At 39.5% G+C, this 144,179-nt stretch overlaps 1 protein-coding gene across 5 annotated transcripts; it reads left to right on the top strand.

Annotated features, from left to right (window-relative positions):
* The first annotated feature begins 55,140 nt into the window (after window positions 1-55,140).
* RMDN2 (regulator of microtubule dynamics 2) lies at window positions 55,141-132,939 on the top strand. 5 transcript variants are annotated; one of them, XM_059942908.1, is made up of 13 exons: window positions 55,552-55,578; window positions 55,998-56,202; window positions 62,232-62,699; window positions 91,432-91,606; window positions 92,623-92,725; window positions 96,511-96,571; window positions 102,328-102,403; window positions 103,291-103,368; window positions 113,215-113,313; window positions 119,392-119,445; window positions 119,534-119,614; window positions 130,115-130,164; window positions 132,284-132,939. In XM_059942908.1, exons 3-13 carry the CDS (start codon window positions 62,248-62,250, stop codon window positions 132,309-132,311), a joined length of 1,257 nt encoding a protein of 418 aa, XP_059798891.1. In that variant the 5' UTR covers window positions 55,552-55,578; window positions 55,998-56,202; window positions 62,232-62,247; the 3' UTR covers window positions 132,312-132,939. The 5 variants fall into 5 exon arrangements, with proteins under 5 accessions (XP_059798887.1, XP_059798891.1, XP_059798888.1 ...); XM_059942905.1 differs by having other exon boundaries at window positions 55,998-56,573; XM_059942906.1 differs by lacking the exon at window positions 55,552-55,578 and adding an exon at window positions 55,690-55,830 and having other exon boundaries at window positions 55,998-56,573.
* Window positions 132,940-144,179: the final 11,240 nt, after the last annotated feature.

Here is a 144,179-nt window from a genome sequence, read left to right as displayed (position 1 = left end):
AGGATCAGAGAGCAGCCCTCTCAGACACAGCAAAGGCTGTTCTGCCATCCCCGGCACCAAGAGTCTGCGAAACTTCAAACTCATTTCCTGAGATAAGAACAACATTTAGGAAGGCAGCCTGGAAATGGAAAACAAGTGACAAGAGCCTCACCCACTAGCCCACAGGGCCATCTGCCAAAGCCCGGTGAGCACAGCCCTAGGGGAGACCGCTCTGCTCCTCTCTCCACCCAGCCCTGTTCTCTCACCTCCCCTCCTCTGCTCCAGGACTCCAGAGGAGGTCACAGAACACTTCACCATGATTTGACCACTGCCCTCAGTGGGAGTGATGGCCTAGCTGTAGAGCGCCCAGGAGGCCAGCTGGACGCAAGCAAGAGGGAGTCAAGGTGAGTGGCACGAGCAGCTGCCTGGAGCCCAGTTTCTCCCACCCGTGCTCTCCTCCAGATGCTGCACACCCCTCCTAGCCAGTATGCCGGCCTCCACTCCCGCCCTCCCCCAACCCAGCCTCCATTCTGCAGCCAGAAGGGGCATTTCCAGGCACAAGTCCAATCACATTGCTCCTGGCTTGAAACCTATGATGATTCCCCAAGGCCCTCGGACTCAGCCTGACTTTGAAGTCCTCCTGATCAATCCCTTAGGTCTCTCTTCCCATCTGCCACATTGTGCCCCAGGCTCTAGGCTTACCCAGCTCTCGGAATCCATTCTACTTCCTCCTACCGGCTGGGGGTTGCCGCAAGCTTGCTGATGGCTCAGAACACCCCCACCAGCATCTTCTTGCCCCAAACCTACAGGTTGCCTGACCGACCCCTACTCATCCTTCCATGTCTGTCCTCACCCATCCTGTCCCCAGGCCACGTGAGGCTGGGTGCCTCTCTGAAAGCACTCTGAGCCCCACCTCAGCGCAACGTAGGCCAATCGCCTGATGCTCGCTTCTGTTCCCAGCTAGACAGTAAACTCCACCAGGTGCTATGCCGTTTTGAGGGTTTTTGTTTGTTTGTTTACCATTGGGCCTGGTACTTAAATGACAAGCAAATATTTATTAGACGAAAGAAGTTTTGAATCGATTAATTAACAAAAGGCCCAGAAAACAATTTGGACAAATGCCCCAGATCAGCCCTGCCAGCTTTTTACTCGCCCCAAGTCTCCCTCCAGCCATTACTGGGGGGCAGGGGTGATGCTCGGTCTTGCCAACACCCACTGCGCACCTTCAGGCAGGTCGCTGCCCCTCTGCCCCTCAGTTTCTCTATCTGTTCTACTCTTCCTGAAACCAAAGCAACCAAAGGCAGCTTGATTGACTGACTCCTTTCTTTAAAATGTTTATTTCATTGTGGTAAGAACACACATGAGATCTACCCTCTTACAAGGGTTTCAATGTACACTACAGTATTGTTAACTCAGTACAGTATTGTATGGTTGACTCCCTTTTGGCGTGGGCTGGGCTGCTGACTGCCCCTGCACTCCTTTTGTCTTCCTGTGTCCTGGTCTGAGCAGCTGCATTACATGGGACAGGGGTCCGGTGGCTGGGTGTGCAGCAGGTCAATCAAGGGAGGAAGTGTGTGCTGGAAAACAGCCTGGCGGGGTGGGGCCAGGGGCCAGGGAAGTTTCCCCAGATTCTTCGGAGATGTTGTACTTCTTACCTCTGGGGAGCAATCAATCATTTCTCAGGGACCCAAAGATACAGAGAACAGACACTGTGCCCCGCACAAAGGCCCTCACAGAGCTTGGGGGCCAAGGCAGGGGCTCACCCAGGATACAAAGCAAGACAGGGAGATGGCAGAAGAGATGAGACATTTTGCCTGGGGGCCTGTGATCCAGCAAACTGCACCTTTTCCCATCTGGCTTCGGGACAGATAGCGTCAAGCCCTGCTTTCCTGCTCCTCACCCCTCCTAACTCACTGGTCACCATAAAACTTCAACCAAGAGACCAGCACCTGTTTGTCTTTGAGCCTCCATGTGAAAATATATAGGTGCACGTTTTAAGACCAAACAGCCAAAAATGGATTAATGAATCAAAATTCCATTTTAAATTCTACCATAAATGATAATCATTGGCCAGTATTGCCTGAGCCTGGGTCCCTCGCACCAAAGGAAAATCAAACCATTGTTATTGGCTTATTGGCATTGATGACCTAAAAGTGAATCACCTTCTGTCACAGGCTATGAATGGAGTGAGAATTCAGGAAGCTACAAATGTTCTTTACCGATGCTTTCAATAAAGATAAGTGCACTCATTGTCAGAAGTTAAACCAAATGAGTTTTAGGAAATAAAAGTCCCCTCTGAGCTGGAGGAGGGAGTGATCGGAGCTGTGGGCAGAGAGAGGACCTGAGTCGCTTCCTTTCCAGGCTGTGGGGCAAGATTAGCTCAGCCCCCTCTTTGGAACATGCCTTTTTCTCCTCCTGCATTCCTGGCTTTCCAGGCTAGTTGAGATTCCTAATTTGGAAGTCGCCACAGAACAAACCCTGACAGTACGTGGGTGTCCTGCTGTGAACTCCCTGAGAAGCAGTGGTCCTGGTTACATAACAGGCACCTCAGTTAACCCCTCCAAAGGCCTCCCAAGGCTCCTAAGCTGAGTGGGAGGTGAGGTTCTGGGCCCTGCCCGGCCCTGTTCACTGAAGCGGTGGCATCCAAGCCTAGGCTCTATACCCACCCATATTCTGCCAGTGATGCCCGCTGCCCACCCCTTCTGCCTCTGCTACCCTCTCACAGCGGTGGCTACGCCCGGAATCTCACTTTGGGGCAACCCTGAAAGGCAGGGACTTGATTTCCTCTGCATCTGCCCTGATGCTCACACACTGTTGGGCTTACCAAGGGCAGACAAGCAGCGAATGTGCAAAGACAGAGAGTGAGCTAAAGACAGAGGGAGGTGGAGGAGACCAGAGGAAAGAACCTTTGTCGCTCGCCATGTTTGAGCCCCTTCTGGGGGCTCTTACAGTTGAGTGCAGGCAGGGGTGTCCACAGAGGGGTGACAGATGTTGTCCCCAGCACTTGCTTGGAGGTCTGACCTCATCAGTCAGACATCTCCATCAGATGTGGCAGGTGGGTAATGGGGTTGCTGGTCAGAGTGGATAGTATCCAAAATTTATTTTTGAATTTATGTATAAATATTGTTTTACCATTAAAGGAAGTTTTAAATAAGAATATAAACCATCCATGATCCCCAAAACACAACAACTGATTCTACTCCTGCCAAATCCTTCTGATAAGTTTTAAGTATTTTATTTTGGGATTGGACTGAGAGCAGCAAATTCCTATCCAAATCAACAGGGATTCTTGGAGCTAGTGTGTGCTTGTGTGTTATAATTTTCTGTCTCTTCCAGCCTGAGGGCTCGCTGAGGATGGGGACATGACTTTCACTTTGCTATCTCAGCATTTAGCCCAGTGCCTGATACTTAGTAGTTGCTCACTACACATTTGTTTAAAAAAAGAAATTGCCCCAATACCAGGACCTAGCCAGAAGTGTACATTTAAATCAAGAGGAGGGTGATGTATTATTATTTTAACTTTGAATAAATTTAAAATTCTCATAAAAATAGAAAGCATGTCCAGAGTGGGGCATCAGAATGTCAACCAGTGGAACCCAGGTCAACATTGGAAGGGGACATCATGCATTGAGTCCTGTGGGAGGGAGGACAGAAATGGCAGAAGGAAACTGACGACCTGAACACTCAAAAGCAGGACAGGAGGAGGGAAAATCATGGGTCGAGGCAGGTGGCTGAGAACTAGGTCTGTGAATGGAAGGGGTCTGCCAGGGGGGTTTTCATTGTTGTGGGGATAAATGTGAAGGCTTGTAGGAAACTCACCAGGCTGAATAGTAAGTGCTGCTCATAGATCTTTAGCTGCTTTATATTCTTAAAATAGAAATTCTGCTTTGGAGGGTATAGTCATAATTCCTAGTGGGGAAATTATTCTCTGGGGAAAAATAGCAGTGACCATGTGATCATAGCATTATTACTTACATATGACACACAAGAAAATCTTTCATCAAGGCTTTGCACAGATTAGTTCAAACTATGGTTCTCTTTCATTATCATTTATATTGTCTCTTTCCCAATGCATCCTTACATTTATAAGCACAATATGATCTATTTAATTGACACTTGAAATCTAAATGCCTTGATTGAACCTCAGAGGAAAATTCTAGGAAGGGCTCTATTTACCACCAAATTATGTACAGAATAACCATGCCTTTACTGACAGGATGGCCTTCTTTTCTGGCAGATACGATCCTCCTTTGTAATTCAGGGACAACTTGGATTGCGCTGGAGTGATTCCTGGATAAGGCACCTGGGCTTGGAGCCGTCACATGGCCTGCAGAGCAGTGTAGTCTGTCCTCCAGTTGGGCAAACTAAGTTAATGTTTAGTTCCCAGTTCTGAGCCTCTCTAGTAATTCTTTTTTTTTTTAATTAATTTATTTTATTTATTTATTTTTGGTTGCATTGGGTCTTTGTTGCTGTGCGCGGGCTTTCTCTAGTTGCAGCAAGCGGGGGCTACTCTTCGTTACAGTGCGCGGGCTTCTCTTGTTGCGGAGCACAGGCTCTAGGCATGCGGGTTTCAGTAGTTGTGGCTCGCGGGCTCTAGAGCACAGGTTCAGTAGTTGCGGTGCACGGGCTTAGCTGCTCCACAGCATGTGGGATCTTCCCGGACCAGGGCTCAAACCCGTGTCCCCTGCTTTGGCAGGTGGATTCTTAACCACTGCACCACCAGGGAAGCCCTCTAGTAATTCTTGACCAAGCCTCTATTTGGGAGTTTGGGGATTCTGTAGTCTTGGTTTAAAAAATTAATTACATGTTATCATGATATAGACTTTCTTGATGGGTCAGGCTGATCTATCTGTGAAGACATACAGAATAAGAGTGAATCTGCATGATGGATAAAGTGGGTGTGAGTCTCCAGATTGTAAATGAGTTAGGTAATAACACTGGAGAAGTCATAAATATCTGTGAATAAGTAATAAAGTGATATTTTGGAAGTACTTCCAGCAAGTCAACCTTGTTTTGAATCTCATCCATCTCCTAGAACCCTCCTAATCTAATAGAATCCTATCCGATTTAAGCCTAATCCTATGGAAGAGTCCTTCCTAATGTCTCTCACATCCTCTGTTTCCTTGGGCCCCTGCCACTCTTCCAGTTCAGGTCCTCATCGCATCACGCCTGGATTACTGCGGCAGCCTCCTCATCCATCTTGCTGTCTCAGATTTCTCCCTGCCTGTTATCCATTCCCCACACCGCCACCAGGCTCAGGGCTGGGCTTTTTCTAACATACCACTTTCCACATGCTCTGGCTCTGCTCAGAAATCTCTGACTGTTTCCCATTGGCTTCTGAGTGAATTCTCCATCCACAGGACAGAAGTTGAGGTCCTCCAGGCTCCAGCCCAGCTGTCCAAGCTTCTGCCCTGCCATTGCTCAAAGCACCAGCCGGGTGGAGGTGGCCACTGTCTCACCCCAGCAGACCTGTGCCTCTCTGTTCTCTGGTCCCTATGGCCACCTCCTTTTGGCTCATCCCTAGAAGGCCTTTTCCCTTCCTCTCTGCCTCACCAAACCCAAACTTTCTATGAGGGCTCCATCCCCTGAAACTTCCCCCAACCTTTCCAGCCCATCCTGGTCTAATTGAGTGGCTCTCTTGTATTACTCATTCTATTTCAATAAAAACTTCCTGGAGATGCAGAGTAACTTGACTCAAAGTTAAAAGACACAATTAGAGAAATTTCAGATACAAAGACCTATGCTTGAGGAGCTACTGTAGGGTCAGAGAGGCCTGTAGATGACCACAGACTCACCCCTGGCTCTGTGTCCACACTGCCTCTATCTCAGAAAGGTGGCAGGGAAGCTTGTGCTGGCTCCCCCATAAACCCAAGGCCATGATGCCCCTCCTTTTCCCCATTCAGTAGAGATTTGTGTCCATGCTTGCACTCTCCTTTATTATGCTCCATTGGATAATTTTAAAACTATCTATAGTTCCTCACTTGTTTTGAGGCAAAGGAATAAGAAGGAGATGGGAACAGGTATTTGTTCTCATATAATTCTATTCCAGTGTATCAGTGAAAGTCCACTGAGGAAGACAGAAACCACTCTAGATAGTATGTCAACCAGAGAAGCGGTTCACAGGTTATAGAGATAGGACTGGAGGAACAGGAGAAGGAAGAGCTTAACCAGCCCAGAAACCAGGGCCGTCAGGCAGGGGCTGCTTAGTGGGAGCTGGAACCATGGAGGGTGGGGCTTCCCTGTGGGACCTGGAACCAAAGAGGAAGCACAGCCACTGCCAGCGATGCCACAGGAAGGGGGGGAAGAGAGTGAGAAATTACCTTCAGTCTCCCTTTCTTCCACCCCGCAGTAGTCCACCAGTGCCTCTGCTGATGTGAACCGCCCGAAAGCTGGAGGGCGAGGGAGCCTGGGAAGAGTGGGAAGGGATCTGAGAGCACCTGGGGAGCTCATCTACCCACAGCCTCCTCGACCCCCATCCCTCCTTCCTCCTCAGCCTTCACATCGCCCTCCCCACACCTGTCAGGTCCCCAGCCCTCCCCTGCTGCCAGGCCTCGCTACCTTCAGATGATCATCAGACGTCTCTGTGAGGTCCTCATGACCTTGGCCTCTGCTGCACCAGCCCTGACCTCTCTGCCCTCCTTCCTAAGCTATTAGCACTGACAGAAGACAGTTGCAGAGCTGAGCTCCGTGGAGCCACCAGACGTGGACTGTTGACCCTCCTTGTGGGCCTCACGGATGTGGGATGATCCTTTGAACACCTTTTACTGATTTTCAGTGTCTCTCATCTTAACTCTCCCAAATCTTTCCTCAAACCCCCAACCAAACCTCACACCACCATACACATATGCATACATGATGTTATATTGTGGGTCTCAGCCTGTGAGCTTGAGGCACCTAGGAGACTACAGTGAAATCACAGGAGCACCACAGGATAGCTTAAATTTTCTAGGGACACCACACAATCTACTACTTTGGAGTTAGTTGGAGCTAACTACTTAATAAACAAAACTGTTAGGTATTTGGTTTTGTCTCAGGACACTGACAAATCCACTGAGACACTAAAAGCACTTTGAACTGAGTTTGTGAAACTCAGGTATGTATGGTTTCAAAGAAAAATATAAGGACCACCCGTGTGCCTACAATACAGCACAAGAAACAGAGCATTTCAATACTCTATTGAATGAAGCAAGGGAGGGGTCCACAATGGTGACACAGGAGGCGCCTAAGCTTTCCTCCTCCCGCAGATGCACCAAATGTACAGCTAATAAGGAGCAATTTCCTCTGAGAGAAATCCAAAAGACAGCTGAATGGCACCTACACGCCAGGTGACTGAGAAAATGCCCGCATCGAAATAAGTGTGAAAGGCTGGACACACACTCACCATAAACCCCAACCCCGGTACAGTGCCATACAATCAGGGGTGCGACTGGGGGTGGGAGTTGAGGATTCCCTGCTTCTCCCTGAGGAGCGGAGGCTTTGGACTCCACCTCTAGTGCCACAACTTTTAAGGCTCCCACCTGAGATGGGATCCCAGAACACCTAGCTCTGCAAGCCAATTGGACTTGCATCCATGAGCCCCATTGGACTATAGGAAGCAAAGGAGAGATTCTCTATGGGTTCATGAGCACTGGCTGAGGCTATCCACCCAGGGCTCAGCACAGAGGGAACAGGCAAAAATGTCCATCTCCCAGACTTTTCCTGGAAGGGGATTGACTGCCTACTTTACAACCCGCTACCCGAGGGTCCAGCTTCTAATTTGCAGGCATCGAGGGGCTAGCTACAATCCTCCATGGACCCCAGGGGAGCCAATGGGCACTTCCACCACCTTCTCCTTCTAGCTCATCCCAACTAGAAACCAGGCACCAACATCTCTCTGCAAGGAGCTCATATGCACGCTTGGTGCCCCAGCTTTTGTGGCTGCCGTTGTATAATTAAAATTTGCTGAGTAGAACTTGTGTTTTCACCAAAAAAAAAAAAAAACAGGAAATATATGAGGTGATGGATGTGTTAATTAACGTATTGATGGTGGGAATCCTTTCACCATGTATATGTATATCAAATCATCCGACTGTAGGTTTTTTAATATATTACAATTTTATTTGTCAATCATGCCTCAGTAAAGTTGAAAAATAAAATAAATAAAATAAAAATAAATACTATTTAGGCCTACTGAGATTTCATCCATAATTACATCCTTCCCCACTTTCTGTCCATCCTTTCCAGAAGTAACTATCGGCCTGAATTGTTGCACTGGTGATTCTCTGGCTTTTCTTTATAGTTTTTATTACAGATGATTGTTTTAAAAAAAAAAACGTATATGCATATCATTTAGATTTGCATGTCAACCTTCATCACATTTTCCACCAAATGCTAACCAGTCTCCTGGCTGGTTTTCCTACCTCTTGATTTATCCTACTGCCATTCCATTTACTTCTTTAGTCTCTGATCAGGTCATTTCACTGCTCAACAACCTTCAAGAACTCTCCATTCACCACTGAAAGAATTCCCTTCACAACCTTAATATTCTGAGCTTCACAAGTCTTTTTATTTCTCTGAGCCTCAGTTTCATAATCTGTAGAATAGGAATAAAAATACTCACCTTGCAGGATTGTTTTGAGGGTCAAAAGAGACAATTATGCAAAGTGCATACCATGGGGCCTGACACATAGTAGGAATACAAGACACTGGAGCTGATCTTATTTTTATTACCCCTCCATTATTTTTATCACCCCTCCCTGGGCTGTTCTTTTTTTTTTTTTTTTAATTTATTTTTGGCTGCGTTGGGTCTTCGTTGCTGCACACGGGCTTTCTCTAGATGCGGAGAGCAGGGGCTACTCTTCGTTGTGGTGCACGGGCTTCTCATTGCGATGGCTTCTCTTGTTGCGGAGCACGGGCTCTAGGCACGCAGCCTTCAGTAGTTGTGGCATGGGGGCTCAGTAGTTGTGGCTCACGGGTTCCAGAGCACAGGCTCAGTAGTCGTGGTGTACAGGCTTAGTTGCTCCGTGGCATGTGGGATCTTCCTGGACCAGGGCTCAAACCCATGTCCCCTGCATTGGCAGGCAGATTCTTAACCACTGCACCACCAGGGAAGTTCTTGGGCTGTTCTTTTTTTAATGACCATTGTTCCTCCTCTATGAACTTCCCCCCCAGGCATAACACTGGCCCCCCCCCCCCCCGCACACAGTGAGTGCTCATGTTTGTTGAGTGTGAAATAAACCAGTCTCAGTGGTCAACTCACACACAAGTTAATAATACCTGGAGTGGGGATTTCTATTAATTGGTCTTTGAAGAACCCCAAAGGGAAGTCGAGATTGCCTGTTCTGAAGGGGAGGAGGGCACTGACATTTTCTCTTGCTAAGGAGCGTAAATAAGATGTTATAAAATCTTTAAGACATTTTCAGTAGCAACGTGTGCATATAGGCTTGGGCTGGGCTGCTCCTCCAGCTGGCTTTTGTCAAGCATTAGTTGGCTGCCCTCAAAGCAGAGCTGCCTGCTCGAAGACCGCAGGATTAGCTGGGGTCCCAGCTGGTGGGAGGGAACCCATTCCTCTGATGTGCACGGTTGCCTCAGGGCCTGGAACCCATTCCTTGCTGAGTTGTCAAATGACTATTTTAGATCCTGTAGAGTTGGCCGGAGTCCCTAGTACACCCATGTCTTTGTGTGTGAACTGCTTGCCACTTGCCTCTTCCCTTGGGCTTTTTCAAAGAGGACTGAAGACATTAATGGCTGTAAATGACTGAGATTCTCTAGTTATGGTTGTATTTATGCATAATTTTGACAGGTTGTCTCCTTATTGAGAAATGGCGTGTTTCTTATCTTTTGAGAAAGATTCTTCTTATTAATGTGAGAAGTGGTACTATGCATTATGCTGGGGTAGGGCAACGTGTAATCAGTCTTAGCAAAAATAGAGCCCAAGAGGCCTGTGGTCCCTACAGAACCACTTCATCTTTAATTTGGTTTCTTTCCCCAGTAGGTCCTCTTCATCCCACCCTCTCCATTCCCACTGCCTGACCTTCAGACTTCTTAAGGGAAATCATCATTTGTTCTCCAAGGAGTGCCATGTTTTAAAAACTATGTACATACTGAAAACCAGAAAGACTTGCATACACATGCAATTATTTGAACTTAACTGCACATGTATATGAATATATTTCTATACATCATATCAACAAAATAGAATAGTGTTCTATGATAAGAAATGTATATAAACTACTCAAAAAATGATAAAAGTTTATCTTTTTTCTTGGGTAGCACAGAGTGACTTATCAAATGCCAATGGTTATGCTAACATTTACTTTAGCGAAGAGATAATTACAAGGGTTGAAAAGCCTATTGAACCCATCAGATTGTCTACACATCAGCTGGTTTTCATCCAAACCAGTTTATAATCTAAAACAGCAAAGTCTTTACTTTAGATGCAACCAAGGTCATAACCTTTTGGTTCTTTTGTTCTTAAAAATGTTCCCTGGTCTGAGTGACCCCAACCAAGTTTCAAGTTGTCTCTGCACTTCTGAATGTGGTTCTGATGCTAATGACAGCAGGGTGAGGGTGAGGGTGAGAGCTGACCAATGTTTCTATTTGCAATTTCCACCTATGGAAATGTGTCTATGGAGGCAGACATGGCCTCTCATGGCTTCCAGGCTCACTGACTTGTAAATTACATTTGTATAGCCAATTCATAGGGTCCCGAAGGAGTAATAGGTTATCCCCGCTTTTGTATATTTTGTTTGGAAGTCCAGGTAACTCACAAAATAACCCTTTTCTCAAAGATCTTAGTTACCACTTGTGATTTGACATTGAAAATACAGATGCATTAGATGATTTAAAACTTCTTGCTGACTTTTGTGAAAAAACAATCAAATGTCACGCAGATGCACTTCACTCTACACAAAAATGTCAAGAGTTGCACGCAGAGCCAATGTTCTCTCTCCCACTGACACTCATCTCTGAGGGGCTTTGCCTTAATTTCAGACAGAACTCCACTTGGCAGTGACCTCTATCTCTGAGGCTGTGCCCTGCCCACACTTGGAATTATTAAGCAAATAGTTGCTGATAGCAACTGGACAACTTCCTATTTAAATAAAACCTTGTTTTTTTTTTTTTAGGTAAGACAGTTCTTTGGTGTGCCTAAAAATCCTTTGTAAAATATTGATAATTACTCTTACTTACCCATTATGTAACCTTGAACTTTCTTAAAATAGTTTCCTTAAACCCTACCTAGAACACCTATGTAGGTTTGTTACGTAATCATGTAAAGTTTCAGGTTTGGACTTTCATGCTTTCAGCCAAACTTTATTTCCCAGAAGGGGTAGGTGTTCATTCCATCCTTCTCCTTTTCACCATTACTTCATTCATCCTTTCAGCTGACATTTACTGAGGTGCTTCTTTATGCTGGACACCACAATGGACTTTGTTAATCTCAAAGTGAGAAAGACCGTCAATGGAGGAGGTGACTTTGTAAGCAAATTATTGTAATAACGTCAGATAATTACCACCAGAGAGGCACCAGTACTGACCACCTTGCTTGAAGGAGTGAGAGAAGTTTCCACAAGGAGGTGACATTTGAGCTTGATCTTGCAGTAGTTTGTCAGGCAAAAGAGAAGGAGGGAAGGACTTTAAGGTAAAAAAAAATATTAGCATGAGAAGGCAGGGATGGTATGAGGAGCGTTTGGTGGTACAAGGTGGGGAGTTGGCAATTCACGAAACATACATGCACACACATACATAATCAGATACCTACTATATTGCAAGCACTGGGCCAAGTATATGTTTTTTCATTATCTCATTTAATTTTCCTAACAATGCTATCAGGTTGGAATTTTTTAATCACCATTTTATAAATGAGGCAGGTGTTATCATTGCTACTTTACAGATGAAACTCTATATGGTGAAGGGACTTACCCAAGGTCCTAGGGCTCATCTGGTGTCCCTAACGCCAAAGCTTTTACTCTTAATGACTGTGTAAGCAGGTTCAGGCAAGGTGATGAGGGTCTTTCCATGCCATGTAAAGGCTTTGGCATATATTCTGCTGGCAATGGGACACCATCAATGTGTTTTCAATAGGGCAATGACGTTTCAAAAAGATAAAAATATAGCAGTGTGGAGGAAGGGTGGAAGTGGGACGAGACCAGAGACAGGGAAACGAATTAAGAGGGCATGAAAATAGTCTCGGTAAGGAATAGTGAGGACCTGAACTAAGGCAGGAGTGATAGAGCAGCAAAGATGGAGTTGAAAGATAATTCAGAAATAAAATAGAAAGGATATATGTAGAGTGATGGGTGGCCAGGGTTACCAGGTTCTTTGCTGAAAGCCACAGAACCTATGTATTCCATCTGGTTTAAGAAGAAAATGAATTTGCTAAATGGTATAAGAGAGGCTACAGAGTCTTTTGGTAGGCGGTGGGGCAGGGCAGGGAAGGGAGGTGGGGCGTGCTGAGAATCAGATTTACAAGCACTGTAGCTAAGAGAAGTGCCTGAATTGCATCAAACTGTTCTAGTGGAGACCTTGCGACTGCCGTCACTGGGCTTAAGAACTTAGGTACCAAGTATTAGTTTCTTATTGCTGCTGTAATAATCTACCTCACATTTATAGTCTAAGACAACACAATTTTCTTACACTTCTGAAAATCAGAAGTCCAAAATGGGTCTTACTGGGCTAAACTCAAGGTGTCATCAGGGCTGCATTCCCTTCTGGAAGCTCTGGGTGGGTGGGGGGGGTCGGTTTTGGGGGGGCCTTTTCCACCTTCTGGAGGCCACCTCACTCCTTGGTTCATGGCCCCTTCCTCCATCTCAAAGCCAGTGGAGTGACACTGTCGAATCTCTCTGCTTTTGTCATGGCAGATTCTCTCCCTCAGCTTCCATCATCGCATCACCTTCTCCGACACGGGCCCTCCTGCCTCCCTCTTATAAGGACTCTCTGGATTACATCAGAGCCACCCAGGCAATCCAAGATAACCTCCCGCTCAGGATCCTGAGTGTGATCACACCTGCCACGTGAGGTCACATACTCATACCCAGGTTCTGAAGATTCGAACAAGGACGTCTTTGGAAGACCATTATTCTGCCTTCCACAGAAGCTTTCCCTCCAATTCTGGGCTCAGGTCTTTTCCCCAGAGGACCTCACCACCCTGTCTGTGAAATGCTGGATGTCACCACATCCACCCTTATCAGAATGGCCTCAGCACAGGCCTTCTTCATGCCCTAAGCTTTCAAATCACGGTTGTACATGATCAGGGGAGTCTGGGTCACATGCCCAAACCTTAGCTGCAAGAGAGGCTTGGAGAGCAGGTTCTGACTCCTTCCTCGGGCACAAGCAGACTCCTAAGAGGGGGTGTTCAAAAAAAGTTGCTAGGTGGTCGAAAATATGACAGATACCTACTAAACCCAGCCAAACCCCAGACCGTGGCTTGGGTTCTGTTTCGAGTACCACCCTGCAGAGGAGCATTTGCAAACTGGAACCAGGACAGCAGGGATGGAGATGGAGCCTGACGCCGTGACTCAGGAGTATTCCGTAGACTTGGGACATAAGGCCAGTTGCAAAAGGCACATGATTGAGGTTTCCTGATGGTAAAGGAAGAGCTTGCACATGGAAGAGGGATTGGACTTGTGCGTCTTCAAAGGCAACGCTAGGACAGCAGGGTGATGTAGTAGCAGGGTGTTCGGCCTCTCATCAGCATGCTCCAAGACAGATGCGCTGCCCCGACAGGCGATGGGCTTGCTACCACTTAGAGTTTTAAGGCAGAAGCAGGATGACAAGATATTGGGGCACAAAGAGAGAATTCAAATAGCAGCTGAGAATTGCACTAAATGGCTTCTAAGTATTCATCGTTTTGTTTTTACCCAATAACCCAGTCATTGAGGGGATTAAGGGCCAAATCACAATTTTACGTGGAAGTAGCGTTTTTAAAGAGAAATGCTTGATTTTTAAAATCTTGCCTTTAAATTTAATTTTCTGATTCCCGATTCCTAACTTTTTTTTTTTTTTTTACCAGTAAGTAAGTAACATTCTAAAACTGTGTAGCGTGTTCCCTCTCTGACTCCAAAGTCTGGTTTTTATCTCGGGCCTGCTGCCGTGCTGGAGGACTTGACGTGCCTTTTGTGTTCGGTAATGTCTTCATCTGAACAACAGGCCTGGAAAGGTTGATCCCCCGGTGACGAAGCCAAACATTGACTGGATAGACGTTGATGAATTTGTATAGGAAATAAGCGATTTCGATCTGTTTTCCTTTTTCTATGTATGCAATTCCCCATCTGCATTCCAGCCTTGGTGGAGAGGCCCTGGTCAGCCGCCCCAGGTTATCGCCACCGTGCAGAGATGATGGAGGCTGAGAGTGGGGGCCATGTTGACCTGCTTCTTCCCAAACCGCTCCAAGGGTTACACGTTTTCACACACCCACAAACTGCGTTTTGGAAGGTTATTTTGCAAAACAGAATCTCATGCAGGGAACTATGTGCATTTCTAAGCTAAACGTCAAGATGTTTCTGCTTGGATTTAACCTGACCTTCTTTCATTCTGATCCAAGCTCCATGTGGCTTGATATGATGCAGATTTCCAGAGTGACCCAGGCATCATGAGTAACAGGCACTTAGGGTTTTGTATTCTTTCTTGTAAAACGGGAGAAAAAACTTCTGTTCATCTGCAAAGCACCACAATGGATGGTGTTTCTGAAACTATCATAGATCCCATGTTCAGAGTGGGGTGTGTGTGTGTGTGTGTGTGTGTGTGTGAGAGAGAGAGAGAGAGAGAGAGAGAGGTGCTGGTGAGGATAAGGAATGGGAGTATCGGAAACTGCAAAAAAAAATTCTGAGTGCTTTGTCAACCTTCTTCTACCAATTAAACTTCACCCCAAATAACAAAAGGCAATAATGTGATATATTTATAAGCATTTTCCCCCTTTGTTCTTAGAAAGCATTCCTTCTGGGTTGTTTTGTTTTAGTCCTGAGTAGGCAGCTCTGCTGCATGAGAACAGAGGGAATCTTCACAAGCAGGTGTCGCAATAGCACAAAATTTACAATGAAAGATACACTGACAGTTACTCAAGATAGGGATCTTACAGCGTGTGAAGTGATTCGCTAGAATGCTAAGCAACCATTCCCCCAAATGACTGTGATTAGTCATCTTTTAACACAGCTAAACCAACTCTCAGCCTCTCTTCTTAGATGTTCTCTAGAATCTATAAAGAGAATACGATAAGCATTCCCCCACATTATATTCAGTCAAATTCTTGGCGACAAGGGTCCTCTCCCTTGTTTCTCTTTCTCCACTCCCTTCCTCTCTCCTTCCTCCACCCAGCCCTCTCCTGCAGGCAATCCAGCCCAGACACTGCTTTTCACTCTCAATTTTTCGCTCTTTTTCTTTAGAAGAGAAACATTTTGCATCTGACCTTCCCCCCACCACCAAGTGGTCAGAGTTCCATGCGTCCTCCTTCTTAAAGACTCCCTAAAAGCCGCCCAGCCGTCCTGCCCCCCAGCCCTGCAGGAGTCCAGAAGTCCAGGTGGCCAAGCGCTAGTTGGGGTGGGAGGTACCACGATGCCCATACTCTAGCGGGGGGAGGGAGAGGCAGGAAGGAAGGAGGCTGAGCAAGGGGGTGGGAAACAGAGGGAACCTGATGCCCTGGAGGCCTACGTCCCATTGTCCCATGGGACATTAACCCCATGATCCCGACTCCTGCTCCAGGACAGTAAGACTGCAGCCGAGGCAAGCGACCCTGTGCTCTTACAACACACCTGCTCCACCCATAGCTCCCCCAGAGCTGCCGCAGGACAAACAAGCCAGCCGTTCCCACCCCCAATTACATGCAGGTTCAAAATGTTCAGAGGTTTAGAGGGACGATGCAGTCACTGAGCATTGAAGTACAGCCCACAGAAGGGTAAGCAGACCGCCTTGCTGCCCCTGGGCGGTGCAGGAGTCTCATCTCCTCCCCTCCACCCCACCTGACATGCCTCGTACCTTCCCCTCACTCTCCTCCACCAGGCGCACACACACACACACACACACACACACACACACACACACACACACGTGCACACACAGACTCAGAACCCTTCAGATCCCCGAGGTCACATGCCAGCGGCGGTCCTGGACTTGGAAAACAATGGGCCATTTCTGAAACCCACGGAGGTGGAATGGGGACTTTTCCAGCAGGCTTTCTGCTCCTGGCCCTGCACTCACTGTGCCCCCCTCAGGCACACCCCACCCTCCCTCAGGCTCCCCGAGCCTGAAAGCACAGGGTAGCTAAAGGAGCCTTAATTTCTGGGACTCTGCCCTCTTCTCTTCAAGGAAGTTGCTGACAGGATAGGGCTTTCTCATCATCCTAGAAATCTCACTTGCTTATGCTCTGGCCCTTACCCCTGATTCACCCTGTCCTCCCTCCTTGAAATTCCCTGGGATCCGCTCTTGTCGCTGCTGACTTCCCGTCCCCAGTACAGAGCACCTGGCCCTGAACCATCTGTCCACTTTCTGGCCTCATCAGGCTAGACTGGTTTGCTTTTGCTTTAGCAGCTGGGGGAGAGGGAAAGGCCTGAAGAGGGGCCAGGAGCATCAGCCACCAAAAGGAAGAATGATAACACCAACTAGACTATTTAATCTTTACGTTTGGCAACACTGTCAATACGGTATCTGATATTCACTCAACACATAGTTATGGGGTGGGGGCATCTCTGTGCAGTCACTATTCTGGGCTATGGGGAAACAGACGGAAAAAGACAAAGTCCCTGACCTCGTGGAGCTTCCATTCTAGAGGAGGAGATAAGCAATAGACAAATAAACATAGAGTAGGAGCCAACTAGCGCAATGGACATTTCTCATTCTTTTTAGCTGCCTAGAACCTGAACCTCCCTCCTGTGTCTGGACACTCTCTACCTGATGGAGTCTTGTGGGGATGCAGAGGCCATGACCTACTACATAGAAATGAAAAGTGCCAGAGAGCAGTTTGACCAGCCTCCATTGTAGAACAAGCCAAGACCTGTGGTCAAAGCTTGACCAGTCAGACACACTGGCTCGTACTTGGGGTCAGGAGTTGGTGATTCAAGGACACGGGGCTTGCAGAAAATTCTCTCTGATGGTGGCAGCATCTGCAGTGAGATGGAGATTCCAGAACACCAGAGGTGGTGGGTGAGGCAGAACTAGTGCCCAGCTTAGCAGCCTTGGTGATGTAACCTGTGGCAGCAGAGACAGCAGAGTTCTCACCTGTGGGTGGGGTTCATGCATTGTTCGTGGCTATGAGTCACTGAACCTTCCCAACTATTCCTTGAGCTCTCAAAGTATATTAAGAGATCCCTTTTGTACTTAAACTAGCCAGGGTTTCTCATGCTTTCATCTAAAGGTAGGTAATACTTGACATAGGTATTTACAAGTACAATGATAAAAACAAATCCATGTGAGGAGTTTTCGATGACGGAGGCTATTTTATCTAAGTGATCAAACACAGCTTCTCTCAAGAGAAGACTTCTAAGTCTCTCCAGAAAGCAAAGCCACATAAAGGCCTGGGGGAAAAGTATCCCAGAGAGAGGACAGCAGGGCAAATGTGAGGCAGTAACAAGCTTGTGAGTCCAAAGAATTCCAAGAAGGACTGTGTGGATAGAGCTGAAATAGAAGTTGAAGTCAGAAGGATAAACAGGGGACTTCCCTAGTGGCGCAGTGGTTGAGAATCCGCCTGCCAATGCAGGGGACACGGGTTCGAGCCCTTGTCCGGGAAGATCCCACATGCTGCGGAGCAACTAAGCCCGTGCACCACAACTACTGAGCCTGCACTCTAGAACCCGCGAGCCACGACTACTGGGTCCGCATGCCACAACTACTGAAGGCTGTGCGCCTAGAACCCATGCTCCACAACAAGAGAAGCCAACACAATGAGAAGCCCACACACTGCAACAAAGAGTAGCCCCTGCTCGCCACAACCAAAGAAAGTCCGCACGCAGCAATGAAGACCCAATGCAGCCAAAAATAAATTAATTAATTAATTAAAAAATTAAAAAAAAAAGAAAAGAAGGATAAACAGGGTCCAGAGCCAGTGAAGGGCTAGAGCTTTGTGTGGAGTTTGCATTTCACTCCATGTGTAAGGGAAGCCCCTGGGTGGTTTCAAGCAGGGGGAAGCCTGATCTTAAATAGTTAAAAGATCTATTTAAGTTAAAAAGATCGCTCTGACTGCTATATGGAGAAGTGCATGTAGCAGGACAAGAGTGGAAGCAGAGGATCAGAGGCTATTGTGGTGGCCCAGGAGCGAGGGGGTGTGGCTTGGTCTCCACCAAGACTTAGGATGTTTGAGGAGGGGGTGATGAGAAGCGGTCAGATGAGGAACACATTTTGAAGGTGGAACTAACAGGCCTCACGGTGGATTAGATATGGGATGTGAGGGAAAGAGAGAAGTCAAGGGTGACTGCACGGTTTGGGAACTGAGCCACTTACCGAGGTGAGGAACATTAAGAGACAGGCCAACAGGTGCGTAGGGAGGACGGAATTAAGAGTTCAATTTTAGAGAATTCCCTGGCAGCCCAGTGGTTAAGACTCTGTGCTTTCACGGCCGAGGACCCGGGTTTGATCCCTGGTTGGGAAACTAGGGTCCTGCAAGCCACTCGGCCAAAAAAAAAAAAAGAAGAATTCAACTTTATCTTCTGTAACATCATGCGTAATGCTGTACGATCTCCTTATTTTTTGATGAACCATAGTTTATTTAATCAGTCCCCTATTGCTCATCATTTGGGTTGTTTTCAGAATTTCCCCTTATCAAAATTTTGCTATAGCAAAACTTTTTATATATCCATGATTATAATTATATTCTTAGAATATATTTCTAGAAGTGAAATTTCTGGGTCGAAGGATGGTTTAAGGATTTTGATACATACTGTCAAATTGTCCTTGGGGAAAATCACAACTAGTTACATTCTACCAACAAAGTATGAGTGTGTCGGTTTCCTCACATCTCCTCAATGCTGACAATATTTTAGAAAAAGGTTACAATTTGACTAGCCATACATTTCACCGTTTTAATTTACACTTCCTTGATTAGGAATGATGCCAAACATTTTTAACAGACTTGTAGGCTATTTTTCTTTTGTGAACTATTTGCCCTTTGTCAGTTTTTAATTGGAATTCCACCTTTTCCTTATTTACTTGTAAGAACTATTTATACATTAGAGATATGAAAATTTGATTTGTTGTATACTTGCAAAGTCTTTTCCTAATTTGTCATTTGCTTTTAAATATAGTTTATGTTTAATTTCTTTCATAAACATGTTATACTTTTAGAGAAGTTGGTTCTGTGGTGTCTTACATATTTTTAAAATTTCTACTGGATATGGGACATTTTTATTATATTTTGAATTTGTTACTTCTTGAACAAGGTATTAATATATATTTATTTTCTGAGTATTATTTGATATCTCTTTTATATTATTTTCTTCTTCTGTAGGTTCTCTTTGGTTTGTGGTGAAGACAATCATACCACTTGCAAATAATAATTTTCATTCTCCTTCCTTCTACACCCCCTCATTTTGTTTCATTGGCTAGAACCTCCACCTCATTGTTAAAATAACATCAAGGTGGCCAACTCCTTACAGTCTTCCTGACCTTTAACATGAAGAACCCTATTTTCCCACTATTGCACGCGGTATAGACTACATAGGTCTACGTTAAAGTTCTGTCATTCATTAAAGAAGTAGTCTTCCAAAAAAAAGAGTTCAGCTTTAGCTCCAGTGATGGTGAAACACCAATTAGACATCCCAGTGGGGAATGTAGAGTTGGCAGTTGGTTATAAGAATCTGGAGTTCAAGGCAAAGCCAGAGCTGGAACTAAGCATATGGGATTCCTCAGCACACAGAGGGAATTTATCGCCATGAAACTCAGTGTGCTCACCCTGGAGCGAGTGTGGCTGGAAAAGAGGGCCCTCAGGACGGAGCTCTGGGGAACCCGGGATGAAAGGATGATGAGATTACAAAGAGGAAGAGGATCCAGGAAGGGGACCGCAAAATGGGAAGAAAACCCAGACTGGTGTGTCCAGGAAGCCAAGAAAAGAAAAAGATTCACAGTGATCCCGGGGGCTTCCAGAGGATGCTTATAGGCAGCGGGTAAGGGGACTGAGACTCAGAGAGACCGGGCCATGCTGTTTCAGGGCTCAGGCTGCTACCTCTTCCAGAAAAGGAGGCCCCTGAGTCTAGAACATGCTTCGCTCAGCACAGGGCAGACAGCACTGTGGCCACACACAGGCCCGGCCCCCTGCTCTGTGAAAAGAGCCCTTTGTGACTTCTTAAGAAGGAAACACCTCCATCAGGGGAGGAACACTATTCGCTTCCTGTTAGAACAGACTGACTCAGGATCAAGCTCGGTGCCAGCCCATGTCCACAGGGAGCAATGAAGGAAAGAGGGGGAAGGGGCAGGCAGGCTCGTGTTCGGGGGGACTGGCTTAGCAAGAAAGGCTCCGGAGAGCTTAGCTCGTGGGGGGCTGCCGGCCACAAACCCAGCCTCTCTCCATCAGAAACTCTCCTCTCCCCTCCATAGGTCTGTCCTCTTGAAGCGCTGAGAAGTGGCATAAAGGCAGCCAGTCTGTGCACTTAGTGGGTGGGTTAGTTTAACTCTTAGATGCCTACCAGCCCTTTTGGGGGAAGGTTAAAGCCAATTATTCTTTCACTCATTCAGCAGCTACTTGCTGAGTACCTACTTTGTGCTAGGCTTGTGGAACACAGTGGTCAAAAACACAGACCTGTTTCACATCTCTCCCTGAACTTAGAGTCTGGTGGGAGAAATTAAACAAACACAAACACCTCTATAATCACAAGTTCAATAGGCCTGTAAGGGAATGTTCCCAGGGACATATGATGGCAGCCCTGATGGACGCCAGGCAGAGATTCCTGCCTCAGGATGTGCTAGAATCTGTAAAAGCAGGAGGGAGGGGGCAGGAGACAGGAATCTGACCCCTGTGCTTTTAGAAGCTGGCCAGTCAGTTATGCCAGGGCCAGGATGCTTTAGGTCCCCCAAACCCTGATCAAATAGTGGAGCATGGAAACGGGACAGTTGCTCCTGTCAGGTATGGAGAAGCTGCCTCTGGCTGCCTAGAGCTGCTGCTGTGGAGGGTGTTGGCCCCTTGGGGCAGCAGCCTGGGGCCCAGCAACCACTGCCATGAGGTGCCCAGTGTTCCTGAGGCAGAAACCGCAATACTCACCATCATCAGCAAAAATGTGTGACTCTTTTGTTAAAAGACAAGCAGAGGATCATATAGTAGTTCTATTTTTAAGTTTTTAAGGAACCTCCATACTGTTCTCCATAGCGGCTGCACCAATTTACATTCCCACCAACAGTGCACAATGGTTCCCTTTTCTCCACATCCTCACTAACAAACACTTGTTATCTTTTGTCTTTTTGATAATAGCCACCTCGACAGGTGTAGGGTAATATCTCCTTGTGGTTTTTATTTGCATTTCCCTGATGATTAGAGATGCTGAACACCTGTTAGCCATTTGAATTTCTTCTTTTGAGAAGTGTTTATTTTCATATGTACTGAAGATATTTCAATAAGCTGTTAAAAAAAGGAGGGGAGAAAAGGGAATGTCTCTGCCTCTTGTGAAAGTCAAGGGAGACGTTCCACATAGGCTTCTTCAGGGTTGTAACCATCTCTGCAGCTTAAGTATACTCAGCTGGTCAGCTTGATCTGTACCCCACAAACATGTACCCCACAGACACGCACCCCTGACGCCTCCATACATGGCACACACACTCCTACAGAGAGGACAGTGAAAACAGGCTACCGCAATTCATGTATACGCTCTGGATTCAAGTGTTCTTTTATTTATTTTCTGGTTACTGCATATTAAGCTAAACTTTCCTCTGATGGTTGAAAATACCTTAGTCTCTTTTCTTACATAAATCTAAACACCGAAAGTTATTATATTGTTTGTGGACAAAAGAGGAAATCTAATCCTCAAGTCTTTTACTCTGAATTTCAGTTTTCACTGTGTTATGATTGTACCTACAGGAGGTTGGAGTGAATGTATGGCAAAGATAAATAAAGACTTATTTGGATATAGGACATTATCGTTCCCTAGGTGTTTACACTACGTTACTTCATTTGATCCATGCAACTGTCCTGTGAATTAGGCAAAAAATATTTCACTTTTACAGATGAGGAAATTTACGTCCTGAGATGTTAAGTAACTTACTCAAAGGTCAGATCATTAATTTGTTTGTTTTTTCATCTTGACCACTATATTCCTCTGTACTAGTTTTAGGATTCTGGAATGGAAGTTATACACATTTTAAGCTAAATTCATAGTTGTCTTAATATTCATCTCTTCCTAAAATTATGGGCAGGAAATCTGTCTAACAAAGAACTCTAAATTTATTGTTTGTCTGGCTAATTAAATTTTACTGTATTTTGTTTTAATCCTGTTAATGAAACTTTGCAAATAGCCGAGGAGATTTCCCCTAGAGTCCCAAATAAAACACAGATGGATCATATACACATCCAACTCAATTACATGGCAGTTCCAAACTCTTAATTTCAACCTTTCATTGGAATGAAAATTTTACTTTCTTTTCACCAGGTTTTTTTTTTTTTTTTTTTTTAGGGCTAAGGAAAGGAGTAGGGGGTGGGGTGTATGGGAGCATCTTTGTCTCTTTGGACGATCAGCAGCGCCATCTACTGTCAATCAATAAAATAATGAAGCATTACAACTCGTCAATGAAAATTAAGGCTTAATGAGGGAAAGACAATTTTATAACCCCGGTATTTAACCAGTAAAGATTTGTAAATACACATTTTTTATTTTAGATTATGACATCCTTAAGCAACTTACAGAAAGAACCAGGTAAAATGAAAATATAATGATTTATGTAATGCTTAAGAGGACTAACTTCGGAAGAGGATAAAATATGGTGAGTTTCAGCTAAACCACTTAGTAGATATGTGACTTCTCTTACCCTCAGTCTTTTCATCTGTAAAATATGAATAATTATAAGGTTATTTTGCTGATTAACTGATATATATAAAATTTACTCCGAAGCTAGTAGAACAAGGTAGCTAGTGTTATATATTTATTGAGCATACGCTTAGTATCAGACTATGCTAGAAACTTTCTTCACAGCAGTACTGTGAGATGGGAGATTCCAAGATAGTAGGTACCATGACCAAGATTACACAGCCAGCTCTACCCACCACCAGAGCCTCCCATCAAGCCTCTTAGATAGCCTCAACCACCAGAGGCCAAACAGCAGAAGCAAGGAAAACTACAATCCTGCAGCCTGTGGACCAAAAACCACAGTTACAGAAAGATAGAGAAGATGAAAAGGCAGAGGGCTATGTACCAGATGAAGGAACAAGAAAAAAACCCCAGAAAAACAACTAAATGAAGTGGAGATAGGCAACCTTCCAGAAAAAGAATTCAGAATAATGATAGTGAAGATGATCCAGGACCTCGGAATAAGAATGGAGGCAAAGATTGAGAAGATGCAAGAAATGATTAACAAAGACCTAGAAGAATTAAAGAACAAACAAACAGAGATGACCAATACAATAACTGAAATGAAAACTACACTAGAAGGAATCAATAGCAGAATAACTGAGGCAGAAGAACGGATAAGTGACCTGGAAGACAGAATGGTGGAATTCACTGCTGCGGAACAGACTAAAGAAAAAAGAATGAAAAGAAATGAAGACAGCCTAAGAGACCTCTGGGACAACATTAAACGCAACAACATTCGCATTATAGGGGTCCCAGAAGGAGAAGAGATAGAGAAAGGACCAGAGAAAATATTTGAAGAGATTATAGTCGAAAACTTCCCTAACATGGGAAAGGAAATAGCCACCCAAGTCCAGGAAGCGCAGAGAGTCCCATACAGAATAAACCCAAGGAGAAACACGCCGAGACACATAGTAATCAAAGTGGCAAAAATTAAAGACAAAGAAAAATTATTGAAAGCAGCAAGGGAAAAACGACAAATAACATACAAGGGAACTCCCATAAGGTTAACAGCTGATTTCTCAACAGAAACTCTGAGAGCCAGAAGGGAGTGGCATGATATACTTAAAGTGATGAAAGGGAAGAACCTACAACCAAGATTACTCTACCCGGCAAGGATCTCATTTAGATTTGATGGAGAAATCAAAAGCTTTACAGACAAGCAAAAGCTAAGAGAATTCAGCACCACCAAACCAGCTCTACAACAAATGCTAAAGGAACTTCTCTAAGTGGGAAACACAAGAGAAGAAAAGGACCTACAAAAACAAACCCAAAACAATTAAGAAAATGGTCATAGGAACATACATATCGATAATTACCTTAAACGTGAATGGATTAAATGCCCCAACCAAAAGACATAGACTGGCTGAATGGATACAAAAACAAGACCCATATATATGCTGTCTACAAGAGACCCACTTTAGACCTAGGGACACATACAGACTGAAAGTGAGGGGATGGAAAAAGATATTCCATGCAAATGGAAATCAAAAGAAAGCTGGAGTAGCTATACTCATATCAGATAAAATAGACTTTAAAATAAAGAATGTTAAAAGAGACAAGGAAGGACACTACATAATGATCCAGGGATCAATCCATGAAGAAGATATAACAATTATAAATATATATGCACCCAACATAGGAGCACCTCAATACATAAGGCAACTGCTAACAGCTATAAAAGAGGAAATCGACAGTAACACAATAATAGTGGGGGACTTTAACACTCCACTTACACCAATGGACAGATCATCCAAAATGAAAATAAATAAGGAAACAGAAGCTTTAAGTGACACAATAGACCAGATAGATTTAATTGATATATATAGGACATTCCATCCAAAAACAGCAGATTACACGTTCTTCTCAAGTGCGCACGGAACATTCTCCAGGATAGATCACATCTTGGGTCACAAATCAAGCCTCAGTAAATTTAAGAAAATTGAAATCATATCAAGCATCTTTTCTGACCACAACGCTATGAGACTAGAAATGAATTACAGGGAAAAAAACGTAAAAAAGACAAACACATGGAGGCTAAACAATACGTTACTAAATAACCAAGAGATCACTGAAGAAATCAAAGAGGAAATCAAAAAATACCTAGAGACAAATGACAATGAAAACACAACAACCCAAAACCTATGGGATGCAGCAAAAGCGGTTCTAAGAGGGAAGTTTATAGCTATACAAGCCTACCTAAAGAAACAAGAAAAATCTCAAGTAAACAATCTAACCTTACACCTAAAGAAACTAGAGAAAGAAGAACAAACAAAACCCAAAGTTAGCAGAAGGAAAGAAATCATAAAGATCAGAATAGAAATAAATGAAATAGAAACAAAGTAAACAATAGCAAAGATCAATAAAACTAAAAGTTGGTTCTTTGAGAAGATAAACAAAATTGATAAACCATTAGCCAGACTCATCAAGAAAAAGAGGGAGAGGACTCAAATCAATAAAATCAGAAATGAAAAAGGAGAAGTTACAACAGACACTGCAGAAATACAAAGCATCCTAAGAGACTACTACAAGCAACTTTATGCCAATAAAATGGACAACCTGGAAGAAATGGACAAATTCTTAGAAAGGTATAACCTTCCAAGACTGAATCAGGAAGAAACAGAAAATATGAACAGACCCATCACAAGTAATGAAATTGAAACTGTGATTAAAAATCTTCCAACAAACAAAAGTCCAGGACCAGATGGCTTCACAGGTGAATTCTATCAAACATTTAGAGAAGAGCTAACACCCATCCTTCTCAAACTCTTCCAAAAAACTGCAGAGGAAGGAACACTCCCAAACTCATTCTATGAGGCCACCATCACCCTGATACCAAAACCAGACAAAGACACTACAAAAAAAGAAAATTACAGACCAATATCACTGATAAATATAGATGCAAAAATCCTCAACAAAATACTAGCAAACAGAATCCAACAACACATTAAAAGGATCATACACCACGATCAAGTGGGATTTATCCCAGGGATGCAAGGATTCTTCAATATACGCAAATCAATCAATGTGATACACCATATTAACAAATTGAAGAATAAAAACCATATGATCATCTCAATAGATGCAGAAAAAGCTTTTGACAAAATTCAACACCCATTTCTGATAAAAACTCTCCAGAAAGTGGGCATAGAGGGAACCTACCTCAACATAATAAAGGCCATATATGACAAACCCACAGCAAACATCATTCTCAATGGTGAAAAACTGAAAGCATTTCCTCTAAGATCAGGAGCAAGACAAGGATGTCCACTCTCACCACTATTATTCAACATAGTTCTGGAAGTCCTAGCCACGGCAATCAGAGAAGAAAAAGAAATAAAAGGAATACAAATTGGAAAGGAAGAAGTAAAACTGTCACTGTTTGCAGATGACATGATACTATACATAGAGAATCCTAAAACTGCCACCAGAAAACTGCTAGAGCTAATTAATGAATATGGTAACGTTGCAGGATACAAAATTAATGCACAGAAATCTCTTGCATTCCTATACACTAATGATGAAAAATCTGAAAGAGAAATTATGGAAACACTCCCATTTACCATTGCAACAAAAAGAATAAAATACCTAGGAATAAACCTACCTAGGGAGACAAAAGACCTGTATGCAGAAAACTATAAGACACTGATGAAAGAAATTAAAGATGACACCAACAGATGGAGAGATATACCATGTTCTTGGATTGGAAGAATCAACATTGTGAAAATGAGTATACTACCCAAAGCAATCTACAGATTCAATGCAATCCCTATCAAATTACCAATGGCATTTTTTACGGAGCTAGAACAAATCATCTTAAAATTTGTATGGAGACACAAAAGACCCCAAATAGCCAAAGCAGTCTTGAGGCAAAAAAATGGAGCCGGAGGAATCAGACTCCCAGACTTCAGACTATACTACAAAGCTACAGTAATCAAGACAATATGGTACTGGCACAAAAACAGAAACATAGATCAATGGAACAAGATAGAAAGCCCAGAGATTAACCCACGCACCTATGGTCAACTAATCTATGACAAAGGAGGCAAAGATATACAATGGAGAAAAGACAGTCTCTTCAATAAGTGGTGCTGGGAAAACTGGACAGCTACATGTAAAAGAATGAAATTAGAATACTCCCTAACACCATACACAAAAATAAACTCAAAATGGATTAGAGACCTAAATATAAGACTGGACACTATAAAACTCTTAGAGGAAAACATAGGAAGAACACTCTTTGACATAAATCATAGCAAGATCTTTTTTGATCCACCTCCTAGAGTAATGGAAATAAAAACAAAAATAAACAAGTGGGACCTAATGAAACTTCAAAGCTTTTGCACAGCAAAGGAAACCATAAACAAGACAAAAAGACAACCCTCAGAATGGGAGAAAATATTTGCAAATGAATCAACGGACAAAGGATTAATCTCCAAAATATATAAACAGCTCATTCAGCTCAATATCAAAGAAACAAACACCCCAATCCAAAAATGGGCAGAAGACCTAAATAGACATTTCTCCAAAGAAGACATACAGACGGCCACGAAGCACATGAAAAGATGCTCAACATCACTAATTATTAGAGAAATGCAAATCAAAACTACAATGAGGTATCACCTCACTCCTGTTAGAATGGGCATCATCAGAAAATCTACAAACAACAAATGCTGGAGAGGGTGTGGAGAAAAGGGAACCCTCTTGCACGGTTGGTGGGAATGTAAATTGATACAGCCACTATGGAGAACAATATGGAGGTTCCTTAAAAAACTAAAAATAGAATTACCATATGACCCAGCAATCCCACTACTGGGCATATACCCAGAGAAAACCGTAATTCAAAAAGACACATGCACCCGAATGTTCATTGCAGCACTATTTACAATAGCCAGGTCATGGAAGCAACCTAAATGCCCATCAACAGACGAATGGAAAAAGAAGTTGTGGTACATATATACAATGGAATATTACTCAGCCATAAAAAGGAACGAAATTGAGTCATTTGTTGAGACGTGGATGGATCTAGAGACTGTCATACAGAGTGAAGTAAGTCAGAAAGAGAAAAACAAATATCGTATATCAATGCATGTATGTGGAACCTAGAAAAATGGTACAGATGAGCCAGTTTGCAGGGCAGAAGTTGAGACACAGATGTAGAGAATGGACATATGGACACCAAGGGGGGAAAACTGCGGTGAGGTGGGGATGGTGGTGTGCTGAATTGGGCAGTTGGGATTGACATGTATACACTGATGTGTATAAAATTGATGCCTGATAAGAACCTGCAGTATAAAAAAACAAACAAAACAACTAATACTAAACTTTCATTGGGTTATTTGTATGGAAATATGTTGATATAAATGTTTCAGACATTACATGAAATTTCTAAAAATCTTATATTTGTATTTGTATGGAAATATGTTAATATAAATGTTTCAGACATTAAAAAAAAAAAAAAAAAGATTACACAGCTAAGTAAGAGCCAAGTTTAAATCCAATGTTGCTTCTGGTTCCAAAGTTATTCTCATTCCTACTAACTCACAAAACATGGCTCTGAATCCCCTACCAATATATCTGTGGTGATTTGCGTTGGGGCCCTCAGTGAGAATCTGCTTTTGATGTATTGATACAGGTCCCATCGTTGTGGTCTGATGCAGTGTATAAATGTGCCGAGTCTGCCTAACCATGCTGTGTGTGTGTGTGTGTGTGTGTGTGTGTGTATAAATTACTTCCTGAAAGTAATTTCAGGAAGACTCTTCGAGAGTTTGATATGCAACGGATGAAAAGGATGATGAACCTACAGTTCCACGAGTCCTCAGAGCATCTTGTACAAACCTCTGTTACTATCATCTCACTGTGTTATTAATGGATTTTTAGAGGTGTCTTTCTCTCTGCAATAGAATTCCTCAAGGGCAGAACTCATGCTTGTTAATGAATGAATGGATGAATGAAAAATGATTACATATCATTTCTACCAGGATGAAGAGGTGGATGGGGACCTTAAATTCTCTCCCACTCCAGCACGTAGTAATTACTCATTTGAGATTTATTGACTTGAACTGAATCCGGTTGGCTAAAAATTGTCCTCAAGGTATTTCCTTACAGACAAATCACTTTAGAGCTGCTATCCTTTCCTCTTTTTAATAACTAAATCCAAAGAGAATATCTTTTAATTTGAATTTCTTCTGTAGGGAATGTGAGAAAATTTTACTGAGATTCAAAAATATCAGTAATAATAAACTGATAAAATGCAAATACAAATCACAAAATTGCATCGTCAAAGTGGCATTTAAAACTCAAGGTGTTTTGCCACTCATCTGAGAATAAGGAGGAAGGGAGAAGGGGAGGAGGGGGGGAGAAGAAGCAGCCTACCGCACGGAAGTGTTTTAAGTGAAATAACATATATAGAGCAGCTAGCGCTTACTACTCACTTCGTTCTCACTCACTTCATGCTTTCACTTAAAAATATATTTCCTGAGCTCCTACTGTGAGTTGGATAGACAGTGTTCTAGGCCATGTTGGTACAAGAATAAACAAAAAAGACAAAATCCTACACTCATGAAGCTTACATGGAAGTTGGGAGTGGAATGGCAGGCAAGGAATTTGACAAATAATCAAATGAAGTGCTATGGAGAAAAGCAAAGCAGGAGCACGAGACCAGAGTGCCAGGAAGTGCTGGTCTAGATAGAACAGGCATTGAGCGCATCGCTGAGCAGTGATACTGGAGCAAGGAGCTGATGAAGTCTTTTGAGGATTTCTGGGGGAAAGCGTTCCAGACAAGAGGACAGGAACGAGGAGGAGCCCTAAGATAGACGCATGGTTGGCTCCGTAAACACCACAAGGTGTTCCTTCCCACCCCTGCTCCCACACCTGAGCCCTTTGGTTTTCCCAGTGATGGCTTCCATGATCATATTGATTTAAGGTACGTAAGGATTGGCCACATCTGTGTACGTAGATGTAACAACATCACTGACAAACACTAGTCCTTGCAGTATGCCCCAAACGTTATAAAGAAAAATAGCCAAGGTGAAGTTCTCTGTGGCAAAGCTATTGCTGCTTTATAACTATTCGATTTTACCATGCTATAAAGGGTTTCTAGGCTAGACCACAGGACCCTACCTAACATCTAATGTAGATGGAATGTGGGGTATTTGTAATAGAATACAGTGGAAAGCAACCCTGTTACCAGAGTATAGCACGATGTTCTAAATTCCATTTCAGCTCTGATATTCGGTCCAGCTATGATGTACAAAAGGAGAGAAGGGAAAATTCATTACCTGTACTAGGGGTTGAATGGGGCTTTGTGGGTTGACCTGGAGACCCAACAAACACTTCTAACATTCTCTCTGCAGAAAAATGAGTTCTGGGTTTCAAATGCTACACTTACAGACGTTCCAAACACAGACCATTCACGAATTAAGGACTTCCTGTGTTGGGTCAGAGCGTCCCTGGTGGCAGCGAATAGGAAGAGATTAAAGAACAGAGCCCAGAACTACTGTAGATGGAGCATGATGGGGGAAACACTAATCATGACAGAGAAGCCAGACAGATCCTCAGAGAGCCGAAAGCTGCAGCGCTGCATAGCTAGTGCTGGTCAAACATCAGGCAGGCAAACCACGGTCTGTAGACTACACTGCGAAGCCTTCTGTAGAAGCCAACTGATCAAGCTCTGTAAAGAAAGAGACTGAAAAATGTGAGCATGTTTTCTTTTCACATGTTGCGGGTACATGCCCTTCTCCCTAGGCAGCCTGAGGCAACATCTGTCTCTAAGATTAAGATTGTTACAGCAGTAATGCAAAGTGGAAAAAAATGATATTTGAATAATAGCTTTAGTTATTTAAAATAGGATTTTGCAGCAAAACACTAAGCTTGAAAACTAGGCCTAATTCATAGTAAGAGAAACTGTTCCAAATTCTTTTTTTTCCCTTCTTTCACGTATGAAAGTCCACGCAGGACCGTTAAAGTCCATATAGGAAACTAAAAAAGAGGAGAGGAAAGTCTTCCTCTTTAGACCCAGGGAAGGCTAGGAAAGAGAACAGAGAAAGAAGCTGGTTGAGTAGGTTAGACAACAAGCATCTTCACACTCCCTTGGGCAAAGAAGCACCAAGAAGTTTGCACCAGTGAATATGAATCAACTCACTGCTCTATTCATCAAGAAAATTTTATTAACCTAGAGGGGTGGGATAGGGAGGGTGGGAGGGAGGGAGATGCAAGAGGGAAGAGATATGGGAACATATGTATATGTATAACTGATTCACCTTGTTATAAAGCAGAAACTAACACACCATTGTAAAGCAATTATACTCCAATAAAGATGTTTAAAAAGATTTTTATTAAAAATCTTTTAAAAGTTGGCTGAACTAACGCATTGTGCTTAATGATACTGTAAAAATGGAATGACATCAAGGTCAACATGTTTGATTCAAATCATTGTCTTTATTATGCGCTAATATAGATGCTGATCCATGACAATAACGATGATGTGTGATCGTTACTGAGGGGAAAAGTTCTATCAAGTCAAGAACGTTCGACCTATGAAGTAAACTCATCACGTTTCTGCGAATTAAGAAACCAGTTTAGTTCCAGCTTTTGTAGATGTAAATTGGGCAGCCGGACTTGCTTATTTTTTTGAGGTCCTCAATATTTTTAATGATCATAATACTTCCACGCAAGGAAGGCAGCATGTTCTTCAATGGTAGAGAAGATCAAAGGGCAAACACAAAAGTTAGAAGCTTAGAAGCACAGTTTCTACATACTGTGATGACACAGTTAACCACTGAGATAGGTGATGATCTTAATAGAGCACACTGGAGAAAAGTTATCACCAAACACCTTATGCATCTGCACCCTTGAATGTTTTGAATTTTTCCATTGAAAGAAGATTCACACATGGCAAATGCATGGGTATGAAAGCCATTTCCTTCATTAAAAGATCACTTAGATATTCCACTGTAATGAGGAAAATACTAGAATTTTTCCTTTCATTTTAAATTAAATTTTTTTAATGTTTAATATGCAAAATATCAGTAGAAGTTTCCATAATTCATAAATATACATATACTAGGAATGTAGGCTCCAACAGTTTTTGCTGATTGGGGTACACAATCAATAAAGTTTGAAGTCCACTGGATTAGAAGATAGAAATACCAGGATATTTTAGCTTGATGGAATTAAAGATTTGATTTCTTTAATTCTCCCTTGTACTGATTCCTTCTGATTATGTCCTGCCATATATGTATGTCTCTATGGAAAGAGAATGTTGATGATACGGACTTTGAATATTTCCAAACCTGTGGCTATGTTTTCTTATGCTAAAGTCATAAAGCGGTTTCTGATTATGATCTAGTTTGTCACATAGCTTAACTACAGGGAAAATGTGTAAATGGTCCAGCCCATTTTTCTTGTGGAGAACCGAGTAGCTGGCGTTTGGGTGTTTCCTTAAGTCTCTTGCAGTTAGTCTCTCACCTGAGTTAATCTCCCAGGGTCTGAGGAGTCTGAGGCCTTCCTTGTGGGGATCCTGGAATGAGGTGTAGAAGCTATTCAACAAGATCCTCCAGCCCCCAAGGGCCTTATTTGTTCCACTGGTTTCCAAACTGTGCTCCAAGAGCCCTGCACTTTCACGGTGTTCTCCGTCCTACCCTACCCCCATTTCACAGTTCTGCGTTAGTCCATTTTATATTCAGCTTCTCCTAAGATTTGCTTCTAAGAAAAGTTAAAAAACTACTGCCTTACCTGACTGCCACCATTTGTGTCTGCTCTCAATGCTGAATTCTCTGGTTTCATCCCATTTAACCTGGAAACCGCCAGGCCCACCTTTTCTGGGATGAGCGTTTCTTTCCAGGCTGCGTCTGTTGGCCTCCGCACCAGTCCAGGTGCTCCAGGCTATGCAGGCTCCTCCCCACTCTCAGCTCAGCGTTTCAGGGATTCCGGGGCCCCCGCCAGTGACACCTGTGTCCACTTCTGCCTATGGCCTCCTTAAACTCCAAAGCTCTCCGGTCCTCTGTAGCTCCTGTGGAATCTAGCCCCGTCTACACAGTAACTGCTTAATAAAATTTTCTTGATGTGAATTACTGATGAAGGAAAAGTAGAACGTGTTAGGAAATCAAATTCAAGGTGCCAGTGAAAAGACTTTAATAAAGGGTTGTCCCGGCGTAATATCTGTTTCATGGTTGTCATAGAAACCAGGCCGCTCTTCAGGCCTCAGGCTTTGAAGCCCAGATGACTGAGGACAATTGACCAGAGAAAATGCAGGGAAGAAGCCATTCCGAGTAAAGAGGGACCTTGACCCAGTTACTCAATTTCCTTATCTATGAACCCAGGGGAACAGACTTGAAGACATCTTAATCCTTGGGCTGGTATTCAGCCTATGCACCCCCATAAGTGCATTCCAGGTGTTCATATATCTAAAAACTTTCGTACTATTTCGTAGGTTGGTAAATAGCTGCTGGTCCATCTCCCCTAAGGGCTCCCCTCCAACCCCCCCCCCCCCACCTTCACTGTCCAGACTCTCTCGCTGTCCCTCTCCATTCCCCCTGGATCTAGCAACTAAATGGCAAATGCCTGACCCAGCAGGGGACTTCCAGACCCAACCCAGCCCTGTGGCCTTTGTAAAATACTTCTGCGCCCACCCTAGTCAGGCCCCTGACAAATCTGGCAATCGAGCCCCCTGGAGTCCACAAAAGGAACATTGGTTAGACCCTCCTTGGAGGGTTTGGTTGGGTCAGAGAGATGAAGATTTGCTTGGGCCTCTATGACCGACCCAGTCTGGCTGTCCAGATTGCATCTCATTCTATGCACTGGAAAGAAGGAAAAGACACAACCTACAGGGGTCAGCTTGGAGCCTGCAGCCCTGGAAAGGCAAACAGATCACTCCTGGACAATCCATAGCTCGGTGGGACCTCCCTTCATGAGGGCTGAGTTTAAGCTGCTTGCTCAGATTTACTCTGCTGACCCAGGCCACAGCCAATGCATCACAAACCCAAGGTTACTGTTGGAGATAAAGGAAAGATTTGTATGAAAAATGAGCTGGAGGAAGGGATTTGAGGGTCAAGTCCACAGAAATGCACCTGAAGACCCAGAGAATTGCCTGGATCCATGTTTCCTTCCTTTCACATCCTGTGTGGTGCATTGATGGCTAAATCCTGGCTTGATATCTCAACCTTGTAAAATGCTTTGCAGTCTGCAAAGAAATTTAATATGCCCAATTGTATTCGATTTTCACAACAGCCTTATGCTGGGCAGTAATTATTATTAGTCATTTTATAAACAAGGAAACCAAAGAAACTCAGAGAGTTTCGATAACCCGCCCGCAGCCCTTTTGAAGTCAGGCCCTCAGACTTTAATCCCAATATTTCCTATTACATCATATTGCTTCTTAAAGTCCTTTGAATCAAGACAGTGCCCTCTTTTGTCTGACTTAGTAGGAAGCAGCCCAGTGAAGCTTAGCGATTTCTGTTCATTTCTAAAGCAAGTAGGGGCAGCATGCTAGATTAGGTGAAGGCTGAAAGGAAGTATAAGACAGGGTCTCGGGAACTCACTGCCTTGTCAGTAAAACAACACACGCATACATGAAACCTTTAAAGAAAAATATAAGAATCCATCTTATTTTTTGTCATTAGAACTTACTGATTTCTCTACACAGGGAATATCAGATGAGTACAGTTCATTGCAACATTGCCTTTTCAATAGCAAGTGAAATAAATACAAAACCTAGCAGTAGAAATTTTCCTTTTTGGAGGTGTTCCTATAAGCAAGGAGAAAGAATAGCATGACAGATTTAGTTAACGAGAAGAAGGATTTCCCAGGATTGGAAAAGAATGTAGAAGAAGAGTAACCTATTCTGATTGTAGTACTGGGAGAGGCACCTACTCTGACTGCAGCTCTAGGAAAGGCATAAAATTCAAGTAACGCACATTTGCTGAACCCGCTAAGGGAAAGAGTTAGTTATGAAGAAGCCTTTATACACCCTCACATCTGTCCTCACCTGTCTGTCTGGGTTTCTCTATGTGGATTTTTCTCTGTGGAAAATGAGACTAAATAACTTTTCATGTAGTTTCGTGATTTGATGATCATTTTACCTGCCATGTATATAAGGAGATGAAGATATTTTTATTCTTTCAGCAGCTGGCAGGTGAACTCCTCTTCAGAAGAGTCCCATCCCTGTTGGGAAAGTACTCAGTAGGGCCCCTCCGAGCAGGTTAGCCTCAGGGAGGGGGTGGGTGGGGGATGGCACCAAGGCCACGTGGGAAGGGCATACAGTGCCAGGGGGTGGGATTGTCTGCTCCCTAGGGAAGGATGGAGGTGGAGTTAAAAGGTGGAAGAGGGGAGGAGGGGAGGGAAGGTGTAGGAGATGGCAGAATATGGAGTGGTGTCACATGACCCCTTATGACCCTCCCATGATGTCATTAACTTCGAGAGATGATTGAGGAGAGTGACCAGTTCCAGAAAACTCCAAGAGCCTGAGTGTCCAGGTTGAGGGAAGGCAAAACAGAGAAATGTTCGTGAATGCAGGAGCTTAGTCAAGTTCCATTAGAAAGTTTCCTAAATCCCCAAAGGGCAAGGAGGTCTTAGCTGACATCTGGACTCCAGAGTTAATGACTTTAAGACATTTTTTATATCTGAATCAATACAAATTGCTTGCTTTATCAGTTTTTAAATTTCCAGGGGGAGGTTGTACCAGGTATCTTTTCGGTCTTCCTCAACTCAAGACACCATGATGCCTCTTATGTTCTAAGTTACAGTTTCTGAAAATCTGGTCTTTGAAAGCCCTCCAGGTGGTCTGTGGTTGCCCAAATGCAATGAGTAGGGTTTTTTTTAAGAGTATTTTCTGCTAGAGATTTGAATTCTCCATAAAAGGGTACAGAAATAGATATCTGAAAATTATAACCACAGAGATGGTCATATGCTAGGCAAACACTTCAAATGGTGTGGTGTGTGTGTGTGTGTGTGTGTGTGTGTGTATGTATGTTCTGTGGTTGCAAGCAAAAGCTTTGAGATAGGTGGTCCAAGGGATTCCTTCCATGTGGTTTACAGTCTAAAAATCTCATTTGGGATGAAATTAAGCCAAACACTTTCAAGACAGTAAGAAATCAAGCCACTTTGTTTGAAAATTTTTAAAACTGATATTTCAACTGAGAAGACAGCTTGACCCTAAACATTTGCAGTTTCATTTCTGACCATAATGGAGGGTATCTTGGCCACATCACACTCACATTCAATTTTATTTCTAGTAGTGTAAATAACTACTCAGCTTTGAAGTTCAGTGCTGAGTCATATTTTTAGGGGATGGTTTGGGAAGAGATTGACTAGGAAATCCATTCTTAGAGAGGGTCTTTTGAAAACCTTCATTAATTTTTTATCATTGTACTATTTTCTAACTTCAATATTTTAAAAATGCTGTTCTATCCTTTCGTTCAAAACCGTGACAAGAGTGCAGATCATTCAGAGAGCAAGAATTTGGTGGCAGTATAGTTTTATTTAATTTCCCCAAATCATAAAAGTAGTCTAGGACGATAAAAGAAAAACACTGAGGACATCTTCAGCAAAGCTAGGTGAAAAGGAATTCCCACAACTTCAGAGTATGGGTGGGTGTGTCAAAATATGAGACAGCAGCAGGGCCTGAGAGAGAAAGGGAAGTCCAGAAAGATCTTATGATGAGGGGATTCATAAATTCCCAGCACAATGCATCCCTGAAAGGAGAGGGTCATACATTATGTGAGAACCTAGGTGAGCAAATTGAAAAACCTCCAGTGAGAAAGACTCCCGGTTTGGTGGGGGAAGGTGGCTGGACTGTGCTGTTGTGTTAGGCTGAATCACAACCCCCCAAACATATCAGGTTCCAATCCCTGGAACCTGTGACTATGCTTCCTTACGTGGCAAGGAGTCTTAGCAGATGTGATTAAGGGTCAATGAGGACATTATCCTGGTTTATCCAGGTGGGCCTAAGATAATCACCCCCCTCATAGGAGGGAGGCAGGAGGATCAGAATCAGAAAGGAGATGTGACAACAGAAGCAGAGGTTGGAGCGGTGTGCTTTAAAGAGGGAGGAAGGGGCCATAAGCCACGAATTCAGGCCGCCTCGAGACTCTGGAAAAGGCAAAGAAATGTATTCTCCCTGAGAGCCTCCAGAGGGAGTCAAGTACTGCTGATACCTTGCTTTTAGCCAAGTGAAATCCATTTTGGACTTCTGACCTCCAAAATGGCAAGCTAATAAATTTGCATTGTTTTAAGTCCCGGAGTTTGTGGCAATTTGTTAGGGTGGTAATAGGAAACTAGTACAGATAGAAACTACATTTCCCAGAATCCCCTTTACTATAAGTGTTGGTTAGAGTTGACCAAGAGATGAACTTAGGCAAGATGTGGGATGCAGGAATGAGTGAAGCAGGAGCCATTCCTCTCTGCGGGTCTTTGTGATTAGATGAGGTGTCCTGTAGGGTCCTCGCTCTCCTCTGTTCCATGTCTGGCTCTTCTTCCACACTGCAGGCCCCGCTGGTCCATAGCGGCCCCAGGCCTCCCATCAGATGCTTGGCTGTGAGCCCACAGAGGCTATAGCTACACCAAGGCAAGAGCTTACTATAGACCCCTCCTCGAGTTCCCCTCCATAGCCCACCTCAGTGCTGGACACTTGGCTTCTCAGATTCCACTGCCTTCTTCAACCTGTCCTCTAATGCCAGAGCCTCGAGAAGATTACTTAGACTATGTTGGAGTGTCTCAAAGTGATTATACCATTTACTTTGCAATGAGTGGAAGTTTCTCTTGTCCCGAAACTTCACAACACTTGTCATTAGCAGGTTCCTAAATGTTGACCAATCTGTAAGCTATGTGCTGATATAACCCTGTGAACGTAATTTGCATTTCCCCGTTAACTAATGAGGTTGGACATCTTTTAATATTTATAGTGTCCTTCTGGATTTGCTTGCTTGTAAAGTGCATGTGACGTTCGCATATTTTTCTACTAGATTATCTGCCTTTTCTTATTGATTCATGGTTCTTTATATACTCTGGACATTTGTCATTCATCAGTTATATGTATTGCAATAACCTTGTCCCAGTTTGTGGCTTGTCTTTTCACTATCTTTAAAAAAATTCCTAATTTTGATGTGGTCAAATTGTAATAGTCTTTTTTTTTTTTTTTTTATGGTGAGTGCTTATTGTGTATACGTTAAAACCCAGCAATTCTACTCCTGGATATATGTCCTAGAAAAACTCTTGCAAAATTCTCCAGGTGTAGAAATGTTCATAGCAGCATTGTTCTTAATAAGAAAAAAACCCCCAAACCTAGATGCTCCCTAAATGTCCATCAAGAAAGGAGATAAATCCATGTAGGCATATCCATACAAGGTAATGAACTATAAACACACACATTCACATGTATTTATTTCACAAACATACTGTTAATGGAAAAAAAAATAATTATTAAAATTCAAAATCAGCCCAAGTTTAAAAATACATTATTTGGGGATAAAAACAGAGGTGTTAAGCTTTAAAGAAAAGGAAGGGGACCACTCTCACAAACCTCAGGATTAAGGTTACCTCTGGGGAGGAGAGGGAACATGAGATGAGAGGGGCACACAGTGCTGGGGCTTCTAAAGTTCTTTTTATTCCAAGAAATATTTGCATAGCTCTTTGCTTTATTATCTTCTTTGAAATGAGATTATGCTTTATATACTCATTGTTATGTGATCCATTTTTCCAATAAAATATTTTAACAGATATTACTCTCCTAACAATAGTATCTGTCATTTGGTTTAGGGGAGCTGAATAGAAGATTCTGCATATTTTAGGGGAGCAGTTCCCAAAAGCCAGCTGTGGAGCTGTTGCATCAGAATCACGTAGGCCTTGTATTAAAACTATAGACTGCCAGCCCCCACCCAGGCTACAGAATCACAATGTCCAGGGTGTGGCTGAGGATCAGTGTCTTTTTTTTTTTTTTTTTTTTTTTTTGCAGCTCAATATCGAAAAAAACCACAGATTTAAGGCATGTGGGATCTTCCCGGACCAGGGCTCAAACCCGAGTCTCCTGCATTGGCAGGCGGATTCTTAACCATCAGTGTCATTTTGACCAGGTAATTTTGTACCTAGGTATGTTGGGCCACCCCAGAGCACTCAGTCCTCGGCAATAATCTCAGGGCGTTTGTGGCTCCCTACTGCCCTCTCATGGCCAGTTTTTCCACCCAAACTGAGCTGAGTAAGCCAGCCAAAATGCGCAAGGGAGCAGATTCTGTCCTGGATCAGTGGTCTGTCCCGGGTTGGTGGTGGCTCTGAGGACTTTGCATGGTTGGGCTAGATGCCAAAACATGGCACCTAGAACCCACTAGCTTGTCTGGTATTTCTGCTGAAGTCCTAAGTGCTCTCTTCCGGCTTACTTTCCTGAAACTTATCTGTGCTCCTTCTGACAGAGATGATCTCAGGGACCCACAGACCCCCTCCTATCTGCTCCAGACCCTCCTGCCCACAGAGATGCTCTAACTCTGGATCCTGCCTCTCCATCTGGACCCACCATTCTCACACCCCTGCCCTATGTTACCTGGTCTCCTTTTCTGCCTGAACAAGCATCTGTGGTCTAACTAGACCCCTGGTCCTGTGCTCTCCTGCAGGATCCTCTCCTGCCCGTGACTTCCACAAGACCGGGGCTGTAAAGAAGCTAAGACCCAAAGCCACAGAGAACCGCAGCCCTGAGGCAGATGAAGGCTCTGAGGCTTCATTGAACATGCTCAGTGCCTGCGGCTTCTCCCACCTCCAACTTCCCTCCTCCTCCTTTTTCTGTCTTCCTTCCTCAAATGGTCAGGTTTCTGATTCCTCACATTGAGCTTGCAATGGGCAGGTTGGTGCAGAAAAATATCATGGAATTGGTGTAACTCAAAGGAGGATCCTGGACCAGACCCCAGGGGCATATTTTAAGTGCGTGGAATTCCCACTTATTTTGCCCCACCTCTATCTCCAGCTCAGACCCTGTAAGAATCCTGAATTTAGACCCTGTTATTACGCACGGCCACTGACCTCTCTTGAGTGACTAAGTCCCTGCTTCCTCTTCAGGAGGTCATAACCTGCCCAGCAGAAGGGAGTGAAGTATGATGATTAAAAATGTGCATTTAGAATAAGAATTGGATTTGGAATCTTTGCTTGCTTATATGCTGGGTGGTCTTGGTACATTCTTTTAATGTCTCTAAACCTCAATTTCCTCATCTGTAAAATGGGGTTAACAATATATAACTCAAGGTTTGTTGTGATTGTGAAATGAGACAGAGCATGAAAAAAAAATCACTTCTGCATCACATTCAACAGAAGTGCTTAATAACTAGTATTTGCTATTATTTATTATGAAGTCTAGACCTTTTAGAGCTCAAAGGGCTGTATCTTTGGGGTGGAGTTACTCAGACCCCTGGGCAGCAACTGTTGCACAAAGGCTCTTTTCTAAGCTCCCCAGGAACTCTCTAGAGAATGCTCTAGCTTGACTCCATTCTGACCGTCTCCAAATTCCATCATGACTCTGGCCCAGCAGCTGGAATCTTCAAGCAGGGATCACACCTGTCAGTCAAGTCAGCCAAGACCCCTGCTTAGTCTACTCCCCTTCTGCCCTTCTCCCCCTCCTCCCTGCCCTTCCTCTCACACTTTCATGAGATATTGTCTTATCCACATCCATCTATTGTCACTCAAAGTCTGGGAGTTGAGGCTTCCTGGTTCAGAGACCACTGTTTTCTAATAAGGTGTCACATAGTCGCAAGCTTCAAATGTAATGGTTGAATCCCTGAAAGAAACGCTTCAGAGTGCCCCAGGAAAGCAAAACAAAACAAACAAACAAAAAACAAGAAACATGTGATGGTCTTGATATCATTCTGCTGTGAAGCCCTCTATGCACGTGTTCTGCACCCCGCCCCCTTCCAGGCCTCTGCTCCTACCCTCAGCCCTGACTTGCTTACTCAGCGCTGCCCTCTCTAGTCAAGTCTCGGTGGTGGGGAGTGCGGACCACTCCTTGGGTTACCTCCTGCTTGAAGGCATCAGCCCCAGGGCTGTCGCAATGGTTCATTCCTAGGGACCACAGGCGGACAGAGCAACCGTTGCCTGACTCATTGGGGACGTTCCCTTAAGCCATCCCTCTGTTCTCTAGGACATAGAGCCTGGAGGGTTATTGATAGCACTGTGGGCACACTCACTTTGCATTTAACCATAAAACAAACTCTGTATTCACACTTGGACATTGGAGAAAATGAAAACCTCACAGTAACCATAAAACCTGAGTTATGAGCCCAACTCTGCACTCACTGGCTATGTGACCTTGCTAAGAATTATTTTCCCCCTCTGGGCTCCTCATCTGCCGATGAGAGGGCTGGGCTGGATGGTCTAAGAGGCCTCTTCCAGCTCTGCTGGGTCAACACCAGGTTCACGAGTGTACAAGAAAGTCATGTGAGGTCTTTCTACAGCCGCGCCCTTCTGAGAAGTTCCAGTCATTCAGCGAACATGTCTGTCTGCTTTATTGCTCAGTGAGCGTCAAGGATAGGTCCTTGACTCACTATGACAAAAATCCTTTAAGGTGACTTACTTGAGGTCACAAAGTAAATCAATTTCAGAGGCCAGAACAGCAGCCCAAGTCTCCCTCCCAGGTTTATTCCATCAAGGCAGCCCAAGGCTAAAAACATCCCAGCCACCGCCACCCACAGAAAAATTCTTGATAGATTGATATCCATGAGAAACTTCTTTTTAACTTAAATTTTAACTTGCAAAATGGTGTGTATCGAAACATGTAGATTGTCATCATTCAAAACTCTTCCTTTAAACCACATGAAACATTTAAAAATTGTGGCGAAACTACATCAATCATCTTTTTCTTTCCATTATTTTTTTTTAAACAACAAATTCGGTTTCATTCCACAGCCCCCATGCCACTCAGGGCCCGCAGCACTGATTCAGCGTGGCAGTACTTGGCATCTCACAGCTCTTCATTTCAGAAGCTGAATGCTTTATACGTGAAGCTTATTGGCACAGAAACCACACCACACAGGTTCAGCTCTGAGTATTGAATCCCCGAAGACTAGTCAGGCTCCCAGGAGGAAAAACACTGAAAGCAAACTTTTTTTTCCCAAGGCAACATCTTATCTCTGACTTAGTTCCCTTATCTAAGAAAAGAGGACTGAATTCTTCCTGCTTTCCCAGAGCAGTTCTTGTATGTGTGAAGCAATGTTTATTTCTTATTTTCCTCTATCATAATCGCAACTTTCATGCAAATTTGCAAAAGGAAATTAGAGATTTTGTAGAATCTCGTGGTCAGGAAGTCTCTTTTTAGATAGGTATGCTTAATTGTGTCACCATTATTTTTTATGAATAGGCCAGTTTGTCTCAGAAAGTTCTGCTACCCGACCCAGGTAGGAAAGCAGGCTAGAGTTCCTGAAACCCCTAGGGATGGAGTAGGAGGGGGAAGCTGAGTGCTGAGAGGGCCAGAGACCAGAAAAATCTCATGATCTATGATCGGGCCACAAAAGAAACAAAATGCTGGACCTTGAAACTAAAGGCCATGGGAGTAACCAGAGACACCAGCAGCTGAAGCCAGAGCATGAACCCAGAGAGAGAAAGTGAACGGGGATGGGAAGAATCCCAGACTTAAAATCCCAGACTTAAAATCTTAAAATCTTAAACCGAGTTACCTTGAGTAGGCAATTTTGATTTCTCCCATCGCATTGCTAGCCAGGATTAAGTGATTAAGGATTCTTGACCCTCTATATTATTTAGGTCTCTGTTAATGATGTTTCTGGCAATGTAATATGTTGCTGGAACACATCCTCCTTTTTAATACAGGCATTCATTACTCCTTAAAGTGAAAAAGTATTAGCAGGAGAGCTCAGGATCAGCATTCTATTTTCTGAAGGCAGTTAATGAGCTAGAATTACTCTCAGAAGATAGGAAATACCTGAGACTGAACTATTCTGATTTGAAGGCAGGTTTAGAAATCGGACTCACTTTTATTGACACATCTGAGGGAAGATACCAAATCCGTTAATGAGGTAATTTTGTTTTCTTACCCACAAGGCTCCCTGAACAATAGCCATTCCCCTCCCTGTTCTTGCCATTTGAAAGAGCCTACCTCCCACAACAGAGGTGCAAATAACAGTTACTAATTTTTCTAAAATATCTCCCTTTCAGCTATGGCACAGGGATGATAAGTTAAGGCCACTGAGACATAAAGAACATCTAGGGAAATCTTTTTCACTCACAGAAGTAAAGTGATGCATGAGGAGAGCCTCCATCTTCTCTCCTGCCTTTGGAGGCAGTTGTGAGAGGGCATGAGTCCTAGAGATGTGGCAGCCATCTTGCAACCATGAGGATACAAGCCTAGGATGAAAGTCAATATGCTGTGGGTAGCAGCACGGAAATATGGAAAGTGTCTGGGCTCCTAATGATAGTGTTAGGATGCTGAATCAGTCTAACCTCCAGACTTTTTAAAATGTGAGATAATAAAAATCTTGAGTGTTTAAGGTATTTCATGTTGGTTTTCTGTTACTTGCAGCCAGAGATGTCCAAGCAATACATTAAAAGTCATGGCAGAACTAAGTCCTATAAGCTCTGAAGATGGAATAAAAATGTTTTAGTTTGTATTCTAATTTTCCTGCTGTGATTCTTTGGATCTAGAAAAATTGGACAGGGAAAATCAGGCAGATGAGAATCCAGACACTATGATTAGATATTCATTACAATTATTTTAAACATTTAAAGATAAAAAATAAATTTTAGTTTACATTTAATGATTCCTAATGTTTTAACTTTCTAGTTTTAAAGATTATATTTCCCCTCTTTTGCAAAAACCATACTGCCCAGGCCCAATTTCTTTCCTTACAGCTTAATTGCATTTACCTTCTATAACACCCTCAAGACAATATTCCTGAGAGCTCTCATCTTTAAAAGTGCTCACCACCTGGTTACTATGTTTTCCTGTTCTTTTTCTTCTTGTCCAATTCTTCCATCCTGCTGAAGGCATCTCAAACCATAGGCTTTTACATAAACCACAGAATACATAAGAATTCTTATTTCAGAAGGAAATCTTGCCTGAGTTTGCCAGCACTCGTCAGTTCATATGAAGATATTCTTAGGATCCATAGTGTATGAAAATCGAGCATTAAATTGCACCTAAAAATTAGGATATGTGATTGAAGAGACAATGATATTGCTTAAAAACTCTTCAGTGCAAGAGATCTCTCAATAATTGCATTAATATGTTATCATTTGACATGAAACATTAAGATAGTATTGTACCAAGACAAGGGAGAGACTGAGAAAACAGCCAGTACGTACAGCAGGACTTTAGATCCCCTGCTGTGTACTGCAGAGTTCCGCTTCTGGATCTGGGTTACACACTCCACCTCCCACTTGGTCAGAGTGGCAGACCCCGTTGGCTGATTAACCCAAAACCACTCACAATCTCCTTCACTCTTCCATTCTTCCACTCTGGAGGTCAGAAAATCCCCTTTCCTGGCTTTTCTTTCAACTAGAAATGTCTATGTGTTCCATTTCCAGCCAATGAGTTACAATCATAAGTTTCATGAGGATTTCTGAGACAGCTTTTCTTTCCTGATAACTGGTACCATGCCTCTCTCTCCCTTCTTCCCATCTTGAGCAAATCAAGCATTAGGACCAAGAGCCAATGTTGTGGATGATAGCGCAGAAAGATAGAGTCTGGCCTTTGATGGCATCATTGACTGGTGAATCAATGCCAGCAACCACTTGCTTTTTTTTTTTTTTTTTTTTTTAAAGCTACTGTTAGTTGGATTATTTTATTGCTGTTACCTGTGGCTGAAAGCATTCCTGAGTGATAGGTATTTTCCACTTTTCTCCTTCAGGCAGAAATTCTCAGAGCTTATTACATTTAGAGCATGTGGCCAAACAAACCCACAAAATATCAAATACATTCTTTGATACCACCCTTATGCACCCCCTCCCTTCTAGTATCACCATCCTTTATCTAGAGACTTACAACTGCTAATGGTGAGCATGTGACTTTCACCAGTGAAATTTCCTACATATGCAGAATTCAAAGGTGGAAGAGAAAGTACTCTAACCACTGAACTTAGAAGCAGTAAGTCCCACAGGTTGGGAAGACACATCATTATCTGAATTTTAGGACTCTGCCAGACCTGGTATGAGTCTTCCCAGCCACGCCCAAATCCCAGCACACTTTCTCTCCACGTCACCTGTTACTTCCCCTGTCCACACCACCATCGCCTCTCCACTGGATGAACTGAAACCCCTCCCAGCTGGGCTCTCTGCTTCTACATTTGTCCTCTACTCCATGCTCAGAGTATCCAGGCCAATTCATTAAAAATGAAAACCAGATCCTTGCACTCTCCTGCGTCCCATTATACTTAGAATGAAAGCCAAATGTCTTATATGGTCTCTAGCATGTGGTCCCAGCCTGCACCTCCGGTCCCATCCTGTATCACTGTCTCTCCATCACTGTGGTGCAGCTACACCAGCCTTCTACTTGTTCATCTAGCATGCCAAGCTCATCCCCAGCTAAACGCCTTTGCCCAGCTGTTCCCCCTGTTTGTATTGTCCTTCGCTTGGATCTCAGCTTGGAGCCTTCCTCCTCATAAGGTTTTCTCTAACCATCCAGTCTAAACTTGCCCCTCTGTCACGTTCCCCTATTTCAGCTTACCATAGCCATTAGCTCTGCCAGCATATTTTAGAGTTGCTGGTTTGTCTGTCGTGTCTCCCCCATGAGAATGTCATTGCCCTGAGTCACCCCGTGTGTCTTGCCAGACTCCAGAACCTTGCCAGGTACATAGTAGGTGCACAGAGGACCCTTGGATGTAGCATAGGTTATAAACAGACAGCCTCAGTTCATAGACTTGTAGCAAAATCTTTTAAGTCACATGAACATGCCTTTTTCCTTTCAAGACCCCCAAAGACGTCTATGGAATATGTTTATATAAAGTCTTCAGAAAGAAATCAGGAAATGGTTTCCATCAACAGGATCCAGTAGTAAGTGACTCTAGATGTAAAGACAAATTTAAATAGGTGCCTAAATGATGTGATTTCAGGGGTTATGACACAGCCTCCTACTCCTAAAATTCATCTAGGGCAGAATTCCTCAACCTCAGCACTGCGACACTCGGAAATGATAATTCTTTGTTACGGAGAGCCATCTTGAACATTGAAAGAAGTTTGGCAGCTTCCCTGTCCGGTGCCTCCTACATGTTAATAACTTCTCCCCAGTCATAACAACCAAAGTGTCTCCAGAAATGGCCAAATTTCGCCTGGGGGTCAAAATTGTCACTAGGTTGAGGTGAAAAGCCCATGGTCAGGGCTAATTACGTTATTCCTGCACTGGTTCTCTGCTGTTGTATCCATTTTATAGTAAATGTTAATAATTGGTAGAGATGGTCTAATTTCATTATTATTGTTCAGAGTTGTTTTTTTTTTTTTTTTGATTGTTCATACATTTTGTTCTTCCAGTTGAACATTAAAATAATTTTGTAAAATACTCCAGAATGGCCTGTTTTGAGTTGAAATTTTGTGGATTAAAGTGAGGAAACATAACATCTGTAAAATAGTAAATCTTTATATCCAGGAATATAGCATGGCTTTTCATTTATTCCAGCCTATTTTTATGTCTCTCACTAGGGCTTTAACCTTTTCTTCATGTGGACGCTGCTCATTTACCATTACTGCAATAAAGTACCATGACATCGTGGCTATAAGCAGGGGCTCTGTACTCACACTGCTTGGTTCAAATATCAGCTCGAGCACTTCCCAGCCATGTGACCTTGTACAAACTGCATAACCTCTAATCACAGCAGTTTTCTCATCTGTAAAATGGGAATAATAGAACTTACATCACAGGTTTGGTATGACGATTAACAAGAGTTTGTTTATAACATGGAAAACACTTAGAAGAGTGTCTGGTTTATTGTAACCAGTGTTATTGTAACAAAGAAAATCTTGCACAACCATAAGAAAAGGCTAACAACTGATAGAAAAACTGCTGGTAAGCATTTAAAACTGAATATTATTTGGAGGACAATTAGGCAATATTAATCACAATTTCAAACATTTATCCCTTTGACCCAAGAATTCCAGTACAAAAAAATTTTACCTACCTATTGATATTTAAAGAATTTAATAATTTAACTGTCAATGCTCTCCAGCCAAAGACCACCAGGAGCACACCTGGAGTTGATGGTGAGGTGTCTCGAAAGACGTTATTAGAATGAACATATAGGATTTGGGTTTGGGTTGGGTAATTTTCGGGAGGGTATAAGGAATGCTCTAGAGTGTGCATTGTCAGAAAGAGGGAGCAATTCTAGGAAGGGTATCTTAATAAATCTCACATACAAGGAGGGCAAACTAGAGGTAAGATAAAACTGTAACTAGTAAAGAATTAGCAGTTACTCATTTAGCAAGAGAGACGTGTGTTTGGCATTTTGTGTTGCAGTGTCTTATTCTGAGTTAGATGTTCCGTGAGTTGTTTATGTCCAACAAGAGAAGGCTCTATCCTCTCAGTACCATCCTCTTAGTGCCTTGCTTCCAATTCTAGTTCCGCTCCTGATATGGGTTTCTCTGTTTGCAGTGCTTTTACGTGGCTTTTGCATAGTACCATGACAGATCAAATAAAAGCCTTACTATCATGGATATTTAGATATTGTAAACATATAATACGTGTGGACAGAGTATGTGGCCTCTGTACTATTTTTTTGTGATCCCATCTCCACCTAGATTTTCATTCTTTACATTTTCCTTTTCCTACAACAACTCTTAATGAATTTATCCCCTGTGTGATTTTCTTCAATGATCTAACTGATGATCGCAGAAACCCAGTCTAATAAGTCTAATAAAACCATAGTGTTCAAGATAATCAAAAAGTACTGAGAGGCACATTCCCTTTGAGTTGGAATCATGAGAATGGTTTCTCAGCGATTCACGTAGTGAATGTGAGCCTGCCTTATCTTTTCTGGTTATCACAAAAGTTCAAAAGCTGCCAAATTTTATCACTCTTTTATTCCTGAGATATACTTCAAAAGGCCCTCCTTTTTGTGAGAACGGTTGTTAGAAATTGAGGCAATGTTTTGAAAAGTAAATTTCCAATTGCTCGAGTGTTTTGAACCTGCAAACTTACATCATCCTTGTCAGTTATCCCAAGCTTTCATTTGAAAGTGTAAGTGCTTGCTCTATCTGGGTAAAGTGCAACCGATTTTCCCCCAAGCTGTGCTAATAAAGGTCACAAGCATACCCACCCCCAACAAGGCCTCTGACTTTATATGTAGAACCCTAGAAATACTCCTTTAGATGTCACCTAAGTGACCTCCCTAAATCCCTTCGAATTTTAAGTCTATGAATTTACAAACACACTACAGAACCTTATAGCAAAGATCTAACAAGTTGTGATTTCCACAAAAGCACTGGACTGGAAATAATCTTAAGGAAACTGGAAATCATTGCTAGATGAAGATAATGAACATGCTTTATCATCTTTAAGGTTAAGACTTGGAAGACATTTCATAAAAAAAAACTATGAAACAGCATCCAGTATTTTGCTAGTCACTTAGTAATAAAGGGTAGCATTTCTTTTTTAACATCTTTATTGAAGTATAATTACTTTACAATGGTGTGTTAGTTTCTGCTGTATAACAAAGTGAATCAGCTATACATATACATATATCCCCATATCTCCTCCCTCTTGCATCTCCCTCCCACCCTCCCTATCCCACCCCTCTAGGTGGACACAAAGCAATGAGCTGATCTCCCTGTGCTATGCGGCTGCTTCCCACTAGCTAGCTATTTTACATTTGGTAGTGTATATATGTCCATGCCACCCTCTCACTTCGTCCCAGCTTAAGGGGTAGCATTTTTATTCTTTAATATTTTAAAGTTTTCTTTCCCTATAAGTAAAATAAGTAATGCACAAGGGGGAAACTTCAGTGAACTTATTATTATTTTGTGCATTAAATATAAACTAACACTGCCTTACCCTTCTGCACACTCATTGTCTGAGCCTACACTAGCTCTCACTGCCCAGCCAACACACAGCAGAAATGCACACTAGCAACTAGGCTTCAGCAGGAGAGGCAAGAAAGAGCCCTCCATCATAAGTGAGGAGCACTTAGCTTTTTTTTTTTTAATTTAATTAATTAATGTATTTATTTATTGGCTGTGTTGGGTGCTTGTTGCTGCGCGCAGGCTTTCTCTAGTTGTGGAGAGTGGGGGCTACTCTTCGTTGCGGTGCACGGGCTTCTCATTGCAGTGGCTTCTCTTGTTGCGGAGCACGGGCTCTGGGTGCGTGGGCTGCAGTAGTTGTGGTGCGTGGGCTCTAGAGCGCAGGCTCAGTAGTTGTGGCGCACGGGCTTAGTTGCTCCGCGGCATGTGGGATCTTCCCAGACCAGGGCTCGAACCCGTGTGCCCTGCATTGGCAGGCGGATTCCTAACCACTGCGCCACCAGGAAAGCCCAGAGCGCTGAGTTTCTATTTACTGTGTGACTTAATCGCTGAGAGCTTATTTCCTCTTCTGCGAGGTGAAAATGAAAATCCATGCTCTGTCCATCTCAGAGGTTGGGGTGACAATAACACAAACACGTGGACGCACTTTGAATGCTCCCAAGTGCCCCATGATTGCAAAGTGTTATGTGTCTGATAAAAGGAGGCAGAAAGCATTCTCATACCTCGTGCATGAAATCTTTGATTGGGCTCACTGGTTATCCGCATCCTGAGAATTAACTGGTGGGAGCGAAGGAATTTGGCGAGCAGAGAACGACTGTGACACGAATGATTAATCTGGGTGACAGCACTAAACCCGTTGGCCAAGAAAGAAAGAACAGGTGCTGCTCATGTGATCATTGCCTCATCTCATCTCTTGAAGGCTTGCTAGGACACGTGAGCTGAGAGCTGCCAAACAGGCCCCAGGGCCAGGGGTGCACCTGTCGGAAGACACTGGAGAAGCGGGTTGAAAGAAAAGGAACTATTTTCTTACTTCTCCCTCTCTCTCTCTCTCTCTCTCTCTCTCTCTCTCTCTCTCTCTTCTCTCTCTCTCTCTCATTTTCATTTTTTACTTAGATGTTTGATGCCTTTTAAGCCATAACTTAAGCCACAGTAGCAATAAATTATTTTGATGAAAGATCTTTACAGATTCTACTTCTTAAAAAGAGGAGAAAATCATGATACCTAATTATGGTCATGTCTCCATAATAGCAAATACTTAGCAGAGGAAAATACTGGAAGTGCCTTTATGTCTAAAGTTGGAGTCTCACAATTAAATGCTTTATGAAAATTTTTGAAGCTATTTTCACTCTGTAAAATGTCCGTATGTAAATAACTAAATTATTCATATTAGTTTGTTAACAGTCTTTCATTTATGAAATACAGACACCTCCTGAATTGTGTTTCCTGTACAATGTCATTATGTCCAGAAGAAAAGTTCCTCTCAGTACCCTTCTGTTTGAGAAATGGGAGGTTTCTGTTACCAAGAGAGAAAGTAAATGTCGTTACTGTCAGAATTGTCTTTTTTTTGTTTTAAGGAGGATTGGAAGGGCTGTTCTGCTTCATGTGAAGAAGTCAAAGAGCCCCATGGCTGAATGGGTAGTTCCTTTATTGCTAGAAACCTGGCAGAGGCTGTGGCTGGTGGTAGGAGTTTTTTGCATTAGCTGGTAAGCAGATGTCGCAGCTGGAGGATGGGTCTCTCTTTTCATTGGACAGTTATCAGCTGCTGCAGCTGGCAAGGTCAAGGTTACTTTTTTTTTTTTTTTAAGTGGAAGCAGCCAAGGCCATAGCACAGATAGATGATTTCCTGACATCAGCAGTTCTGAGTTGGAATTCAGCTGAAAACCATAGAGCATATTATCCTATGGATTACGAAGGATTTTATGGGGTTACTTAGGAAACAAACCACGATTTATATAGCATGACTTTATGATAAGATACGTTCTCAGTTCTGAACAAACCACAATTATTTTCTATTACACTACAAATGGCTTGGTCACTTGCTTTATGAGACAAGCTTTCTTCTAAAATCATTATAGTGGTGAATTTCATCTCTTTCTAGATTCACTTCTCTCAATGAGAGTCCAAATATATGTCTTAGTTATAAAGATAGGAATACAACTTTTATGAAATGGAAAAAGTTTTAACAACAGTTGATTAATTAATGTGCCTTTATTGCATCAGAAGAGTGACCATCTTTATAGACTGATTTGCATACCAAGAGGCTGCCTCTATCTACTGAACAATTTCTAGAAAGATATTGTTCCTAGGGGAAAATAACTTTTCTTTGGATAGTCTGAGGACAGTGGGTCTGGAAAACTGCTAACTCCAATTTTTTTCCCAGGAGAACCGTACACAAAATTGACTTGCCATCCAAGTCCTAAATGAAATCTTTTTTTCTAATTTTTATATATAATTAAAACTATTCAGTTATTTTAACTAACTTATACATGCATATATTGTAACAATATTTTGTCTAACTGACCAACATTTGACTTTTTTTTCAATCTGCCACAAACAATGAAACTGACCTTGACTTATAAAGCTGACACACATACTGTCAAAGATATCCCTGAACATTTTCTCTCAAGATGAAGAAAGAATGCAGAAGGGAGGGGTAAAGTGACTTTCTGCTATGACTTTGTTGAGTTCCATTTTAGAGAATATCCAAAGCTGTTAACAGGTTGACTTCAGAAACTCAGTGTAAGAATGTGACTTACAAAATCTCCTGGAATATCTGAAGAATCTTCATTCCTATCTTTATGTGTCATGGAAAAACTGCTGATAATCATTGACCAAGGTTAGTATCAATCAGGCAATGTATATGCCTTTCTGAACATGACATTGAATAAAAACTTAATTTTTCTAACAAAACAAAAAGTTTCTTATAAGAATTCTATACTTTAATGAGGTAGTTATATTTTTAACAAATTGATTCAACATTGAATTGCTAAATTATATTACATAAATATTGTTTCTCACCTCTTTTATACATGTCTTTTTAAAATACCATTTAAGATTCGTTCAGTACAGGAATATTGGGTCAATTATTTTATTGTATTCATGTGATTAATAATTTATTATATTAATTGCTTAGTCTTGTGGAAATAGTTAATAAACTTATCCTCATACCTTTCTCAAAGAAGGCATTTTTCCCTTGGAAGATCCAATTTAGTCATAGGTATCTTTTCAGAAATTCTGGGAATAATCTTCTTATGTTCTAAGGATCCCCTAAAATTAAAATAAGCCCAAAACTGTTAATTTTAGACACAGGATTATTTTTCCCCAAACTCTATTCCTAGCCTACAATGAACATGATAGACCCACCATAATTTTATACCCTGTGGTTTAGAGATAATGGCAGACCCCTACAAGGAAGCCCTCCATGCGATAAGTGCTCTGTCTGGAGGTTCAGTTCCCATAGAGGGAGCAGAGAAGGCTGAACCCCAAGTAACTGAAGTAGGAGATGCAGACAGCACACGATCACTTGAGAAGTGCTATGATGTACTTACAAAAGGTGCTATGAAGAGTCCCCTTCCAATGTTCCATCACAGGCAGCAAACCCTCACCTGTAATGTAATTTACCTCAGTAGACTGTTGGGAAGATGGAATAAGATAATTCATATAAAGAATGAAGCAGGAACTGAGTATAAGAGTTAATCGATCTTTTTGCTGTGGCTGTTGGTTCTCCCTCCAGTTTACAGACCTAATTTGGGCAATTTGGAGCTTCAGTTATGCTTGGATGGCTCCTTCCTCCACCAGCTTTGTCATTCAATTTCTTCCTGGATATAAACCACTTAGATAAAAGCCAAGAAATAAAAATAAAACAAACCCCCCTCTCCAACATACACTTGACACACACTTCTCATGTTCCTACCATATAAAGGACGGCAGATTTCTTAATGCTTTCCTCTTGAGTGTACATATACTTTCAAAGAATTTTTTTCAACTATTTATCTAATATATAGAGTAGGTGCACTGTGCCAGGCGCTGGGGATACAAAGAGAAGTACATCCTTGCCTTGAAGATGTTCAGCTCAAGGGCACCACAGTCACTGACCAAGCGGTAATGATAGTGTACATGAGAGCGGGGTGCAGAAAACCAGCAGGGAGGGGGTTTCTACTCATGGAAACTCCTTATCCTTCTGCAGAGTTTTGGTGGGGCCTGGAGGAATTCTTCTTTGGGGGAGGAGGAGAATGTGTGGAGTAGCTGCTCAAGGGAAACAGATTAAACTGGATGAATTGTTTTTTGACAGGTGGCAAAGGGTAGGGTATTCCAGACACAGAGAGCAGTCTAAACACAGAGACTGGGGAAACGTGTGATTTATGGAAAGAAAATAAGGTAGTTTGCCTATAGGTGAAGTGAAGGATTGATGTCTGGTGAAAATGGTAGAGAAAAGCTGGAAAAGCAGGTGAGGACAAATTGTGAAGTGCCTGTACATCAGAGGTGTCAGCTGACTGTAATGCTGTGCTAGTTGTGATGAATACAAGTGTCCAAAATTACCATAGAAAATTACCATAGAATGGCTGGCTTAAATAGCAAACATTTATTTCTCATGGTTCTGGAGGCAGGAAATCAGAGATCATAGTGCCAGAAGGGTTGGGTTCTGGTGAGGGTCCTCTTCTGGGTTGCAGACAGCTGGCTTCTCATTGTATCCTCACATCGTAGAAAAAGAAAGAGCTCTGGTCTCTTCTTATAAGGGCATTCATCCCATTCTAGAGGGCTCCAGCCTCATAACCTAGTTATTTCCCAAAGGTCTCACCTCCAAATACCATCACACTGGAGATTAAGCCTTAAATATAATGAATTTTGGAGGAACACAAACATTCAGTCCATGACAAACAGCATCTTTGAGATTCCTAGTGATTTGTTTTTCCCTTTCAGACATTCCTTTGAGACCACATTCCTAGTAGAGATAGGTAGAATCATTCCTTCTTTTTTATGTCATCCCTACAACAGCGCCTGGAGAATATAGCTCCTCTCTACTTTTTAGTTTTAACTTTACCAAAGATCAATGACCACCGCTCTGTGAGTTTCTACCTCGCAGATAATTTTTACTGATCAAGAAACAGAATCAAGGGGAACAGGTGTTAGTTACATAGGCATACAGAAAGAGTCCAGCTATTTTACCCCACTCCCTGAACTTGAAGAACAAGTCAGTACCAGCTGACATCTTTCTTTTGGAGCAGAGGGTTGGTAAGGCCCTGTTCTCAGCCCACCCTCCACATTTTTATTGCAGACCTCTTCTCTGCTGTGTGCTGAGGATGCAGCCGTGAACAACTCAGCGGACTCCTTCTGGACAAGCTTAAATCTCAAGGTGCTTCAAGCGTCTTTTAAGTGTTATTGAAGAGACAGTAAAGTTTCTTCTGGAAAGAAATCTCATTAAAAGAGATCACCCTGCCAGACAGGATTATATTATGTTGTATTGTTTAAATAAAGCAAACATTAGCATTATATTGTAATATCTTTGTAAACCATAACAAAGTGTGAAAGAAAGTGGTTCTTAGGAGTGCTTTATAGTTTCAAATCTTAGAGGCTAAGTATTAGTCTGCTGCCTTCCAAAATATAACTTAGTTTTAATAAAATGACGTGGCTAGGCTTACTTATTCTTCAATGCAGCTTGCTTAAAGCTCAAAAAACATTTTATAGTCTTAAAGATCCTGTAGAATCTCCATTAGTAAATAGTTTGGTATGGATTGTGAAATTAGCCTTCTGATTCTTTAGAGGAGTTCTTTTGCTTGTTTTGTTTTTTGATAAATAGGAATGCATCCGTTTTTAATTCCATTCAGCACATTGGTAGGGAATTTAGTACTCAAGGCTGTTTCCTGCAAGCCTAAATTTAAAGCTCAAAGTGAGGACAATACAGAAGGGAGTGAATGTGCAGTTTTTAAGAGTTCATTTGGCAGAATTTTATTTTCATTCTACAAACCACAGAAAGCGAAGCTGGGTAAAATCTCGAATGTTAAGCATCGAGAAGATAGTGGTTTCCGCCTAAAGGCAACTCTGAATGGTGGTGGGGTTGAGGGGTGGACGGCGAGGCTGGGGATTTAGCTCATTAAAAGAGAAAGTGAGTTAAAGTGAACCTAGGATAACTTGATTAGTAATTGATGCATGACGTCCGCGTTTGACTCCGTCGTACGTAGGGTTCAAGGCTGTGTATAGAAAGGGGCACAGAAGAAGGGTGAAACTAGGGCAGGGGGGTGGGTTTGGGGCGGGAAAGAACCGAAGGGAGGGTGGGTTTCGGGAGCGGCAGTGATGGGAGAAAGCGCGCTGGAGGCAGGAAGCGCGCGCCGAGCCTCCCGCCGGGCCGGGCGCGCTGGCCCTGAGCCAGGGCGCGGTGGTCGAGGCGGGGAGACGAGCTCTGAGGGAGGCGGCACCCGGGCGGCAAAGTCCGGTGCTGGCCGAGGCGCCCGGCGGAGCGCACTTGTCTCCGTTTGTAAAAGGTGCTCAGGTCGCCCGCCCCGGTGAGTTGACCGCCCGGCGGGAAGAGGCGGGAACCGCGGGGCGAGCGGCGCGGGCTCCTCCCCCGGCGCCTCAGCTATCTGGGTCAGGACGAGACGGCCGCGGCGCCGGACCTCTGGACCCGCTAGCTCTGGGACTACTGTCCGCCCGCCGCTTCGCTCCCAGCCGCCCCGTCGGCAGGTCCCCGGTGTCCGACAGCACAGAGACCGGCGCGGCGAGAACTGGTGCTGCGCAGGTGGGCAGTGGGCATCTCGGCTGTCCAGGGTGGGACGCGGCCGAGGATCGAGGCAGCACTTCCGGCGGCGGCCACCGCACTTCCGGGTCGTGCGGGCGTCCTTTAGGCGGCCGCAAGCGTGGGGGGCGTCCTCCTCCGGGCGGCAGAGCTGGCTTGTAGAAGTTTACCCTGGCGCAACCCTCGCCCAGCCGGTGCCTGGGAAGTTTCAACCCCAGAGGTCGCCAGTATTTCCGCGCGGGCGCCCGGCGTGGGGTGCGTGGGGAGCGGGCAGCGTGCTGCCTCGGCCCGGCGGGTCCCTGCGAACCCCGATGAGTTTTTGCCGGAGACACTTGCTCGCTTCTCACCTGGGCTCCCTGGGTCTTTCTTACCTTTGAAACTTAAGCAGACGTTTTTGTTTTGTTTTGCTTTGTTTTGATCAGATTCTCCACTTATTTTACACAAAATGAAGGCTAGGGCTTCCCTGGTGGCGCAGTGGTTGAGAATCTGCCTGCTGATGCAGGGGACACGGGTTCGAGCCCTGGTCTGGGAAGATCCCACGTGCCATGGAGTGGCTGGGCCCGTGAGCCACAACTGCTGAGCCTGCGCATCTGGGGCCTGTGCCCCGCAACGGGAGGGGCCGCGATGGTGAGGGGCCCGCGCGCCGCGATGAAGAGCGGTCCCCGCACCGCGATGGGGAGTGGCCCCCGCTTGCCGCGGCTGGAGGGAGCCCTCGCGCGAACCGAAGACCCAACACAGCCAAAAATAAATGAATAAATAAATAAAGTAGCTATAAAATGAAGGCTAGATTTTCAGTGGGACAAACATTTGCAAATAAGCCAAACATCAGGGAGCCCTAAATGAAAAAGAAATTATAAAATAGGAAAAAAAAAGAAAACCGAAAGAAATATGAGTATTAGAAATCACTTAGAAAGTATCAAGTTATCCAGGTCGCTGTGGAGAATCTAATCGCTAATTCAAGGTCTCAGAGCAATTCCCTTGGGAAACTTAAAACTCAGGTTCGTTTATAGCCCATACTGTGCCTTTACCCTTGCAAAACTTTTCATCCATCTTCCGAGTTTATCAGAGTTCTATATTTTATGTATTTCCCCCTACTAATCAGCTGATGAATTAAGTGAATATATATGCTAAATATTGCTGAAAGCATTGTAAATAACTTGGTAAAGCATAATTTCCATTTCTAAAAATTAATTTTAATTAAAACTAGAACATGAAAATTAAATGTTTTCTGAAGTTAATGTTTTATGACAGGTTCTACAAACGAATTTTAATGCAGAAATTTCAGTAGAGTCAACATTTTGATGATTTACTATTTCAGCAGAATTCTTAATTCTCTTCTCTGCAAACAACCTTTAATTATGTATTACCCATTAATTTTAGATGCCAATAATTTATAATAAAATAATGTCTATTATTTTACATTATTATTAGCACCTTACAAATTGAAATGTGACAGGAATAATACTTCGTATCTGATTATCTAGTCTATATATATATACTTTTTTTTTTTAAACCAAGAATCAATCTTTCTTTCTTCCTTCCTTCCTTCCTTCCTTCCTTCCTTCCTTCCTTCCTTCCTTCCTTCTCTCTCTCCCTCCCTCTCTCTCTCCTTCTTTCTTTCTTTCTTTCTGCCATGGGATCTTACTTCCCTGACCAGGGATTGACCAGGGCCCCAGCAGTGAAAGCGCTGAGTCCTAACCACTGGACCACTAGGGAATTCCCTAGTCAATATATTTTTAAATTACTGTGTTTTTATACTAAAGTGCAAGTGTCTACTACTAATGTGATAATTAAATGTATTAAAGTTATGTAAATGATGTAATATAATATAACCTTTGAAATTATACTGCAGGCAAGCAGGTGTTCTGATGTATTACTCTTCTCTACTACTATTTTTAATGAGTGGCATTTTACAAATTATTGGCTTAGAAGCACATTCATTTTATACTGATATAAAACTCAAACATAGCTTGAGCTATTATTCTCTAATTGTGATTATTTAAAACAAATACCTCCTCCACTGATTTTAGTTTTTTTCCCAGTTGATTTTCTCAGTTCTGAAGTCATATTTCAATATGGTAGTTCTATTTTTAGCTATTTAAGGAACCTCCGTACTGTTCTCCATAGTGGCTGTATCAATTTACATTCCCACCAACAGTGTAAGAAGGTTCCCTTTCCTCCACACCCTCTCCAGCATTTATTGTTTGTAGATTTTTTGATGATGACCATTCTGACCGGTGTGAGGTGATACCTCATTGTGGTTTTGATTTGCATTTCTCTAATGATCACTGATGTTGAGGATCTTTTCATGTGCCTGTTAGCCATCAGTATGTCTTCTTTGGAGAAATGTCTGCTTAGGTCTTCTGCCCATTTTTGGATTGGGTTGTTTGTTTTTTTAATATTGAGCTCTATGAGCTGTTTGTATATTTTGGAGCTTAATCCTTTGTCAGTGGCTTCGTTTGCAAATATTTTCTCCCATTCTGGAGGTTGTCTTTTCGTCTTTTTTATGGTTTCCTTTGCTGTGACAACTGTGGATCTTTATTATAACACTGCTTTATAACTTAGGACCCTTACAACAGTATATTCTCTTTTTCCCTTCCCATCCTTTGGGCTACTGTTGTCCTACTTTCTTACTTCTACATATGGTAAAAACCTCATGATATGTTATTGTCATTTTTGCTGTAATAAGCAAATATTTTATGAATAAATCTTAAAATGAGAAAAATGACTTTTATATTTTGCCACATGTTTGCCACTACTGGTGCTCTTCATCCTTTGTATAGATTCAAGTTTCTATGGGTTATTATTTTCCTTCTGCCTGGAGAACCTCTGTTAGCATTTCTTGTAGTGAATGGCTGCTGGTAATGGATTCTCTCAACTTTTCTTTGTTTAAAAAATTCATTATTTTACCCTCATTTTTGAAAAATATTTTACTGGGTGTAGAAATGCAAGTTGACAGTTTCTTTCAGCACTTTAAAGATGTCACTCTGTTGTTTTCTTGCTTGAATAGTTTCTGAGGTGATGCCTTGGAGACAGTGTCTGCTGTAATCTTATCTTTTTTTTTCTGTACCTAATATGTCTTTTTTTCCCATCACTGGCTGCTCTTCAGATTTCTTTATCACTGGTTTTCAGCATTTTAATAATGTTTTGCCATGGTTTGGTTTTCTTAATTTATTCTTCTTGGATTATGTTGACCTTCTTGGATCTCTGGGTTTATAGATTTTGTCCAACTTGGAATTTTTTTGGCCATTTTTCCTTCAAATTTTTTTTGTTACCCCTCCTTTTCTTCCCTTTAACTATATGTGTTTTAGACTGCTTGATATTACCCTGTAGGCTCTACTTGGTTTTTTGTTTGTTTTTTAGTCTTTTTAAAAAATCTGTGTGCTTCATTTTGGATGATGTCTTAGTCCATTTGGACTGCTATAACAAAATCTTGTAGACTCTTGGCTTATCTACAACAGAAATTTATTTCTCATCATTCTGGAGGCTAAGAAATCCAAGATCAAGGCACCGGCAGATTCACTGTCTTGTGGGGGCCTGCTTCCTGGTTCATAGCTGGCACCTTCTTGCTGTAACTTTATGTGGTGGAAGGAACAAGGGATCTCTCTGGGGTCTCTTTATAAGGGCCCTAATCCTATTTATGAGGGCTCTGCCTCCTAAAGGGACTCCATCCAATACTATCACCTTGGGGATTAGGATTTCAACATATGAATTTGGGGGGACACAGATATTTAGTCTATAGCAGATGGTTTCTATTGCTATGTCTTTGGGTTTACTGATATTTTTTTTTCCTGTAGTGTTTCTCTGCTGTTAATCTCATTTAGTACAATTTTATTTCAGTTATTTTATTTTTTATCTTTAGAGGTTCTATTTGGTTCTGCTTAATGCCTTCTATAACTTTCCTCATGTTTATGTTTTCCTTTAGCATATTTTTAATATTTATTAAATAATGAACGTAAATACCTGTAATAGTTGTTTTAAAACCCTTATCTGCTAATTATATCACCTCTGTCATTTTCCTGCTTTTTTACATGTCTAGTAAGTTTTGATTAGATGGTCAACATTGTGATTTTATGTTGTTGAGTTCTGGATTTTTTCTATTCCTATAAAGAGTGTTGGACTTTCTACTGAAGGCAGTTAAATTACTTGTGAATCAGTTTGATCCTTTGAAGGCTCATTTTTAATCTATTTTAGAGCAGGTCTAAATAGCCTTAACTCTAGTGTTAATTTAGCTGCATTAGCAAGCCATTACCCTTCTGAAGCCTCTACTGAAAGTCGCAAGTAACTCATACACACTCTACACTCTGGATGGTAAACACTTGAACACTTACCAGTTCTGTGTAATCTTTAGGAATAGTTCAGCTTACAGATCCCTGGTAATTGTTCTTTCCCTTGAAATTGTTTTTTGCCTGGCTCAGTGGGGTTTCACTCTATGCATGTACAGATTGGTATTCAATTAAAGATGCAAGGAGAGGGACTTCCCTGGTGGTCCAGTGGCTAAGACTCTGCATTCCCAATGCAGGGGGCCCGGGTTCAATCCTTGGTCAGGAAACTAGATCCCACATGCATGCCACAACCAAGAGTTTGCATGTCGCAACTAAAGATTCCATAGGCCACAACTAAAAGGACACCACATGCCGCAACTAATGATCTCACATGCCACAACTAAAGATCCTGCATGCCACAACCAAGATCCCGCGTGCTGCAACTAAGACCTGGCGCAGCCGAAATAAATAAATAAATAAAAATTTTTAAAAATTAAAAAAAAAAAAAGACTCAAGAATAGCCCTATGCATTTTTTAAACATTTATTTATTTATTTATTTTTGGCTGTGTTGGGTCTTCGTTGCTGCGCGCGGGCTTTCTCCAGTTGTGGCGAGCCGGGGCTACTCTTTGTCACGGTGCGTGGGCTTCTCATTGCGGTGGCTTCTCTTCTTGTGGAGCACGGGCTCTAGGCACCTGGGCTTCAGTAGTTGTGGCTCACGGGCTCTAGAGCGCAGGCTCAGCAGTTGTGGCACACAGGCCTAGTTGCTCTGTGGCATGTGGGATCCTCCTGGACCAGGGCTCAAACCCATGTCTCCTGCATTGGCAGGCGGACTCTCAACCACTGCACCACCAGGGAAGCCGCCCTATGCATATTTCTGGAACTCTTTCGCTGCATAAGTCCCTCATCTTCAGTACTAAGTGGGCACAAATTCTGGGTGCTTCAGTTTCTCTGAACTCTGATCTCTGTTCAACTCAGTGAGATTACCAGGCTCTGTTTGGTTTTCCCTTCCCTGTGCCATAGCCCAGAAATTGCGTCCAACTGGAAACCTGGGGAGATCATAGTACTTTCCTCTTTGTTTCCCGTTTATCAGGGATTAAGGGTGGCAGTGCTATAATAATTTGCTCCTTGAGAAAGTGTCAGGAAAAACAAACCGAAATATTTGCAAATTTAATTTCCTGTAACAGACAGTTTACCATTATTTGTATCATTTCTCCCAAGTTGCAAACAAAATTTAATACAGGTGTTTACCTGTTTATAAAATAGGGAAAATTGATGGGAAAACAATTTTGGAAACTTCAAAGTCTGTGTAAAAGCCTTATTGTATTTTACTCTCATTACAAAAGTTTATCATTGTATTTATATAGTCATTGCCATTTTAAAGTCTCAGAAAGAAAGGGGGATTTATATTATTGTTTTCCTTTAGTGGCCTTCTTTAAGAACAGCGATAAGCAATAAAACTAGTGAAGAGGGGATGAAGTAAAGAAGGATTATGGTGCATTTTGTCAAAGTAGCTAAGTTTATATGCAACAAGTTTATGTTTATATGGAAGTTTATAAGTTTATATGGAAGCTTAGGCCCATGTAGCCTAAAGCTTGGGTCTTTGATGCAAAATGGTGAAAGTTCAGAAGGAGAAAGGAGTCAGAGAAATTACTTTTTTGTTACTTTAAAAATAAGTGAACTTTTGAAAGAAAATAAAAACATTAAGACCTCAGACAGAAATAGAAATGTAAGAAGCAGAAGAATTCCAGGTCGGAAGAAGAAAGGAGTAAAGCTTGCACATACATTAGCATCTCTGCTTTCCATGTTGAATAAAAGAGATGAGGTGGTTACAAACTTGCCAAAACTCTTTGTATATTTTATATCTCAAAGCCCATTTAAAAATGTTTATCACTCTAAATTGGAGTACAAAATGTTAACTAGATGCCAAGGAAGAGCTTTTTCTTGGGCTTTCCTTAAAGATTAGATAAAACCCAGACATTAGCACACTAGTTAATTTTATACAAATAAAAGGTTCAGACACAGTTAAGCATAATTTGAATTCTTAAATAGTTTTTCTCAGAAATTTATAATGATGCTTTTACCTCTACCATACCCTTTAAAAATATATGGTAAAGAGTAAATTTCAGATCAGAAGTAGAGTACAAATTCTGAATTAAAGTTGATACTTTACACTGGTTGTCAATAATATCCATAAAGGTAGTATTTCTACTCAGCCACATACATTACAGAGGCAATTACTCGTAGTTTATTTTAGTTTGTGATTTATCAAGTGTTATTAAATATTTTTGTGATGAGGTAGACTTGGTTTTTGTTGATTGAAAAAGCCCTAATATTTTTGTCTTGGGAAAGACAGAAACAATGTTCATTTACATTTATACTTTTAATTTTAGAAACAAAAACCAGGAAATGCCTCGTTCCACAAACAAAGAAATGATACTTGGCATCATGGTGGGAACTACTGGAATCAGCTTGCTGCTTCTGTGGTACCACAAGGTTCGTAAACCAAGGACAGCAATGGATTTACCTAAATTTCTTTCTCTGGGTAATTCACCTGATTTGATGCCTTTGCAAGATGAAATGCCTAATGGCCAAGGAACAACAGCGATCTTTCAAGGAAGGCAACTTCAGATATTGGAGAAGTTAAATGAATTACTGACAAATATGGAAGAACTCAAAGAGGAAATCAGAGTTCTTAAAGAAGCCATTCCAAAGCTGGAGGAATATATCCAAGGCGAACTTGGAGGGAAGATAACTGTTCACAAGATAAGTCCTCAGCACAGAGCTAGAAAAAGAAGGCTTGTCACAGTTCAGAGTTCAGCAACAAGTAATAGTTCAGAGGAAGCGGAAAGTGAAGGAGGGTAAGATTCTTTAAGATGTTTCCCATGTTGAATTGATTATTTATTGCATTATTGCTATTACTTAGGTACTTTCATTATACATTCCCAGTCATATATTCTGTTACTCAGAAGGCATAAAAAGGAGTGATTATTTTGTCTTATGTTACAATGAAAACCGTATTGCATAGAGGTCAGTATTTTAGTTTAGACCTCAATGACAAAAAGAAAGTAACTTATTCTAGTGCTAGGTGGCATCACATGAGTATTGAGGAAGACAGTGATTGTTTGCCAAAATGTGTAACCTGTTTTTTTATGTGACCACTGTGTGACCCCTTACATAAGAACTGTCTAAAAAGTACTGTCTAATAAAACTTTCTGTGATGATAGAAATGGTCTAAATCTGTGCTGCCCAATATGGTAGCCAGTAGCCACATGTGGCTATTAAGCACTTGAAATGTAGCTAGTGAGACTGAGGAACTGAATTTTTAATCTCATTTCATTGTAATTAATTTAAAATTAGCCACATGGGACTAATGGCTACTGAATTGGGCAGTGCAGACCTAAAAAGATTTGAGAATGTACAAGTGACTCAGTTTCATCCTTGCATGGGTAATTCATTGAATTCTACAATCAAGAACATAAATAATGTTCTTTTAGGGGAAAAACAAATGATTTATGAAAAAAGGAATTGTGCCTGACTAGTGTTTCTAGGGAGTAATATAGGCAAGTAAATAAAGATGCACCAGTGAATGTAGCATAGCCTGAAATTCTTTAAGGCAGGGACCTTATGTTTTCATCATCGTATTCCTAACACCTATTATTGTGCCTACCACTGAGTAGATGCCAGTAACTATTTCTTGAATTAATGAGTGATCTGCTGAATAACTATAGAATTGGAAGAAGGAGAAGGGATCTGGAAAGAGGAAACAAAGTGTAGGGATTTAAGGGTGATTTCATAGATAAAGAAGTGTAAATGGTTGATGAGGTCTTTGAGATCAATGCTAGGACTGGAATTACTTAACATCTTTATATAGAACTGGAGAAATAACTTATGAAAAATCTTTCAGAGAGAGAAGAGCCACAAATGCTAGATCTAGATAACAAGAAGGTCTTAAAAATTTGTGTTCCTAACAACAGGAAAAGTTGTAGACTGGTTTTAAAATAGGCAATGAAATGGTTTTGTTTGTTTGTTTTAATTTTTATTTATTTATTTTTGGCTGCGTTTGGTCTTCGTTGCTGGACGCAGGCTTTCTCTAGTTGTGGTGAGCGGGGGCTGCTCTTCGTTGCGGTGCGTGGGCTTCTTATTGCGGTGGCTTCTCTTGTTGTGGAGCATGGGCTCTAGGTGCATGGGCTTCAGTAGTTGTGGCACACGGGCTCAATATTTGTGGCTCACAGGCTCTAGAGCATAGGCTTAGTAGTCGTGGAGCATAGGCTTAGTAGTCGTGGTGCATGGGCTTAGTTGCTCCGTGGCATGTGGGATCTTCCTGGACCAGGGCTCAAACCCATGTCCCCTGCATTGGCAGGCAGATTCTTAACCACTGCACCACCAGGGAAGTCCAGGCAATGAAATGTTTAAAAGGAATCTAAAATAGTTCTAAATAATTTAGAACTGTAACTCAGAAAAGACACTTGTTAATTATTATGGGTATAGAGAACAGCAGCTTAGGACTCTGATAATGATAAAAATCCGACCATAACATTGCGCACCATTGAGAGTTACTGAAGACAAACCGATGGTTATCTTACCTTATGTAGATCTGTGGTGTTTCCTCACCAGGAGTCCTATGTGCAGTTTTGGCAATCACATCTTAGAAGGGACATAATGGAACTAAAGACTAGCCAGAGAAGATCCACTAGACTGAGGGAAGAGATGGCAGGCCTGATGAAGGAGTTTAGGCCAAAAGGATCAATGGCCTTTAATCTTAAAAGACCCTGGTTAAGCTGAGCACAGGCTTGCTCAAGAAATTCTAGTATTCTAGAAAGACAGGCAACCTTTGATAAGATTAGGATAAGTTTAGGACAAATAAAAAGAAGATAATTATGGGACTTAATTAATTTCAAGTAATGGTGTAGGCATAAATTTTTTATGTGGATTCAAGAGGGATTTGTGAAATCTATGAATAGTAGTCACATACCGCTAATAAAAACTAGACATATCAAAACTTTAAGATTGATGTCAAGTAAGACATCCCCTTCTCTTGCTTGATCCTGGGTGCCTTTGTTAGCAAGAGTACGAGAGTAGATGTACTAGAGCCCTAATAATGGACTAGACAATAATGGACAATGAATGGCATTGAAAGCAGAGGGAGAGTTGAATGGAAAAAGAAGATGTGGTACATATATACAATGGAATATTGCTCAGCCATTGAAAAGAATGATACCATTTGCAGCAACATGGATGGACCTGGAGATTATCATACTAAGCAAAGTAAGTCAGAAAGAGAAAGACAAATATCATATGATATCAGTTACATGCGGAATTTAAAAGAAAATGATATGAACAAGCTTATTTACAAAACAGAAACAGACTTGCAGACTTAGAGAACGAATTTATGGTTACCAGGGGGGAAGGGTGGGGGGAGGGATGGATTGGGAGTTTGGGACTGACATGTACACACTGCTATATTTAAAATAGGTAACCAACAAGGGCCTACTGTATAGCACAGGGAACTCTGCTCAATACTCTGTAATAACCTAAATGGGAAAAGAATTTGAAAAAGAATAGATACATGTATATGTATAACTGAATCACTCTGCTGTACACCTGAAACTAACACAACATTATTAATCAACTATAATCCAAAATAAGATAAAAATTTTAAAAAAATAAAGTAGAGGGAGAGAAACTGTTTCCTCCTTAGCTCTACTTTAGAAAAATAAACAAAAGCAAAGAAACGAAAACAATTTATTTCTTTTTCTGCTTTGAAAGGAATAAGATACAGAAAGATCTAACACATCTTTCTAAATAAACACCTAGAAACAAACTTTTTAAATAAGTAAAAATTTTTTTTTGAAAGTAAGGTTTTATAAAATATATTTGTTTAAATTTTAGATTGCATGTCCTCTTATAACCTGCTTGGGACAGAAACAACTGGTCATGGTGAGATACAGTCATAATCCCATTACCACATTTAAGATGGGTTGTACCCTTGATACATAGTGTCCTTGATAGCAAAGTTAAAACAGCAAATGACAATTACATGTTCCATATGTAAATTTTATCCTTTTCAAGAGGCACCGAGAGATCTTGACTTCTTTTAGTAAAATAGATGTCAATCACAATTGGCTGATACTATTAGTTTTACACACGAAAAGAAAAAAATCTAATTATATTCTTCGTTGTTGATTAAAACTTGAGTGGGTAGATCAGTAGAATGCATTTTCTGTAAACATTATTAGAATCTTCTGCATGCCTCTCTTCGTATCATCATGGACTTATGGATTTATGCCTTATTTCGTCTCAGCTAATTTCATTTAATTAGTTGTGGAGGTGATGATGACTAAAGGCTCAAAATCTCATGACCCTGGCAGGCTCATCAGTGGGCCTGCCAGGGTTCTTTTCCCTTCTTAGAGCTAGCGTGAACATCTTGGAAGGCATCTTTGCTTCTTGGTAATATTGTTTCGACTGACTTTGGTTTTGGCCCCTGCTCCAAGACTTGGAATCAGCTACCATCCTGGCAGCATTGGTTCATTTCTGTGAGAAATAGTACTAGATACCAAAATCGGGGGTGTAGAGGAGTACTGTTTTTAGGCAGGATGATACCAGAGGCTGTTTTGGCCCCTTTAGGGACAGGGTAAAGAAAAATCATTTTAAATATTTTTTAAGTCACTAGTTCACATTGATGTTTTCAGTTTACATTTAAGTTTTTCCCTATTTCTGAAAACTTTTTAGTTCATTTTCTTTTTTAAGCTGCCCAATTTTCTTTCTTCTGTCAACCTTTAACTATATTGCTCTATCAAACCACGGGTTTAAAAGTGGTATTTATATCACAATGGTATATAAAGCTTCAGAAACCTCCCTTTCAGAAGTTAAATCTTATCCCAGTTTAGGTTAAAGTATTACCCCATAATAAAATTCATTGTTCTTCCATTTCATGTGGGCTTTAAGAGAATACATGAGTTTGAAAATTAGATAATTCTGTTAGGTGAGCAAGGTTGTATAGCACCTTATGGGCCTTCTTGATTTTTTTCTTGACTTGGTATTTTCATTTTAGTATTAAGTTCACATGATACCTTCAGATAGTATCAACAGACACATTGCTGATTATTTGAAAAGAAAAAGAAACCCCAGAAATCTACCCACAAAGAGCACCAGCACAATACAAGCCATAATACCTAGTACCTTAGATGATATTACTTTATAAATAATAGAAGATGGTCATGAAAGCAAGACCACAGGCAGATACAGGTTTTTGAGGTTTTATTTAAAACTTCTTAGACTTTAATTTTCATGAGCCAAAATATAGACTTTGCTTTTTGTTCATTTACATTTTTATTTTTACCACTATCTACTTCCTCCAAGTCAGGTTTAGTGTTGAACTTCAATTTTTCAAGGCCTTGAGAGAAAGACAAATTCAGATATTCAGTATATGGTGATTCTGTATCCCTTCATGTTGTAAAAGTAGAAATTTGCAAAAAAATTTTTTTTGCTTGTTTGATCTTTTTTTTTTTTTTAATGAAACGCTACACATACAATTGAGATCCTCTTGTACTAATTTCAGAGGTAGCCATTATCTTGAAGTTGGTGTGCAGTCTTCCTTTGAAAGTTTTAATGCACTCCTACATGTACTTGTTTACATAAACAATGAATAAATGGTCTTTGGTTTTAAAATTTTACATAAATGGCATTGTAGGGTACATAACACTTTGTAATTTGCTTATGCATCAACTTTTTAAGGACATTTTTCCATATTGATATATGTAAACTTATTTCACTCTTTTCAGTTGCTATGTTGCATTCCACTGTATAAATAATATGCCTTAATTTAGTTCCCTCTTGCGGGGGCGGGTGGTGGTGGTGGGATGAATTGGGAGATTGGGATTGACGTATATACACTAATGTGTATAAAATAGATAACTAATAAGAACCTGCTGTATAAAAAAATAAAATAAAATTCAAAGAAAATTTAGTTCCCTATTGATGGATGCTTAGGTCACCATTTTTTTGCTCTTATAAACAATGCTTTATTGAACACCTTTCTTCATAATTCCTTAGGCACATGTGGAATAATTTGAAAGTATATACTTAGAAGTGGAAATGCTGAGTTATAGACTAAATACACTGTTATTTTCTATTACTTAATTATCCTTCAGAGTATACCAATTTGCAATCCTATAAGCAGTATATGAGAATTCTTATTTTTCCATACAAATTCTTATATTGTCAGACTTTTTAGTTTTAGCCAACCTGATGGTGATGATGCGGTAAGTAATCATTATTTCAGTTTGTATTTCCCTGAGCATTAGTAAGATTGGGCATCTTTTCATAGTTTATTTGCCATTTAGCTCTTTTCTTCTATGAATTTCTTTAAAAAAAATAATAGTAAAGGAAGGGTAGCACTAACAGTTGAAGTCCCTTTTATTCATTCGATGAGAGTGTCTTCTCTGTGGTAGGTACTGTATAGGCTCTCGAAATACAGCAGGGCATAAGATAAAGTCTCACAAGTAAAACAGAGTTTTAACAAAATGTGACACAATGTTAAAGAGGGATGGTCTCAGTCTATTTCAACCAGAGCCCCAAAGGCCAAGAACAAACAATAAGTGCCGAGTACTCTTGCATCCTAGAGCCAGATGCTAAACCCTCCTGTTTCAAGCTGGGGTGAGGGCTGGTGGGGTCCCTTGAGCATAGTTTTAGGCTGCAGAGAGGAAGCCAATACAGAGAGTGAGTAAAAATACCAGAGAGGAATTAAGTCAGAAATGAAAACAAAGGGGAAATACAGGAAATAACCCATGAAACAAGGTGTGCCTGACCCTGTTAGCAGCAGTACAGCTTAGGTATTGAGCTAACATGTTGAAGAAAGAAAACAGTATCACTTGTAGACTCCAGGGAAATTTTATTAACCTCAAGATAGTATTTTGGTAAAAATGGTAACTGACAATATAAAATCTCTAAAACTCCCACTCCCAGTAAGATAGTTCTAGCTTAGGAAAAAATGTTACATAGCTTAAGCCATAGTCTACATTACATTATTACATTACATTACACTATTCCTGGTCAGTGCTTCTATTACCATAATATTTATATATATAATAACCAGTGGGTTATTAAGAAAGACAGGTAGAACAAGCTTGCAAAATCATTCATTTCTAAAATATTTATTGACCACTGACTATGAGGTACACTCTTGTAGGTGGTGCAGTGGCAACAAACAAGTCCCTGCACCTGTCGAACTTACATTCTCTTGGCTTTTGCCTCCAATTTGGAGACATTTGTCTATAGAAGCCTCATCTAGTGATCTTGCTTCTTGTGCTTTGTTCACAACTTGAAGCGCACTATGTTCATTCCTCCTACTAGTGAGTCCACAGGTGAATCTGGGTGCCCCTGATTCTTGGGACCAACGATAAAACTTAGAACTTTAAGTGTGCTCTCCAATGCCCAGGACCAATAGATACAATGCATTAAATATTACAGTAATTCTATGTGTCATATAAGGGAAAGAAAAAGATCCCAGTTCTGTGCACAGATATTACAGAAGAAAATGAAAGTCAACTCCATCAAAAATTTGTTCCAGATCCTGTTCTAAATGTTTTATATTCGTTATCTCCTTTAATCCATACAATAACTCTCTAAGGAAGATGATACTATTATCCTCATTCTAGAGATAAGTCTGGGAAAGATTAGGTAATTCCTTGGTAAAGGGCAGAGTCTATACACCGTGCTACACTGCCTCTTTTCTTCCTCATCCCCAGTTAAGAAAGTGCAAGGTGTCAGAGTGCTCTAAAAACATTATCCTAGGAGATAAAGGGAGTGGAGATAAGGCCAATATGTGTGTGAAGTGCCTGCGGAACTCAGACTTTACCTCCCAAGGTGCCTGGCTACCGAAGTACCATAACAGTCACCTCAGTTCCATTTGAGTACCCTTGAAGCCTAACCTAACCTAAGGAGGAGTGTGTGGGGTCAGACATACTGTATGTCACTGATTATAAGATGAACTTTCTTTCACATTTTAACATCTCCTTAATCAAGATGTATCTTACCACCAATTAATAGATCATATCACTGTGTCATAGTTTAATTGGCAACATTTTTTCCTTTCTTGCAGTTGATGGTGGTTTTGAATCTATGAAATATGGGGTAGATTCCTTTGTGGATGTAAGGGCCAGAAGCTGAAAGAGTTCCTGCCTCATCACCCTAGTTTTCTCAGGGAAGGACCGTAGGTCATCTTCTAGAGTGGAGGTGAAAGTACACTGAGGCATGTGAGGAAGGAGATTGAGATTCTTGACTCCCCTCTTCCCCATACCACCATCCTCTCCCATCCTCTGTCAATTTCCAAGTCTTAGGGCTTTGGCCTTCTTAAGAGCCTGCACTGATGTGTTCACTGTGATGTCCGCAGTGCTTAGCACGGTGCCTGACACGTTATAGATGATCGTTACATATTTATATTAATAAATGAATGGACACATGACCAAAGAAAGTACTGAAGAGACATTGTGGGGAGTGGAAGAGGACGTTAACTAGGAACATGGGTAAGGATTACCCTGCAGACCGTTGCTCCAACTGAGGTTCAAGACTGTGCACCAGTTTGCACTGTAGCGTTCATCTTTTCACTAGTTCTTGGCATTTCATATATAGAAGTGGAGGAGTCAGAGGGCTTAATTGATTCAAATTAGGAGATTTGCAGGGTGAGTGTGATAGAGAGGCAAAAGGCTAAGGATGTCAAGAGTGTAGATAAGGAAATAAGTCTTCTAAAGTTGCTGGAACACATCTGTGTTTACTTCTTGACCTAAAATGTGTATTTTTTTTTGCTTCTATTGTTTTAAAAACTACTTCCTGTTTGTTATTAGATCAGTTCAAACCCTTGACTATGTACTGTTTCTTTACTAGACTGTATTTAGTAACTACTGTCTAGTGAGTTAATTTTATTAACCTTTCTTTCAAAAGAAACTAATAGTGGATAAGGAAATTATAGAAATAACCTATGAAATTATTTGGTGATCTTCAAGCCATATTTTTTTCTGCCTTTCAAATCACATAGATAATCATGCTATCTGAGTAACAAACTACAAACAGTGAACCTATGTGGTTAGAGTTTAATATTGTAATGAAAGAAAATAATTAACCTGGTGGTAATTTAGTGATGAACATTATTGTTATTTTGCATAATTAGCTATATTTGGTAAATATACAAATAACTATCATTCATATCATGTAATAGATTGAATAATTTACATTCACTACACTCAGATCAGCTAAACATGTAACTGTACTTTATAACTGAATTCAGAGTAGCTCACTATCGCTGATGTGGGAAAATCTGGCTGATGTGGGAAAATCTGAATGTGCCAATTCAAGTTAACTCTGTCAATTCTAGTTTAGAGCTAGTTATTTTGTGTTAAAGATTCAGTCACATTCAGGGTTCCCCCTTCTTCCTCACTCTTACTTCTCCTCAAGTGTAAGCGAGGTCCCTAAAGGGACTTAGCATCTAGGCACCAAGAAAGGAGGGACATTCAGTCCTGATACCATTCACTGTCCTTGTCCTTATTGGACTCCAGCTCAGGTAGGAAGCTGCTGTGAGGCTCCTTTTAACCGTCGCTTTAGGGTTTGTTGATTACCAAGATGATCTAGATCAGAGCTACTCAAAGTGTGGTCTGTGGGCCAGCAGCACCCATATCCCACCTAGTCTGGGAGCTTGATGGAAATTTGCACTCTCAAGACCAGCCCCAGACCTAGTGAATCCGAATCTCTGGGATTCTGCATTGTGCCCAGGAATCTGTATTTTTAAATGCTCTCCTGGTGACTCTGATGTACCCTAAAGTTTGAGAAGCTTTTTTCTAGAAGATTTTCTAACTTTCAGCTGAGATATCATGACAGGATTATAATTTTAATTACCAGCAATTAAATAGTTATAGATAAATAAGATGTCCCTGAGGCACAGTGAGGAATATAATGATGAGGTATTAGTCTTGATGGGAATAGAGCGGCTGAGGTAAAAAAGGAAGAGGTTTAGGTAACCATAGGACATGATGAATGCAGAAGGTACCTGGGAACGTGGAATTGATAGAATAAAGAGAATTGGGAAGGGATTGAAGGAGAAGCGTGTTTTAAATGCTTACTGTTATGACAGTTTACTAACTTCTTTTGGGCTGTGTCTAGTTAAGGTTCTCTTAAAAATAAGCAATGAGGGGGTGATTTTAGGATTAGAGATTTAGGTAAGTACTCTATCCAGAAAAATATTACACAACCTTTAGATATTACTCATGCTAGTATGCAATTTCTTTTCCTTTCAATCGTCTATGCAGATCTGGACCTTCTTCCCCACCCCCCCAGACATGCACACCTAAATACTTTTTTTAAATTGACAATTGTAGATTTATTCAGTGGGGTGAGGAGGGGAGTGATCTGACCTTGTTCATTACCTCCTTTGGGCAGAAGTATTTGTCAGCATTGAGATCTTGTCGTAACTTCATCATTTCCTTTGGGGTAGCTCAGTGGGCAAGTGCTTCTTTTAGAGGCCTTTAGTGGAAATGTTAAACAACAAACTGGTCTACTTTTGGAAAGAGAAGTTTTTAATAGAAACTTTATAAGCATTATATAATCCATTGTTTCAGTTGCAAAAGATGTCCTTTTGGAAAAGGTACTCACAGATCTTAGTGTGACTTAGGGACAATAGACAATAATCTCACAAGAAAGGGAAGCAAATAATAGATTGCTATAGTGAGAGACAGTCCTCCTTGGGCTTCCTATTCGCTTACACATCTTGCTAGGTATGCCAAGAATCAAGAATGTAAGGCCCTGACCACCCTTTTTTCCCCCTAATTTAAAACAAAAATGAGACTTTACTTTTTTAGAGCAGTTTTAAGTTCACAGCAAAATTGAGAGGTTGGTACATAGATTTCCCGTACAATCCCTACCCTCACACATGTATAGCCTCCCTCATTTTCAACAGCTCCAGCCAGAGTGGTACATGTGTTACAGCTGATGAACATACATTGATACATACATCATAATCACCCAAAATCCATTGTTTACATTATGGTTCACTCTCGGTGCTGTACATTCTGTGGGTTTGGACAAATGTATAATGACGTGTATCCACTATTACAGTATAATACAAAGTATTTTCACTGCCCTAAAAATCCTCTGTGCTCTGCCTATTCATCCCTCTCTCCCCCCAAACCCCTGGCAACCTCTGATCTTTATACTGTCTCCACTGTTTTGCCTTTTCTAGAATGTCATATAGTTGGAATCATATAGTATGTAGCCTGTATTGGCTTCTTTTACTTAGTAATGTGCATTTAAGTTTCCTCCGTATCTCTTCATGGCTTAATAGCGCATTTCATTTTAGTGCTGAATAATATTCCATTGTCTGGATATACCACAATTTATTTATCCATTCACCTACTGAAGGACATCTTGGTTGCTTCCAAGTTATGGCAATTATGAAGACAGCTGCTGTAACCATCCATGTACAGGTTTCTGAGTGGACATAAGTTTTCATCTCATTTAGGGAAATACCGGAGCACTTGATTGCTGGATGGTATGGTTAAGAGTATGTTTAGTTGTGTAAGAAGCCTCCGAACTGTCTTCCAAAGTGGCTGTACCATTTTGCATTCCCACAAGCAATGAATGAGAGTTCCTGTTGCTCCACATCCTCCCCAGTGTTTGGTGTTGTCGGTATTCTGGATTTTGACCATTCTAATAGGTGTGTAGTGGTATCTCGTTGTTTTAGTTTACATTTCTCTAATGACATATGATGTGAAGGATCTTTTCATGTGCTTATTTTCCATCTGCATATCTTCTTTGGTGAGGTATCTGTTAAGGTCTTTGGCCCATTTTTAAATGAGATTGTTCATTTTCTTATGGTTGAGTTTTAAGAGTTCTTTGTATATTTTGGATAACCGTCCTTTTTCAGATGTGTATTTTGCAAATACTTTCAGTCTGTAGCTTCTCATTTTCTTGACATTATCTTTCACAGAGCAGAAGCTTATCAATTATTTCTTTCATGGATCATGCCTTTGGTATTGTATTTAAAAAGTCATTGCCATAACCAAATTTATCTAGGTTTTCTCCTATGTTATCTTCTAGGAGCTTCATAGTTTTACATTTTATATTTAGGTCTGTGACCCAATTTGAGTTAATTTTTGTGAAGGGGGTAAGGTCTGTGTAACCACTCTTTATCCAGGCCATTTCTCTGGTTTGTGGCGAGAAGCCTTGAGGAATGAGGTAATGTTTCTCTTCTAGACCAACAGCAGATTTGGTTACTGCTTGCTATAAAAGCGGGGGATTCCCTAAGCTCAGTGTTGCTTTCTTTGAAATGCAGCTCACTGCGAATGTAAGAGTGTCTGGGCCCTATGCATTGCCCTTGTGGGTCCTGAGGTCAAGGAGAACCAACATAAATAAGCTGGTGATCACATTGCTTAATTTGCTGTGAGTAATAAAGTCCTCGGTCTCTTACACAAGAATCGTGTGTCTTCTGCCAGCAACCATGAAACAGGAACAGATTAATTCATTAGCTTGTATGTTGGGTAAAATCAAATTACAAACTGACGATTGTATGGTGAGAATTAGAGAGCTTTCAACCTCTGAAGGGGGATTTGTTCAAGGGTTTCCCAAAGAAGGTTGTTAGAAAGGGAACAAAAAACAGGGGGTTGTAGTAGGGTGTACAGGATATTGAGAAGTTAAAATATATATATTTGAGGGTATGTTTTATGTCATAGGTGGCTATACACATATACCTCTTATATAGACAGTTCTCCAAGTTGTTTTGGAAAAGGAGAGGGCAATATTCCTTTTCTAGTAGCTCTGTTAATCTTGTCTTAAAATGGGTTTAAGTTGTTTCAAGGGGTTATAAACAGTGGCACAGCAGATCTCCATAATCTGTGCAACTGGCCCATGTAATCAGATGGCACGCTTTACTGCCAAGGTAAATTTAGCTTGTTTCATTTGGGGGGCAGTGACATTTGCTACTGAGGCTTTCTTTTTTTTTTTTTTTTTTCTTTTTAATATATCTTCAGACCAAAGTCTGTAACAGTAACTTTTCCATATCACGGGAGGATGTAAAACCTTGGGGTAAAAAGTGTTCAAGTGAAAGAAGAATGAGTTAGTAGGCTCGGGGTGTGGAGGGCAGCTAGTTAGAGAGTTCCAAGTAAAGGATTGTACAGAGATCATATATGTTACTGCTTCCATCCTGCTGTTTCCTTGTCCCTTGATTTGTTGGCTGTCTCCTTGAACATAATGAAGTTAGAATACACATTCCATAGTCACATGAATTGCAGCTTTTCCGAGAGATGAGCCACAGAACAATTTTAATCTAAACTGATGTCATTAGATTCTAGAATCTGCTATCATCATATTCTGTGTTATTGCCATGTTAGTTCTACATGCAGCTTAAGCATTCAGCTTCTAACCTGTTCCATCTACACAGGGCATTTTATGGCTTAAAGATGATGGCTTAGAAAGGAAGGGAGAGATTTACTTTGGATTAAATTCAGTATGGGGCAATACTTAAGGTAAGCCTTTAAAAATAAAAAAACACTTCTCCATATGTTTCATGTGCTAAAGAACATTGAAATACTCATAAACCAAGCTTTAATGTTTCCTTTAGTTTCCCACAATGACTGAATATCTGGAATATCTGGATATTTATCTGAAATATTCTCTCCAGAGAGGTTCTGCTTTATCCATGGTTAATATTTTAAAACGTGTTAGTCAGCGGGGTATAAATTTATTGTACTTATTAACCCCTTTAAATATAGTAGTTTAATAGTCTCAAACAGATATTATCACTTAATTATTTTCAAGACAGGGAAGTTCTACCTTTACTTTCAGGGAATCCTTTTGTTTTGGTGCCCTCTTGTATGTTTTCCCTTACTTTTCTTTGTGCCTGCTTCCCTGAGTCTTTCAATTTATCTTCCCAAGGTTTAATGTAGTGGGCAGGTACTGTGTAGGTAGTTAGAAATAATCTTTGAGACTTAGGCATTCTTTTGGATACATCTATGTGGCTACCAACTTCAGCTGTCTTAATTTCTTATGTTGTTTCCATATTGATAAGGTGGCCATTATTCTTCAGGAGGCTTGGCAGGTTTCCACCTGTACTCCCTATTGTTTTTCCTCATTTCACACTTTTCTCACTCTAGCTGCTGCAAAGAAGACCAGAGCTTCGAACCAAAATGTGCTGCAGATCAAGTTTCTTCAGAGCCCCTGCACCCTGGAGCCTCTTCTATTATGCAACCACCAGCATCTCTTGATTTTAAAGCAGCTTATCCTCCTTTCATGCATAGAGGCAGTTCACCTAGAGGAAGTAAAATTTCTTCTTCTTCAGCAAATACATCTTCTTGCTCATCTTTCTTTGGAAGAAGACATTCTTTATTTGCTAAATTTCAGAAAAGCAGTGCTTCCCTTCATTCTGGACAAAGTAGAGCTAACTTTGATTCTGAAGAAAAAAGAAGCTTCGGTGATTTAAAATCGCCCTCGGAACATTTTCGCTTTAGATCCAGAAGTCTTTTCTCTGCCCCCAAACTAAATATAATTTCCTGTTATGAGAGTGCTAGTACTTTTTTTGATCCTCAATCAGGAAGTCAATGCATATTTAATCCAAATGAAATTGAAATCATTTCTAAAAGCTTGAGTATTACTGATGCTGGAAAATATATAAGCTCTTATTCTCCTGAATATAACACTAAATATTTTATGAATTCTGAAACAAAAGCTAATTCCTCAGCCTGTCGGAACACTGTTGCTAGCATCTATCAATGCACAGCGACCATGCTTACTCTTCCAACTATTACTTCCTATTCCTCTCAACAACATGGAGTTGCCAGTGATATTCAAGAAAGAGACCAGTTAAGGAGCAATGCCTTTCATCCTGCTTTTCAAAGTCGCAGTAGAAATAATTCTCCAGCTATGGTGCAACATCATCCCTCTCAAAGTGTAACTTTCCCTGTTCTCCATAATGTTGGATTTACTTCTTTTTATAAAAATGCTAGAAGCTTTACCCCATCTCAAAATGGAGTTACCTCAGATCCCTTTGAAGATGAAAACAATGCTATCTCATCTGAAGATGAAGACAAATCTTCACCTAATGGAATTCCTAAAATAAGGTCACCTCAGACTTTACCCTCTCTTAGAAGGGCAGCTCAGATCAGAAGCTTTCGCACCAGGCATACTGTATAGTCTGTAGAAATCACTGCTCAGTTTTCAGAGGTCTCCTCCTTTACGAAACTTCACTGCATATTCTGAAAAAGAGCTCTACATTGCAGTCTAAATTTAACTTTAATTTCCGTATGTTTTGAAAGATAGTTTATTAACGTTATTGGAGTATGGAAATCAAAGATTATTCGTCTGTTTCAGGCTTTTAACAGATTTACTGCTTATAGATTGACTAGTCCCAAATTTCTGAGTGACTACTGTAATACTTTTGTGGTCTGAAAATAACATGAAGCTTTAGGTCTTCTAAATGTATTACAGTCTTTGAGAGTTTAACATCTTCTTTTATTCTACTCTAATCATTAAAATAGTATTCCTCTATAATCTATAGAGCTATATTCATCAGTTCACAAATTCCCATTTATATCAGCTTTGCTAGCTATAGCTCATGCCAGACATCCCACTGATAGACAATGTTTTTACTAGTACAAGGATCAAATCATAAGTAAAAACATATTGTAGTGGAAATAGGCAGAATATATTGAAACCAGATATTTTAATTAGTTTTAATACACGTTTGTTTATGTATATGTCTGAGAATTCAGAAAACTCTGAAATCAGAGTTTGTATTTTTATTTTTTTTTATTTTTTATTTTTTTTTTTATTTTTTTTAAATTTTATTTATTTATTTATTTATGGCTGAGTTGGGTCTTCGTTTCTGTGCGAGGGCTTTCTCCAGTTGCGGCAAGCGGGGACCACTCTTCATCGCGGTGCGCAGGCCTCTCACTGTCGCGGCCTCTCTTGTTGCGGAGCACAGGCTCCAGACGCGCAGGCTCAGTAGTTGTGGTTCGCGGGCCCAGCTGCTCCGCGGCATGTGGGATCTTCCCAGACCAGGGCTCGAACCCGTGTCCCCTGCATTGGCAGGCGGATTCTCAACCACTGCGCCACCAGGGAAGCCCCCTGTATTTTTATTTTTAAAAGTGAAAATTTTCAGATTTTTTTCCGAAATTTTTATAGAATTTTTATTTTAAAAAGTGTCTCCAAAATTTTATTTTTGATGTGAAAATTTAAATTTTTTCCATTATATTAAGCAAAGTTTATAAATATATTTATCACAATAACAAATAGAAAATGCATATAAGCAATTAAAAATACTTAGAATATAATTGGTTTTTGTAGAGGAAAGAAATTTGTATTATTTTCAATTATTTGTCATAATAAAATGCCCCCTAAATTTATATCATTGTACTAAGATATTTTTACTTTTGTGTTTTTCTCCTCCTTTTAGCATGTATCATGATTTTTTTTTCTATTTTAATTTTTTAGTTGTGGTGAAATACATATAACAAAATTTATCATCTTAAACATTTTTAAGTTCACTGGCATTAAGTATATTCATACTGTTGTACAACCATCATGATCATCTATCTTTAGAACTCTTTTCATGTTGTAACGGTGAAATTCTACACCCATTAAGCAATAACTCCCCAATCTTCTCTTCCCCTAGCCTCTGACAACTGCTATTCTACTTTCAGTCTCTGTAAATTTGATTCCTCTAGGTACCATATATAAGTGGAATTATATAGTATTTGTCTTTTTGTGACTGGCTTATTTCACTTAGCATAGTGTTCTCAAGGTTCATTCATGTTGTAGCATGTGTTAGAATTTCCTTCTTTTTTAAGGCCGAATAGTATTCCATTGTATGTATATACCACATTTTGCTTAGTCATTCATCTGCTGATGGACACTTTGGTTGCTGCTACCTTTTGGCTATTGTGAATAATGCTGCTATGAACGTGAGTGTATAAATATCTCTTCCAGACCCTGCTTTCAATTCTTTCGGTTATATACCCAGAATTATATGTTAATTCTATTTTTAATTTTTTGAGGAACTGCCATGCTTTTTTCCATAGTAACTGCACCATTTTATATTCCTCTAAGAATGCACAAGGATTCCAATTTCTTCACATCCTTGCCAGCACTTGTTTTTTGGTTTTTTGATAATAATCATCTTAATGAGTGTGAGGTGGTATCTCATTGTGGTTTTGATATGCATTTTCTCCCATTGTGTGGGTTGCCTTTCACTGTTGATTGTATCCTTTGATGCACAGAAGTTTTTAATTTTGATGTTCAGTTTATTTTTTATTTTGTTGCCTGTGCTTTTGGTGTCATATCCAAGAAATCATTGCCAAATACAATGCCATGAAGCTTTTCCCCTATGTCTTCTCCTAAGAGTTTTATAGTTTTAGATTTTACACTTAGGTCTTTGATCCATTTTGAGTTAATTTTTGTATATAGTATAAGGTAGGGATCCAACATCATTCTTTTACATGTGAATATCCAGTTTTCCCAGCACCATTTCTTTAAGAGACTGTTCTTTCCCATTGATGGCTCTTGGCACCGATGTCAAAAGTCATTTGACCGTGTATGTGAGGGTTTACTTCTGCACTCTCTATTCTATTTCTTTCATGTATATGTCTGACTTTATGCCATTACACACCATTTTGATTACTGTAACTTTGTAATAAGTTTTAAGATCAGGAAGTGTAAGACCTCTAACTTTGTTTTTTCAAGATGTTTGGTGGAATTCACCAGTGAAGCCATGTGACCCTAGGCTTTTCCTTGCTGGGAGATTTTTGATAACTGACTCAGTTTCTTTGCTAGTTATAGATCTGTTCAGATTTTCTATTTCTCCCTGATGCAGTATTGGTATGTTGTGTGTTTCTAGGAATTTGTCCATTTCATCTAGATTATCCAGTTGTTGGCATACTATCCTTCACTGTAGTCTCTTATAATCCTTTTTATTTTTGTAACATTGGTAGTGATATACCCTGTTTCATTTCTGATTTTAATTATTTGATTCTCCTCTCCTCTTTTCTTAGTCAAGCTAGCTTAAGGTTTGTCAATTTTGTTAATCTTTGAAGAACCAGCTCTTGGTTTCATTGATTTTATGGTTTTTTACCCTCTATTGTGTTTATTTCTGATCTAATCTTTATTATTTCTTTCCTGCTAGCTTTGGGTTTAGTTTGCTCTTTTTCTAGTTCCTTAAGGTGTAAATTTAGGTTGTTGATCTGAGACCTTTCTTTTTAACGTAAGCATTTCACAGCTATAAGTTTCCCCCTTAGCACTGCTTTCACTACACCTTACACATTTTGATATGTTGTGTTTTCATTTTCTTTTGACACAAGATATTTGCTAATTTCCCTAGTGATTTCTTCTTTGACCCATTGGTTGTTTAATAGTGTGTTGTTTAATTTCCACACATTTGTGGATTTTCCAGTTTTCCTTCTGCTGTTGATTTTTAGTTTCACCTCATTACAATCAGAAAAGATACTTGGTATGATTTTCATCTTTTAAAATTTATTAAGACTTGTTTTGTGGCCTACATATGATCTATCCTGGAGAATGTTCTATGTGCATTTGAGAAAAAAATGTGTTCTGCTATTGTTGAGTGGAGTATTTAGTATATGTGTGTTAGGTCAAGTTGGTCTATAATGATATTCAAGTCCTCTGTTTCTTTATTGATCTTCTGTTTGATTGTTCCAACCATTACTGAAAATGAGATATTGAAGTCTCCAACTATTATTATGTTGCTGTCTATTCCTCCCTTCAATTATGTCAATGTTTGCTTCATATATTTAGTAGCTCTAATGTTTAGTGCATATATGTTTATTATTGTTATATATTCTTGTTGAATTGAATCTTTTGTAATTATAAAATGTTCTTCTTTGTCTCAGATAAGTTTTAGACTTACAGTTAATTTTATCTGATATTAGTATAGCCACCCTCGTTCTCTTTTGGTTATTATTTACATGGAATATCTTTTTTCATCTTTTTACTTTCAACCCATATGTGTCCTTAGTTCTAAAGTGAGTCTTTTATAGACAGCATACAGTTGATCCTGATTTTTTTTTTTATCCATTCTACCAATCTGTGTCTTTTGATTGGAGAATTTACTCCATTTACATTTAAAGTAATTACTATAGGGAAGGACTCACTGTTGCCTTTTTATTATTTGTTTTCCATATGTCTTATACCTTTTGGTCCTTCATTTCCTCCCTTACTGCCTACCTTTGTGTTTACTTGATTTTTATAGTGACACTTTTTTTTATTCCTTTCTCATTTACGTGTATTCTATAGATATTTGTGTTTAGCATGGGTATTATGTATAACATCCTAAAGTTATAGCAATCTGTTTTAAACTGATACCAACTTAACTTCAACTGCATATAAAAACTTTCTCCTTTACAGCTCCACTCCCCCATTTATGTTATTGATGTCACAAATTACATCTTTATATGTTTTATAACTGTTAACATAGATTTCTCATTATTTTTATGCTTTTCTCTTTTAAATACTGTAAAAGAATAAAAAGTGGAGTTATGAACCAGAATTACAATAATACTGATTTTTATGTTTAACCACATATTTACCTTTATCAGAAAGCTATATTTTCATATGTCTTCAAGTTACTACTGCTAAATGTCCTTTTGTTTCAACTTGAAGGACTCCCTTTAGCATTTCTTGTAAGGCAGGTCTAGAGGTAATGAGCACCCTCATTTTTTTGTTTATTTGGGAATGTCTTAATTTCTGTATCATTTTTTCAAAGACAGTTTTCCTGGATATAGAATTCTTGGTTGACTGTTTTTCTTTCAGCCTTTAAATATATCATCCCACTGCCTTTAGGTCTACAAGGTTTCTCCTGAGAAACCCTGTGGTAATTTTATTGAGGATCACTCTTTTTATAATGATTTGCTTTTCTCTTGCTGCTTTCAAGATTTTTAAGATTTATCTTGAACTTTCTTCAGTCTGAGTATGTGTCTTGGTGTGAATCTCTTTGAGTTTATCCTATTTGGAATTAATTGACCTTCTTGTATTTGTATATCCATGTCTTTCCTCAAATTTGGGGAGTTTTTGGTCATTATTTTTCAAAATAAGCTGTCTGCCCCTTTCTTTCTTCTCCTTCTGGGACTCTCATAATATATATATATTGGCCCTATTTATGATGTTCCATAAAGTCTCTTAGGCTCTATTCACTTTTCTTCATTCTTTTTTCTTTTGACTCTTCAGACTTAAGAATTTTAAGTGCTCTGTCTTCAAATTTGCTGATTCTTCTGTTTGTTCAAGTATTTTGTTGATCCCTTCTAGTGAATTTCTCAAGTTATTGCTTTTTAAGCTCCAAAATTTCTGTTGGTTCTTTTTTTTTTTTTTTTTTAATAATTTCTAGCTCTTTGTTGATAGTCTCATTTTGTTTATGTACTTGTTTTCCTGATTTCCTTTTGTTCTCTCTCCATTTTTTCCTTTAGCTCTTTGAGCATATTTAAGACTGTTGTTTTAAAATTGTTGTCTCAGTAAGTCCAAAGCCTGTATTTCTTTAGTCAGGTTCTGGAAGTTTATTTTGTTCATTTGAATGGGTCATCTTTCCCTGTTTCTTTGTATACTTTGTGATATTTTGTTGAAAATTGCACATTTGAAAAAATAGCCATCTATCCTAGCCTTTGTAGACTGACTCTATGCAGGGAAGACCCACTAATTAGCCCAGTGTGAAGGCTTAAGGGCTTCTCAGGTCTTTTCTAGGCATTAGTTTTCCCTCGGCCTGTATATGTGCTTTTCCCCCAATTTCCCCCATACATAACTGTTTTTAAATATCTTTTTCAATAAGAATCTGACTCCTGTTCTTCTTGGTGCCTTAGGTGTCCTATAGTATTCCTCTCCCCATAATCTCTTGCACCTAGGCACCCATGAGTCTACAGTCCCCCTGTAGCTCTAACATGCCATAGTGACTGCCACAGCATTCAGTGGCCTCCAATCTGATGTCCATACTATGCCTTCATTTCTGTCTGAGCTCTAAGTCAAGCTAAACAGACACCAGTTTCCTGGGAAGCCCCTCAACATCCCAGAACATTGCAAACAAGATCCATTCTTTTCCTTTTGTCCCAGGGGAGGAGCCGAGAATTGCATGACTTCTTCCCAGCCATGCTGTGCCATGCCAGGGAAGGATGAGGTAAGGGTGAGAAAAAACACCATGAAGTTTTCTACCATTTTGAATATGGATTTTTCTTGATTGGGCGTTTACTTAGTTGCTGCACATCCTTGACTACCTTTTAGATCTCCCACAAAACTGTTGCAATCTGTCTGTTGTTGTTTGTTTAGTGTATCCATGGAGGAATGAGGGCATAGAGTTTCCTAGTCCATCATCTTGCTGACATCAGTCTCTCTTATCTCTTAGTATCTATCTTTTGAAAAAAGAAAAGTGGGAAGAATGAGGTGTTAGGTAAGGCTAGGCAAAGGGAACTAAATCAGGATGCCTGATATGGAGAGAGGCCACAGTACTGTAGCCAGGGATGTTTTTGCCTATTCTGATGCAACTCACTACCAATATACTTCTATAAATACACTATTTTCACAGTAAATAAAGTCATTTTCTCTTTAAATAATGCAACTATGCCTGCAGATATGCTGTTTTTGCTATTAAGGCAAGTAATTGATTGTGCAGCAATGAAGAGATATGGAAAAATGGCACAGTTCTTAGTCAAATTTGGAGCAGAAGATAGGCCAGAAAAGTCTACTAGGAGATGAATGTTTGTAAGTATCGATAAATTTGACATTTGAGGGTGAACTTTTCCTGGCCTGCTGAAAGAGTGTTGGAAGATTGACAGCAGATAACCTATGAAAAGCCTTTTTTTTTTTTTTTTTGGCCCCAGTACAAATCTAAGTTCAGCACAAAGTTAATACATATGTTGTGAATTTTCCCAGGCATATTTAGGTATGCCCTACTTTTAAAGTTTGCTTTTAAAACTTTCTGATAATTTTTAATAAATGCCCAATTATAAGTAGAAGATTCATGTTCAAAATAGGAGAACAATTTTTCCACACTTGGATTTTTTTTAATGTGGAGAAGAGACTAAACTAGTTGTTGTCTTTCGTTTTGTTGGCCAGTTTGTCTGCTGTTATGCCAATACCACATTCACTTACCATTGTTTTATCTTTTATACTATAGTCCTGATATCTGTTCTTTAAAATTGTCTTGGCTCTTCTTTTTTTTTTCTCTCTCTTTTTTAAAAAAAATTTTTTTTGAGGTATATTTACCTATATATTGTATATATTGAGGTATACAATGTTGTGGTTGTTTCAAGTGTACAGCAAAGTGATTCAGTTATGCATATATATTCTTTTCCATTGTATGTTATTACAAGATATTGAGTATAGTTCCCTCTGCTGTATATTGGGTCCTTTTTGCTTACCTATTTTACATGTAGTAGTATGTATATGTTAATCCCAAACTTCCTAATTTACCTCACTCCCCCACCCCCATCCCCTTTTGTAACCGTAACTTTGTTTTCTATGTCTGTGAGTCTTTTTCTGCTTTGTAAATAAATTCATTTGAGTCATTTTTTTTAGATTCCACAAATAAGTGATATCATATGATATTTGTATTCCTCTGTCTGACTTACTTCACTTAACATGGTCCATCCATGTTGCTGCAAATGGCATTATTACATTCTTTTTTATGGCTGAGTAATATTGCATTGTATATATATATATACCACATCTTCTTTATCCATTCATCTGTTGATGGACATTTAGGTTGCTTCCATGTCTTGGCTACTGTAAATAATACTGCTCTGAACATTGGGGTGCATGTGTCTTTTCAAATTAGAGTTTTCTCCAGATATGTGCCCAGGACTGGGATTGCAGGATCATATGGTAACTCAATTTTTAGTTTTTTAAGGAACCTCCATACTGTTCTCCATAGTGGCTGCACAAATTTACATTCCCACCAACAGTGTAGGAGGGTTCCTTTTTCTCCATGTCTCCAGCATTTATTATTTGTAGACTCTTTAATGATGGCTATTCTGACTGGTGTGAGGTGATATCCCACTGTAGTTTTGATTTGCATTTCTCTAATAATTAGCGATATTGAGCATTTTTTCACATACCTGTTGGCCATCTATATGTCTTCTTTGGAGAAATGTTTACTTAGGTCTTCTGCCCATTTTCTGATTAGGTTTTTTTTTTTTTGATATTAAGCTGTATGAGCTGTTTGTATATTTTGGGAATTAATCCCTTGTCAGTAGTATTGTTTGCAAATATTTTCTCCCAGTCCATAGGTTGTCTTTTCATTTTGTTTATGGTTTCCTTTGCTGTGCAAAAGCTTTTAAGTTTAATTAGGTCCCATTTGTTTATTTTTGTTTTTATTTCCATTACTCTAGGAGACGGATCCAAAAAAAATATTGCTGCAATTTATGTCAATGAGTGTTCTGCCTATGTTTTCCTCTAGGAGTTTTATAGTATCTGGTCTTACATTTAGGTCTTTAATCCATTTTGAGTTTATTTTTGTATATGGTTTTAGAGAATGTTCTATTACAGGTAGCTGTCCAGTTTTCCCAGCACCACTTATTGAAGAGACTGTCTTTTCTCCATTGTATATTCTTGCCTTCTTTGTCATTGATTAATTGACCATAAGTGTGAGGGCTTATTTCTGGGCTCTTTCTTCTGTTCCATTGATCTCTGTGTATGTTTTTGTGCCAGTATCATACTGTTTTGATTACTGTAGCTTTGTAGTATAGTCTGAAATCAGGGCACATGATTCCTCCAGCTCTGTTCTTCATTCTCAAGATTATTTGGGCTATTCGGGGTCTTTTGTGTTTCCATACAAATTTTATAATTTTTTGTTACAGTTCTGTGAAAAATGCCATTGGTAATTTGATAGGGATTGAAGTGAATCTGTATATTGCTTTGGGTAGTGTCTTGTTTCTTCCTACAGTTGTCCTTCCATATTAATTTTAGAGTCATGTAAGTTCCACAGAAAAACACCATTGTGGTTTTGATTGGAATTGCATTAAAACTGTAGATTAGTTTAGTGCCATATGAAATTGTTTTAATGTTAAGTTTTCCTGTCAGTGGATATGATATCTTTTTCCATTTATTTAGGCACATTAATGTTCTCAGATGATATTTTGTAATTTTCTATAAAAAAGTCTTAAAAACCTCTTGTGGAATTTTTCCTAGGTACTGTGTGTTTTTCCTGTATATATTCCTATAGTATGTAAATGCTATATTTTATAAAATTACATTTTGTAACTTGTTCTATAGATATAGGAACATAATTGATCATAAATAATAGTTTTATTTACTTATCTGTAAATTCTGTTAGATCTTCTTTCTTTCTTTTTTTTTTTTAGTATTGAATAGTGTCTTTGTTTGAGCTGCTATAACCAAGTACCATAGACTGGGTGGCTTATAAACAACAGAAATTTCTTTTTCACAGTTCTGGAGGCTGGGAAGCCCAAGATCAAGGTTACAGCAGATTCGGTATCTGGTGAAATCCTACTTTCTGGTTCATAGACAGTTTCTTGCTGTGTCCTTGCTGGGTGGAAGGGGAGCTAGGTTTTCTTTCTACTGAATAATCTTCAAATAATAACAGTTCTGTTTCTTCTTTCCCAATTCTTATAAATTTTTTTTTGTTTTTCTTTTAATATTGTGCTAACAGGACCTGCAGTACCATGCTAAGTAGAAGCAGCAATGTTGGACATCCTTTTCTATTTCTGATTTTAAGGAAAATGCTTATAATGTTTCATCATTACATATGAACTGTAATCATAGTTTTTGGTTTATATTCTATTATAAGAAGTTCTATTCCTTGTTTATGCATTTGGTATTTCTTTTGTGCTGAAATGGTGTTGATTTACTGAAAAAAATTTTTTTGGTAACCACTAAAATGATCATAAGTTTTTCTCTTTTTATCTGTTATGCTAGAGAAATTTTCTAATGTTAACTGTGCTTGTAATTAGTGAGAGAAGCTCAATTTGGTTACAATGCATTCTCTCATGTGTGTTGAAGTTTTTTGGTTGATATTTTGGAGGATTTTTGCATCTATGTTTATATGTGAAATTGGCCTATAATTTTCATTTCCTATTATACTATACTTGTTTGGTTTTGGTATTAGTTTTACTAGCTTCATAAAATGAGGTGAGAAATGTTTCCTCTTTTTCAATTCCTTAGAAGAATTTGAGTAATTCTTTGCATATATTGATAGAGCTCACTATATAGCTATCTGTGTCCCCCCCTTCTCTCTATCTATCTCTCTCTACTAGAATATATATATAAATTCTGATTTAATTTATTTAATGGCTATAGGAATATTCAGTTTTTTTCTTATAAAAATAACATCTTTATTGAGATATTAATCATAAACCATAAAATCACCCTTCTAAATTGTACAATGTAGTGGGTTTTAGTTTAAATAATATTGTCTGATATTAAACCAGTTACTTTCTTTTAGTTATTATTTTCTTACTATACCTCAGGTTCATAGAATTGGACTAAAAACTGTCTTTAGCTCATGCAAACACTGATTACTGGTGCATGCATGTGCCACTTTTGCTCATTTATTTAGTTTGTTATTATAAATAGTGTAATAAGCGTCTGTGAAACCATTTGGCTCCCTGCCTCCCCTCACCTGAGGGTAACTATCATCCTGAGTCTATAATCTATATTGTTCATTCCTTGCTGTCCTTTCTATATAATTTTATTGCATATGTGTGTATTCCTTAAAAATAACATTGAATTTTGATTGTTTTATGGAAAGGGGATCATGTTGTATATAATTTTAAGAGCTTATTTTTCCACTTAATATAAGTTTGTTAAGAGTCTTCCCTATTTTGCACATCACTGGATTTCTTTCATTTTGACTGTTGGGTAATATTCATCCACTCTCTTGACTGGGCATTTCAGTTGTTTCCTGGGGTTTGCTATTGTGAAAGTACTGTTGTCTATGTTCTTACACCTACCTCCTTTTGTACATGTGCCAGAGACTTGGTTGCTGAGTCCTCAGATATGTGAAAGTTCAATATTAATAGATGATGCCAAAGCGCTTTCCCAGCTGGTTTCACCAGTTTACATTCACATCAGATCCGTGGATTGACTTCCTCTCCAACATTTGGTATTGTCAGATTTTTTAATTTTGTAAATGAAGCAGGTGTCAATAATATCTCTCTGTGGTCCTGATTTGTATTTCTCTGATCGCTAGTGAATGTTGAACATCTTTTCTTATGTTTATTGGCTATATGTATTTTTTCATTTGGGAAAACCTCTTTTGAGCTTATTTCTGTTGCATTTATTGTATCTTTTTCATTGAATTTTAGAAAATATTTATGTATTCTTGATATTAATGTTCTCCAGTTGTGCGTGTTACAAAATATTCCTGGTTTTTAATTTGTGTTTTTGCATTTTTTTTTTGTTTTTGTTTTTGTTTTAATTTTATAGCTACTTTATTTATTTATTTATTTATTTTTGGCTGTGTTGGGTCTTCGGTTCGTGAGAGGGCTTTCTCTAGTTGCAGCAAGCGGGGGCCACTCTTCATCGCGGTGCGGGGACCGCTCTTCATCGCGGTGCGCGGGCCTTTCACTATCGCGGCCCCTCCCGTTGCGGGGCGCAGGCTCAGTAGTTGTGGCTCACGGGCCCAGCTGCTCCGTGGCATGTGGGATCTTCCCAGACCAGGGCTCGAACCTGTGTCCCCTGCATTAGCAGGCAGATTCTCAACCACTGCGCCACCAGGGAAGCCCTGTGTTTTTGCATTTTTGAAAATATCTTTTGATTAGCAACAGTTTTTCATTTTAATATAGTCAAATTGGTTAATCATTCATAATGAATAATCATTAATAATCATTTATAGCTAATGCTTTTGTATTTTGGTTAAGAAAATTTCTTGCCCCAAGGACTAAAAGTTATTCACCTATATTTTCCATTTAGAGTTTAAAAACTTATTTTTAACACTTAATTCCTTATACCATCCTTATACCCTAGAGTTATTTTTTAATATTATAAGACAGAGATTCAATTTCAACTTTTTCCTTAGAGATAGCCATTTTTTTCCAGCTCAGTCTGTTAACTTCTCACTAATCTGACATGCCACATCTATCATATATCACACTTTCATTTGTGTATGAGGCTGTTTCTTGGCTCTGTTCTGTTCTCTCAGTCACTCATCTATCCTTGTACCAATAGCATGCTGTCTTTAATTATTATAGCTGCATGATAGGTCCTAATATCTGGTGAGGTAAGTCTTCTCTCCCTGCTCTCTTTCTTAACAGTGCTTTGACTATTCTCGGCTCTTTACCTTTTCATGTAACTTTTAGAATCATCTTATTAAATTCTCTGAAATTTCTGGTGAGGTTTATAAAATTGGAATTACATTGAATTAATCTGGAGAGAATTTACTTATTTATAATATCAATTGTTTCCAGCCATGAACATGATATATTTTTCCATGAATTTAGGTTCTTTTATAAACAGTTTTTAATATATCTTTTATGATATTCTCCATAGAATTTTTACATATGTTTTATTAGATTTATTCCTGGGTGTCTGATATTCTCTGAGATGATTGTAAGTAAAGTATTTTATATAATTTTGTTTTTTAGGCTTTTGGCTGCTAATATATTAAAAATGAAACTCACTTTCATATTTTAATCTTATATGCAGCCAACCTGCTAAACTCTATTAGTCTCATAATTTGTAGGGTTTTTTTAATATGTTCTATGTAAATAATCGTATCATCTGCAATAATATGAAGGTTACGTTTGAGCAAGTGTGTGAAACAGGTGAGGAAGTAAATTATGTGGCTATCCAGTGGAGAACATAACAGGCAGAAGGACAGCAAATACAGATGTTAAAGCAGGAACATGACTGATGTGTTCAAGGAATATCAAGGAAGCCAGAGTTCCTGGAGTGCTGAGCAAGCAGGAGAGTGGTAGGAGATGAAGTCAGAGGTATTGGACTAGATTATGTAGACAACTCTAAGGACTTAGGTTTTTACTCTGATTTGGTCATCCACTGGAAGGTTTTGAGCAAAGGGTGACATGATCTGATTCAGCTTTTTAAAGGACCATTCTGGCTCCTATGTTGAGAATAAACTACAATGGTCAAGGACTAAAGCAGGGAGACATGATAGGAGGCCATTGCAATAATCCAGATAACGTGATGGTGGTCTAGACCAGGGGAGTAGCGGGTAAAGGTGGTGAGAGGTGGCTGGGTTCTGGATATATTTTGAAGATAGAACTAACAGGAATTTCTGAATGTTGCTTAGGAGAGACAAAGAAGTCAAGGATGATTCTAAGTTTTTTGGTTTGAGCAATTAGAAGAATGAAGTTGCCACTGATAATGTTGTTGAAGAAGTTGAGCATCATTTCACATAGTGTCTTCTTTGTAAGGACTTTGAAGGAAATTTGAGTCTTATTATTGGAAAAAAGTGCATTTCTCTCAAGAACTTGCTTCATTTCTATCTTTGTTAGTATCTGTTGGGAACTGTGACTGCTTTAGCTGCTGGAAGATGTAGAACCACATTTGTGTGCCTTGTAGCAAGGGTATAGATATCTAAAGTATATGTACTTTTTTATTGACCTCATTCACATTTGGCCTTGTTTTATCTTTTCCTACCTCTTCTGATTTGTTCTCTTATATGTTATATATCCTTATATACCTCCTTAAAATCTTTTTAGAACAGAACAGTGTGTAAATAAATGATAACAAATAGTTTGCATTGTATGCCACCAAAAAGGAAATGTGGGAGGTAGCATGAACTTTTAAAGACTAAGCTAAGAGTTAGAACATCGTCTTGAACTACAAATTAACATATGTGTGTGTGTGCATCCGTATATATATAAATACATACATATGTGTGTATAGATGTATATTATATATATATTTAATATATATACCTGAGTGCCTGCTGAGTTCCTACAACTCTGTATCATTCATTCAGCAATATTCAGTGCGTATCCACTATGTGTCGGGTGCTGTTCTAGGCACTTGATGACATCAATTAATAAAACAAAGAATCCTATTGTCAGGGAGCATGCATTCTAGTGGGGGAGATACTGACAAAAATAGCACATGTAGTAGGTTAGTAAAGTATATTAGAAGACGGTATGTACTACAGAAAAAAACGTCAAGCATGATAAGGTTGATTGGAGGTGAAGGAAATATACAGGGAGGTTGGAGTGTGGTGGTCACAGCATTACATAGAGTGGTCTGGATGGGTCACATTGAGAAGATGACATTGACTGAGACTTGAAGGAGGTGAGGGTGTGAGTTATGTCCCCTTCTGAAGGAAGAGACATTCCATCAGCAGGAACAGCAAGAAAAGGTCTTGAGGTAGGAGTGTCCCTGGCTTGTTTAAGGAACAGCTGGGCAGCCGGCACGCAATTGACAGAGTGAGAAACGTGGTGGGAAACAAGGTCAGAGAGGTGACTGAGCTGGGAGAGACAAATCTCATCTAGCCTCGTAGACTGTTATTAGGACTTGAGATTTTTCTGAGTGAAAAGGGGCACCATTACAGGGTTTCAAGCCTAAGAGTGAAATGATTTGACTTACATTTTAAAAGGATCACTCTGTCCATTATAGTATAACTTTACAGAGAGTTGATGATTATTTCTGCAATTTTAGGTATATTACAGCTAATACTGATACCGAAGAACAGAGTTTCCCACTCCCTAAGGCATTTAACACTCATGTAGAGGAATTAAATTTAGATGCCCTTATTCAGACGGCTGATAATTTACGTATGAATGAGTCCAGCAAAATGGAGAGTTTTGAACTACTTTGTGACCACAAAGAAAAGGTAAGAAATATGTGATAATAAAATGCTTGTATAGTTTTAGTTTTTTATTTAATCTACTATCCCATTCATGTTATGACCATAACAATCGTGTCACAGTTTACACAAGCCAAATGATTGATGTAAATTTTTTTATAATATCACTACAATTTTTTAAAAGTAAATATGAGTTTATTAGGCTCAAAGGTCATAAAAATAAAAACCAGAGATATGATTATACAGACTGACATTGATTTTATCAATCTGATATATTTCATAAATATTTTGTAACAGATAAAGAATAAGACATACTGCTTCTCTGGAGGGAGGAAAAGCTACACTTTAAGCTCGCTATCTTACAGTTACTAATATAACAGCCATTAGTATTTCACTGTGTCTTACCAGTAATCGTTTTCCAGTGTTTAATGCTGGGCTGAATTGGGAAAGCTCATCCTTCCCACCACCACCAAAGGAAAAAAAAACGGTGGGTTTTGCAATATCACAAAGATCAATAAATCTTTTTCTTTCCCATGAGAGATTTAAGTCTAACCTTTGAGGATTTAGCAACTCTAAACGCATTACCTAAAAGTTTTTAAATCTCCAGGATTGTATTTAGGTAATTTAGGTAAAAAATGTGACTCCTCTTTTGAATGTATGTAATCTCTAATAACTTACAGATATTATCTGAAATGCCCACTGAAGCATCATATTAATAATAGATAACTTAGAAAGGAAAACAAGGAGAGGATACTACAACCCAGAGAGAATTTATAAATTCTGACACCTACCAAGTTTCTCGTCTTTGTAGGTGTGGAGCTGGTGTCTGCATAATATTCATTGATTTTAAGATCCAAATGTAACACTACATTGCATCACATTTTGTAGCCACGAATATTTGAACTTAAAGTGCGATATGCACATGAATAGATACAGTCATTTCTAAGTACCAGTTTACCTAATTTTTTAAAAGTTGCAGTGGAAAACACTTACAGTCTGGTCCTGTTTCTGAGTTTATCTAATGTGCAGCTCTGTCTATTCAGTTTAGAGATGAAATAGAGTTTATTTGGCGGTTTGCTCGTGCTTATGGAGACATGTATGAGCTATCTACAAATGCACAAGAAAAGAAGCATTATGCTAATATTGGTAAGTATTTTGTAAATATTAATTATCCTCAAGTAGTAATCATTATCTATAGTAAACCACTAATGAATTTTAATTAAAGCTAAATTATCTTAGCTAAAACCAGTATGTTTAATCTATTTCAACATATCCTATTACTTATATAGTCTAAGGACAGAAAGGATTTTTTAGAATAAAAATACATGTTCTTAAAACATATTTGAGCATATTAGAACAGGCAACTGAAAAAACTCAAATTCCAGCTTTTAAAGTTTATAAAATCACAGAAAGACGAGACATTAAGTGGTAATAATATGAGAAGCAATAATAGCAGTAGTCTTTCACCACAATTAAAATAACCCTCCTTACTCCCTGTAACGTAGAACTCCAGGTACCACAAAGAAATAACTACTCATACTTTAAAGTTTTTTTCAAAATTTATCTTGATAAAACAAGATTAGCCTTGTTTTAAGGCTAATCTTGTTTAAGCCTTGTTTTAGCTAATTGTTTAAGCTGAGCAATGAGTCCATAGTTGTTCATTATACTGTCCTCTATTTTCCAAAGTAACAACAACAAAAGAAAAACAGCTAGAATGTCAAATTTGATATATATATAAACCTTGGCTCTCACTGAGTATCAAACTCTTTCTTGCAAAAAGCCCCCTAAGTTTCAGGATAGTAATTTGACATCAAAACTTCTTTAGTTTTTTTTGTTTGTTTGTTTATTCCAAAGTCTTCTCTTTTCCAAGCTTTCCTTCTCTGAGATAGCATGAGGAAGAAACAGCAAGAAGATAATGATACTGCCAATCTCCTTCCAGTCTAGTTCCCTGTCACTTTTATTTCTAAGAAGGAAATATTTCCAAGTTCCTTGAAATTACATTTCTTCCGCTTGTAGGTTTCTTTGCGAAGTGGCCTCTGTACTTTAATTCTTAGTGGGAGGAGGATGAAAGGAATTCCCCTTCTTGCTCTTTACATATTCATCATCAGCTTTGTGGGGCAGTTTTTCTGTAGCAATCCTTCTTGCAGACTATAAAAAAATGGAATTCTAGGGAAGAGATTTATTAACTTGAAGGTAAATAAAAATTTAGCCAAAGAGAACAAACTGACTTTTTTTTATATCTACTGAGAAAGTCAGAGTATATCTATGTAAACTGTTCAAACATCCATCAATATTAAATATATATTAAATAATTTTTTAAAATATATATATTTTTTAAGCACCTGCCCTGCCCTGGGCATTAAGGCTCCTCCTATGTTAGAAGGTAGAAATATGATAGCAAAATAGACATGTTCTCAGACTGGAAGGAGCTTATGGCTTTGTGGGGAAGATAGTATTACTAAAATAATCATACATATAAAGAAACACACTGAAGTAAGTTGTTAGTAAAGAAGAATGTGGCATATTAAGAGAGGGTATAACAGAAAGGAGGATGTGATGGCGGGGGTGAATGTTGATGCAGGGAACTCTTTCTTCTGGAAGTAAGTCTCACATAGTAAAATCACTTGGGATCTGTATTTTTAAATGGAGTGAGAGTTTAACTGAGTTAATGTATGAGATGGTGAAAATGGAGAAAGAAATAGGCTGGAGGAAATCCAAATTCTCGTACCCAAGTACAAGAAAGGAGCATGGATTGAGACAGGATATATTCAAAAAAGAGAAAAGTTTATAGTGTCAAAGAAAAAACAGTGACGCCTCAGATGTGTTCATTCAGTTATAGAAATAAATTTAACAGAATTCCTATTTTTTTATCCAAGAAATATTTATGAGAAATTTTTATTTATTTATTCAAAATATTTATTCGAAATCACCGTGTCTAGGAACAAAGTTAAAATGAGGGGTGAGGGAAGAAGAGAAGGAGGGACATGAATATGATCAAGACAGTGTTACACTAAGGAACTTACTGACAAGATCAATATGGAGACAGGCAATTGTAATTCAATGCACAGGTAGTAAGTGCCTGGCAAAGGTGATGGCAAAGAACACTGGAGCTGAGACATTGGAGCCTGGAGTTGAAGGGCATTGGCACCCAGTACAAGGGAGGAAGAGTGCTGTTATTGCTCATAACAGTATATTTGAACTTGTGTGCCGAGGGAAGGTTGGATCACTGAAGAGTACAGAATTCTTTCCTGAACCTCCAACTGGGGTATATAGCATTATGCAGTACATCTGTTGACGTACTATGATTGATCATACTTGTCTTCCAAATAAAATATGAATCTTATATCTAAAAGAACATTATTGTAATTTTCAGAATTAAGTGACTGATACAAATGCCACAAATAGATCACAAAATACAATTTTGTAAGGGAAATAGCTTTCCTTTCAGGCTGAAGCTGCATAAATGAGGCTGCGAAACCAATCTGTATACTACCCAGCTCCATTTTACATTCTCAGAGCGATGGAATCACCTCTATTTTAAGCTTGTGGCAGTGCCCTAAAAGCTATTTTTGTTCATTTGGCAATGTAGGGAAAATGTTGATTTAGTTTTTAAAGTCTGTACATTTAAAAGTATTTATGTTTTTCGATCATTCATTACCAAATTACTAACTCTTTTAATATATGTCCACAATGTACTATCAGTTATTATTTTAAAATACTTCCTTTTAGTTTTTTTCCAGTTTATGTAGATTTCTATACAGGGTCGTTCTCTTAATGGACAGAGCTATAAAGTACCACCTTAGCAAATTAGCAAATAGGAAAATGATTTTAGAATAAAATATCTTTATTTATAAAAATTATCTAAACTACTTATTTAGAAGGACATTTTGTAGATCATTGGATAGTCTCTTCAAGCAAAAAAAAAAAAAAAAAAAATTAGAGCAGGGAAAAGGAGATGGCATAAAATAAAACAGCCACTTTTTGAGAAAGATTTTCAGAATGTGGTTTAGACCAGCGGTCCCCACCCTTTTTGGCACCAGGGACCGGTTTCGTGGAAGACAATTTTTCCCCCCGGGGCGGGGTGGTGGGTGGTGGTGCGATGGTTCAGGCGGTAATGAGAGCGATGGGGAGCGACGGGGAGCGGCAGATGGAGCTTTGCTCACTCGCCCGCGGCTCACCTCCTGCTGTGTGGTCTGCTTCCTAACAGGCTGTGGACCAGTACCCGTCCACTGCCTGGGGGTTGGGGACCCCTGGTTTAGACAAACCTCTATCCAAAAATTAATAGGTTATTAAAAGTTATTCTAAAACTAAGTAAAATTATTTAGGGGAATTATTTATTTACTGAGCCTGCTCATTATTGTGAAAGATTAGACAAGAGCTTCTCTGGGACATCTTCCCTTACCCCTTTAGATAGAGTTGCTCTCTCTGTTCTCTGTTATACTCTCTTTTTTACCTTGTATTTATTTTTTGCACATAATTCATTTGTTTATATACCTACTGCCTACTGAAATGTGAATCCTTGGAAGTCAAGAACTGTGTCTTATTTGACTTTTTATTCCCAGAGGCTCACATAATATGATACTTAGAAAGCACTCAGTAAATGTTGGTTGAGTTAATTACAAAACAATTTCTATTAACACTTCTAAATACTGATTGAATGACTTCTCTTGCTCTTGGTTAAATCACTTAACCCAGTGAGTCTCAAACTTGAGCGTACATCAGAATCACTAGAGGCTAGTTAACACAGATTGCTGACTCTCAGAGTTTATGATCAGGTCCCTCATGTGGTCCAAAATTTGCTTTTGTAACAAGATTCCAGGTGATGGCTTCTGGTCTTGGGACCATACTTTGGGAACTACTGGCTTAATTCAATAATTTACCTCCCACCAACTCAGATGAAGGTGGTAAGTGTAAGTGCATTTATCTTTCAGGAAAGACATTAGGTGAAAAAGCTATTACTAGAGCACCCATGAATGGACATTGTCATCTATGGTAAGTACATAGAATTTATGCAGTCTTTATAAAATTCTAATATGCCTCTTTATAAATTACAATGGATTTTTAAAATATTATTGACCCACTTAACGTGTCGCATTCACTAAAAAGAATATTTAGTATATAGCACAGTTACTGTTCTTGTTCTGTTTATTCTCATGTATTTTTCAGTATATATATTTTAAATATATTTAAGATAAACTTTCATTGAAGAATTCATAACTGAGTCTACCAAGTCCAATAACTGTGCACATGATAAATTTAATTAAATGTAATTTCATATAACATTTTGTTTGAAAACAAATACTAAAGTGATGCCACATTTCTAAATGAAATGCAGAGAGAAGAATAAAAGAATAAAAGCACATCAGCCATTGTACCTTGATGAGTCAAGGTATACAAATTTCACAAGTCAAAGGAAAGCCATTTCTAATATAAGAAAGCTCAAACAAAGGAAATCTAATTAGTTGGATGGGTATAGGTGGATATCCTTGGGACAAAAACATTTATTCTTGAGTATGTTTGGTTTTGGATCCTTTGTATATTTACAATTATAAAACACAAATAAGAAGAAAAATATTGTTTTTAATTAACACTTCATTTTACTCATAGTTGTGTTTTTATAGCATTTCTTAGTTTCTTAGTTATTTTTTCTCCCCAGTAATATTGGTACTTTAGGTGCTAGGAAGACATAGTAATAAATTTATTTTTGACCCTTCTCTCAGACCTAGATTGTCAGAAATCCACCCCTCTTTGGGATTATTTTATTCTTCTGGGATAGTCTTAGGCAAATCTCTCTTAAAATGACTTCTTTTCTGCAGGTCCACATTTATCCTCCAGGAAATTCATTTTTGCCCCACCAACTCAAAAGTGCAAAGGATTTTTCCAAAGCAGACCTGTTTCTTTACACTGCCACCAGCAGGGGGAGCACCACTCACACACTCTCATCCTAAAATTTCCCTGGGCAGGAATCAGATAACATTCTTTATGTCCCCCAAACTCTAAAGGACACGCCAAAATAAGAATAGGTCTTTTGAAGCTGCCATCACTTAAAATGAGAAACAAGGCTACCCCCTTCCGTCTCGCATGAGAAGGTGGGAGGTGGAACCCAAGTACCCTAGTAGTTCTATTCGCAGAAATCCCCCCTCCAGGTCTCTCTCTGCTTCAGCGAACTCTTTGCCTTCTCTTATATAGCCTGGAGATGGGTGAAGGGCTAAGCCTGGCAGAACCTGTGAATCATTTTACTAATGTGTCATGCATGGGTAGTAGAGTGTCTTGCTTTAGGAGCCGGAGTATACCTAATAGATAAAGTATGGTTCTGTGCCCTAGTGCCTGTGCCACAACTCTAGGAGAAAGGTAATTTTGCAGTTAACATTCTGGTAGATATCTTTAAGGTCATTTCTCCAGTATGTAAGGGTCTTGGCTATTATTTCTATAGCCAGCTTTACCTTCCTCAACTAATTTGCATAATACTGATATTAATAAATTAATATGTGTTAAAGTACTTCTGTTCTTCCATTTTTAGTATAACTGTAATGAATTTATACTGATCAAGCTACACTTGCTTCATCTCTTTTGGTAATGGAGATGTTTGGGTGTTGGTTAGCCCGATTTGGACGCAGAAAGAACACCGAAGCCCTACTCTTAACTCTGAGCCTCCCCCTCCTCTTCCTCTGCTGTCCTCTTCCTTCTCCCATACAAACATCTGCATCCATGGAGAATCACATTAAAAATGTACATTTGATGTTAACCCTCAATTTGAGGACACTTATCAGTGTGAACTTCCAAATGTCCATAAAGGAACAATGTTGAATCTTCTCTGAAGACTTCATAAGCACCTTAAACTTACCTTGTGAGGACAGATTATGCTTAACTCTTACTCAGTGGGTTTCCCAGCCTGTCTTCCACTAATCTGGCTACTTCTCCTTTGTTCATCTTTTTTCATTTTTTGTTGTGTACTAATTGCCTTGTTTATAACTGCGGGATTTAACCCCGAGGGTGAATCTTATTCACATACACACAGACACACACAGAGTACTGATCCAATTGTGTTTCACATGATTTTTTATTCAGTATCAGTTTTTAATTAAAAAACAATTAAAATCTGATCAGTTGCTAAAATTTAATAAATTCAAATGTCAATTTTTAAAATTTATTTCATTGAAGTATAGTTGATTTACAACGTTGTGTTGATTTCTGTTGTACAGCAACATGATTTTTATCTTAATTCGTAAAATACATTATGATGTACCTACTGAATACAAGAATTCTCATTCAACTAAATACAGTAGTAGAGGTTTAGGGTGATGAAAAAAGAGAAATTAAGACTTTGACTTGAGAAGCAATGTGTGAAATTTAGGTTCACTGATTCTATAATTAATTGTAATAAAATGTCATGAAAATGTCTAATCCTGCTGGAATTTTTTTCAATATGTTACGACTTTTTCTCATTCATTCAGCATAAATGACAAAACAGGGCCTCTAGGCCAAAGGCAGCTGCCTGCTTTTGTAAATAAAGTTTCATTGGAGCACAGCCACACCTGTGCATTTGTACATAGCAATGAAGTTGAGTAGTTGTAACAGAGACTCTCTGATCCCACAACCTTAAATGTTTCCTACCTGGCCCTGCAGCGAAAGTTTACTGACCCATAGTTTACAGGGTTCTGTGATGGTTTATAAGCCTTCAGTTTGAAATAAAAGATGCAATCATTAGAAATAATTATCATAAAGGGTTGATATGGAGGGAATAATTGCAAAACAAATATTATTTTAAAGACTTGTTTTTCATCTTCATCTTTTCCAAAATGAAATTGCTCTGTAACTTTCCTACATAAGCTTTCTATATAATTCTGTCGTTTTTGTTGTACCAGCCTAAAATACTTCTAGAATCAAGAGAGCAGAATCACCAATGGATTTGCAGTTTGTTAGCCAAATAGGCCTGACCTTAATTATAAATAATGTCTTACATATTTGTTGTGCTCTACTGTTCACAAATTATAACCCCATGCCTTCTAGCATGTGATTCACAGAACAACCTGTTTCCATTTTATAGAAAGCAAGGCCGTCTGTGTGTGTGGTGTAGTATATGTGTGTCTGGTGTGGTGTCGTGATTAGTAACCAAGGGTCATACAATAAGTGGAAAAACAAAAACCAGATCTTATATTTGTATGTACTCAGTATTTTATCTATTATTTACTCTTCCTCTGCTTTTTCACAGTATAAATAGCATTGGTGCTAAATCAAAAATGCTACTGGGAAACTAATGGAGTTGTTTTAGTAGTTGTTTACTAGTTGTTGAGACAGGGATGCTTGTCAGTTATTAAAATATTCACTATAGATGCAAAGAAAATACAGAATTTTTGTCAACGCATAGTTAGAACAACCTCTAGATGGAGGTAATAGACCATATTGTGCGTTAACTTTCTTCATAGTTCCCATCAACCTGAGAGTTTACAAAATAAAATTTTAAATTACATTTTCCAAGATAAACAGTGTGAAAAACAACCACACATACATGCAGATAATAGGTGGGATTGATTACCAGAAAAGAAATGATGATCCTTTGAGGAAAAGCGGTTCAGGTAAACTTTGAATTTATGATATGTAGGAAGATAAATAATACTTTAGACTTGAAAGAAGCAGACTTCAAAAAAGATTATGAAAAACATAAGACTCTGGTGACAGATTATTTATAAGGGAAGATGTCCATATTTGATATAATGGTTTTCTTAAGTCACGTTTTTTTCTTTTTTCTTTTTCTTCACTCAGAGTAACTTGGAAAGAACATGCTGAGAGAGCTCTGTAAAAGCTAGAGATGTGCATAAGTTGTTCTGATTTTCAAAAAATAGAAGATTGATTCCACCACTATAGATCAGTGAACATAGAATCTTTTCCTTTCATTACAGCACAAATAGTTAGTTGGGTTTTCTGTGAGTGATGAAGTTCAAGCAGACTCAACAGATTTTTCTAAACATGTGACATGATCTGTTTTTTCTTTGCTAGTAGATAGAGTAGGGAAATTGAGCTAATATACCTGGATTTAAGGAAGGCTTTAAGGCAAGTTCACTCATAATATTCTTGGGGACAAGATATTAAAATATGGGCAAGGTTCTTTGTTACCCGTGCTAGCAGAAGGGTTTGAGCCTCAATCATTCAAAAGAATAACTGCTGACAATATCATGATTCTAGAGTTCCAGGTCTAGATCTTAGACACTAGTGTGTTCAGTAATTTTTTTCAGTGGGTGAAGATGTGGAAGGTATGATTATAAATGTTGCAAGTGACACAAAATTAGGAGGAACAGGGTGTATGGTGGATGACAGTAGTAATTAAAAGATTTTCACGTGTTGAAAGAGATACTGAACAAGGTGAATTAAGAGGGATAAATATGGAAGGAGGGATGGAGAGGAAAATGTCAAAATTTAAGGATGTGAGGGAAAAACAGATGGAAATTAGAATGAAGCATGGAGTTTAGTTAACAATAATATATTACTATTGGTTCATTTTGAAAAATTTCAATATTGTATATCAATATTGGTACAGTTGTGATAAATGTATTATAGTAATTTAAGATAGTATTTAAGATAGTAATTTAAGTAGTATCTCCTAATCTAGGTAAGTTCTCAGATCATAATAGGTTGCTTTTGTCATAACTCTTGCTTCTACTGTTAGGAGATTATTGATTTTCTAATGAAAATTAAGAGGTCAAAAAACTTATAACTGAAAAGTGGCCATTTTATTGGTTGTGCATAAGTTGTGTGAATTATGTGATCTTTTGTGTTCAGGAATGGTCTGACTGTTCCAAATTAAGAAAATTGTTCACTTCAATTTTTGAAAGTTATGTGTATCCACAGAAACAATCAAGATAAATAACACCTAAAATTACATTTTTCATTTCAGTTATGACAATGCAAGTGAAAGTTAAGACCTACTTTTGAATTATTTAGGTAAATGAATATTTTGCCTCAGACAGAAACACTCTGAATACTTTTGCAGGGACAGAAACAGTCTGAATGTAAAAAGTAATATGTGCCCAATTTTTAGAGGAAGCAAGTTGCTGAACAAATATTGTGCCCAATTTTTAGAGGAAGCAAGTTGCTGAACAAATATTGTACCCAATTTATAGTCATATAATTATTTATGTAAATTTTATATTCCCAAGGGAAAAAAGTAAAGAATCCATGGGATGCACTCTTCTAGTAATGAATGCAGTGTTTCCAAGGAAGGATTGAAGGACATGGGGAATTTTTGAAAAAACATATTCTAAAATTACCTTTGATTTTAGTATTTGTTTTTAGTCATGATATTAATTTTAATTTTCAAATGACATTAAGGGGGCCTTGAACTTTTTATTTTTACGAAAGAGAAGCAGGAATCTGCTGACACAATGTATTTTTCAGTTTAATACTTATGTGAATAGACTTTTCTGAGGGTCTCTTTGTGACTCTGATGTTGATGAAGGTGATGGCAGCAGCTAATCTTTCTTGGAACTCACTCCAAGCCAGACACTATTGTAAGCGATTACGTTATAGATATTTTACCCTCATAGCACACGTATGAGATAGATGGTGTTAGTATCCCCAGGTATAGCTGAGGAAACTGGCCTCATGTTAATGTCAAACATTGGTTATTTATTCATCTATATGAATACTTTTGTTAAATATTAATGAATGGTTTAGAGATTTTTTTTAAATGTTAAATTTCATGGTATTTGATTAAAAGTTTACACAATTTCCACTGCTTTTATCCTTTTCAGGTATGCGGTTTTGTGTGGCTATGTATCTGAGTTTGAGGGCTTACAAAACAAAATTAACTATGGATATCGCTTCAAGGTATTTCTTGATATTAAAAATGTTTTACTGTAGCTGTATGTTCCATTCACAGGTATAAATCAAATTATTCAACAGATTTATCTCTAGGAATTGATCTTTTTTACTTAAATGAAATGACAGTCTTTAAATAGTACTGTGCCAAAGAAGAAACAAACTCTTTGGGTGATTAAGGATTATTATTATTATTATAGATCCTGAAAGTCACATAGTAGATGAGTATTATTTTTTTAAAGGTAGAGGCTTAGCCTTTTAGTCATGAGCTCACCAACATCATAAACATGGCTGGCACTAATTAGTTAACATTTAATACATATTGATTTGCTGAGGGGAGTAAAATTCAATCAAGGGCTTAAATTTGCCATGATAGATGAATAAAATAAGTAATGTGCATACTCATTATTTATCATGTGCCTGTAGTTGTAATCGTTCAATAAATAACCCCTCAGGGTCAATAATTTTAGGAATGGGCAGAGAGTTCTTTGTTTTCCAGCTCCCTATAACCATTTGACAATGTCAAGGGAGTAGATTCTTCTATCACCTAGTTCTGCTATTCTTTTCTCCATTATACCCACATCATATGACATTTGTAAGTTTGCCTCTCAATAAGTATTAGCTAGGCAAGTCATGGGCAGACAAAAATGTGACTTGGATGTTTTCTATTTTTAAGGTGACGTTTTCTGTAGCCTTATTAAATCATAATCACAGTTCTGGTTCTAGTTGTGAGCATTTTGATGATTGAGTTATTGAGAAGCTTAATTGTATTAATGATTAAGATTGAGGAGGGGGACAAAAAAACATTATAAAGTCCCTTTGAATTAACTAGGCAGAGTTCCACTCAACACTACCTGAAACTTGGGAGATGATATTTCTTTTGGATTTTCTTTCAGGAGCATCTAGATAAAGCAATCGAATTTCTACCTGAAGAACCCTTTTTGTATTACCTCAAGGGAAGATACTGTTACACTGTAAGTTGAAAGCTTTTATTTGTAAAGTTTATTTGAATATACTCTGATTATATGATATACTTTCAGTGACTTAACTTTTTTATTGTTTTACCTAGTGCCTGCTATAGAGAAAATGATGAAATCAGTACATATTTTGAGTTTATAAATTTATATATTTTATAATTATATATTGAATTACATACAATATATGATTTTATAAATGCATGTATTTTTTTCTTTACTGCCTTTCCATTTCCCCTTGCAGCAGTCACACTGTCTCCCTTTAAATGTGCTTTTTCTCAGATGGTGATCAGCCACCAGTACCCATGCACCCTGTATTGGTGCACCGCTCTGTTTTGTGGGAGAACTTTTTTCCTTTATCAGAGTTTATTAAGCATAAATTATGTGCTTGCTGTCCTTTTCTTCAAGAAACTTAATTTAGAAGGGGACATAAGACATATAGAAATAAATAAAGGCAGCTGGTGAGTCTAAGACCCAACGTGTTAAGTGACACCTGTTTACGGAAAGTTAACAGAATGTGAAAATATATCTTAACAGCTGCATAAAAAAATTACGCTGAAGAGAACTGCTCTTTCTGAATGAGAAAATTGGGATAGGCAAAAGAGGAAGCTTTTTAATTGTGGCTTGTAGAGGATTAGGGATGAAGCAGGAGGTTTGCTTTTACTGAACACCTGCTATATATGTCAGATGTGCATTTTATACTTTATATTTCTTATCAGATTTCATCTTTTTAACAACCCTCTAAGCAGTTTTTATTATGCCAGTTTTAAATATTAAGAATCTGAGTCTTCATGAAGGTAGAGGACTCCCCTAAGATTTAAAAACCATTGACCCAACCTCATGAGTCTGGAACTTGAATGTACACTATACAGTTAGGCTTAAAAAGCCCAAGAAGGAAATTTTAATTCCAAATGGAACCTGATCTTCTTGCCATAGACAAATGGCAGATGGTAATGCTAATCCTTCCTGGAGGATTGTACCTTCACACACAAGCCTTAGAACATTCTTGCAGAGTTGAGCTCACAGTGAAAAATAATAGAATATATACAAAGAAACAAGCCATCATAAATGACAGTCAAAAGAAACAAAAAAAGAGAACAGAAGTAGATCTGAAAGGACTTCAGATTTTGGAAACATGGAATACAGAATATTAAACAGCTACCTACATAATGTGTTTTTAAAATTAAAATGAATTAGGGGAAAAATGGATGAGGAGCATGAGACTACAAAAATGACCAGGTCGATTTCAAAAAATTGAACAATTTTTCATATAAAAAGTATATTATTTGTCATTAAAAGAAAACTCAGTGGAAAGATTTGGTAGTAGATAGGCCCCGCTAAAGAGAGAATTAACAAATTTTAAGACAAATCTGAAAATGTTGCCTGGAAGCAGCATAGAGGAGCAAAGAGATAGAAAATATGAAGGAGAGATAAAAAGACATGGAAGGGAAGTAAGGATACCACGTAGTGGTGAATTTTTATCTCCTTCTTTTGGTAATTAATAGAACAAAAGACAAAAAAAAGCATTAGTAAGTATGTAAAAACATTGATTGGAGTCTTACATTTAATAACCTTGATCTAATAAACATAGATGAAAATATGTATCTAGCCATTAGAGGATACACATTTTCAAGCATATGTTGAATGTTTACAAAACTGACCATATATGAGGTCATGAAGCAAGTCTTAATAAATTTCAAAGAATTGATATCCTATAGGTTTTCTGATCATAATGCAATTGTAATAGAAATTCAGAAACAAAACAGCTTAAAAACCATAAATCTTGAATTAGAAATAATAGGACATGACAATAAAACAAGATGCCATTTTATACCTACTCATTTGATAAAATTTTAAATTATCAGCATGAGATGTAAAAATATGGAGCAATAGGAATTCTTACATTGTTGTGGGAGCACAAATCAGTACAACCACCTTGGAAACAATCGGATATTATCTCTTAAATTTGATCGTCTACCGTATGACAATGGTGCCTACCCTAGAGAAACTCTTGCAAATGTGCTTTAGAAGGCATGTACAAGAATGCCTGTAGCAGTCTTGTTTCTAAGAGCAAAAAATGGAAAAGTCCCAAATGTCCACTGAAAAGAGAGTGGATGGCTGAACCAAGATGGCGGAGTAGAAGGACATGCTCTCATTCCCTCTTGTGAGAACACCAGAATCACAACAAGCTGCTGGACAATCATCAACAGGAAGACACTGGAACTCACCAAAAAAGATACCCCACATCCAAAGACAAAGGAGAAGCCAAAATGAGATGGTAGGAGGGGTGAAATCACAGTAAAATCAAATCCCATAACTGCTGGGTGGGTGACTCAGAGACTGGAGAACACTTATACCACAGAAGTCCACCCACTGGAGTGAAGGTTCTGAGCCCCACATCAGGCTTCCCAACCTGGGGGTCCAGCAACGGGAGGAAGAATTCCTAGAGAATCAGACTTTGAAGCCTAGTGGGATTTGATTGCAGGACTTCGACAGGACTGGGGGAAACAGAGACTCCACTCTTGGAGGGCACACACAAAGTAGTGTGCATATCAGGACCCAGGGGGAAGGAGCAGTGACCCCATAGGAGACTGAACCAGACCTACCTGCCAGTGTTGGAGGGTCTCCTGCAGAGGTGGGGCAGGGTGGCTGTGGCTCACCGTGGAGACAAGGACACTGGCAGCAGAAGTTCTGGGAAGTACTCCTTGGCGTGAGCCCTCCCAGAGTCTGCCATTAGCCCCACCAAAGAGCCCAGGTAGGCTCCAGTGTTGGGTTGCCTCAGGCCAAACAACCAACAGGGAGGGAACCCAGCCCCACCCAGCAGCAGTCAAGCAGATTAAAGTTTTACTGAGCTCTGCCCACCAGAGAAACAGTCAGCTCTACCCACCACCAGTCCCTCCCATCAGGAAGCTTGCACAAGCCTCTTAGATAGCCTCATCCTCCAGAGGGCAGACAGCAGAAGCAAGAAGAACTACAATCCTGCAGCCTGTGAAACAAAAACCACACTCACAGAAAGATAGACAAGATGAAAAGGCAGAGGGCTAGGTACCAGATGAAGGAACAAGATAAAACCCCAGAAAAACAACTAAATGGAGATAAGCAACCTTCCAGAAAAAGAATTCAGAATAATGATAGTGAAGATGATCCAGGACCTCAGAAAAAGAATGGAGGCAAAGATTGAGAAGATGCAAGAAATGTTTAACAAAGACCTAGAAGAATTAAAGAACAAACAAACAGAGATGAACAATACAATAGCTGAAATGAAAACTACACTAGAAGGAATCAATAGCAGAATAACTGAGGCAAAAGAACGGATAAGTGACCTGGAAGAGAGGATGATGGAATTCACTGCTGCAGAACAGACTAAAGAAAAAAGAATGAAAAGAAATGAAAACAGCCTAAGAGACCTCTGGGACAACATTAAACGCAACAACATTCGCATTATAGGGGTCCCGGAAGGAGAAGAGAGAGAGAAAGGACCAGAGAAAATATTTGAAGAGATTATAGTTGAAAACTTCCCTAATATGGGAAAGGAAATAGCCACCCAAGTCCAGGAAGCACAGAGAGTCCCATACAGGATAAACCCAAGGAGAAACATGCCGAGACACATGGTAATCAAATTGGCAAAAATTAAAGACAAAGAAAATTTATTGAAAGCAGCAAGGGAAAAATGACAAATAACATACAAGGGAACTCCCATATGGTTAACAGCTGATTTCTCAGCAGAAACTCTACAAGCCAGAAGGGAGTGGCATGATATACTTAAAGTGATGAAAGGGAAGAACCTACAACCAAGATTACTCTACCCAGCAAGGATCTCATTCAGATTCGAAGGAGAAATCAAAAGCTTTACAGACAAGCAAAAGCTAAGAGAATTCAGCACCACCAAACCAGCTCTGCAACAAATGCTAAAGGAACTTCTCTAAGTGGGAAACACAAGAGAAGAAAAGGACCTACAAAAACAAACCCAAAACAATTAAGAAAATGGTCATAGGAACATACATATCGATAATTACCTTAAACGTGAATGGATTAAATGCTCCAACCAAAAGACACAGGCTTGCTGAATGGATACAGAAACAAGACCCATCTAAATGCTGTCTACAAGAGACCCACTTCAGACCTAGGGACACATACAGACTGAAAGTGAGGGGATGAAAAAAAGATATTCCATGCAAATAGAAATCAAAGAAAGCTGGAGTAGCTATACTCATATCAGATAAAATAGACTTTAAAATACAGAATGTTACAAGAGACAAGGAAGGACACTACATAATGATCAAGGGATCAATCCAAGAAGAAGATATAATAATTATAAATATATATGCACCCAACATAGGAGCACCTCAATACATAAGGCAACTGCTAACAGCTATAAAATAGGAAATTGACAGTAACACAATAATAGTGGGGGATTTTAACACCTCACTTACACCAATGGGCAGATCATCCAAAATGAAAATAAATAAGGAAACACAAGCTTTAAATGACACAATAGACCAGATAGGTTTAATTGATATTTATAGGACATTCCATCCAAAAACAGCAGATTACACTTTCTTCTCAAGTGCGCATGGGACATTCTCCAGGATAGATCACATCTTGGGTCACAAATCAAGCCTCAGTAAATTTAAGAAAATTGAAATCATATCAAGCATCTTTTCTGATCACAACGCTATGAGATTAGAAATCAATTACCGGGAAAAAAACGTTAAAAACACAAACACATGGAGGCTAAACAACACGTTACTAAATAACCAAGCGATCACTGAAGAAATCAAAGAGGAAATCAAAAAATACCTAGAGACAAATGACTGAAAACACGACGATCCAAAACCTATGGGATAAAAAAAAAAAAAAAAAAACCTATGGGATACAGCAAAAGCAGTTCTAAGAGGGAAGTTTAGAGCTATACAAGCCTACCTCAAGAAACAAGAAAAATCTCAAATAAACAATCTAACCTTACACCTAAAGGAACTAGAGAAAGAAGAACAAACAAAACCCAAAGTTCGCAGAAGGAAAGAAATCATAAAGATCAGAGCAGAAATAAATGAAATAGAAACAAAGAAAACAATAGCAAAGATCAATAAAACTAAAAGCTGGTTCTTTGAGAAGATAAACAAAATTGATAAACCATTAACCAGACTCATCAAGAAAAAGAGGGAGAGGACTCAAATCAATAAAATTAGAAATGAAAAAGGAGACGTTACAGTGGACACCACAGAAATACAAAGCATCCTAAGAGACTACTACAAGCAACTCTATGCCAATAAAATGGACAACCTGGAAGAAAAGGACAAATTCTTAGAAAGGTATAACCTTCCAAGACTGAACCAGGAAGAAATAGAAAATATGAACAGACCCATCTCAAGTAATGAAATTGAAACTGTGATTAAAAATCTTCCAACAAACAAAAGTCCAGGACCAGATGGCCTCACAGTTGAATTCTGTCAAACATTTAGAGAAGAGCTAACACCCATCCTTCTCAAACTCTTCCAAAAACTTGCGGAGGAAGGAACACTCCCAAACTCATTCTATGAGGCCACCATCACCCTGATACCAAAACCACACAATGATACTACAAAAAAAGAAAATTACAGAGCAATATCACTGATGAATATAGATGCAAAAATCCTCAATGAAATACTAGGAAACAGAATCCAACAACACATTAAAAGGATCATACACCATGATCAAGTGGGATTTATCCTAGGGATGCAAGGATTCTTCAATATACGCAAATCAATCAATGTGATACACCATATTAACAAATTGAAGAATAAAAACCATATGATCATCTCAATAGATGCAGGAAAAGCTTTTGACAAAATTCAACACCCATTTATGATAAAAACTCTCCAGAAAGTGGGCATAGAGGGAACCTACCTCAACATAATAAAGGCCATCTACGACAAACCCACAGCAAACATCATTCTCAATGGTGAAAAACTGAAAGCGTTTCCTCTAAGGTCAAAAACAAGGCAAGGATGTCCACTCTCACCACTATTATTCAACATAGTTTTGGAAGTCCTAGCCACGGCAATCAGAGAAGAAAAAGAAATAAAAGAATACAAATTGGAAAAGAAGTAAAACTGTCACTGTTTGCAGATGACATGATACTATACGTAGAGAATCCTAAAGATGCCACCAGAAAACTAGTAGAGCTAATCAATGAATTTGATAAAGTTGCAGGGTACAAAATTAACGCACAGAGATCTCTTGCATTCCTATACACTAATGATGAAAAATCTGAAAGAGAAATTAAGGAAACACTCCCATTTACCACTGCAACAAAAAGAATAAAATACCTAGGAATAAACCTACCTAGGGAGACAAAAGACCTGTATGCAGAAAACTAGAAGACACTGATGAAAGAAATTAAAGATGATACCAACAGATGGAGAGATGTACCATGTTCTTGGATTGGAAGAATCAATATTGTGAAAATGACTATACTACCCAAAGCAATCTACAGATCCAATGCAATCCCTATCAAATTACCAATGGCATTTTTTACGGAACTAGAACAAAAAATCTTAAAATTTGTATGGAGACAGAAAAGACCCCGAATAGCCAAAGCAGTCTTGAGGGAAAAAAACGGAGCTGGAGGAATCAGACTCCCTGACTTCAGGCTATACTACAAAGCTACAGTCATCAAGCCAATATGGTACTGGCACAAAATCAGAAACATAGATCAATGGAACAAGATAGAAAGCCCAGAGATTAACCCACGCACCTATGGTCAACTAATCTATGACAAAGGAGGCAAGGATATACAATGGAAAAAAGACAGTCTCTTCAATAAGTGGTGCTGGGAAAACTGGACAGCTACATGTAAAAGAATGAAATGAGAACACTCCCTAACACCATACACAAAAATAAACTCAAAATGGATTAGAGATCTAAATGTAAGACCGGACACTATAAACTCTTAGAGGAAAACATAGGAAGAACACTCTTTGACATAAATCACAGCAAGATCTTTTTTGATCCACCTCCTAGAGTAATGGAAATAAAAACAAAAATAAACAAATGGGACCTAATGAAACTACAAAGCTTTTGTACAGCAAAGGAAACCATAAACAAGACGAAAAGACAACCCTCAGAATGGGAGAAAATATTTGCAAACGAATCAACGGACAAAGGATTAATCTCCAAAATATATACACAGCTCATGCAGCTCAATATTAAAAAAACAAACAACCCAATCCAAAAAATGGGCAGAAGACCTAAATAGACATTTCTCCAAAGAAGACGTACAGATGACCAAGAAGCACATGAAAAGCTGCTCAACATCACTAATTATTAGAGAAATGCAAATCAAAACTACAAAGAGGTATCACCTCACACCAGTCAGAATGGGCATCATCAGAAAATCTACAAACAAATTCTGGAGAGGAAGTGGAGAAAAGGGAACCCTCTTGCACTGTTGGTGGGAATGTAAATTGATACAGCCACTATGGAGAACAGTATGGAGGTTCCTTAAAAACCTAAAAACAGAATTCCCATATGATCCCGCAATCCCACTACTGGACATATACCCAGAGAAAACCATAATTCAATAAGACACATGCACCCCAATGTTCATTGCAGCATTATTTACAATAGCCAGGTCATGGAAACAACCTAAATGGCCATCGACAGACGAATGGGTAAAGAAGATGTGGTACATGTATACAATGGAATATGACTCAGCCATAAAAAGGAACGAAATTGGGTCATTTTTTGAGACGTGGATGGATCTAGAGACTGTCATACAGAGTGAAGTAAGTCAGAAAGAGAAAAACAAATATCATATATTAACACATATATGTGGAACCTAGAAAAATGGTACAGATGAACCGGTTTGCAGGGCAGAAATTGAGACACAGATGTAGAGAACAAATGTATGGACACCAAGGGGGGAAAGCGGCGGGGGGGTGGGGGGGGTGGTGTGATGAATTGGGCAATTGGGATTGACATGTATACACTGATGTGTATAAAATTGATGACTAATAAGAACCTGCTGTATAAAAAAAAATTTTTTTCCAATGTATTTATGCATGTGGAATGGAAAAATTTGGTTTTTCAATCTCTATTGTAGTATATGGTAAAGCATTAATTTTGTTTTAGTTGGGCTCTGTCTTCAAAGTCCCTTGTAAAATATTTTCTGTTAATTTCTTTACTTGAGTCCTTTTGCCTCAGTTTTTGTTGAATAATAAATTATCTGTCATTGTAAACAATTAAAAAAAAAAGTGGATGAAAAATCATTGATGTCTGTTTAAATGATGGAATATCTCAGAGTTGTTTAAATGACTGAACTTCAATTACTCTCATCAATCTGGATGAAATCTTAGAACTATAATGCTAAGTGAAAACAATAAGTCAAAAAAGGAAATAAACAACATATCTTTTTTTTCAAGTTCAAAAGAAGCAAAAATAAGCATAGCAATAAATTAACATTATATAGAAAAGCCAGGGAATAATTTTGGGGGATCGTATTTTCTTCAAAGTATAGTTGACTTACAATATTATCTTAGTTTCAGGTGTAGAACATAGTGAACATAGTTTTTATAGATTATACTCCATTGAAAGTTATAAAATATTGGCTATATTCCCTGTGCTGTATAGTGTATCCGTGTAGCTTATTTATGTTATATATAGTAGTTTGTACCTCTTTTTTTTTTTTATTGAGCTAAAGTTGATGTACAATATTATGTCAGTTTCAGGTGTACAAGATAGTAATTCACAATTTTTAAAGGTTACACTCCATTTATAGTTATTATAAAATATTGATGGAATTTTTTTTTTTTAAATAGAGGTTAATGGTTACCTAGAACCCTAGAAGATGGGACTGGGAAGGAAGACACTTGATAGGATTGGGAGAGCATAGTACCCTTTTAAGAATTCATTTGTGAATCTTTTTTTAAAATATTTATTTTATTTATTTATTTATTTGGTTGCACCAGGTCTTAGTTGTGGCCAGCGGCCTCCTTAGTTGCAGCTCTCAGGCTCCTCAGTTGTGGCTCACCAGCTTCTTAGTTGCAGCAGGTGTGCTCCTTAGTCGCGGCTCGCTGGCTCCTTAGTTGCAGCACCTGGACTCCTTAGTTGTGACAGGTGGGCTCCTCAGTTGCGTTTCACCGACTCCTTAGTTGTGGCATGAGAACTCTTAGTTGAGGCATGCATGTGGGATCTAGTTCCCTGACCAGGAATTGAACCCAGACCCCCTGCATTGGAAGTGTGGAGTCTTAACCACTGTGCCACCAGGGAAGTCCCCTGAATCCTTTTAATCTTTTATGTTATATATCTATTATTGATATTTGGGAAAAGTGAAAAAATTTAAGAAGAAAGCAAAAAGCAAATGGTAATATGAGGTTTAATTTTGGTGTTTATCGGGTTTAAAAAAAATTCTCCTGAATTATAAATATTTATACCAGGCCCTCACTGTACACTCCTCGTGGGTTGAGGACCCTCGTTCTGTTTACATTTCTGAGATGCTGCATTCTGGGTCAGGTTGGCAGCATGGAAAATGTGGCAAGAGAGCAAAGGTAGGGTCTTGTAGCTACTATACCCTGTGCAAAGAAATACTATGCGTCATCTCAGGATCAAGAAGCACATGAACAAAGGGGATCAGCATTAATCCCCACCCCCACCCCCTTTTTCCCTCATTGGACACAAACCTTATGAGTATTTCAAATTGGTTTGGTAACCAATGCTTTTAGAGCTCACAGTTTGTTTGAATTATGAAAAAAGGAAGGCAAAATATTAATACCATAAAGGTGATATCTCACACTCATCTAACTGGGGAGAGATTATTCATTCAAAAGGTGAACAACTTTCTAAGAGTGATTTGCTCTATATTTGCAGGTCTCAAAACTGAGCTGGATTGAGAAAAAAATGGCTGCTACTCTGTTTGGAAAAATACCATCCGCAACTGTACAGGAAGCTTTGCAAAATTTCCTTAAGGTATATTTTGTCTATCCATTATTTCAGTGTCAAACTGGCTCCTATCTGTACCAGGCTCTCCTACTCTTGCTGTCAAGGAAATCTTTCTCTTCTCCATTTGTTGATTTCTAACTGAAAGCCCAGATTGAGTCCTCATTTTGGCATGTCCAAACTACTTCTTAGATCATAGTTATGCCCTAGGTCCTGGGTGTGGCAGCCCTTACTGCCAAATCCAGTGTAGCTTTCCAGGTCGTGTGAATATGTGCAAAAGCATTCATGCCCTGATTATTAGATTTGGTCCTAAATACTCCTCATTATCCTAATATAGAACCAGTTTAATCTTAAAGAACTAAAAGTTGCCAAGAAGAGGAGTTATTTAAAAAATCACTCTATGAATTGCAGACAGTTCTATGGAACATTCGTGGGGCATCAGACCAAACCAGTATTTTCATTCCTGTCTTAAAATGTACAATTGCTATGCTGATAAAACTCTAAATAGTAATTTGTGTGTATGCACACATGAAAATGTGTAATACATTCACCCATTTAACCAACTTTCTGTTGGGCTAATCTCTTCATCTTTCTCTGGAACCAATTATGGAATCTTATAGATACTAAGATTTTTTTTCTTTCACCACCTGCCTACTTCAGGTTTGTAACAATATAGACAAAATCAGGCTCTGATTTTGGTAATTGTCCAACATATTGTACAGGCTAATATTTTTTGTTATATTTTAGGGATTGATTTTGTAGAACTGAGAGGGAGTTTAGAGATCATATAATCTAAGATGGCAAATATGTTGCATTGCACTTCTCTTCTCTGAACAGTGAAAAAATAAGTATTCTAAGATCAAGCATGAGCCCAATGGAAAAAAGTATGGGAATACAAGTACAAGGGCTGTATGTTTCTTATTTTTTATTTAGTGTGGTCTTTTTTGTTTTATAACAGAACAAGACCTCAGGAATGTAATTTTTTCCAGTGTCACACAATGGCAGGTCAAAGATAGGAATGCATTATCATCACTTCACCTTTTTTCTACCATTGAGAATTAGTTCTCCCATGTTAAATTTTACAAGAATAGAGATCATGGTGCATTTAAGATAAATGATTTATAAAAGGTGCTATGTTCATTAGCAAAAAATTTATTCGAATTTGAAATCCATTTTCTCATAGTATCAAAGTTATAACTGGAGGGTCAGGTTTTCAGGACACTGCATGAAAGTTCTTAAGGTGCACCTGAAGTATTACGCAGATAAAAGTAGTAAGAAGCACAATAATGTAGGGTAAGGATTGCAAACTCTGGAACCAGAGCACCTGGTTAAATCCCAGTTCTATTTCTTACTGGCTGATTAACACTGAGCAAGTTACTTAATCTCTCTCTCTCTCTCAATTTAATCAATAACATGGAGGTAATAATACCTGACTCATAGTGTTGTTGTGAAGATTAAATGAGTTAATACAAGCAAATTGCTTAGAGAGTGTCCAGCAACTCATAAGTGCTCAATAAAAGCTCACAGAGTTTTAACTTCATTAAAATGTAAACACCTTGGCAGACCATCTTTGCGACCTCACCATTTAGTTATGACTTAGATTGTCTGAAATGCGTTCCATGGTGTTTGTCAAGAGGGTGAGAAAGCATCAGGAATGCTTCTCCCCGTATTTACTGCAACACCTGAGGGTACTGAGGAGGCTAAGGCTGTGGAGGAACTAAGAAGTCTGGGACGGGGAGGAGAGGAAAAGGAAACAGCGCACACCTTGGATCCCACAGCCCAGGAGAGTCTGCAACCCCCTGGTCCCAACAGGGAGTCGTGTCACTGGAACCCAGACTGTAGAACTTCTGCACCGACTCCATGCCTCCAAAGAGGGTTCACAGGAATGAGTCCCCAGAGCCATCCAGTTCAGTCCTGTAGAGGCCAAGAGCACTGACTTTGGAATCAGACAGTTTGAGACCCAAACCTTTTCCTATATGTATGACATGGGCATGTTTATTTCTCCCAATCATAAATTTTTCATCTGTAAAGTAGGCATAATAATACCTACTTCATCTGGTTTTCGTGAAAATTACATAAAATAATGCATGTAATTTTCTTGGCCCAGGGTCTAGCACATTAAATGCTCTAACTAAAAATAAATGTTGCTATTATTTTGCTCGTGTAACAGGTGAAATCTGGTCCTCCACAGTCTCAAAGCATCTAGGGAGGTGGTTTTAGACCAGGAGTCATCTGTGAATTCCCTGCTGGACTTTTTTCAAACTATAGCATGCTTCCCACCTCATCCAAAATTATGGCATGATTCCCTCGGTCAGTGGTTTTTAACCTTGTCTATACCTTAGAATCATCTGGAGAGCTTTAAAAGATGCCAGCCCAGGCCACAACCCAGACTAATTATTTCAGAATCTCTGAATATATTAAGGTATAGTTTATATACAATCAAATATACCCATTTTATGTGTGCAGTTCAGTGAAATTTGACAAATTTGTATACTCACATAACCATCTCCGTTTCAAGATACAGAACATTTCCATCACCCTGAAGAGCTATCTTTGCCCCTTTGCTGTCAGTTACCCCTGGCTTGTGCCCCAGGCAACCACTGATCTGCTTTCTGTCACTATAACTTAGTTTTGCCTAGTCTGAAATTTCGTATTAATGGAATCTTACAGTTTGTACTTTGTGTGTGTCTGGCTTCTTTTGCTCAGCATAATGTTTTGAGATGCAGTCATTTTATTGAGTGGATCTGTAGTTCTTTTTGTTTGCCTAGTAATATTCTATCATATGAATATACCACCATTTGCTTATGCATTTACCTACTGGTGGATGTTTTAGTTGTTCCCAGCTTGGGGCTATTATGAATAAAACGTCTATGAACATTCATTTGCAAGCTTTTGTGTAGACATGTTTTAAATTTTCTTGGATAAATACCTAGGAGTGGAATTGTGAGGTCATATGGTAAGTGTTTTTAAAGCTTGATCAGTGTTTTTAAAGTTCTCAAGGTCCTTCATGTGCAGCCCATGGCATGGTTAAGAACCACTGGATTGGTGTGTGTAGTAAATGACAGGTGTGGCAATGTTGGCCACCCTGATGTCACTCACTGTTTGCAGTCACATGATCCCTGAATCTTCCTTAGTGGTTCCACCAGCTGCAGAGCTGTCTTCTGTGCCTTGATATGACAGAGGGCTGCTGCACGAGGTTATGAGATGTTTTAAAAACAAAGCTAATTTATTCAGCAATGTTTATTAAGCACATACCTAGTCCAAATGAAGGGAACACAGAAATGACCAACACAGCTCCTGCCTCCAGGGAACTTGGACAACCAAGATGAAGTAAACAGGTACAGTATTCTCTGCCAGGTGTTATGATAGTGTTATAAGAGCATAGCTAGAAACTGCCCCTTAATCAGAACATTCTGTTGAGTAACACTACCTTCCTTGTTATTCAGCTAAGGCCTTTGGCAAAGGTCAGGATCTGCTCCGTTTTAGGACTTAGGTGTTGGTACTAGCCTGCCTATGTTCCTTTGGACTTCTTTTTTTTTTTAACCATGAGTACAAAAAGAGATGTTCTGATTTATGATCATTCTGGTTAATTAGACATAAGTGTTAAGGTGTATATGCAGAATTAAAATGCCAACATTAAAGAAATAAGAAGCTGCTATGTGCATATGTTGGGGCAAGTTATTTAGATAGGATTTGTTCAGAACTGGGGCAACTACTGGACATAGAAGGTACAATCGAATAAAGTTTACTCTAGGTCCTTTTTTTTTCTTCCACTCATATTGAAGTATAATTGGCATGCAGCACTATATAAGTTTAAGGCGCACAGCGTAATGATGTGACTTACATACATCACGAAATGATTATCACAGTAAGTTTAGTGAACATCAATCATCTCATGTAGACACAAAATTAAAGAAATAGAAAAAAAATATTTTCCTTGTGATGAGAACTCAAGATTTACTGTCTTAGCTTTCATATATAACATAAGCAGTGTTAATTATATTGATCCTGTTGTACATTACATCCCTAGTACTATCTATCTTATAACTGGAAGTTATGCCTTTTGGCTGCCTTCATCCAATTCCTCTCCCCTCCCAACACCCTCACCCCCACCTCTGGTAGCCACAAATCTGATCTCTTTTTCTATGAGTTTGTTTGTTTTTGAAGTATAATTGACTTGCTACACTATGTTAGTTCCTGGTGCACAACATAGTGGTTCGATATTTCTATACATTTCAAAATGATCACCACGTTAAGTCTAGTTACCATCTGTCACAAAGATATAACATAATTACTAACTATATTCCCCACACCATACATTTCATACCTGTGACTTATTTATTTTGTAAATATGCAAAAATTGTATTAGCGTGGCTCAAGAAATGCACTTAGTAAACTCAAAGAGTTACAATGGAAATAACCGGACAAGAAGAGAGGAAGTGGGAGAACCAGAACCCATCAGCACCATGGATGGCTCTATAGGACTTTCAGGACTCTGGCCAGGACTGGACTTCCTTCAGTCTGTCCACAGCCTTGCTGTCTCACTAGCAGGTTCTAGGCCAGATCCACATGCTGTTCATCTGCTAGGTCTGAAAGAGGTACACCCAGTCTGGCTTCCCAACCCAAGAGATTTTGTCCTCCTCTTCCTCCCAGGACCCTTCTCTTTGGGGTTCTGTAGAGAGTAAATGGCCTTTACAAGGGATGTGCTCCTGTAAGGTGTTGGAACGCTCCTCAGCACCCTAGGTCTTGCTTTCCCCTCCATTAGTATCCATCCTTAAAATGTATGTATCCTTTGACTCAGCAATTCAACTTCTGGGAATCTCTCCTACACATGTAATCACATGCACACAAGCATATAGGAGCAAGTATGTTCGCTGATCATTATTAGTAATAGTGAAAAATAAGTCTAAATGTCTAAGGGAGAATGCTTAATTTAATTATGGTATATGTGTAGTATGAAATGCAGCTCTTAGAAACAATGAGGGAGATCTTGTATGTGAACACAAAAATGTATCTGTGGTATGTTGTGGGGAAAAAGTTTTGGACCAATATGTAGGAAATGGTCCCATTAAAAAGTTTTTTTTCAAAAATCAGTTCCCTTTGGAGGGGGCGGATTCCTCTGCTTGGTAAAAGGTCTGTAGGATGCATTTGTCAAACTGTTGGTAGTGGTTACCCCTGGGGGCTGAGATCGTAATTGAGAATAAAATTCTAACAGAGAAACTTTTACTTTTTAATTTTGGAAATGTCTGGATTATTAGTGTGTTGTAAAACAAGCATATTTTTATAAATTTTTTAAAGTATCCTTCTTTTGGGTTCTGTGTCCTTCTGTGTTGGGGGCCGGGTTGGGTTGGGAGCTTCCTTGCACAGACCTTTACAACAGCAAAACCTGGCTCCAATGCAAAGATTGACTTAGGTTCTAAGAAGAGCTCTCTAGTAGCAACACCATATACCTGGCGGAATTCTTATTTACCAGAGATAGAGAAAAGGAACTGGTATGTAAGACATTAGTAGATGAGGGGTAAAGTACCTTTATAATACCCACTTATTAAAATCTGCAAGGAGGTCTGCTACTTCGACTAGTTATTTTAAGCATCTGCGTTTTCTTTAAAAGAACTTGATGTGATGGACCTCAGTTATTATTCAGCTCATATGGAGTGTGTTGAAATCATAAGAAATCAAATATTAATGTAGTGGAAGATGCTTGCCATGGGATACCTGTCACGCTCTACTCTTGCTTCCCAAAGAGATTGTAGGGACTTGTCCTGGGGAGAGTGTATCACCAGTTGTTTTGTCCCTGAAAGAAAAAAAGCAAAAGATAGAGAAGGGGAAGTGAGGAAGATGGTTATACAAAGGAATCCCAAAATCTTAAAGTACCTCATTGCTTTGTAAGCTTTATGACCACAATAATAATTCTATTTTAATGGATAAGCTCAAAAGCTATATTTCCACCCAAAGGATACTTGAGCTAATAAAATGATTCAGATGTGACACACCATCCTAAATTCTTAGGGCAATTTGGTTAATGTCTGATTTATTGAAATATATCTTCTTTACTTATTGTTTTAGTATTTCCCTGTTATTCTCTTTTCTGTTTTCTCTGAAAATCAGGTCGAAGAACTACACCCTGGGTTTTCTAAGTCCAATTACATGTTCTTGGCCAAGGTAATGAAGACCACATTTTTAAGATCACTTTGACTTCATTACACAAAAATGTGATTATGCTTCATATTGATTATTTTTTCATTTCTAGTGTTATATTGATCTTGAACAAACAGATACTGCTGTGAAGTTCTGTAATATGGCAGTGTTGCTTCCTTGTGTTACCAAAGAGGTAAGTCCACACGGTGACAAGGAGCACTCTTATTTTATTAGTATGATTCTAGCCTCAAATATGAACAACTGGCTTAGCTACATCTGGAGTTTTTTGCTGTCCTAAAACATTTTGACTTGGATTTAACATGTACTATGACGTTTTAAAAATTGCTATAGGTAACCCTTCCCCAGGAGACCCCTTGTATCTTTAAGGAGCACACAAATCGTGGGCTAGCAGTTAAAACATTGTGATGCATGTTAGGTGTTACACAGCAGGGAGTGGGATGAGCCCCCCGAGGAAGGATGGAGGACAGCATAATTCTGGGGAGCTGGTGATTAAACTGGGGTAGGCAGCAAACAAGCTAGACAGGCTGCCGCCTTACAGCAGGAGGAGGCTCTGGGCAGTTGCCACTGTCAGTACCCAGCGCACAGCAGGCTGTGGCTGTCCAAGGCCGTGAAGAGGACTAAAAATATGTACTAACATTTTCTTGGTCTTTGAACACCATTAATGAAAAAGAAGCTGTCGCATTGCTTCTTGCCTTTTTCCTGCTAATTCGGAATTCTGGATGTGCTCTAAGTTTTAGGAGTTTCACAGCATTAGCAATTCAGCCCGTGTTCCTGTATACTGGAATTGCGGGAACAAAAGGAAATAAATAAATGTTTTCCTGCTCCCTTCTTATAGCATATAAACATTATCAGCCTGTGAATCGCAACTGAATAGAAATGCCTCAGAAATAAGTACTCCTCCTCTTCTCTGTTGGAGCAATACAGGCTTCAGCGTTTGTTGCGATCTGGAACATAAACACGTAAGACATGCCCACTGCCCTCTAGGAGCTTGTAGCCTAGAAGGGAACATAAGGTATATATCCAAATAAAGGGAGCTCAGGGTAGAAAGCATGAAGTGCTCAGAGAGGTACAAATAATTGGTTATGGACATATTGAAAAGGGGGGAATTATTTTCACCTGGAAGAGATCAGATAGCATCAGAGGTGGACCTGGAAAGACGTATATAACGTGGAGGTGTGGGCGAAGCACGTCACGGGTCGTGAACAAAAGTACAGAGGTGGAAAACCAAAGGTTTGTTTGCCTGGAGTGGAAGAAATATTCAGGGCAGTCATGGGAAATAAGTCTGGAAAGAGGAAGTGAAACAAGACCTGCCCAGGACCTTCCCGGTTCAGGGATGCCTGTGTCTCTATACAGGGCTCATCAGCAGCCACCTGCGCAAGGGCTCGGCCTGCTTCTATGTTTGGGATTTCCTACGGGGTTCATTATCCTTCTAACTCTAATCCCTAGTTGGCTCCATTGGTGAATAGGAAATATAAAACAGCACTCTATCTAAAAGACAGTTTGTGTAACTTTTTCAGCAGGAAACAGATTTTGTCCCTCTCGTTGCTTGCTCCGTGTTAGTGGTTGGGACCCTACTGTCTTTTACGTCTCTCCTGAGCGATGCCACTTTGGGTTACATGCAGTCATTTTAAGCTGAGTGTCTATGCATTCTTATTAGAATATGAGATTAAAGTACAATATGATAGTGAGGTACCTGGTTTGATATGCAAATGTTTATGCATGACATTCAGCGCTCTCACAGGAGGGCTAATATTGACCATCTTCAGGGTTTGATCCTTGGTCCCTAAGTCTTCTCTCCCCTTTCCTCCTCCCTACCTGCCAAACCTATCCTCCATGGCTTCAAATACTACGTACCTGCCAGGGGTCCTCAAATTTGCATCTCTAGACCTCTCCTCTGAGTCTGGACCTGATTATCCAACGTCCTGCTTGACATCTCTGCTTGGATGACTCCTAGACATCTCATACTCAACTAGTCATCAGGCCTTTGCACCTGCTCTTCCTTCATCTGCCCCTCTTAGTAAATAGCACCTCCACCCACCCAATTAGAAAAGCTGGGAATGATCCTTGACACATCCTTATCCCTCAGCCCCCAAACCCAGATGTCTACCCAGTCACCAAGTTCTCGGAGTTCTTCTAAGACATGCCTTGAGTCATCCAAATGCTCTCTCTCTCTCTCTCTCCACCCACCACTCCAGCAGGGCACCACCCTCTTTCACCATGAGAGCCTCCCAACGGGTCTCACAGCTTCTTGCCCCTTGCCCAGTCATTCTTGGCTCCCATTATCAGCCAAAGCCACAGATTAAACATAAACTTCACATGTCACTTCCGTGCTTGAAAACCCTTTGCTTTTAGGATGAAGTTCAAAATTTTTAGCATGCCCTTCAGGGCTCTGATCTAGCTGCTACCAATCTCTAAAGCTTCATATGTTCCCCTCTCTCCCCTCCTCTACACTGTGTTCTTTCCCGCCTTGCGCCCTTGGGGCACAGTGTTCCCTCTTTTGGAAACATTCCCCTACAAACCCTCCATTCCCTTCACCAGCTTTATTCCTACTCATCCTTCAAGCCTCAGCATAAATGTCATTTCTTCTGGAAAGATTTCCTTGACACCCCCAGGCAAGAAACTACCTCATACTTTTCCTTCATGTCATTTAGCACAGTTGTGATTATATAGTTATTTGTGTGGTTGGTCCATGAAAGTAGCAACCAGGTGTGTTTCATTCACCACTCTCTTCCTAGTGCCAAATGTATTGCCTGGCACATAACAAGGACTCAGTAAGTACTGGTAGGAAGACTCAATAATAGTGCTAATAGTAATAATAAATAGAACTGGTGATAAATGTAACTAAGAAAGCTGAGCAGTGTGGAACTATTTATGTAATAAGCAAAACAGCTTTAGCAGATATTTCCTGCATTACTTATTTTTTCCAGTGATTTGTATTCCTAGCAGTTTTTTTTCAAGTGGTTAATGTACTGTCAGGAATATCTCAATTTCTTTTTCAGTTAGAAAATAGAATGAGGCAAGTTATCTATAGTACCCACTCTCTCTGTAAAGGTTTTCCAAGTTGAAGTATATCCCATTAGTGATTTTGCTGACCCACTTATTTATTTCCAAAATATCTAGCATTGGCACTCATCACAGCGAAGGCAGCCCAGCCATCGGTTTTCTCTCCCTCCTGTGAACTTGCATAACATTTGTGCTTCTTTCTGTGGCACTCGTACCCTCTTCCTGGCATCGCAGTCATTTGTGAACGTGACTTCTGTCCTCATCAAGGAGCTTGGAGCTCATCATACTGCACTTAATGTCGGGAATGTCAGCCCTTGGGCCTCTAGAGCCCAGATTCATGCACATAAGCCACTTTGCAGTTCCAGAATCTGAAATTACAGTATTTTATTATTCATGTGGACTTTTCTTGACCCTAGATGGGTAATGTCAGCTCCTGAGAAACATTCCTTCTTTTAAAATAAAAGGGATTCCTGTGTCTAAGGCAGTGTGAGAATGATCACTGAGTGAAATAACGACAACCCTGGCAGCCTGAAAATTGTTTGCCTGGAGGAAGAGTCCAAGTTATTGACTCAGAGCAGTAACCACTCTTAATAATAAAACCCTAATTTTTTTTTTTTTTTTTTTTTGGCTGCACCACACAGCTTATGGGTTCTTAGTTCCCCAACCAGGGATCGAACCCAGGGCCCCGGCAGTGAGAATGCCAAGTCCTGACCACTAGACCACCAGGGAATTCCCTAAAATCCTAATTCTACTTTAAATGTTCTATCTTAGTTAAGACCTCATATTTGCTTATCTTAATTAAGACATCGGTTTTTCAGGTAAGTTTAGAAAGTATAGTTAGTCCACAACTCTTCACCTGTCTTCCTGTTCTAGGGATGCTACAACTCAGAGGGGTGGCTGGATCACTTCCCAAAATCCAGCAATGTTGTCCAGGGTCTCATTTGTTAGAAATTCATATTTGCCTGTTTCTTTCTGGTTTAAATGTGTATCTTATGCATTAACTCATCTGTGCTATCCATGCCCGGAGAATTAATTCTTCCTATACATTAAAAAAAATTAATAAAGCCATTTCAGAGTGGACAGAGTGGATTTTCCCACTGTCTGAACAGACATTTCGTGAATTATAGGCAGGCAATGTTACTCTGTTTACACCCTCCTATTTCTACTCTTTTGTCTCCTACCTTCTATTCGTCTGCATTCGAAATATATTATTTCTTAAGCTTTCTCAGTATATAATGGCCTTAGCTGTATTCTTTAAGTTGATCTTAAAAATACCTTAAAGAAATTTCTTAGCCTTCCTTGTAATTAATTTTCTTAAAATAACTGATGTTGTAGCATCAGTTTGGGATCAGTTATTTTTAACCAGTATGCAGTCTAGTAAAGTTGATGTTTGATAAATCATTACCCAAATGCTCAGAGCGTAATGATTTAATATAAATGAGTCTCTCTCTTATTTATCTCTCTAGCAGAAAGCATTGATGTATTTAATCAAAACATAATATTTTCTGACTCTTTCAGATCAAATAAATCTATGTTTTTGAATGTGTGTTTGAGTGAGTGAAAAAAATTACCTTTATTCGTTTATCTTGCAAATATGGTGATGCTCTGCCAGAGGCTTGGGATACAGTAAGAAAAAAAACAGATCCTGTCCTTGCCACCATGAGTTCTGTAGTCTAGTGGAGAAGGCAGGCACTGAACAAGTAATAGCAGTAAAGTGTGAGGAGTGTAATGGAAATAAAAGCGCAGAGATTTATGAGAAAATAAAACTGGAACTGCAACCTGGACCGGGGGCTAAGAAAGGCCTTCCTGAGGTTTTGATAGGTAACCTGAGATTCTAAGGAAATTAGAATTTAAACCCAATGGTTTAAATCTTTAAGACCTTCTTGGGTATGGGGGGCTTGTTAAAAATATGGATTCCTGTCCTTTTTCTAGAGAGAAAGAAGCTCTGAGCTGCAGAGTGTGATGACAGCAACCTCACTATCAATGTGACTCACTCAGGTTTCTGTCCATTGAGTTCTGCTCTGCCGGCTTAGTGCTCAGACTGTCCCTGGGTAAGAAAACAGAGGAAGGCAGGTGGTAGCTGGGTTCTTGGCATTGCAACCACAGGAAATGATGGCCTTTGAGGACATGGCTGTGGACTTTACTCAGAAAGAATGGGCCTGCTGGATGCATCTCAGGGGAAGCCATACAGAGACATGATGCTAGAAAACATCAGTCATTGGGTCTCCCTTGGGTATGAGCTCTGAAAATCAGATGTGACTTCCCAGTTGGTTCAAGGGGAAGAGCTGAGGTGGGGGAGGGAGAAGATTTCCCCAAGGCCAGAGTCTAGGCTGGAAAGTCTTAAAAACTAGGACATAACTTCCCTGCAGAATATCTGCTGGAAGGAGCCATCTAACGTCACGATAAGTTCGTGAGGGTGAGGTCTGTTTCTCTACATTAGAACTGATCCGCGAGTGGGGTAAGTGAGGAATGCAGAACAATCTCATGACTTCAGTTTGAGGTGAAAGTATGCTGTCTCAGCAGAAAGGTTTGGATAGTTTGAATTTGGGGAAGAAAGGAGTAACCTGAGCTCACAACCATAGTCTGGGTTCTTATAAGAGGACGTTTGCATAAATATGGTCAAACATCAAGTGCTTGATACATAATGAAGGCCTCAAAATTACTCAGATAACTATACAGTGGACATGCTGCAAAGGAGAAAACTTCTGTACCTGCAGGAGAGTCACACACACTGTGAAAGTAACCAGTGTGGCAAAGACTTTAACTAGAGGTTATCACTGAATGAATGGGCATAAAATTCATATGTAGAAGAATGAATAGATGAATGGATGTGGACAAACCTTTAACAGCCTCTCGTCTCCTCAGTAGCAGAGATTTCTCACTGGAGAGGAGTTCTCTGAATATAATGAGAATGGGGAAATATTCACTCACAGCTCCACATTGACTCAACAAGTGTTAACTCACACTGGAGAGGAACCCCGTAAATGTAACAAATGTGGGAAACACTTCAGCCAGAGAGCTACCTTTTGTTCACACCAGAGACAAACCCTTTGTGATCATTACGGAAATGCCTCCAGTAATAATTCATCCTTCAAATGACACAAGTGAATCACACTGCAGAGAAGCCATAAGAATATCATCTATGTGGTAAAGCCTTTAGTTGATGCTCTAACCTTAGCCATGAAACAGCATACACTGGAGAGGAACCCTAGAGACGTAATGAATTTGGAGGAAACTTCAGTCCCAGCTCTAACCTTTATAGACACCACGCAGGGTGTAGAGAGTTATAGAGTTCACGCAGGGGAGAGACGCTGCAGCCTTCAGCCATCTCTCAAGCCTTGGTCTGCACAGAAAACTCAGAGTCAAACAGGAAGGGACGCAGCAAGTCTTTACCAGGAGGAGGAAGCCATTTGGGAAATACCAGACAATTCATGCTGGAGAAGCCATTCAATGAAATAAACATGGGAAACCCATTACTCATAGAGCAGCACTCCAGGGCATGTGAGGACTTTTACTGTATCAGGCACTCTCAGTGTCATGAATGAAATGATCTCACCTTAGTCAGCCTTAAAGTTCTCACACTTGGGAGTTCCTTAGGCCTCAAGTCAATGTAGAAATGCCTTCATCTGGATTTTATATAAGAAAATTCGTACTCTGGGGAAAAAAAACTATCAAGAAGAACCCTTTAGTACACAATTCAACATATAATTAGACTTCTGCCAAATGACATATTACTGAAAATAATGCCATGTAAAGATGTAGAACTGTGATGCATTCTTAGAAAAGTTGAATGCAGATTTTGGTGAGATGTAATAAACAATGTGATAGACATTACATGAAATTTCTAAAAATCTTATATTTGTATTTGTATGGAAATATGTATGGAAATATGTTAATATAAATGTTTCAGACATTAAAAAAAAAAAAAAAAAAAAAAAAAAAAAAAAAAAAAACAATGTGATAACCCCTCGGTAGATTAATAAGAGTTGTTGATGAAAAATCTAATACATGAGTATTTGTCTTTAAAAAAATCATGAAACATTATGGTGAGTAATTGAGGCATTTTCCTTTACTGCATCGCTGTTGATCAGCTGATCAGTTTCAATTTTGTACGCAGCTCTAAACGTATTTACAAGGACTTTGTTTAATCAGAAAATACCTTTTAATGTAACGGAAAAAACGTAGAATACAAAACATGTGTTCTAATTATTCTATTTGTGTTTAAATATGTACCCACATGGCAAGAGTGAATGGAAACATGGACAAATAAGCACAGTTTATAAGTGATTCAAATATCCCAGGTGATACTGATGCGGGTGGTATACACACCATATTTTATTAAATAGAAATAGAAAGATAAATAGAAAGGCTTGGAGTTGAGAAATATGTGAAAAAGCACTGTATCAAGGGTACAGTATTGCTGAAATGTTGAGTTCTTGAGAGAGAGAAGAGATGAGAGCCTTGTATACCTTTTTCTTAAAAGCAAGAGAAAACCATTAGAGGGTCTTAAGCAGCAAGTAACACAATGAGATTTTTAGAAGGACACAATAGCTACCATGTGGAGATTGACTTGGATGGGAGGGGAGCAAAATTGGAAGTTGGAATACCATTTAGATAACTTCTGCAATGACACAAACATGAGGTGATGACCTGGACCAAGATGATGGCAGCGAGGAGTGAAGAGATGAGGACTGATTCAACAGATTTGTAGGTAGTATTGTCTACAGGACTTGGATATTGGAGATGGAGGACTCAAGAATGACATCTCAGTTTCTGGCATGGGAACCTGACCAGGGCAGGTGGCAGTACCCTTTACGGACACAGGGAGTATTGGAGAGCCAGATTTGGTAGACAAGGAGAGTTCAGTTTTGGACATTTGGAGTTTGTGTTTGTGAGATTTTCAGATCCATTAAGTGATTGAATATTTGGCATATAAATGTCTGAAACCACAAGTATGGCAGAGATCATCCTGAGAGGTTATGTAGTGTGTGAAAAGCAGAGGGTAAAGGATCAACCCTGAGAAACTCCAGTGTAATGGGAGGAAAAGAAACCTACAAATGAGATTGAAAGAAGTGGCCAAAGATGACAGGACTCCAGAATCCAAGGGACGGTGGAAGTGGTCAACTCTGTCAGACACTCTAGGGAAGTCAAGACTGTAATGAGCAGATGAAGTTAATGATGCCTGTGTCATTGGTGATCTTAACCCAGACTGTTTCAGTGGAACAGTATAGGAGGCAACAGAGTGCAGAGCACTAGAGGTGAGAAAATCCAGTCAGTACGTGCAGACACTGCTCCAATAATTTGATGGGAAAGAGAGGAGAGATGTAAGGTAGAAGTTAAAGCAGTGCTTGAATTGAGAAATAGTTTTGTTTTGGATGGAAAATCTAGGAGCATATTTAAATAGTAATGAGAAAGAGCCAGCAAAGAAGGAAGGGTTCAAGAAAGACTAGAGAGGGGGGAGATAACTGATAAAATTAGGTCACCAGGAAGCCGGAGACAGTGGGATCCAAAGCACATTAAGGTCCTGTCCTTTTGTCACAGGCTAGATAGAGGAATCGATGGGTTTGTGGGTTTGTAGGTTTGTAGTGAACCAGGGTAAGTGCCCCAGGGGAGAAAGGTTTTTAGTCTTTGAGTGAGAGTAGGCAGGTGTGGAACCTAAGGTGGGTAGAAAATAAGTCAAAGCAGGAGAAAGCTGAAAGAGAACAAGAAGGAAAAAATTGCTCCATGAACCTATTGAAGGTTGAAAAATTGATGTATTGAGCGTAATTGGATAAATGACCCCAAAAGATAGGCAGTGTTCAGAGAACAGGATGCCTATTTCAGAGGTGGAGCAGTTTTAGGTCTGACACAGCCCAGGGTGCACTCACGGGGGTGGTGGGGAAGATGAGGAGACACCCTTCTAAAAGGCTGGGATACACGGGCCATGGGAACAGTGAAGTCTCCAACAGTGGTGGCAGAACTCGGTGTGGAGACCAAGGCACCAAAGTCATAAAAAATAAAAGTAAAAGGAGAGTGACCAAGAGTTTGTTAACAGCTATAAGAAATGGTCGAGAGCAATTATCCTCTACCATTGGCTCTAACCACTCCCTCATCCTCTTCCCGAGGCCCTCAGAAATATTCTTTTAGCAAATACATTGCTGGTTATGCAGAAATGACTTCAAAACAAGTCTTCTAACAGGTTCCAGGGAGCTCTGTCTGGAAAAAGGGGAGGAGTGTGAGGTTGAGTCAGGGAAGAGAGACTAGAGAAGAGTGGTTTTGGGGTGAGCACTGAAGAGGATTCATGGTCTGAAGGGGGTACATTTTGGGCAGTGATGGAGGAAAGCATGACTGGAGGTGCTGGTTTTAGTTGGCGGGGTTTTTTTTTAAGCTAAAAGACACTGCCAGTGTCCTCTATCCATTAAAAAAGTAAATTAATTAAAGACTTAGGTGGAAGCCCTGGGAAGGAGGTAAAATGGGAGGGGTGTGTGTGTGTCTGTGTGTGTGTGTGTGTGTGTGTGTGTGTGTGTGTGTTGGCAGTTGGATTGGGTGGGAGTTGAAGGAATTCTGTGTGGTGCCTGAGGGCAAATATTGCTAAGCCATGATCTTAATTTTAAATCTTTTATTGTAGTTTGAGCATATTCATTTCTTTAGGCATCTAGTTGAAATAAGTCTCTCATCTACATCTACATCGTCTATAAGAAATTGGTTCCTAGATTTGGGAAATTGTTACTGAGCTCCGGTGTCTAACCACTTGTTTAACAGGCATTTATTTAGAGTCTTCTAGGTGCCAGGCACTGAGCTGGCCCTAGGATTACAAAGATAAACATGAATTATGGCTTTTTATAAGTTCTTTTAAATAATGCATCACTATCATAGATTCATTAACCATATTTTCTTACAACCTTCAAAAATATTGATTTGATAGAAGGTATACTTCTAGTTGATCAGACACTACAGTAGAATCAGTGTGTTAATGTTTATGATTAAAACTATTGAAGAACTTACAGTTTTAAAAAAAATCTAGCCAACAACTACTTCCAAAATCTACCTTGTCCAGTTTTCCTCATCTGTTTATTTTAAATGTGTTACATTCCTTAAATCCTTTCTGATAGGTGCTCAGTAAGTGTCTGTTAAACACAAACGCGCATAGGAGTACCTTACCATCTGAATTTGTTTCTACTCTTCCTAACTTCCACACTTGTTTTAAGGAAATAACACATGTGGAGTCCTATAAAACATATTACATGATTTTTAATCTTAAATATAAACTACCTGATAAGGTAGGTAGTTTGGATCTTGCAGTGGAATCTTGTCTGGATCTTACAGAGGAATCTCAGATTTCTTCAAATTCTGCTGCTAGGGCCAGGACCTCTTCCACATGTTATAGTTGAAGAAGAAAACAGTGTTATCATTAACACGCTGGTGGATCCAGTGTGTCAGCTTCTATAGAAGGGGCTTCCCTTCCTGTATCCACCACTCCAGACTAGCTGGAGGAAGAGCCTGGAAATCACTCTCCACATCACTTACGTTTTCAGAGATCTGAATCATGCCTGGTCCTAAGAAATGCACAGTTTCTTTGTAATGGTCTTCAAAAAAGTATTCCCTCATTCAACAAAAGTCTACTTCAAAGTACCTGGAGTATGAGGTTGAATGTGTGAAATCTTTTTGTGTATTTGTATTTTCTTTATAGGATAAAGATGCACAGAAAGAGGTGAAAAAAATAAACACTTCCTTGAAGAGGTAAATAAAAGAACTTGCTCTTCAACAAATCAGATGTGGTCTACTAAAATTTAAACTAATCAAAGTTGTGTTTTTTTATTATCCTTTTTTCTTTTTTGATGTAAGGGTAATGTGCTCAGATATCAAGGCAAAACCACGTTTCTGCAGAATGCATTCCACTAGTAGCACTACAAAACTAATCATGTTATTTGGAGGAATCTATTTCCTATAATGTCACTACGAAATGATCTTTAAACATGTACGGTTTATATTTTTCCTATTAAACTATAGTCTTCAGAATATTTCTTTAAATAAAATATTTAAGTCAATTCAATAAAATGAACTCAAGTGAGTGTTTTAGTGCTGCTTCAATGGTGACTTTACAAAACAGAATAATTTCATTAATGTGAATGAAAAATGGAAAAAAAGGCAAAGGACATGAACAAGTTGTTGATAGGAGAGGAAATACAAAAGGGGAAATATAACTAGTAATTTTAAAAATGTGAAGAAAATTACAATAAGATACTGTTTACCATCAAATTAGCAAGGATTTCTTTTTTTCTTTAAAGAAACGTTCAGTGCTGGCAATGATGCCATGAGGTGGACCATTCTCATACACTGCTGCTGGGAGGGCATTTTGACGCAAACATTTGGTAAAATGTATCTAGAACCTTAAAAATATATAAACTTTAATCTTGTAATTTCATTTTATGGAAATAATCTTAAAGAGAGAAAGTACACTTATGCACAAATGTTCATAACAGCATTATTTTTTACAGCAAAACACTGTGTCCAGCAGTAAGAAAGCAGTTAACCATATTTGAATAAAACTGTAATAGAATATTATTTTGACATTAAAAATAATTTCAAAAATGACATAGGGAAATGCACAGACAATCCTAAGTTCAAGTAGAACACAAATTAGTATACGCACATGATCTCAACTATATGAAAATGTGCGTAGAAAATCATCTATTAGAATACACTAAACTGGTAGTTGTTCATATTTCTGTGGAGTTGTGTTTGATTTCTAATATTTCCCAATTTTTAATAATTAAACTAAAAGGATTTTTAAATTGAACTTACCTAGCAGTGATTTATAGATCCCCCACTACCCTTTAACCAGCCTTATCCTGGAAATAGGTCAAAGCTTAAATTTACTGTTTGCTATCCCAAATGCATGGACACACACACACACTTACGCACTCAATTTCAAGCCTTGACTTAGTGATACCAGTTAATCAAACTGAGCTAGTTTCTCCCTCTTGTCTTTTATAATGGCCCATCAAGATACCTAAATCAATCCAACTGATTCTCGCCCAAACTCTGACAATTGGTCTAACACTGAAACTACTAGCTGGAAGGGACAGGAGTTTTACGGGTACCCTCATTGATACACAGTATCCACAAGGCCATGGCTACCTCGGGCTATCTCTAAACAGCTAGGTGAATGTGCAAGTCGAGACAGGTGATTCTAGCAGCAGAAAATAATGTAGAATCAACCACGTTGTAGGCTTTGTAGGAGTAGCTCATTCCAGCAGAGAATGGTACAAAGACTTCTGCTAAGAATTATGAGAAACAGCGGGAACGCTCTTTGGTGATGGTGGGACTTGGGATCATAATTGAAACATAACAAGACCTAATCAATCTTGTTTTAACAGAATTCCCATTTGGTCCCTGTAGTCAATGTGTCTTCAGTGGACAAGCTGATGTCCCTTGATTGAGTGATCAGTTTCTGAATAAGGACTTGACCCAATAAGAATGTAGCATTTCTAAAAGTTACTTGAATCTTTAAAATCTTGTTAATTTCTGACACATTGGACAGATTTTTCAGTAGGAGGTTAATGGAGGAAATCTCCCTCCTCACCATGGTAATACCATATCCCCTTCAAATTAACATCAAAGCCCTGTTCTGTGCTCCGTTCCAGGGTCACGCCTGGTCATAGCTAGTCTTCATCAAGTCATAAAATCAAAGCATCTATGTGTGATGAAGCCAGCTAAAGGAGGTTTCCACATTAAATCCACCTCCCCCTCTTTTAAAAGCTGAGTAGTGTTTTCGGATGGCAGCATTATATGTAAATTATTTCACTTACTCCAGTGAATTTCACACAAAGTGAACTACTGTGAACTCCTTCTGTAGTTGCTTCACTCACCACTCATTCTGCTGACCTGGGAGAAGACAGAATAGCTGCCGAGTGTTTCTGAAACAATTTCTCCTGGTGGGTCACCGAGGCCAAGCCAGTGGTACAGCCTGCACCACAGACAAAGTACACAAACTCCTAAACTTTCAAGAGAGTTCGCACACGGCTTTGGGAAGGGGGAGTTCCGATCCAGACCTTCTTGAATGTGTTTGATTTCAGAAGATAATAAGGTACGTGTTAAAATTTCTCATAAAACATTAAAGAAGTAACGTAGTGTTCCACTAAAATTTTAACAATTGTCATGTCCATGTAATTTGCAATGTTAGTTATCTTTCTAAATACTGAATATCCTTCATTGTAACATGAAAATCTCTGTTGTGCCTGCAAGTTGTCAAAAAGCTTTTCATCTGATAATTTTTGCATACTTCTGAATTATAAAAAGCCGTATAAACAGGTGGATGGGACCGTAGCGACGATCTTCTAGACCAGCCTTCTCGTTTTACCGGTAAACAGTTTAATCTCTGATATCTAAGAGAACTGGTGAGTGGCTGAGCCAGGATGAGGTACCAGGTCTTGGAATCTCATGCCTTTGGAACCCATCTTTGAACCCAGGGCCCTTTCCATTTAACTGAGTGGAGTCCAATGTGTTTGGCATAGACGGAGGGGGATGGGAGGGAGGGAAAGAAGTCTGAGAATGGTAACACTTGCATGGTTCTACCTGTTCTGTTTTGCCTATGTTAGCCCATTTAATCCTCACAGCAACCCTATGAGGAGGGAACTTCTGTTATTATCCCATTTACAGATAGGGGAGCTGAAGCACAGGATATTAAATACCATGCCTAACACAGCATGAGATCTGAACTTGGGCAGTCGGCTCCAGAGTCCGAGCTGTGGTCTGAACCACCATGCAATCCTGCCAACAAATGGGGGGATGTGGGGAGTAAAAGACAGAAGGTGGAAGGAGAGCAGGGAAAAAAAGAAGGAAGGGAAAGGCAGAAATGGTATAAAAATGGGGCGGGGGGGTGGGTAGAGAGGGATAGTAAGGAAAGAAGGAAAAGAAGAGAGCAAAGAAAAATCTTTCCTTGTGTTTTTGGATATTGATACCCATTTTCTGGTTTCACATCATAAATTCCCAACAACCTGTTGTGTATCTTGCCTTGTATTAAATCTGCTTTTATATTTCCACCTTCTCCCCCCAAGATAAGGAAAGAGAATAAAGGGAGGATGGTGAAACCTGTTGTAAATGACTTGTTCCACTTGATCTGTGTGTGTAGGGAGAACCTCATTATGGACTATATGACCTACTGATTGGGCAATTAACAAGAATATTTCACTGCACAAGTAAAGACAAGGTCACATTTTAGAACCAAATATAGTTAATATCTTGATGTTCTATGATTTTTGCAGCTCCCAAACCTATATTTTGCTCTAGATGCCTAAAGTCAAATCATACATTTTAAAAATAGCTTTATTGAGGTATAATTGACATACAAAAAATGTACAGTTAAAGTGTACAATTTGATATGTTTTGAGATATATGTATATATTTCCATGAAACTATCACCACAAATAAACAGCAAAGTTTGCCCCTTTGCAACCCCTTCCTCCTGACTCTCCCTGCACCTCCCATCTCCAACCACAGGTCTGTTTTCTGTTACTAGCAATTGCATTTTCTAGACTTTTATATAATTGGATTGTACATTATGCACTTTCTTTTTTGTCTGATTTCTTGCACTCAACATAATTATTTTGAGATTCATTCATGTCATAGTGTGTAATAATAATTCATTCCTTTTTATTGCTGAGGGGTGTTTTATTACATACGCCACAGTTTTTTTTTTCCTCCATTCACCTGTTAATGAACATTTGGGCGGTTTCCAGTATTTGATAATTACAAATAAATATATGAGTAGTCATATAAATTATTCAAATTGACATACGCTTTCATTTCTCTTGGATAGATACTTAGGAGTAGAATGGCTGAATTATATAGTTGATTTATGTCTAGTATTTTTAAAAACTGTCAAAACTGTTTTCCAAAGTATGATTTTACATTCTCACCAGCAGTGTATGAGAGTTCCACTTTCTCCACCTTCTTAACAACACTTGTTATGGTCAGTCTTTTTTTTTTTTTTTAATTGAAGTATAGTTGATTTACAACATTGTATTAGTTTCAGATGTACAGCAAAGTGATTCAGTTACATATTTTTTGTTATAGGTTATTACAAGATATTGAATGTAGTTCTCTGTTATACAATAAAGTCAGTCTTTTTCATTTTAGCTGCTAGTCTGTGTGTGTAGTGATATCTACTTGGGATTTTAATTTGCATTTCCCTAATGACAAATTACATTGAGCATTTTTTCATGTGCTTATTTGACATTCATATATCTTCTTTGGTGAAGTCTCCATTCAACTTTTTTGCCCATTATTTTAATTGAGATACTTGTTTTCTTTTTTGTTGAATTTTGAGAATTCTTTATATATTCTGGATAGAAGTCTTTTATCAGATGTGTAATTTGCCAATGTTTTCTTTCCATGTGGCTTGTCTTCCCTAACAGTGTCTTCCACAGGACAAATGTTTTTCATTTTGATAAAACAATTCATACGTTCACGTATCTTGTTCTTGGTGCTGTATCTAAATATTTTGCCTAATCCAAGGTCATAAAGATTTTCTCCTATATTTTCTTCTAAAAGTGTTATAATTTTTGGTTTTACATTTAAATCTGTGACCCATTCTAGGTTAATTTTTGTATATGGTCTGAGTTATGGATTGAAGTTCATTTGTTGTGTGTATGGATATACAGTTGTCCCAGCACCATCTGCTGAAAAGGGTATTGTTTCTCCACTGACTTGCCTTTGCACCTTTGTCAAAAATCAATTTTTCGTATATATGGGGGTCTATTTATGTACTTTCTATTTTGTTCCATTGATCTATTATCAGTAATAATGCCAATACCACACTCTGTTGGTTACTTTAGTTTCCTACTGTCTTGAAATCAGATATTCCTCCAGGCGTGTTCCTTTGCTAACTCCTCTTGGCTATTCTAAGTTCTTTGCATTTGCATATGAATTTTAGAATCAGTTTTTAAATTTCTACCATAAAAAATCTAGATGGGATTTTGATTGACATTGTGTTGATTAATTTGTCTCCTCAACTCAAGGAGATGGTGGGACTCCTTTATGGCTTCCCTGCTGTGCACCGTTGCCTGGAAACTCTCTCCAGACAGTGACCTGGGGCAATTGTAGGGCTTAACTTTGTTCATTACCTGTCTCTCAGGGATCACTGTCCTTTCTTTCCTGCTGACCAATATCTTGAAAACAATTGATTCATATACACTGTCCATGGTTTGGATTTTGAAAGACAGAAATTGTAATTTGGAGAGTTGTAACTGCGGCACTTTCCAGTCCCATAAACCATGATTTTGCATGTAGCAAACTCTAACATATTGAGTTTAGTTTTTTAAACAAGTTTCTGTAATATTCAAATATATCCATTCTATAAAATAAAGCAAGTTGAGCAGTTGCACTATGAAATTAACTACTTAATTGGACTTTGGTTAGAACTCTGAGATAATTTTTTTGTTTGTTTTTATATAGCATTCTTAAATTTTGGCCAATAAAGTTTGCATATGGAGAATTAAAGTATATCTCTCCTCCTTCTTAAATACTTTGTATTGCCATATCCTAACTAATTTAAATTGGGAAACCTGATTGGGAAAATAGTCTGCTGAAACTTACAGGTAGAAATGGCATTACATACTGTGCCTCTGGCAGAGCCCTCATTGCACAGCCCCTTCCAATCTGGCAGACTGTGGTGTAGTGTGGAAATCGTCTGGCGCCTAACACTGTCTGTCCTAATTTTTAAAAGGTTCCAGTCATGAAGATAGTGATTTTCCAGCCAAGCTACCAATTCAGTTATTTATTCTGTCTCTTTGCTTGAAATGCATTTTATTTCCTTAATGTTCTTCAGTCCTAGGAGCTCAGGGTACCCAGCAGTCGTAATTAATCACATGTATATTGAGCTAACATGGAGTCATCCAAGGACGGATCCAAGTTTGTGAGCCTCAAGCTTATACAATTTGGAGTATTGGTTAAGAAAAAGAATACAAAATTAGGTATGAAAGTAACTTTATTTAGAATGAGAGACATCACAACCCATTATAAAGTTTTAAAAGCTGACAAATGCCACAAATATCACAAAATCGAGAAAAATAACATATCATTATTACTTATTAACTCTGAGGCACACCTCTAGGATACTTTTTTCCTATGTTTTCTCACATACTCTTTGTTTACTTCATCTTAAGATGTTAATTTTTTTAACGTCATTTTCTATAGAGAGGATATAGGATAGATACATTGGTCTTTCCCCTAGCATGATGGATTGACATTTAGTTTTCATTTCGAATGGTTTAGAAAAGCTCCTCTCAGCCTCGCTTGCTGTTCCTGATGGCGGGCGGTGGCTTCCTCGGCTGCGCTGCTTCCCCAGGGCGAGTGAGCCTTGGGAGAACCCCAGCCTCCGGAGCACAGCGAGCCAGGCCGGGCAGCCCTGCTGCAGCGGCTGGTCCAGCTCTGCCCCGCCTCGTCGCCTCCAGTTCCCAGCCACGTCACACCCCAGCCGTGAGGAGGTCCCAGAAAGCCTGGAGGCCCGGGTCGTGGTGGGCCCTGAGCAGGGGACCAAGCAGCACCTTGTTCACGTCCTTCTCTTCGGAGTCCAAGTCAGGGTCTAAAGCTCAGTGCAGGCCCCAGGAGCGAGCTGTCACTGGGGCCACTGATGTGGAGGCTGGAAGCTGCCCACTGACCATCCTGCCCACCACATCCACTACAGGCTGAGCGGCTCTTCACGCCTTCCTGTGCAGGGGCTGGGCTGCTCTTAGCGGGCGGGGAAGGACAAGGAGCAGGAGGGGGTGGGCATAAAGCCAGGCAAGTGATTGCCCTGCGTAAGAGCAGACTAATACCAGTATCTCGCCATATTCTTCCAACTGCCTACAGCATAAAAGCCAGAGTCTTCAGCCAGGCCTTCAAGAAGGCCCTGTTGCCCCCCTGCTCCCACCTAGTCTGTCTTTCCAGCAGGCCTCCCTCACCCCTCACCGCATACATGCACTGTGTTCCAGCCAGACTGGACTGATTGTTGCTCAGACCTGCCTGGTGCTCTTCTGCCCTCTGGCTTGGGATTTTCCATCCTCTAGGGCCACCTTCCCTCCCCCGTGGCCACTTGTGGAAATCTCCCCCCGCCACTCCAGACCTGGCTCAAGTGATGGAAGTTCTGCCACCAAACCTTCCTGAGCCACATGACTAGATGTGCTCTCTCCCTCCTCAAAATAGCAGGGCACTTTTGGGGTTCTTTCTTAGCCCAAGCATCAGATCTTCAGCCAGGCGAGGCAAGGACCGTCCATCACTCACCTTCGCGTTGCCTGTCTAGCTGTAGGGACTCGCGTAACAAGTGTTCAGCTAAATCAAACACCTCAAGAAAGAGAAAAACACTTCTCATATTCCCAAGGTTCCCAAAAGAGAAAACGGAGAGTCATTTCTATCCTCAGATGTGATGTGACAGGGAGAGAGCAGAGAAGGAGAGAGAGGAGAAGTGAGCAAAGGGAAGGGAGAGGCAGAGCAGGAGCTGGAGAAGCCCGGCAGGTCAGGGGCCAGACCAGAGACAGCAAGCCTGAGGCAATGCGAAGACCAGCCCTTCCACTGCCAATTCAAGATGCTCTCTTACTCGCCTAAAAGCAATACAGACGTCTTTTTTTAATTTTAATTATCTTGTTGACAAAGCCTTCCTTCAATGAAATACAGACCACATACTAGGGTTAGTCATTGTGACATTTCTATGACTCAATTACTTTTTTTATTTTGAAATTTTAATTTTATTCCATTTCTAGACTTTAGTTTTCAGTCTATTGTTTTAGCAATAAAGTAACTCCTGCAATACTCTAGTGTGAAGCTTAAAATGATTTAAAGGCCCATCCCTGACAACCTGGTAGTGGTGAGTATTGCTTTTGGGGGATACTTAGCCCTTGCGCTCATTGTTAACAGATTGGAAAATAAAAAGATAACCGAAGATTCTTATTGCTTTAGAGACCTGGTCCTACAACGTATACGTATAGTGACAGCACATATATCATGTTTATAACATTTTAAAAGTTTTCTTTTAAATGCCAAATAAAGCCCACTTTATATTCATATTAAACTTTTAATTTTTCTAAGTGTTACCATGCCTAATATTTCAATGAACGCTTTTTACTTGCTGAGACGGGTTGAGAAAGTGCTGCCATCCTTCTCTGACCATCGAGGGGACTGGAACAAAGGTTAGATTTGCTAGAGGTCACATACCTAGCTCATGAGAGAGCAGGGACCAGACCCCGGTGTCCTGACTCCCAGCCCGCGACCTGTGCAATGAAGAAAGAAATCATATTCGGAGCCATACAATCAATCTTAAACCATGTAAGATTTAATGTCCTTCAGGAACTAACTCTTTGTTTCCTTTTCTTTCGTTTTCATTTACCTAAAAAGTGCTTAAGGCAGCTAAAAAGCTAGACTTCTACCAACAAAGATAGACTTCTTGAAATTTGTATAATCGTTAACTTAGCCAACATTATACATGTGTCTCCCACAGTGGGGGAAATGGTTCATTGGACGGGAAAACAGTGTTTAAGATGGGCTTTGGAGGGCTTCCCTGGTGGCGCAGTGGTTAAGAATCCGCCTGCCAATGCAGGGGACACAGGTTCGAGCCCTGGTCCAGGAAGATCCCACATGCCGCGGAGCAACTAAGCCCGTGTGCCACAACTACTGAGCCTGCGCTCCAGAGCCCGTGAACCACAACTACTGAAGCCCATGTGCCACAACTACTGAAGCCTGCGCGCCTAGAGACTGTGCTCCGCAACCAGAGAATCCACCGCAATGAGAAGCCCGCGCACCGCAACTAGAGAAAGCCCGCGCGCAGCAACGAAGACCCAATAAATAAATAAATAAATAAGATGGGCTTTGGATAGGGAGTTTAGGATCTGTACAAGACAAATTCATGGGAATGTCCTGGAAAGGTGCCTTTAGGGTACAATTTACTTACATCTGGTTGTGGTAATTTCTCCAAAAGATGTTGCTCATAGTCATACTTTGTTTCCCTTTTAATTTTGTTTTAATTATGTGAATTTCCACTGTTCCATAACTATAATTTGTTTCATAACATACTTAATGGAGATTATGATCTATCTCACAGTTGCAAATCCCCCCAAAACATGGACTGCTTTATTTGGCTCACCGAGTTGGCCAAAAAATTGCAGTGTGAGGGGAAAGTTTATTTGGATTTTCCCTTACTCAGCTAGGTACAGTCAACACTGGGCTTCTTTACAAAGGAGACAGCTTGCTGGGGCTGTGGAAGCGAGAGCTGCACATCCCCTCCTGAGCTGTCTCCCCCGTCTCGGGCTGGACATGCTCTCAGAGCAGGGACCCTCCTTGGGACACATGGGCCCCGGGAGGAATGCTCTCCTGAACACAGTTAGCTAGACCCCAACTGAAGTTCTTGATCAAGAGAGGAGCCAGTGAATTGAGTCAGGTCTCAAAAGAATCATCCAAGCAAGCAGACTGTGCACCACATCTGCCAGCCTATGCGTCAGCCTCAGTCCTTTATTGAGGTATAAATTACACACAACCAAATGCAACCATTTCAAGTGTACAGTTCGATGAGTTTAGACCAAGGTTTATGCCAGTGTCACCCCTACCACAATCAAGGTATAAAATATGTGCATCACTCCAGAAAGTTCCCTCGTGTCCCTTCCCACTCAATCTCCCACCTGCACCCCAGGGTCAGGCAACCACAGATCTGCTTTCTGTCACTATAGGTTACTTGTTTTTAACACTTAATGAATAAATGAGCTCATTCTTTCACTGAGCACAGTTTGGAGATTCATCTATTTTTATTGGGTATATCAATGGTTCATTCCACTTTGTTGCTGTAATATTGCATAGCTGGAATGTGCAACAAATTGTTTATCAATTCACCTGTTTGGGGTTGTTTGCAGTTTGGGGTTATTATGAATGAAGCTGATATGGCTATTCAGGTACAAGTCCTTCTAAGGACATGTTTTTATTTGGAGGGTGGGGTAAAAACCTAGAAGAGGAATTGTTGTGTCACTTGGTAAGTGTATGTTAGCTTTACAGGGAAGTGCCGTGCTGTTTTTAGGACAGTTGCACCATTTTGCATTCCCATCAGAAATGTCTGAGAGATCCACTTCTCCACATCCTCACCAACACTTGTCATGGTCCGTCTCAGTCTTTAATTTTAGCCATTCTGATGGATGTGTAGTGGCATCTCATTGTGGTTTTAATTATGACTAATGATTTGAGCATCATTTCATGTGCTCATTGGGTGTCTTCCTTCCGTGATTCAATTGCTCTGACTAGTTCCATGACACTAAATTCAATAATCCCACAGCCAAAAGCGTCCTTGTCAGTTGCTGGCAAGTTGTTACTTTTTCTTTCTTGCCTTAACATGGGCAGTACATTTAAAAAAATCTGACAGAAGCTCTGATTTCCCCCCTGTCCCATGGTGAGATCATCCAAACAGATCTTCAGACATCCCCAGCATCCAAAGTTGAGCAGGTAGATTTGAGCCTATGGCATTGGAACATTGCTGGGAAAAGGGAGCTGTAAACCACGTGTCCTTCCCTCTTCCTCCCTTGCTATTCTCCACTTATAGGAGCCCCTCTTGATACAATCCCAATGACCAGTCCTGAGTTCTCTGACCTCTCACAACACAGTCTATGCTACTTATATTGTCATTCATTTTGATATTTCTTTGAATTTTTAACTACTCCATATGCACATGTATTCATTCTCTAAATACATTAAAAGACACCTCATCTTATCTTGCGTCTGTGTTTCCATGGTGCTCAATAAATCCTTTTAAAGGTAAATTAAATTTGCAAGAGGGGGAGAGACAGAGACAGAGATTGAATTTAGTCGATTTCAGAGTAGTCATTTCATGTGAACCCAAACTTTTCATCTCTAAGACTTTACAAGATTCCTCCCCACCCACTCCCTACTCTTGTTGACAATGTAAAACAAACCACAGTTAGCCTGGGAATTATCTTTACGAAATAAATCAGCACATTGTTTTGAGTTTTTGCCCTGCATGTATTAATTTTAAAAGAACACATGTCTTGGTTCAGTAAAAATTTGCAGAAAGCCAGACATCCCATAAAAAGAATTTGTTGCTTGGGATGTTTATCCCTCCAGCTATCTTTTCCCTTTTTATGACTACAGAGAACACTGGTGTTTCTTTACTTTTCAGAATTATCTACTCAGGAAGACTTCTGGCAGCGGCCCTGACAGGAAGTCCCACTGCGCTGAAGCAGTGGGTCTTTATGAGGACTGGTTCCTTCCCGCCCTTTGACTGGTCTGCCCATAGGTGTGTCAACTCCCACCCTGCCTCTGCCAGAAAGAGGATCTTTCAGTCGGGACACTCTACCTGTGCCAGGTGTGATCTGGAGAGGCTGGACCCAGGCCACACTGACTCACACTCCATTCCTGCCTCTGTCATACTGTGGTGCCTACATGATGGGGAGTTGGGGGCCTGGGGGAACCCAGCATACAGCTGCTTCACTACAACTGTCTTACACAGTGGAGGACATTCAGAGGGCCACAAAGATCAAACTTTTTCGGAGGAGAACTAAAGCCTTCTAATGACTGAGCCTCAGTTAACCAGTCTTCTATCAACCGATAAGATAATCAGTATTCATAATGATGATCCTTAAAGCCTTCAAGATCCAGAAGTGCCTTCTGCATTAAAAAGGAAAGAGTTCATCATATGTGGTAAATGTTAATATTTTAATATAAATTATTTTATTATAATCTTCTAAACCCATTGGTCTCCAGACTCTTTGCATGCTTGAATTAGCTTTTAAAAATTGGCATCTCCCAATATATTTACATTTATTTATGTATAAATTTTATATATATATATATACACACACATACATATATATATATACACACACATATATATTCTACTAAAATGTTCATGATAAAGCACACAACATGTAGAACATTTTAAAGGGTGAGATTACCTCCTTTCTTGATTAAAAAAGAAATTCTTAGCAAAGTATAAATAAAGGGGTACTTTTTTTTTTTAAAGGAACTCCTTTATTTACTTATTTATTTATTTATTTATTTTTGGCTGTGTTGGGTCTTCGTTTCTGTGCGAGGGCTTTCTCTAGTTGCGGCAAGTGGGGGCCACTCTTCATCGCGGTGCGCGGGCCTCTCACTATCGCGGCCTGTCTTGTTGCGGAGCACAGGCTCCAGACGCGCAGGCTCAGTAATTGTGGCTCACGGGCTTAGTTGCTCCGCGGCATGTGGGATCTTCCCAGACCAGGGCTCGAACCCGTGTCCCCTGCATTGGCAGGCAGATTCTCAACCACTGCGCCACCAGGGAAGCCCAAAGGAGTATTTTCTTAAAAGGATAAAATATATTTATCTGAGCACATTATGCTTTTAACACAGAATTTAGAATGATTTGCACTGAAGTCATGACCAAATAAGGATGACTTCACTATTATTACTTAATATTGTTTTGGAAGTACTAGCTCTAATTAGAAAAGACACTTCAACTACAATGGAACATTTGAAACTAATATATTAACAGGGCTAATAAATATCATTATTTATGTAGGTATATAAACTTGCATGCATGAAAAAACCTGAGAGAATTAACTTCAAAACTATTTTCAACAATAAGAGAATTTACTGAGATAGTGCAGTAAAAAATTAATGTGTAGAAATCAATAACCATTACAAACACAAATAACAGCCAGTTAGAATATGTAATAGAAAGTAATACCTCCTTTACCATAATCACAAAACAAAATAAAAAATCTAGCAGTAAACCTAAGTTTCATGCCTGATAGATAAGCAGAAATCTAAGAATTCCGAGGGTTTGAACAAATAGAAAGACATAGTGTATTTTGACTAAGAAGACAGCATACTAAAAGTTAGCAAAAGTTCCTCAGTTAATCTATAAAGTTAGTGTAATTCCAATTAAAGTACTAAAAAGATTCTTTATTGTGTTCTAAGATTCAAATGGAAAAACAGCATGCATCCTTGTGGAAATTCTGAAAAAGTCAAGTGAGGAAGGGCAACTGTACCACCCAGATATGAAAAAAATGTACTCTAAATCTATAATAATTAAAGTGGTATTGTGAATAAATAGATGAACAGATCAGTGAAACAGAATATAAATATCATAAATACATCCAAATACACATGCAAATTTAATATGTGATAAAAGTGGTGTGTAAAATGGATCATTCAAACATGAGCCCCTGGCCATCAACAGATGAATGGATAAAGAAGACATGAGATACATATAACACAATACTACTCAGCCATAAAAAAAAAAAGATGAAATCTTGCCATCTGTGGCAGCATGGATGGACCTTGAGGGTATTATGCTAAGTGAAATAAGTCAGAGAAAGACAAATACCATATTATTTCACTCATATGTTGAATATTAAAAAACTTATAAACAAACAAAAACAAAATAAAACCAAACAAAAAACAAACATGTAGATACAGAGAACAGAGTAGTGGTTACCAGAGGGGAAGGGGCAGCGGGAGGGAAGGGCAAAATGGGTGAAAAGGATCAACTGTATGGTGATGGATGGGAAATAAATTTTTGGTGGTGAGCACATGATAGGGGTATCAATAGAAATATTATGTTATAAATCAATGTTACCTCAATTAGAAAAAAACAATGAGCCCCTGGAAGAAAAAGAAGGGTGGGAAGCTAGGCTGTAAAATTGAGCGGCTGTTTTAGATCTAGTTTAACCAGCAGGGGGCAGCAGCATCTTGAGATCTGTCCTCACACGGCACCATGATGCTCAGACCCACTTCAGGGCACCAAC

Source organism: Balaenoptera ricei, chromosome 13, assembly GCF_028023285.1.
Source record: "Balaenoptera ricei isolate mBalRic1 chromosome 13, mBalRic1.hap2, whole genome shotgun sequence".
In the NCBI taxonomy this organism is placed as follows: domain Eukaryota; kingdom Metazoa; phylum Chordata; class Mammalia; order Artiodactyla; family Balaenopteridae; genus Balaenoptera; species Balaenoptera ricei.
Note: the sequence above shows the minus strand (reverse complement) of the source record. Positions and strands in the feature narration are given on the sequence as shown.

What these genes read in the sequence shown, in the direction of transcription:
- RMDN2 (XM_059942904.1), top strand. Translation starts at nt 62,248, where the DNA reads ATGCCTCGTTCCACAAACAAAGAAATGATACTTGGCATCATGGTGGGA. An exon ending in ACTATGGATATCGCTTCAAG is followed by an intron (nt 102,404 to 103,290) that starts GTATTTCTTGAT and finishes ATTTTCTTTCAG; the next exon opens with GAGCATCTAGATAAAGCAAT. An exon ending in AGGGAAGATACTGTTACACT is followed by an intron (nt 103,369 to 113,214) that starts GTAAGTTGAAAG and finishes CTATATTTGCAG; the next exon opens with GTCTCAAAACTGAGCTGGAT.